Below are 118,518 nucleotides of genomic sequence, written 5' to 3' on the forward strand. Positions count from 1 at the left end.
GGATGATCGAACTACACACAAGTATAGTGAAGATAAAAAATGTTAATGATTAACTTGTACACGAATACAAGGAAAATCAGAAAATGGATCAATCTTGTACATGAGTACAAAGAGGATTAGGATGATGGGTCAATCTGTACTCGAGTACAATGGAGACCGAAAGATTCACTGGATGATCGAACTACACACAAGTATAGTGAAGATAAAAAATGTTAATGATTAACTTGTACACGAGTACAAGAAAAATCAGATAATGGATCAATCTTGTACACGAGTACAAAGAGGATCAGGATGATGGGTCAATCTGTACTCGAGTACAATGGAGACCGAAAGATTTATAGATTGATTGAACTACACGTGAGTATAGGGAGGATTAGAAAGTTCAATGATTAATTTGTATCTAAGTACAAAGAGGATCAGATAATGGATCAATCTTGTACATGAGTACAATGAGGATCAAATGATGGGTCAATTTGCACACGAGTACAATAGAGACTGAAGATTCATGGTATGATTCAACTATACATGCAAGTAGAGTGAAGGTCATAAAGTTCAACAGTTAACTTGTAGGCGAGTATGTGAAGGATCAAATGATGGATCAATCCGTACACGAGTACAACAGAGATTGAAAGATTAATGAGATGATCAAACTATACACGAATATAGCAAGGAGCAGAAAGATCACAGAGTGATCAAACTATACGTGAGTATAGTGGGATCGAAAAAATCAATGAATGATCAAGCTATACACAAGCATAGCAAGGTTCAATAGGGTCAAGGGTTCAATCAATTTGTACGCGAGTATAGCTGGGACCAGAAGATTCAAATGGTAATCAAACTATACACGAGTATAGTAGGGATCAAAAGGATCAAATTACACGAAAGTGCAGAACCATACGTGAATCTGGTATAACCGAAAGATCAAACTAACAGTGATCCAAAAAACCAAATGCACATGAGTGCAGAAGTGGTTAAGGACTTGGTCAAATTGTACATGGGGCCAAATCATCGGAGATCGAGTTTTACATGAATTCAACAGTGATCAGAAAGTCCAACTACACGTGAGTGCAGGAAGTACAAGGGTCCGATGGAACTAAATGATCAGAGCCCAGATTGTATACAAATTCTATCATGATTGGTTGAGTAGGTTGCACGCGAGTGCAACAGAAATAAAAATTCAGATGGTATATGATCAAGGCATTGGTCAGGAAAATGCAATCCTATGCATGAGCAGTATCCATGATGACAATGGAAAGGAAGTCTGCCATTAAAACTCAGGTAGTTGCATTATGATCCAAAATGCAACAAAAAACAATCTAATGCAAGCAATTTTTCATATTTTTAGATATATATTTTTATTTTTAGTATGCAAAGGGAATCACAATCCTAATGCAAATTATGTCATGCAAAAAAAAAAATATAACCCTATGCAAGTAATCAATTCTATACAAATGTTTATGACACAAATACAAGTAAGTGAAAAGTAATCACATACAACCATAGACACTTACCAGATATTCTCCATTTTTGTGTTGCATAACACTTGTCCTTCACAAAAGCTTAGTGCACAATTATACGTTATCAAAAAAAACTTTGGCAAAGAAATCTGAGATTTACTCAAACATTTTTTTATTATTATATATATATTTTTTTATTTTTAAGAAACAACTTTATTTGTGAGATAAATTTATTTTGGAAATTTATGGTTATTAACATTCTGACCCAGTAATGCACAATTCCATATAAGCATATTATTCACATCCCGTTACACACGTAAACTCGTCAAACATCGCTTGTCCAACATTGAACGGGTGTGGGGTGAATTTTTGACAAAGTGAATCAAAAGGATAAATTGAGAGAATGTGTATGAACAAGATGGGTGGATAGGTCATTCTTCCCTCCCTTCATAGAGAGTCATGACAGTTTATCCCAGACAGTATCATCATTCTCTGCATGTACGGTCATTTTGTCTTTTAGGCTGAGACTCTTCATGATCGGGAGTCGATCCTCATGGACAGCATGTCCCTTTAAATTCACATGCTCTTGCCTGGTGGATTGCCCCAAGGAAACAAATATTTTTTCCTTATGCTCCTTTGTCCTTCTTATCTTGGATAGAGATTGCCTCAGTGGCAAGTTAATTCTTCTGGTCATCTTACTGGTTGAGAGGTTGAGTACAATGCTGCTGGCATTTAATCCCCTAATCATCTCTTCAGAAATCTTCATGATCTTGGTAAGCGTGCTTCTTTTACTTCACATCATCGGATCGCATCAAAGAGAGAGAGATACTAGTGGGAAAGGGGAAAAAGTAGAAATATGATAGATATGATGCAAGTGAGCAAAAATGAAAAGTTATACATGGACGAATGGAAAACTGTACATGTGGGAGGACCGAACTTGATTATCACTTCATCAAGTTGCCTACGTACCCCAAATAGGGATCAGGTCGAATGTAGTTCAGGACAAAGATGCATTAATGTCAAAGCCTTGATGATTAAGTTCCATCATAGCCGGGTGAGCTTGAAGCTGTGGACGAGAGTCTCATCACCATTTGGCCCGGGAGGGCTTTACCATGTTGTAATGGGGCTTAGGACTGGGTTCCAAAGGATGGTAAAGGCTCAAATGTGCCCCTAGGATCTAACCATGACTCGACACTTCTGCTCCCAAAACTTCACCAAGATTCTGGTAACTGAACTTGTTGGGGAATTTCTTCTTTTTTAATAATGTAATCAAGAAGTTTGGCAATCCTTCTCGTGTCTCAATTGAAGACTTTGATAATTTTAACCCTGATAATTTTGACGATATTGTCTCCGAAGCAAAAGTGGCTATTTTTGCCCCATGGTCTAAGTACTCCCAATTATTTGTAATGCCTTGAGCCAATGTATCCTCTCTTCTCTTTTTCTTTTTTTTTTTTAGATTGGCCCAATTTTGGTTGTGGAGACAGAGCTACCCTTTTTTTTTTTTTTTTTGAATCCTTCGGAGGCGTATTGCCCTTGTGACATCTTACTTCACCGAGAGACCTCTTCCGGTTAGACCCTATAAGCTAATGGGACATTTTGATGAGCAAGAGGATATATGGATAATGAGGTGTAGGTGGGCCAAAGTGATTTTTTTTTTTTTAAGGGAAAGGCTAAGGCACAACTGGGGGACTGATGAATTTTATTATCTCAGGGTTTATTTGAGATGACTAGCGGCCAACAGGGGCCTCCCTTAATAGGCTTTATGAGATGAAATCTTCATCCAGGCTTCTGGCTCGCTGGAAGGGGATCAAATGTATGGAAAGCTCCAGATCTTTGACCATCAAGACTTTGACATTGGAAAGAAGGGTAGTAATTTTTTTTATTTTTTTTTTTAAACTAGCAGTCATAAGATCATCATAAAGTATTATTTGGATGAAAGAGAAATGAAAGAGAACGAGTAGATGGACAAGAGAACATATTCATTGACGGCTAATGGAAAATACAGGTTGGATGAGTTTATAGAAGGAAATTTGACCGAATGAAAAGACCTAAAGAACTAAGGGATGCAGACCCGATGATGTCTTCAGTGCGATCCTGTCTACACAAGAGTGAAGTACTGTTACTGCTTTGTCACGGGACTATGCAGTTTGTACCATGAAAAATGCCCTTTTAACTAGAGCTGAGTGTTGGATCCATGTTAAGTCGGCCAGCAAAATTGATACTCATCAAGTTAATGATCGTAGTTTAACGCCTTCGGGCGATAGTGATGTCCTCAATTAGTGTTTGCCCCTGTTCCATCGGAGGAATATGAAAAACTTTCTTCGGCGATTCTACCACTTTGCAGGCTGGCAATGTAAAAGAAGTATTATCTTTTAAAATTGGTGGTAGCATCAAAAGGATTTTTCCATAATCTTGGAGGAACCTGCTCCTTAGGGATTCCGTTAATCTCACACAAATGATTCCTTATCTTCTCCCAATCATTCTTTCTGTATCATCTATTAAAGAAATCCATCAAATTGAATGCTGTACCAAAATGAAAGGTGCAGTGAGGTTGACGCATGATCAGATTCACATTTGGTTCTTCTCGCGACTCCTGTATCCAATAAGGGTTATGGAGGGTATAGAGGACATTCCATTTTGCACAACTGAATAATTGCTATAGCCATTGAGTCTGTGTCTGAAATCGAAGAAGAAATTTTATTGTGTTTGACCAAGGAGGAACAAATTCTGGATGCAATTCGTCCTGGCTCATATAGGTCAACAATTCTGGAACACGAAAGCTGAAAGCTACCACGTACCTTTCGCAAAGGTACAAAAGGAAACAAAGGGCTTCAGTAGATAACTGGTAAAGGTCTCTTATCCCGAAGATATTGAAGAAAGGATAATCTGGATGGACAGGAAGTCCTCGGAGGTTGTCATTCCCACGGTTGAGGAGAGTAATTTCATGAAACAAATCCAGGCAATCTTCACTCCTTGATTGTAAGACCTGATGCATGATCTGTTATTGGAGATGGAAAGGTAAAAGGTCAATCCGATATTGCAATCCTACCAAAACCTCTTTTTCCTTGATCTCTTCATGGCCTTCAAACCCATTTAGCTTGGTCATATCAGTTGTTAAAGGAAGAGAGGATTCATGAACATCCTGAGCGAACATCATTGATGGAGACTTTTGACCTGTCACTACCTCTTCTAAAGGAACTGGCAAAGCTTGGATCAAGGAGGTGTGATCAAACCCTTCTAAATCTTCTTTGAGGGCATTGACTGTCTGATTAACAGATTGTTGTTTTGCCCTTGGCTTCAGTTTTTTTGCTTCCAGCAGGTCTTGGATAGCATGCCTGAGTGCAATGCATTCATCAGTGGGGTGCCCCTCTTGGGTGTGATAGTCACAGTATTAATCTGGGTCATACCAAAATGGTGGAGGATCTCTGACCGATTGCAGAGGAACCGTGCCCAGAAGTCCCAATTTCTTCAATTCAGCATATGCAAGAGACCTAGCCACACCCAAATCGGTGAACTCACGTTGTCTTGAATTTGCCATATTCGCCTCCGAATTTTGGCTATGATATTGCATTGTGTGGCTATACTGGCCATATGCCTTTCTGAACAATTTGTCTTCAATACACTTCCCTACGGCCATTAGCTCTTCAACAATCTTGAGGTGTTGGTAGTAAAGGCAATCGTGATATTCTTCGTACAAATTCTCCAAGATCATCTCCACCTGTTCTGCTTCTGTCGGGCGATTCCACATCTTTACGGCCTTCTCTCTAAACCTCATAATGAAATTGTAGAACCCTTCAGTAGGGCCTTGCCTTAGTGTCTCCAACTCTCTCTGTGTGACATCCACTTCAGTGTTGTATGAGTACTGCTTTGTAAAGGCTCTCACCACCGTAGACCAAGTCTGAGTCTGTGCCTGATCTAATTGTGTCAACCATCACAAAGCAGGTCCAGCAAGCGAGTACAGAAAAGTCTGCCCCATTTGATTTTTCGTGAGGCCCCAAGATTTAGCTACTGTAGCAAAGATTTTGAGGTGAGCTTTAGGATCACCTGAACCATTAAATTTATCCAATTTCTATTTGAAGTCTTCGGGTATCTTTCCTTCAGGGAAGAACACCAAGTTATCTTCAGGCTCCTCGTGAACCATGTCCTTGACAGTAATTTTAAGCTTTTCAACTTTCTCCCTCATCATACGCTCCCTTTCAGTCTCGGGATACTCCAGAGTTACGTTGATCACGACATCTTCTTCCTCCATCATAATCCTAGTGGTACCCTAGGCACTGTCGGGACTACTCTGTGAGTCAAAGGCTGAGCATGCTCCGGCTCCCTGAAAGTAGGTATTGTGCCTCCTTGGGACATGTCTCATACTGTTTGCAAGATTTGCACCATAAATTGCTTCATCTCTTCCACCTCAGCCTATAATTGGTCCATTTGTCGACCTAACCGTACTTCGGGTGGATCACTGCCTAACGAATCCATGGTGATTCTATCTGGGAAAAGCCTGATCGAACTCTGCCTCATGATGTTGGGTGGAGAAGGGGAAGTCCTGAACACCTCTAGATTGGATCGGACCAATTTGGGTTAGCCTATTGTCATAACGGGCTCATGCGGGTAACAGAAAGTCTTTTGATGTGAATTGTGCTTTACATAAGTCAGAGAGAATTATCTCAGGTCACAAGGAATTTACTTGAGTATGTAAAATATTTTTTTTGTATTTTATTTTATTTTTATCAATTTTTTTTTTGGGTATTTGATTTGGCTCAAGTAATCGAAGTTGTCATCGAAACTTCCGATATTGTAGAAGTTCTCTCAGACCATACTTCAAATGCCATCATCGCCAAAGCGTATTATTATTATTTTTTTGATCACACCATATAAAAACAGACAAAAGAAAGACCCTAGTTATCGGGTTACTGATGATTGTGCCTGGGCTCAACATGAGATGCTCTCATTTCGAGGGACATGTAAGGTTCCATGGGAGAGGACTTCCATTTTTCTTCGAGGGACCATTGCGGGACTATGGAATTCCTTACCTTCGGTGGCATCTCGTAGTAAAGCCAGGTTAATCGTTAAGTGACCCTAAGCTCGGTCTTTCTCATAACTAACAAGGGTTAGTTTGTGTTGAACCCTAATCATATATGGTCTCTTTTCCTTCATGATGCATGTAATGGGTAGGCTTAATAGGACAGAACAAGGTCACCCTTGACAGAACCGATATACCTATCGCTCATGGTCGCGAATTGCAGGCACGTGGTTCTTTTAATATACCTAAAGAGTAGGTCACACAGTCTCAGAGCAATCAAGCTAGTGCATTTTTTGGGTGGCTAAAGCACCCCACAACACACTAGTGAATACCCTCACTGGTGATTCTAAACTCGTACAGTAAATATCAAGGGTTGTAGCTTCGCCGCGAATTACCCATGACTACTCATGGGGTCCAACGACTGATTACGGGGGTAAGAGGGGTTCCCATGCCGTGTGTGTGCAATAAAGTGGTACAGGAAGCGGCTATCATCCGATCTCAGAGTACTTAGTATGGCGTGCCTCACCTCCCCGGGGGTAAAGGCACGACAGGGAGTACCCTCGCCGTTTGATTTCACTTCGAGCACTATGCATGATGCGGTTAGTACACACAAGGGTTAGCAAAGACAAACAGATTATGGTATTTATTTATTTATATTTTTTTTGTATATTATTTTGTACATTTTTTCTTTTTTTATTTTATTTTGTATATATATATATATTATTATTATTATTATTTTTTTTACATAAAAGTTTGGAGAGAACATTCTGTCATTTATTGATAGCACCTATTTAGAAAGTTTGATCTCAAGTGGACGTTTGTCCACTCACATCCCCAGTGAAGTCGCCACTGTAAGTACCGTGGTTCTTGGGACAAGGGTTCCTCAGCCTTATGGGCGACATGGGTTTGATATATATATATGGATGGATAATAGATGATATTGTCAATGTATAATATTGACAAATGGGGGATTAGGATCATGCATTAAAATATGCTAATATAATGTGAAGTCGACATCTAGGGTTAGGGGCTAGGACCTATTAAGTGTAGCCCTATCAGTTGTGAACGGAATCGGGCTACATGACTCCATATGGTCTGACTAAAGGTTCAGGTAAGGGGTCAGGTTACGAGTGTGGGAAGGTGTTAGGCACCCACCTCGCCTGGCCGAAGCCGGTCTCTCTGTATTAGATGCTACATAAAGACGAATGTTCTCTCTCTTTTATTACGGGGATGGGGGATATTATGAACTACATTCAGATGCTATGAATTGAACTAAAACATAATAAACTACATTACATATATGAGAAATACGGACTAAAACAATAAAATACGAAAGGACTACATTGAATCAACAAGAATGCAGTAATTATACCTATATGGTTGTATTCCCCTGGCTCAGGGGAGATAGACGAATGGACTGACGCCGATTCCTTCTGGGCAGAGTAACGGCTCTTTCAAATGATTTGGAGAAGAGAAAACAGACAAAATAACGTCTGAAATAAAGGGGTTTTGATGGTTATCCGTGCACTGACGGGATAACAACGCTTAGGAGCAGGAGTACTCTATGCTCGAAGGGATAATCGAAGGATCTATCCACGACCAAGAAAATTTCACTCACTCACACTCTCATAAGAGAAAGGAGAGACAAGAGGGTAAAAAAATGAGACAAAGAGGGTGGAAATCACTTGGGGAGGGTCTCTCTACCCAAAATTCCTTAGAAAATGAGGGAGGGGGACCCACCTATTTATAGGGAGGGATCCCCTCTCTCTCCTGGCCAGATAAGTCCTCCACAGCACAGTGGGGGACTTTTCCATGGCTCCGTGTATGACGTCAGCAAGCTGATGTCACACCCTCTTATGGCGCCGTGGCAATCCGGTACACATCCCCACGGTGCCGTGGGAAGGAGTCCACGGCGCCGTGGGGGCGTAATGCCATTTTTTATTGTTTTTTGGCCTAAATTGGGTCATTTTGTGCTCAACATGGTTATTGGTCTTATGAGTCAGGTATCTTGGGTCTAGAAAGAGGGAGAGTGCGTCGTCCATTGTCCATGTCCCGTTGTCATCATCGCCAATTAGGGGGTGACAAAAATCAGTGTCTACACCATTCTTTCTCCATCTAAAAGTATTGGGCCTAAATCGAAACCTAGGGGAGGGAACCACTATTCTCATGTCAACTGGATTTTGATATTGTGTATAATTAGGGGTGCAAGTTTGGCCCTGTTGGCCCAAATCCGCCTTGAGCCCGAACAGGGCCTGGGTTAAAGATTTTTGGCCCTGAGGGCGGGTCAGGGCCAGAAAGTCCTGACCTTGACTTAAGATCAGGCCGGGCCAGGGAGCTTAGCTTGACCCTGATTTTAGCCCTGAGTCCGGCCCCGATTTTGAAAACATTGAAATAAAAAATGTTTATTTTTGTTTTGTTTGTATTTCTTTGAGAGTGATCTTGCCCAGCATCCCTCATTCACAAATATTGTTAATTCGCTAAAAAAGTTGCTCAAGTCACCACCATAGTCGATACAAATGGGGGCCAACAAGGATAACTATAACGAGCTTCACCCTGTGTAGAATTTCCTTTGAGATTGGTGTCACCATGCGCACTAAATTTGGAGTTCAGGTTGAAGTTAGGGTCCAAGTTAAACCATGGCTACCCTCTGATCCCAACGCGACCTTAACCTCCCATTTTTCTATTACTTTCCCATGGTTAAAGTTGGTGTTTGTTTGGTGGTTTGGTTTCTGTAACCCATTTGAAAGGCATACCCACCGCTCAAGAACAGAATCCAACAACTAAAATATAGAGATGTTTCTTTATTTCTAGGGATTTTTTAAGGGAGATCAACTTACACCAACACAGTAGTCTTTAAGCCCTGAGTCAGGGTCAATCAGGGTGGGCTTGAGTTGGGCTTGGCCTGTCAGGGTCAGGGTCAGGGTTAGGGTGGGCTTGGGCTAAACTAGGAGTATTTAGGGTTGGGTTGGGGTTTTAAAAAGTCCAGCCCAAACCGACCCTGTTGCAGCCATGGTTCAAAATCTCGCGATATTTCGCCGAAATATCGCTTAATTTCGTATATCTCGAGCTTACCGAGATGCGAAATCAGGTCGAAATGAAAAAATACCATATTTCGTCGATATCTCACGAGATATCGTGAGATATCGACGATATCTCGTGAGATATCGACAATATCTCGATATCTCGTGAGATATCGCGAAATATGGTATTTTGGCTTAAAGTGTCACGTGAAGGGGGCTTTAATACAATATTTCGCAAATTTCGGTCCATATTTCGACCGAGAGCTGCATTTGCTAAGGAATTTCAGTCTTTTGCCTATTCTTCCACTCTTCCAAGCTCTCATCCAACACTCTAGCCATTGTTCAAGCACATTGTTGTCGGATTTTCGCGGTAAACTCATCGGAGGGTCATCTAAGCTCATCATCCAAGCTTTTTTCCACTATTTAAGGTAAATTCTATTCCTCTAAAACTATTTTTTTGAAAAGACTATGTACAAATTTTGTTGGATGGTGATGATATTAATATATGTTAGACAGGAGGCCGATCTATAGCCTCACGAAAGTGAAATTTTTTTCCATATGTATTTTTTTTTTCTCGGTTTTAAAAATTCATTTTCCTACAATTAAAATAGGAAATAATTAGGGGTAATATGACTTAGATGGTAATGAATTAAATATATGTTAGACACCAATGGCCGATCTACGGCTTCACGGTGTCGGATTTATTTTTTCTGCTCTTAAATAATTATTTTAATTTTCGCACATACCACTCCATTGGCATCGGATTATGGTGCATCACAACCTTACGATGGATATAGATATGGATCATCATCATATGGGCGAGTTTAGTGGGGTAGGGGACTATGACTACGTCCCAGTCCCGAGGGACATCTTGGATCATCTTTTGTAAATAACATCTTTGCATACCCTAGCGGACCTAACTACCAACCTCACCGACCATACATGCGGCCAATGCCATCGCCTCTTGCGCGCGCCAACATCATATCACGTGGATCATCTTCTTCACGATTGGATCGATTGGTAACCCTAGTTTATATCCTAGGATAGGTTACCTACGATATGTTGATGATTCCATTTACGTGACACTTGTGGATGACTACACTCGTTTCTTCTCCGATTCTATACCGTGGTCCACATATGTCCTTCAAACAGAGAGCAATGGACGTCGACTCAGCGAGGCATGAGTGGGATTGATCCAGGGAGGCACAACAACTACTATTAGCGAGTTTAGCACTTGTAATTTGTAACTTAAGTTGTGATTTCATTGATCTATGAACTTGTGAGTTGTGACTTGCGAGTTGCGAGTCTTGTGACTTACTAACTTTGACACTTAGTGTATTGCCTTTAAGGCTTTAAGCGAGTTATTGAATATTATGGAGTTTATGAGAATCATGGCACTCATCAATGTGTATTGGCTTTAACTTGATATGTGATGAAGTTAAATACTATTATTAAATATTAATCGCCTAATCTATGTGTATTTAACTATTTATACATTAGTTCGGTGACCGTATGTCAATCAAGGGTGCAAGCCCAAAACACCAATTTGAATTCACATTTTTACAATTTTACGGTTTAAATGTGTTTATTAAGCTTAAATAAGGTGTCCATGAAGTTTCAGTGCCTAGATATGGCCAAAAACCCCCGAGATGGACCCCAGAAATATTGCAAAAAATGCAATATTTCGGTCATATTTCGCGATATCTCGGATATTTCGGATATCTCGGTAGGCCCGGGATACCGATATATCGCGAGATATAGTACTATGGTTGCAGCCCTAGTATCAGGCTTCTCTCCTTGGAGGCATCCGCCCAATGAGTGCCGAACGAGGCATTCGATAGCTGGGATGCTAGGCACACATCCTGACACACGCTCAAGGATGTGTGCCAGCCAGCCTAGTCGTCGGATACTCATTGGGTGCTCATTGTAGAGGACTCGGATCAAGAAAGTAAGCCCTTTTACCCTTACTGTCTTTATTGGAAAGGTCATGGACTAATGGACCGACTTTCCCTTCACCCACGACAAAGGAACTTTCCTTAACTGCAAAGGGTGTTTGGATGGAACCTAACAACATTTTCAACCCATACTACAGGGGTCGGGACTGGGGAGCAATTAAGACCCCAAGATGGTGAGTGAACCATCTTCCACCGGTAGGGATACTTGCCCCTAAAGTATAGTTTAGGAATTGAGATTCCTAGTCGTGTGCACATCCCTTTTCTAAACTAGTTTATGACTTGTGATTTGTGACAAATATCCATACATTGTTGTTGGGACTTGGGACTGAGTAAAATAAAACCATGGTGAACCCTTGCGGCCTTTTTTTTATTTTATGAGAAAATAAAATATATTAATAGACTACTTAGAAAAAATGTACATGGATTGAGTTGAGTGAGCAAATGTAGCTAGATTACTAGCTACTGCACTACAAAAAGGATCTCCCTTAGAAGTATAGTGGACATCAGGACCTAGGTCGTTTATGTACAAAAGGTCTTTTAAAAGAGACCATGGCCAATGTAGTAGTTGATGATGGAAGAGGATCAACGATCTGATGATTTGAGCACCACACTTCTTTAATTGTCAACCCCAAATTCTTTGATAGTTCAAGTCCTGTTCTAATACTAATCACATAAGGATCAATACCATTGGAATTCTTAATGAAGCTTGCTGCAAGCAAAAGGAATCTACCATCTAGCAAAAAAATAACAGACATCCCGCCGAGGTTACTCCAGATTGCTGGTATCCTGCATAGATTAAAATAGGATAACTGAAATGAGGAAGACAAGAAATCTTAGATAAACCTACCTCATCTTCATTACCCAAGTTTACATAGTGGGATGTAAGAAGAGGTGGGGAGATATCCAAATCAGACAACCAAGTTTCAATTTGTTTTAAAACCCAAGTGGGATCAGGCTTTTCTAGACCACTCACCACCTTGTTTCTAGCAGCCCAAATAAAATAACACTTAATAACAAAAACCTTGAAAAATCAATTTAAAGAGCTCTTATCTAGGTTGCGATTAAACAGGGTCTTAATACATAAATTTTCCAACAATGAATGCGATAAGCATTCAGTTCTTAGCCAACGACCCAACAGCCCAGATGTGTTTAGTCCAATCACACGAAAGGAACAAGTGCCACTAGGATAAACCATGGTGAACCCTTGTGGCCTTGCACGCTGGGAATTTGAGATCTATTCAAACCAAACCGCTAAACCCTTGGATTTGGCTCCTGGCCGCGGGAGCTGGAGCATCCAGCACCCCCTTTAGATGATGCCATGTGGCGTTAAGTTCATCCAACGGTCCAACATAAGATGGATGTTAAAAGCCAAAAAAGCAAAAGGTTGTCATTCTCTTCCACCCGACCCGACTTCATCCCTCCAGCAAATGGTTCTCAGTTGGATAAGTGACATTTCTCATTATTTGTTGACGCAGAAGCTTACATTTGTTTGCAGCGGCCAAACACTTCTTCTCAACTTGACTTCTTCCTGTTTCTCCTTCGCCAGCGATGACAGCAGCTCCTGCTTGAGAGTTCTACAAGAGAAGCGAAGCCGATGAGATGTAAGAAATGAACGGAGAAACTGGTAACATTCGTTGGGTGGGAAGTCGATTAAACCAAGGGGACGGTGGGAATAGATCATGGGCGGCAGACGGAGCAAGTAATTGCAATCGGAATCCGCCTTGTCGTTGGGCTTCACATCTCTCCCGGTGCCGACGCAAATCCAGCCTTTGGTTTCTCTGACAATCTTGAGCTGTAGATCAGGGATTGCTTGCTTCTGATTTGAACGGAGAAATTAGCGAGGCAGTTCAACCCACTACCACCATCGCCACCAAGTGATTGGGATTGAAGATGAAGGGGTGTCGAACAAGGGAGATCTGTGGCTGATGTACTTGTAACTAGAGTAGGCGATGATCATGATGGTGGTGGAGGAGGAGGAAGGCGCCACCGCTTTCGTATCCTCATTTTGCAGAGCCTCTCTTAACTCCGAAGATGGAAAGATCGAAAGAAACTGAGAAAATAAAAGAGAATGAATATGAGATTGGGCGTTGCAGCAACTGATCGAGGGGAGTTTTTTTTTCTATGAATGGAAGATCACTCGAACTAAGAATGCATATATATCCCCCCTAAAAAGGAATACTGCGAGTCTGAAACTCAGAGAAATCCCTGAGTCTGTGAGTGAGAGCTCTCGCTCTCGAGCTCCCTTTCTTCACCTGTTTCGATCTATTAGACAGAGAGAGAGATTTAAGGAGTTCCCGTTCTGCAGGGGGTTGGATGAGAAATGTCACTTATTCTGGAGGGATGAAGTCGGGTCGGGTGGAAGAGAATGAGAACCTTTTTGCTTTTTTGACTTTTAACATCCACTTATGCTGGACCGTTGGATGAACTTAACGCCACATGGCATCATCTAAAGGGGCGTTGGACGCTCCAGGTCCCGCCAGTGCAGGACAGAAGCGAAATCCCTAAACCCTTCCCCTTCTCCCAATCTCTTTCACGGTACACAGACGTCGCGGCGAAGTTCTGTAAATTTCGGTCCGGGAAATCGGTACGTCTCTCTCTCTCTCTCAGTCTCATTTACGGTTTGATAGTTTCGTCCAGTTTAATATCTTCACAACTGAATTGGACAGAGAAGTTGTCTTCTTGTCTTTCACCTCTTTTTTCTAAGTCGTTATTTTGTTTAGCTTTCTAAAATGGTTTCCGTGTTCTTGGTAAGGTATTCACGGAGAGTTCAAGATTTTGAATCATTAGTGTTGAGCAAGGTTTTCGGGAAGCATCATGGAAACAATACATTGACAGCTTAAAATCACTATTCAAATATCTAAACTGACTATTAACCGTCCAATTACTTCAGTTGCATAATAGTTTTCACGATTCTTCGTTCACTTCTTTACCCACTTTTTGGGATTTTAAAAGAAAATTTACATGTAGTTTGGTTCATTTATAAGCATTTTGGCCTGACTTTGGTGCCAAATTATCCTTTCAGTAAGCTATCTGAGATATAATAAACCCTAAAGTCCAATATTTCCTAGCTGAAATGGCCCGCTTCCCAAATGTAAGTTAGTAGATTTGTTCCTGTAGTTCATTCTTTGAAATTTCCATATTAATTTATTTTTCCACATTGAATAATTCGTATTCATGTGAACTGAAAAAAAAAAGAAAAAGAAGAAGGTGTTCAGTAAGCCGGTTGTAAATAAGCCCAGTGTTGATCATGTCACGGGAGATAAAATACCCAAGAGCTTTGTGTTTTCAAGAGGAAAGCTGCCGAGTTCTCTGAGAAAGCTACAAATGGACTTAAGAAAGTTGATGCTCCCCCATACTGCACTTAAGCTAAAGGTAGCTGATATGTTCCATTACTCTTTCTTATTTTCCCCATGTCTTTTTTGAGAATTCACAATTGTCTAAAAAATTTCTCTTTGTTGGTATTTATTGGTCAATATTATTTTTCTGGCATAAATATGTGTAACGAAGGCCTCTGAATGCTCTAGTACGGACTACGGAGGGGTGATTTGATTCAGATGGAAAAAGCTAAAAGAGCCAGGTATAGGGCTAAAATGACCTAGGAGAAGTGGTGAACGACTTGCATGACTTAGGACTAGGAAGTAGTAACTAGTATGGTGTTGAATAGAGCTGATTGGAGAAAAATGATCCATGTAGCCAACCCCATTTAGTTGGGATAAGGCTGAGTTGAGTTGAGATGAGACATTTCGTGGAATATACGCTATTTAAGAATATGACTAATCGTCTAATGTAAGGTCAGATTATAGACAACCTAACCCCAATATTACCCGCAACATTGTCTAACAGTCCTAGCAATAAAAATCAACAATCAACCAATAAACAAGGCTGCCGCAGGCCAAAGTCAACCAGAAAAGTAGCAAACTCAGAATTTCTTGATATGACCAATGGATGGGCCTAACCTTATAACTAAATAGAGGTCCAATAGCAGGGATGAATCTCTAAAAATTACAGACCAAACTAATGGTCAGATGTGGAGATATCAACAGGTCACCAAATTAGAAAGTAAACTCAGAATTAGAAGTTTAGTGAAAAATACCAAACCAGCCAACAGAACAGGGCCAAACTGGGATCGAAGGTAGCCCTCAATGAGTAAGATTGATCCTCCAAATTTTAACTGGATCCAAGTAGGGTTGTGGATATATCTTCAAGTTGCAGCAGCAGCAGGCTTGAAACAGCCCAACCGAGAGCACAGAACAGAGGAAATAGATGGCTTCTGTGTGATTGATCAGCAAGGCCAAGTCAGGACCAATATAGTAGTTGATTGAAGGCCTTAGGGAGGTCAACTAAGCCTCAAAATATTAGCAAAATAGGGCCTTTGGTTGCTGAAATAAACTAGAACAAACAGCAGCACATAATTAGTAACTGTGCTGTCCGCAGGTATGCTGGACCTTCTCAACCAGTGGACAGTGGTCTATCTTCCAGCAGTTGCTAGGCTTATTGAAAAGCTCCAAACAAGTCTCTGATCTCAACAGAAGACCACGGTTGCATTGTTGCAGACAGGGAAATCAAAATAGAAAGTAAGAGAAGAGAGCGGAGTTCAAATAGAAGAAGGGGGGTTGGGGGTGGGGATAGATGGCTATCTCAGCCTTGGCATCTCACCCTCACAGCCTCTCTAGGACAATAGTTGCACAAGCAATCAATATTCAACTTCATGTAAATCATGGGGAGGCCTCTAAGGGCCATTACATTATATAGACTCAAGGATTGAGCCCAAAATAGAAACAATGAAAATAAAAAGTCTTCTAGAAGAGCTATCCTTGAGTTACAAGTAATTGAACTTTGCTAAGAAATAAAATTGGAAAGCAACTAAAATAGAAACTCTAACTTAGCTTAGACTAAAGGTGTCAATGTGTACCGAGTACTGAATACCTAAACTGTTTCTGTATCGAATAAATTCGGTAGGGTATTGATGTGAGATATATGTACTGAGTCGGTATTCGGTACTGTATCGGTATGGGCCATAATACTGAAAATACACCATACCGAACCAAAATACCTGTTTTAATTTGTACTGAATAATAATGAACCGATTCGGTACAGTATCGGTATGAGATACCTATACCGAATCGGTATTTGGTACGGTATCGGTATCGGTATCGGTATGGGGTATATGTGCAGTGTACCGATCCGAAACCGTATCGATTGACATCCTTAGCTTAGACTAACAAAAGGACACCAAACGAAAGGGAAACAAAGATCCTTCTAGAAGCTCCCAGCTGTGCTGGTTGGCTCTTTAGCCCTGTGGTCTGGTCCAGTAATTGATGTGATGGACCAGGCCTGTGACTCTTTCGGTTGGTGTAATGCTTGCTGAAGAATCGATCTACATCAATGACAGTTCACTTTTTTCACTTATTGTTTGTCACCTACTGCTATTACTTTTGAAATTTAAAATGAATGTTGTGTTGAACTTGAAGGTAGGAAGTCAAGAAGCAGTTGTGGGGCAGGCAAAGTTCTCCATTAAATGATATTATAGGTCAATGTTATTCTCTTGAAGAGTTGACATTTATGGAATATATGCTACTTAAGAAGATGAAAATTCGCCCCTGTAGTTTTTTGGATACTTTTTATCACTACTGCTGCTACTATTAATTGGATTGTTTTTTGGGAGAGGGGTGGCCAAGATTATTGCTTGGATAACAAGAAGAGAAATTAGGTTTTAGAATGATATATTGAACTTGAAGGTAGCAGGTCAAGAAGCAGTGCTTGAGAGGGGCAAAGTAAACCTCTAATTAAGAAGTACCAAGGAGTTCTTAAAACGGCTGTCATGTCTCTCAAATTCTTTAACTAAGGTTATTGTTGTAAACTGTCTTTAGGTCCAATTCGCTCTGTTAACTTGGTTAAACTCTTGAATGTCTCTGCTTTGGATCCTCGGTCAGGCTGCAGAAGTCAACTCCTGAATAAGTGTTAATGCACTTGAATGCCAAATATTGAATCCTGTTCAATGATTTTATGGAAAAGGATAAAGGAAAATCATGACTAAATTGCCCTTGCTGTTAGGGGATGGCACTTTGTTTGATATTTAAAATTCACTGATTAGTGCAGACACATCTCAGCAGTGACTTTGCTGTTCTTCCTGTCTAACATAGTTATCACTTATCAAGGAGTCGCCTAGGCGTCCAGGCTCCTTGGTCGCCTTGGTCTGCCTTGTTGGTGTCGCCTAGATTTTGGACCCTCTCCAACGCCTTGGCGCCTTGATAACTTTGCTGTCTAACATTTGTAGCATTGGGTAACCCGCTCCTTGTTATGTGGTAACCCTCCCCCCTCCCACCCTGGTGCAGGTGGAGAGCAATTTTCAATTGAAATTTCAATTTTGTTTTGGTTTTGACAAAGGTTGAAATGAAACCAAGTGCGATACCTGGGTATTACCAAGTTTCGGTTGAATTCGCAGTTTCAACGAAATTTTGATCAGGTTTGGGTTTTGGTATCATTTTGGTCAAACCCTTTGTATAAAAAGCATGGTTTCGATCATGTTTCGGCTTTAGGTATTGTTACACTAGTTTCGACGGTTTCTCCAAAAGGGGAAACTTCCTCGAAAACTTCAGTTTTTGCGATTTTTGGCCAAAACACTTCCATATCTTTGTAATGAACCATGCATAACATTTGATAATTATGAAATGATTTCTAATTTTATGTTCATTCATTCCTAATGCATATTTTAGTTGTTTTATTGAATTATGTATGTTCTAGTACTAAATTTTGTATATACAGCAGCATACAACGTACACTACCAATGTAGGGTTCGAATCCAAACTGCCATTTTGGGTGTTTTCTTTTTACAATCTAATGATTCTGCTGTGTTTAAAGGGCTTAAAATAGGGCTTCCTAGAAGTTTCGGGACCTAATTTGTCCATTTGTCCTCGAAAACCTGCAGCCGAAACTTACCAACCATCGGTCGAAATTTTGCAGTATCGCAAAATATAAACCTGGCTCAAATCTGAAATTTTGAACCTCGGTGGAGACAGAGAGATGTGCTAAAAACACAGAATAAAACTAGTGAAGGAAGTTTGGAGAAGGATTGAAAATACTTAAAAACAGGAGAGGAAATTTCTGTGGACCAATTTGTACCTGTTGCAGAGCCAAAGGCAGTTGTTTAAGTTATGGAATTTCATCCCTCTCATGGATGGTATGAGGTCATGATAGAAGGTGACTGAACCGCGGTTATTAGCTGGGTAACTTCTCTTTAGCTGGGCTATGGAGTTACTCAGTTTATGAGGAGAACTAGGTCCTTGTCTGTGCTTAGTAAATTTTCCCTTAGAGAGTGGGATCAGCCGACTCCTTCATGAAGAAAACCATGATTCTGTGAGGAATTCTCACATGCTTTGACTTCTTATATCCCGTTCTTCCATCAAATATTCTGCTTTTTCCTGGATACTCGGGTTCAAATACCCTCGGATTCGCTGTTTGCTTACTGGCGTCATATAATTCAGAAAACACTAGTTTTCTCGAAGCCTCTTGTTCGTATCTCTCATCAAAAGGTGCTATTCCATAATGTCTGTCTAGCAGATCCCCTGCTAACCCGAGCGAGCATTCAAATATCTTATGAATAGAATCTTTCTCAACGTATCTACTGCTTAAGATTAACAAATTCATGTCTAAAAAAAGGCGGTAAAGTTAGGCTTTCTAGAGATGTAGAACAAATCCAGATGCCTCATCTTTCCATTGATTCCAGGGTGTGGTCTGTTATGGCTAATCATTGTGCACTATTGTAGTTTATTTGCAAATATTTCTGAATTAGCTAATTGATGCTTCTCTGTTTGCTTGGCAGGAAAAGAAACAGAATAATCTTAAGGATTTTTTGAACGTTGCTGGGCCAATGGGTGTTACTCATTTCCTTATATTATCAAAAACAGATACAGCATCCTATCTGAGGGTTGCAAGGACCCCCCAAGGCCCTACCCTTACATTCAAAATACATGAGTATTCATTGGCAGCTGATGTTGCTCAATCTCAGTTGCGTCCTAGATGCCCTCCAGAACTTTTCAAGAACTCTCCTTTGGTGAGCTTCTGACCAAAGTTTCCTCTTCTTTTATTTATTTATTTTTATTTTTTTGGTGAATTTGAATGTCTTCTTGTTCTTGGTGAAAATATGGAAAACAAGTGAGGACCTATACAATCCTCAGAGTATCCTTAACTGCCTTCGCTTAGAATATAATTGAATTCTTGGATGCACTCAGATTGCGATCTGCTATTAAGTTGACTTGATAGAGCAATGCCCGCAACAAACAACCACGGCATTGACCTCTATAGACTTGATAATAAATGGAAGAAAGTAGAACATGTCTTAGCCAATGTGAATGCCTTAAATGAGGTTCCTTACCTTCCACAAGGGAGCAATGCTAGCCAATATGAACCTTATTGTTATTATCGAATCCCCTTCTAGCCTCAGATCCATTATCCCTTTGTCCCTTAGTCCCCCCTCACAAAGATGTACTTTCTTGCGCCCATTCTATCATTGGAATTTGGAAACAAGAGTTGTCTAGCGAAACCTGATTTACTCACAAAGCTTTTCAGCACATTCTCATGCAAAACAACCAAAACATTGCCAGTTTGCCACTCTTGTTATCGAATTAATCTCTTGGAATTCTGTAGAATTTCTAATTCATTTCATTGGTGAAGTCCTTCCAAGAAATGAAGGCCACAGGATAGACCATAGCTTCCCCAAAAAAACCCATGAAACCTAGTTTTTTGATATGCCTTTTTCCATAACTATGTCTGGATTAAGAAAGGATCCTGCCAGCCTGAATGATGAGTTCTTTAATATGCCGAATTAGGGATGATGACTGGTTTTCCGAATATTCCATGAGAAAATTATTATTGGGCACTGTAGAGTTGTTAATTGTCACAATCACAGGGAGTTTGTGGTTCAAGTGGCTCTACAACTGACCCAGTGGGGGTTTAGGCAGACAACTCACATGATTAGAACCTTTGTCATTTATGGTCACACTTCCTCTATTCTTTTGGGATATAATAGGGCTTTAGGCCTAGCTGCATGGGATTATTTTCTTGTCAATTCCTTTTAGTAACTCCATATTAATTTCATGCACAAAATTCATTGTCACTATCAGCTTCTTCATATTCAGAAGAATTAAATAATGAATCATCATTATTTTCTGGTCATTAGTAGTTTAGTTAATCTCTTTAGGATTAGCCAACTGTTGTCTTCTTCAGTGGCAGATTTTGGAATAGGTGATGTTAATCTGACAAGGGAATTAAGAGAGAATTAATGTAAACCAGTCTTTAGGCTAAATATCTAAACAGAAACTAATTCATAGCAGGATCTTAGAACAACCAGATTCAGGAGAAATGTTATAACAAAACCCAGAACTCTCAGAATGGTCCCAGACTCCAATTGATTACCTGTTCCAAAAGATACAACCCGCAAAGTTTGAGCTGATTCTAATAACGGAATAATGTGTTTCAGAGTTGTCCTAGTGCTACTAGCATAGTTGTCATGGTGTCTAGGCGAATCAAGGCATTGGAGGGGGCCTGGATGCAATGCGACACGAACTAGTCGACCAAGTTGACCAAAACGCCAGCCCAGGGGACCAAGGAGACACTAGTTGTCAAGGCGCCTGGATGCCAAGGCGATCACCTAAGCAACGACTTGACAACTATGGCTACTAGAACTTCCGGTAGCCAGATCTAGAAGTCTAAATCGGTCAGAAAGTCTAGAAACTAATAATGAAATCTCAGAGATTTGAATAACAAAAACTACCATATGGAATATTATCACAATCAAGTAGTATCTTGTATGAACTTGCAACCAACTACAGTACTGATTAAATGAAGAAATAGAGGTGCCACAGGGCATGGAAGTTGATAGAATCTAACTTGTGAGCTTGACAGAAAGATGGATAGATAGATAGATAGCTAAACAGATAACCAGGCTAATAATCCACCTGAGACCCACTTGGAATTCACAGCAGCAAAAGTTTCAGAAAACTGAACTGATTTATTACTTCAAATCATGTTCCTGAATGGCTGGCTACATAGCTATATGTAGTCATATGGACTCCCAAAACCTGACTCTTAACAGGGCTAAAAATTGCTTGAACCAATTAGTAATCAAATAGCTACTTAATTGACCAATAAAAGACCTAAAACAACATTTATTCTAACTAGGACTCCAACTTAAACTAACTATTATGTAGAATCAGTCTCCAACTAGGAACTAATTTCACGGCAGGAACACTAAGGGTAGAATCTAGTGGTTGAATCAGCAGTTATTGGTCTTGAAGTTCTCTGCAAGAAATGACCAATACCATGCAGCCACAGGGTCTGAACTTAAATCTCCAACCAGGAATCAATGAAGGTGACAGCAGGATAGGGGTATAAAAAGTGAGACCGAACCGAACCGCACTGATGTCTTATTGGACAGGTTTTGGATTGGGGTATTACAACCCCAAAACCAAACTGAATCACAACAGAAACCGAAAGAACCTGACACCGAAACCAAAACCAAATTGATCTACCCCGATAAGAAACCGATAACAACCCGAAACCCATTTAAAAACCAGATTTCCCCCCCATAGTTTTGTATAAATATGTATTTTAAACCGAACCCAAACTGGGACGAAACCGAAGGCGACCCCGATAACAAACCGATACAACCTGAAACCGAAACTGAACTTTACTTATTGATTTGGTTTCGGATTCACCATTCCCACACCCAAACCGACTCAACCCGAACCGACCGATTAACAACAGGACAGTCTTCTCAGTAGTCAGCAGCAACTCCAACAGTAGCAGAAGGGGTTTAATGACCTCTCAGATAAAAAATATTCTACAGACCAATAAAAGAGAAACTAGGAATAAAACAGAAAATAGAGAAGAAGGGGATAGATGGTTTGAGTCTCTCACTTGCACCTAGGCCTCTCACCTCACATAGGACTCTCTCCTACTCAACTGCCTCTCACAGCACTCTTGGTTGACAAACCAGTTTTTTTTTTTTTTTCAAATCATTAGGGGGAGACTCTAAGGTCTTGATTACATATAGACACTGCTGCTACTCATAAAATAGGAAGTCTCTTACAAGGCAGTATTGAGACTTGTACAAAAGTCTAACTAAGATCTTAGCTATTAACTAAAATAGAAAGTACTAAAGACGAATAAAATCTAAGCTAAAATAAAATTAGAAACTTCTAAATGTAGAAATAGAAAGTAACTAAAAAGCTAACTTTAAAAGATCTTGGCAGCATCTTTCTTCCAACACAAGCTGGCATTGGGGCCCACACCACTTTTCATGTAAACAGTAACACATGAACCATGTTCCATGAACAGTAACATGACCAGTGTTTCGGTCCTTTTCTTCTTCATGCTTCGACCTACATCAAATTTATAAAGTAAATCCTGTATTCCTAACTCCTGTCTTTATTTTAGGCCTATTAAAGTGACCTATTATAATGAAAAACCCTTGGACCAAAGGCCCATCATGTATAGCACCCAACCCAAGGCCTCTTTCCATTAAAATAAGCCCACTTTTGTGATTTATCCGCATCCTTAATGTACCTTGGTCAACCAAACAGATTGAGCCATGGTGTTGTGCTCCTCCATTGGCTGTTGATTTCCTTTGCTGCCAGCAATAGATCATGTTTACTCCCTAGTAACCAAGTCTGGAGATGTCTCAGGTGTTTGGCTCTCATTGTGCTTATTTTATTGGCTTATTGATCGTTGCAGTTCTCCTGCTCTACATTCTTCCTCTATGTTCTGCTTCTAATAATGCAAGATAGTGACCAGCTACTCATGTCACTGTTATGATAGTTGGAGTGCATGAGGGCTCTGTAGTACCTTTTTTTTCCAATCCAGCCTTCATTATTATTATCGACTGCATGTGTCTGACCTCCTCTCTTCCTTCACCACTTCTCCTGCAGCAAATCAACACTTCTCTGTAGGAGTATTATATGGTTGGGAAATAGGTAAACGTTGGGATTATGTTCCTTCCACTAAACATGACAGAGTAACTTACAGAAAAGGGAGTTGGGGTTTGAGAAGCATGAGGAGGATGTGTGGCAGAAATGATGCTTAAATTATACAATGAATGCAAAAGAAAATTACAAGTTGGAGTTTGGGACTCCTCTTAACATCAGTTTCAAACAAAGATTTGGACATTGGGATTTCTTCCAGAATACGTGAGACAGTACATAAAATAGAGGAGATTTCCTAGAATTCAACTTTTGCGCAAATGGACAGCGATATAAAGGAATTGTTCAAGTTCGATCAAGAACTTGAACTGAACTGGCTGGAACTTCCATGCCTATGTGATGCAGCCCTAGACCTAGACCATGAAGTTGACAAAGTAGAAGCCACCACCTCACACCCTAAGGTTCTTCGAAGATCGGTCCAGGACTCCAGGTCAAGGAGAGGCATGCCAGATAAGGCCAGCCCCTGCAGGGATAGACCATCCATTCCTTATCTTCGCAATAATTTTAAGGAAAGAAGTTGCACCTAAAAGAGGGAAGATTTGGACTGATTTGGGATTATCTCAGTTTCTAAATAAATTATGCCTAAATAAATAAAGGATCAACCAGCTAGCTAGTATATTGGGTTGATTGAAGATTGGATTGAAGAGTGGATTTCTGATTGAGAGTATTTTGGGTAGATTGAAGAGAAGGTGGGATTCTTATTGGAAGAATATGGGGCTGATTGAAGATTGGACTCATTAGAGATTAGAATCTTATTTTCTTTCTTTTCTTCCTTACACTTACTCAATTCTAAGTCTATATGTAATCCTTCATGAGAATGTAGAAAGCAGATTATGAAGTTAAATGAAATTGCTCTATTTTGAGCTTTGAACTCGGTTGGAGTTCTTGCAAGTCCCATTCTCTCTTTGTTCGATTGATCAACTCCCGGTCACTTAGGGAACGTGATTTCGACTCTCCCGATCTGTAGCGTCCAATGAGGCTGCACCACTATGTGAGAAAGTTCTTTCAAATCCTCTCTTCCCTTCAAAGGAGCCAAAGACCAAGCAGAACTCAAGTTGAATCCAGATGTTGCCTTAACGTCCAGGGCCTCCTGGTCGCCTCTAAGGCCTTGGGTTGCCTAGACACCGTGATAACCAAGGTTCAAAACTTGGATTTTGGTCTCGTTTTCGCCAAACCAAAATCAATTGAAATGGGCAAAATTTGCCAAACATTGCATTTTTTGCTAGGATGTTTCGGTTGGCCATTTCGGGGGCAAAAGGAGAAGGAAACCTGATTTTAGCCTAGATAAACATAAGTAAACATTTATATTGCAAGAAAAGTCACATAGTGGTGTTTTGGATTTGCACCCTTGGTTGGCAGTATCTGTCGGACCCTATCGTATACCTTGTGTAATATTTATTATTCTACACATTGTTTTAGTATTAGAAAACAGAAAAGCCAAATAAAAAAAAGTAAATTATGCACCATGAATGAATAAACATAATATTGATTACGTTTAAAATAGTACAAAGTACATGTAACATAGACTCATAGAGATCCAAGTCCCAAAATATACCCTTTTGTATGGTGATGATACATGAGTACATAGTGGACCCCTGGCTAATATCACCAAGAGTTACATGGAGGATCAAGCCCACTCATGGACCGAAGGGGTTTCCGGTATTTAACATATAAAAATTTCATCACCAACTTTCAGGTATTTGTCATATTTTTTTTGCAAAAATTCTTTTTTGGGAAGAAGTTCATTCCCTAGAACTGTTGAATGTGGCAAAATCTTCACCAATATGCAGCAAATGATGTCAATGGAGTGATGTAGCAACCCCCATCACCGTATTCCATCAGTGTGTAGAGGTGAGGTAGCAAAAATCAGCAAAAAAAAAAAAGGATTTTCTTCCTCCTGCAGATGAAACAGACGAGTTTTGGTCGAAATTTTGGCGAGACAGGGTATTATATAAACCCCAAAAGTCGTATCGCCGAAACAGTACATGTGGTCGAAATTTCGACCGAAATTATGTCGATCTCTTGATTTGCCTATCATTTTGTCTCGGTCTTGTCGAAATCACTGAAATTTCTGGCGAGTTTTTGAACCATGGTGACAACTATGATGTTGACAGCTTGAGGCCTATTGAACCACTATAGTGGAATTCATCAGAAAATGGGGAGGAAAGTGGGAAATGAGGTGGCTCAACCTACTCTTGTTCACTCCTACTTCTTACTCACTTGCCCAAAAATCGAAGCAGAGTTCTTGATGGACAGAATATCTCCTCCTGATTGTACTCTTTTTCAGTTGGTCGTGTTCAGTGCCTCCTGACTTTGCAAGTAGGTTAGGACTGAACCTCTACTCAAGAATGGTTGAAGGTGCTTGCAATTTCTAAATGGTATATCAGGATGAAGGCGTCTTATATAAGGGATTGGAATGCATTATGTCATGTTGAAATGTGATAAATGATTTTTAACACAGATCTGAAAAACAGAATAGATAGCCAAAGACAAAGATGTATGTGGATAGGCAGTGTTCCTAGTTCCTAAGTATTAGCGAACAATATCAGAGAGAGCTTGTAATATGTGGATATTGCAAGTTACAAAAGAAGTCTGCAATGCAGGACTTAGGGCTGATTTGGTATGATTTCTATTTCAATTTCATGGGGTGATTTCTATTTTGAAAGTTGTTTGGTTTGATTTCTGCACCTTATTTCAGTGAAATAGAAATCAATTTCACTGAAATTCTGAAATAGGTGAAAAGTTCTTTCAATTTCGAAATTGAAATTGCATTCACTCTTGCTCTTTAATGAGCACATGATTAATTTGATGGTCAAAGCAGTAATTTCATGTTAAAAATAAAACACCACTCTCCTTCTCCTGATCGTCTCACCATCACCGCCGCCACCACCCTCTCCCAAAGAAATATAGAGAATCTATTCTCAGAAATTGAACTACGAAATAGATTTCTTATTCTTTGAAATATTTCAGATTGATGCAACCAAAACAATTTCAATTTCTTGGCCAAATATATATTTATTGACTATTTCATGAAATCAATCCGAAATTGAAATCATACCAAATCAGCCCTTAGAATGGTGGCCCAACTCTTATTCCATTTATCCATTACATATAAAACTGCGTGTTTTATCCCCCCAACACTGTTATATAAAATGATGAGTTAAAATAAGAAACCATGGGTTTTACATGACAAGATTAACATTAACATTATGATGCGCTGTTAGCGTAGGAATTAGGACTTATCTTTTTGAGTTAAAAATTGTAATTTTCTTTTATTATTTTATTCTTGATAGAGTCGTCCGTAGAGTTAAAGGTAGAGTTTGTTTCAGTTTGAGTCCCATATAAAAGTTGAACTCTATTTCAGTTCCAAGGTAGGGTCAGGTTTTGATTTTCCTTTAAATACTTGGCTGTACCCAATGATTGAGGTTGGATTGTTTTTATTGAAATTGAAAGAAGTGCTTACCGGTGTTGCCAAGAGTTGTGTGTAACCTTTTCTCCTCCTCTGATCGTCTCTCTCTTTTCTCCCGTACTCCTATCTTCTTAATCTCTTCGTTTGATAATAATACCTATTTCCAGCGACACCTGCAACATATTTCTGAACTTTACTCTAAACATCCTGTCCAGAACTTCCTGAAAACTGGAATGAAGATCTTACACTTACAGGGCGATTTCCCCATCTGATTTTCAGACCGAAATACACAAAGGCCCCCCCCCCCCCCCCCCCCCCCCCCCCCCCCCCCCCCCCCCCCCACCGCAACCCCGCCCGACGAAACGGCCAGTAGAAACTTCAACCCGACCCGACCACCGCCAGGGTCGGGTCGGGCCGGCTCGGGTTGGTCCCGATTTATGGCACCGCCCACGTGTCTCATTAGAACATGTTTTTGTAACATAGGATCTCAACCTATGGGACAGCTAATAAATATGTTGAAAAAATGGCGTGTGTATAAACTCTCTCTCTACAATTGTAACGATGTCCCCTTAATAGGCCCGGAAGCTTATAGGGGCTACAACTAAATAACAATCATGTCGTGACTCTTTTTATGGTCCCGATCAAAATAGTAGATGATCTACTCTTTTTATGGGTTCCCACTTCATGATGATGACAAAGCTAGTAGTTATCTATGTACAATTCTCTTCTGTTTTTTTTGTCAAGAAAATACTTATATTAAGTATATAATATATATATATATATATATATATATGTAATATTATATACCTATAATTAATAGGTCGGGTCGGGCTAGGCCCAGGATCTAAACCCCCGGACCCGACCCGACCCCTGCCAGGGTCAGGACTATACTAAACCCAAACCCGCCCTCGGGGTCAAAAATCAGGGTCGGGCCGGGCTCAGGGCGGGTTCGGGCCAGCCGGCTTTATTGACACCCTACAAAGGGCTGTGAGATCGAGACCAGAAACTACTGCTGGTTCCTGTTCCATCGCCAGAAGAAAAATCAGGTAACTTTCCTTTGACGATTTGAGGGCTGTTCACTAGAATAGTGCTTGTGATTTAAAGGATTTTGAACTGTGATTCAAGGCTAAAATCCTTGTCTTGATTGAATCTAGTGCTTGGAAATATCTGTGGTCGACTCGTAATCCTCTCCTGCTGCTGGATTCTGGTATGTCTCAAGATTGAAGACACATAACCATACACACGATTAGTAGCTTTAACTCTTTTTTTTTTTTCTTTTTTTTTTTTGTGGTTAAAAGGAGCTTACATATTATAACTTACAGTAACAGTATTACATTCGTAGCTTTAACTCTTCTTGTTAGTTGAATACCCCTTCTTTTACCTTTATTAACTTCTTACCCCTTGCATTATAATTGCTTCCTAGTTTACCCTTAGTTAATAATCAAAATCCTTTTGTGTCATTTCTTCTTCTATTCTTTTTTATCCTTTTAGATTCTGCTTAATTACAAGATTGCCATCTTTCCTTTAAAACTTGAGATTATTTACTGTTTTGCCATTCAACTTTGGATTTGAGCGTGCTTGGTAAGGGTGTCAAATTGAAACTGGAACTGAAAACCAAAATAGGATCCGGACCGAATAACTAGAACCAAATGAACCAAACCAAATAGAATTTGGTTACAATATGGAACTGAGCAACAGAACCGAGGGGGGACTTGGTTACTTTCTGGATCCAACATAGGAACCGGCAGTTAGAACCGAACCCGAAACGAATCCAGGTACCAATATATTATAGTACATTAATATATATATATAAAATACAAACCAAGGTGACCAAGTGGTCACGGGTTCGAGTCTGGAAACCGCCTCTTTGCGAAAGTAGGGGTAAGATTGCGTACATTATGACCCTCCCCAGCGCAATAGTGGGAGCCTCGTGCACTGGGTACACCCTATAGACCAAGTACAAGAAGCGGAACCGAACTGTGTAGGAACCGAATAAGAACTGGAACAATACAGGTTCGGTATGAGTACCGAAGTTCAAAACCGAGGCAGGCCTTGTTCCGGATATGGATCACACTGATACTCTTGGTACCGAACCGGAACCGAATTGAATATCCCCGGTTCCAGACCGATTTACACCCTTAAATACTGCTACAGATCCCAATCCTGTTGGGTCTGGGGATACCAAGGGCACATTTGGCAATGTTTTTGTTCAGCTGGGGTGATTTGGCCTGCAGAACACCCTAACTGTTTCTGTTATTCAAGAGTATTTATGAGCCATGTGTGTCTCTTGAGACAATTTTCTGTTACCCACTTTTGTTCGCGTGGGACACAAAAACAGACCGGTGTATCCAATTGTGATTCTGGTGTTTTTGTGTTCCTGCATGAACAAAATAATACTAGAAACACCCGAACGTTACCAAACATGCCGCAAAACCCACCATTTTTGGCAACTGTCAGCGGGAATGATTTGGAAGGTCCAAAACCAAAAAGAGTGGTATTTGCTAGCAACAACAAAATGGAGGCAGTTCAGATGGGCCAGGCCACAAAGTAATTTTTATGGTTTACACTTAATGGATTTTCAAGCGAAAAAGGCATGCTGGTTGGATAATCTCAGCCCCTTGCTTACTACGACAATTAATTGCTGTATTGTTTTAACAGGAAAAAGAAAATGTTTATGTTGACGATTCTTGTACTTAATATTCTTCAGTTAATGTTTATGGTCCTTGCACCTCAATTTCTTTTATACCACATCTGAACCTAATCTGTGGTAGTAAAATGGTGCACTTTCTTGTTTTTCTTGTTACATGATTCTGTGGCTTATTATGGAATGGAAAATTTACTGGCAGATTGTCCTTTCTGGTTTTGGGACTGGAGATCAACATCTAAAGCTCACAACTATTATGTTTCAAAACATATTTCCAGCCATCGATATCAATACTGTGAGTGCTAGAAAAGTTCTCGACTCACTAAGCTGTTTCTCTGCCATTTGTGGTCAGCTGGCTGCTAAAATTTCTTCACCCGATTCCTTGTATTGGACATGACTTCTGTTTGATGACTCTATATCTTCTGAATTGCATTTTTGTTAATTTGTGCACTGTCCTTTTTCTGGTGCAGGTTAAACTTGGTTTATGCCAAAGAATTGTGTTACTTAATTATAATAAAGAGACAAAGCTTATTGATTTTCGGCATTATTCCATCAGATTACAGCCTATCGGTGTCTCCCGTAGACTTAGAAAATTTGTGCTGAACCATCAGGCACCGGATTTGAAGAGTCTACAGGATGTCAGTGACTTTGTGACTAGGTAACTTATCTTTCTCTGTCTGAATGTTTGTGCTAGAATAAATGAACGAATTCAGGTTGGACACAGTAAAGAATGATGCTCCCTCTATTCTGTATGTTATAGTTTTGACAGAGTTGATTCTAACTTAGTTTTATCCCCCTTTATCCTTGATAATATCAGTTTATAACACTCCTTATGCTTTATACCATGAGGTTGCTCATTTGCTAATCAATAGATTTTGAAACTTTCAACCATAACATCACCGCAAGTAAAGTGGATACCAAATTACTTTTTGGGTGATCTTTTGTTTCAATTTAACATTTCTGGCTATCATTACGTTTTCCTTCAAAGTACTACCTGTGTCTAATTATAAATTTTCAGATGTTATGGCATTGTTTAGTATTCAAATTAATTTTAACATATTGAGCAAGTATTGAAGTAATTCATATAAATAGAAAACTCATGAATAACTGTGGGAAACATGGTTTTGGTTAAAAAACAATGATAATTTCTGTTCATGAGACGTCACATATTTCTTGGAGTTATATTTGTTTAGTGGGTAAATTTATTTGTTGCAAGTGCGGCCTTATACACAGTGTAGTACTACTTGGTGTTTTACCTTTCTGATCCTATGAGGTACCAAATGTTATTTGATTGAAAATTGTAATTTTGCAGGGCAGGTTATGGGTCAGAAAGTGAAGGAGATGATGAAGCGGCAACAGTGAGTCTACCAAGTGATCTTGGTAGAGTTAATAGAGCTTCAACGAAAAGTGCTGTCAAGCTTCAAGAGATTGGACCTAGGATGACTCTTCAACTTATGAAAATTGAGGAAGGATTAAGTACTGGTGGAGTCATCTTCAGTGAATATGGTAACTTGATTACATCTTGCAGTCAGTGCTCATTAATAAGGGAAAAATGGTAACCTAGGAGTCATTCTTTCTAAAATTAAAACAAGTGATCTCAATAAGATGTATAACATAAAGAATGAGCAAAAACTCTTCATGCACCTGTTGTTAGGGAACAAAGAATGAGACAAAACAGAGATGGAATAAGTACCATGAAGCTCTGTTTTATGTTTGCCTTTTTTTATTTTAATTTTCTGTACCTTGTTATTTCAGGAAGTGGAGAGGATGCCAAAAAACAGGAAAATCAAGAAGTCGATGAAGATTAGTCTGGTAAAGTACCAGAGTTCTCAGGTAAAATACCATATCCTTTTGTCATAGTGGTTGTGTAGGAACAAGAATGGGTGTCATGTAGGAATTCTATTTCTATGGTTTTTAGTTCAATATCCTCCTTTCCGTTGTCAAACAAGATAGTTCCTGTGATTGCTTAGTTGGAAGCCACTTTTGACATTTTCTTGCTTTCCAGTGGCTTGGCCGATGAAAAGACAAAATCCACGTATACTGCTTCTGAGATTCTGTTCGTTGGTTGACATAAAAAGCTTTTAGGTTAGATCGGTGGCCTACAACATGTTTTTCCTGCCCTCAATTTCACAAAGAATTTAGTGGTATGGCGAGCACTACCTCATCACCTCCGTGCCAAGTTTCAGTTGCACCATCTCCTGATCTTGGTAATGCCATCTATCCTTTTGCGCTTCATACGTTTGGCTCCAATAAGCCGTCCAATTGGCCCAAAGAAGCAGGAAGCTGAGAACCCAGCTCCTGAAAGATGCACCAAGTTGAAGGTATCACTTCTTGTTAATAGAAATGAGGAGAAAAAGGGTAATAAACAACTTTATCTGCAGCTAGCCGCCACAGTTGTTTCCGGCAAGTGACTGTTATCAAAGCGCATGAATCTCCCGAGTCCATCAATCCTTGGAATTAATTAGCTCTTAATATATGCAACCATTCCTGCGTCTTCACTCTGACCTCCCTCAGCTCACACCAATTATCGCTGCAGCAAACTTGATCCAAAATAATTCAAGTTCCAACCATTGATCAACTCCCAAGCTGGAAGTGTTGGATCCGGATCCTCTACTTCCGCCTGCCCGGTATTGCCGTGCGCCCCACACACAAGCAAGGCGGAAAATACTGCCTTACCCCCGCTCGGGCAAAGGTAAGGCGGTATTTTCTGCCTTGTGTGTGGGGCGCACACGGCAGTAGGGCTAAGTGTTTCATCAAATCATGATAGCACCTCCCATGTATCCAAACAAAAACATTAGAACAGATTGAAGCCAGTTCATACATCATGTTCACTTTCAGGGGGTTTTATCAGTGAGATTAATAGGAGCGGTAACCCAGTAGTGTACATAAATAAATTAAACTAGAGGAAACTGGGACCAATCATACAAGAGAAGCATGCATGCATGCATATCTGACCCTACTCATCCCTTTTAAAGAAGAGGAGCTTCCTCATTTTCATGGATGTCAAAGAATTTGAAACTAGTGACAATCAAATTATTTCATACAACTTTCACCAGTATGACTCAAGAACATCATTGGAAGGACCATGGCAGTTTAACTAAGAAGTTACAATGATGAGAAGAAAATGACCTAATCGTTAGTCTTCAAAGGGGTGATCAAGACCATTCTTTCTCCAACTAGAAGTATTCGAAACCAAGGGAGGGAACTAATATTCTCATGTCAACTGAATTTTCTAGAGCTATGTGCTAGTAAAAAAAAACATTGGGGAAGAGGTTAAAGAGTTGCTAGATATTGTTAGATTATTGATTGAGAAATTTATAGATGTGTTTCCTGGTTATCTACTGCTAGAATTACCACTTATGAGGGATATACAACATTGTATAGATCTAGTACATGGGGATAGCTTACCTACTAAAACATGGATTACTAAGAAGGTTTGTAAACAAATCTGTTTGCCTTATGAAAGGTTTCCCATTAATGGAACAAATTTGACGGGATGGTAGAGTCATAGAAACACTTGTTTCTTCCATATTTTGGACCTTGGCTCCATAGAACAATATGTTATTGTTGAAATATGGAAAAATTGAAATCTTAGATCAAATACTTTGTATGGATGTATGAACTATAAAAACAAAAGTTCTTAAATGAACAACCTATTACTCATTACATCTAAAATTTCCATTAATGGATTATTTCAATCCATTGTAAAATAAAAAAATACGCATGTACGATGAAATGATTGTTATTATCTGTTCCAATAACGAATCATTAGTTTAACTAATTAACTAAATAAAATAGACAGACCTTCTCTTCCTCTCAGGTCGATGGATCTTCTCAATTGAAAGATCTTTTATATTGAGAATACATATTCTAGTTGATCGAGCCTAATTCTTATTGTTTTCTTTCAAAGAAAAGATATCCACAGCAGCTGGTTTGTCTCCTTTATCTTACTCTAGGGGATGATTTGAGGAGGGCAACCCTATCATTTCGTAATTTAGAGGGAGAGAGAGAGAGAGAGAGAGAATTATACCATACAGATTTTGCGGACACAAATATAAGGTCATGAGAAGGTGCATGCTCCTATAATTAAATATATATTCAGTGATGATCAGATGAACCTTTCCATATATATATATATATATATATATATATATATATATATATATATTATCACCGACATGTTAGTTGACAAATTTCATGTGAAAGCTATAAGTATTAATTTGTGATGATTTCTTAAATCTATTATTTCAAGTGATGATAGATGGCAATAAACTGTTATTTCTCTGCTTAATTGTATTCCAACTAAATATGTCCACAATTTCCACTACACCATTCCTTCCATTTTCATGCTCTCTCTATTAGACATCCTTGCATATGGAACTTCATAAGACAAACGGTGACTTACAAAATTATGTCTCTAGAAGGGAAAAAGATGCAAATGACCTCCATAAATTTTTTGAAAAAAAAAATAATTTATCTCTTATTTTTGTTCCATTTTCCCTCGTAATCTCGAATAATGTGTATAAAGACATCTCTATGTTAAACTTGAGTATGGTATACAAGGGTATCCCTACGGCCATGAGGAGGAGAATCTAGACCACCCCATGGAATGAGACAAACAATACAAGTAAAAATATGTGTAATTATGGGTCATGGATAAATTTTTTTTAACATAAATTTGACAAAAAATTTCTACTTTACCAAACAACTACGTGGTTTGGAATTATACACAAATACAATGTAAATAGAATAATTCATATTCTCTCTCGTAGTACGAAGTGTCTGAAATACCGTCAGACTCATGATTATATCTCATCTAACTCCACAAAAAGTTTTACTTTTTTGTACAAATAAATAAATAAATAATTCCACAAGAAGTTGTGATCAAGCAGAGCAACGACCCTTCGCCTCGTAAATTTTTGCCTAGCTAAATCTTGGAAAGCGATTGTAATACAATTCACATGCAATAATGCTTATTATTTCATTATGTGAAAAAGAACACTAACTGATGGCATGACTCCTAAGCCTAAAATTAAGAACACGTGAAAAAATCACTCAACCCTGAGTAAAATCGAAAATCCCTATCTAAACCAATGCTTCTATGGGAATTCTCATTGATCCTCCCACACATTGGTGGGGAGGCTACACGACGGGTTAGCGTTCTCTTGTCCTATATGTATTTACATAAACTCCATTAACTATGATTAGTAGTCTTAGGTGTGCTAGCGAGGTCACTCCAAGGTGATTTGTTTTCTGAATATAAAGCTGTGAGTGACAGTGACCATTTCGTTAAGAATGGGAGCAGTTTAAGGAGCTTCCGTCAGCTGACAAGTGTCCCTTTAAAAAAAAAATTATTATCCAAAAAGCTACAACTTGGGAATCACCGCCACCGAGAGTTCTTCGAATCATGCCATCACCGAACCAAACTTCGATTCCTTTTTCACATCAAAATCCCAAGAAAAAAACGTTGACTCAAAACCAAAATCAAATTTCTCGTATTCACATCTTTAAATTAACGAAATGAACGAACATACTATGAACATTAACGATTAAGGTTTAATTAACACTTAAATTTACAGTTAATAACACTTTTAACGATCTCTTTCAATCAATAGATTACGTCATGGGCGGCTAAGCTGAAATCACTGCAACTCTGTCCGACAGAAACAAAATCGGAGAACCCATTTCCGGCGATGGAATCGAACTGTGGAATCAGTCTTTGGCCGGCGGTAGAGCCATTAATATTGCCGAACAGATTATGGAATTCACCACTAAAAGGTCCATCATAATGCAAAAAGTTGTGTCTGAATGAATCGTCGTCGAGGTTCAAGTCGTCGGAGTTTCCTCTAGGGATTACCTCTTCGCCGCAATTGACGAAGCTGGTCCGGCTATGAATAGTATCGGAGGAGAGCCACTCTGCGAATAGAAGTTTCGGTAGGGAACTCTGTGTTGTTTCTTTAATGGGGTGGTGATGAAAATCGTAAGTTTGTGGAACGGATTGGTCTGTATCGGTGGGAGAGTCTTTCATGAATTTAAAAGAATCGAAACTTGAGACTTGGGTGTTGGTTGGATATGTTGGTGTAGGTGTGGACTCCATTAGAGATTGGGAATTGCTACTTTGAGCTCCTGAAGCTTCAGCTTTGAAAACCTTTTTCTTCAGATAGGAATTCCAGAAGTTCTTGATTTCATTATCAGTCCTTCCAGGCAAATGCTGAGCAATCTGAGACCACCTGAATGAATGAGAAACAACCATTCAAGTCAAAACCAAACCTTGTTGTGGTAGGTTCTTAGTTTCTACTTTTTACATGAGGGGTGCAGGGAGTGTATGTTGTAACCTTGCCCCATAGGTGTAGTAGGACATATTATATGGATTAAAATCCTCTCCAATTCCCTGAAGTGCAGTGAGATGCAGTACGGCGCTGAGAGCTCGACATGTGGAAGATGATAAATCCAACGATGCCAAGCTTGATTGACCCAGTTTTTTTTATTCTTTCTTCTCGAGCTAGGCACTGTTGGAATTGACATCTTTCATGAGCTATCAGCCTTGAACTGCACCACACTGTTTTTTTTGGGAATTGGAGAAGATTTTTTCCTCATATTATAGTTGGAAAACTAGGTTTTGATTTTGGTGAGTCACCTCAGTGGAAATTTTTTTGCTCGTTTCTAGATTGTAGGAACTCTCCTGCCACACAGGCTTGAAGCAAAAAATATGGAATAATTCACTTTCCCTTTGGGTTATAAATATATATACTCCTAGGTTTTTGTATTTTCTTGAGATTCCATTTCTTTGATCGCAAGCTTGGGTTGTAGGAAAGTTCTTGCAACCTGGGTAGCAGCAAACTTTTCATCCTAGTTGACTCGATGGAGTTAAAAAAAACATGAAACCTAGTTAAGACTTAAGAGTCATGAAGATTCGCTTAGGTTTAAGAAATGACCACAATAGGTCTAAGTCGGTCTAAGTCAGTCTAAGTATATATATATTTTTGACAAAGACGAGTCGAGTTGAAAAACATTATTTTCCACCAATGGTAGTACATACTAATAATATAGCAAACGGGGTGGCGTCTGTCAATTTTTTTTCTTCTTCAACGAGAGGTTAAACTAAGACCAAATTAATTTATGGATAAGAGATCTCTCGTGCTTAGCCAATGGGAGAAAGGAGAGGATGTCATACGATTCGTATACAGGAACTCACATGTAAGGGAGGAGAGAGAATTTAATTAAGAAGACTTATGATACCAAAGTGTGACCATCATTTTTCCTTTATTTAGTTAAGAATGTAAATTAATGGTTACCTGTTGCCTAACATGTGATGAAGGGACAAGATAGTTTCCTCCTCTTGTAAGGTGAAGAGGCCGCGCTTCAAACCAGGCCTCAAGTAGTTAATCCACCTTAACCTGCAGCTCTTCCCACTCCTTTGCAGACCTGATGCAACACCAATAATATAACATATGTCAAAATTTGAACAGTTGTGTTCTACTTAACCACGGAGTTCTGATAGGATCTAGTGCATTAGTACTGATATAATCGTATTTTAAATCCTATGATTTAATTATTAAACAATAAATTTCATCATCAAATTGTCAATTATTTCTTCTCCTATACAGCTTGTCATATGGGAATCGTGTCTTATAAACAAAGTATTGGGACCCAATATTGCATGGGACATGTGAAGATGAAGTTTAACTAAACCCATCTGTATTCCACTATATTCTTTGCCAAACCTGTCATTAGTCATTCGTTCTATTCGTAATCCCCATCCAAACAAGCCATTAGTTGTAACCAGTTGGAGATATCTCTGTCAGCTTTTAATCATTCTGACCTTTGGCATGCTTATGCAGCCAGGTCATCAAATGGGCCCCATCAGGTCCAGTTGGTGATCATCCAGAAATAAAAAAATCAAGGCGGTATTTGGTATGCATTTTAAGTTTATTTTGTATTATCCAATGATCAAAATAATTGTTTTTATAATCTGAAAATATAAAATCGATCTAAAATGTATTCTAAAAATACATATCAAACACAGCCCAAGAATCAAGATCCTTATTAGTATAGGTTTATTTTTTTGGAAATATATATAGAAGACACCGAACGACCCTCTCTTTTTTCTTTTAGATGTGACACGTCACATTAAAGCGCGGATTTAAATTTGGAACGAATTTACGAAAAACTCCTTGTCGGTGTTGACCATTCACTTTGATTGCCAGCTTGCCTGGATTTCTTTAATCTGGAATCGTCTCTAAAATACAAATCATTTCTATTATGGGCAATAACGACATTAATTCTATTTTTCTACCCGGACATGGTGCGCAATGCGCTATGCGGTAACGGAACAAATCTTATTCTACGCAAATAATACTAACGTGCACCGGATGACCGGCAGCCTGAAGCCTATTGCGGGCCTGCGGCAGAATTATCATTTTTCAGACACCCAGTGCATGGTGGCAATGGATGAATGAAACATAATGAAACATGGGTGTGTAATGCATTAGAAGTTGTTAACGTAAACTGTGGCAGGTTTGGTATGCATTCGAAGTTGATTTCGCATTCTCAGATGATAAAAATAGTTATTAATTTTATCAATTGAGAATGCGAAATCGACCTAAAATAGATTCCAAGAATACATACCAAACAAAGCCTGTGAGTGCAACTTACCGGCTTTGGTGGGAACGGAGCTCCAACAGCCATGGCCGTATTGGAGGATGTAATTCCTGAGCTTATCGTCTTCTTCAGGTGACCACAACCCTTTCCTGTGCCTCTGCTTTGGCTTCTCACAAGACTTGCACCCCATTTTCTTCTTCTGAAACTTGAAAGAGTGTTCTCTCTTCTCTCTTTCTTTCTACTCTGAATAAGAGAGCTGATTAGGGGATAAGGATTTGTTCTTCTGATCGAAAGGGAGAGAGACCGTGAGAGAGTATTGATGAAGGAATGAATGAAGCTCCCGACAAGAGAGGCTTGGGATTTTAAAGGAGGATTGGATGAACCTTCCTTTATTAAATAATTCAATTCTTAATTATACATAAAATAGTTTCGATCATTGCCTTTTTTTTTCTTTAAATTTTATTTTAACACCTAAGCACCCGGCTCTCCCCGGTCCCCAAAGACAAGTTGAAGTATAAGAAATGGTGTATGTAAACGATCCTTAAATTGACAAAACAAAATTCAATAAATAAATATTATATATATATATATATATATATAGAGAGAGAGAGAGAGAGAGAGAGGGTTGGGTATAGGGCTCTAAACGGATCGGATTCGGCTCGGATAGTGCTATATCCGCATCCGATTAGCTATCGGACGGATTCGGAAAGTGCTAAACGGATACGGATCGAATATTTTATCCGTTTACATGTAAATATAGTTTTTCGGATAGCTATAGCGCGTCTATCCGTATCTGCATCCTTTTAGCTTTTGGACGGATTCGGATAGTGCTAAACGGATACGGACACGGATATGGAAACAGTTTTCGGCTATTCATTTACACCCCTAGTTGGGTATTTATATATATAGAATGGTATAATACATAAGAGTGCAGCGAGATCATTTCTTGTGAGGTGGAGAGAGATATACACACAGGGGCTATCGCCACTTTGTCCAGTAAAGAGAGCATAAATGGTATCACATCCTTTCTCTTTCTTTCATCTGACGTGTACATGTATGGATGTGCACAAAACCTTTTGATATATATAAATAGGAAAAAGAACGTTGTCTGATCACGTCATTCTTGCGCCCAATCACAAGAGCACATAAAATTACCGCCCAACTTCTCCTGAAGTCCAAATCTCATCCGCGTTGATTCCCCGCGTTAATGCAGGGGCTACACAACCAAGCAACGATCTCTTGCCCTATATAAAGATAGGGAAAAAGATCTCTACTTGGTAGTGTTTCCTACGCCCTCTCAACAGGGCACCGCGAGATGACACCTCTGTCCCTCGGTAGATACTCAGGTGTGCTCATCCATTGGCCCAGACGCTTGTGGAGAGACTATGCGACCAAATAGAGATCTCTTGCCCATAAATATATATATGAAAATAATAAATCTAAAAAAATTGGCTTACGACCACCTCACTTAAACACTAGTCAAATATGGTTCCTAGAAGGGCTGTGAGAGAATTGGCATTAATTTACCTCTTTCTTCCACTGTTTTCTTAATAATGAGGCTCTAAAGTCTAAATAACCCTATTAATTAGTGACAAATCAGGGGATAAGGAATCAATATGACCCACGGGCATGGATCATTACATCATAATATAGGGTTGTAAGCTGATAATTAATCTCTACTTGATACTTATGATACAAAGGATTGTTAAAATATGGACCATGGAGAGGGACTAAGGAACCAAAATTCAAATGATAGGGTCTTGTTAGAATTTATCTAATCCTAAGATCCAATAGCTAGGGTGTCGAATCTATTATGAAATGAGAGATGTGATTAAAAAAAGAAAGTCTGCTTCAATGATGGTTAGGTTCATTTAATTGATCTGATTCTTTATGGTCATCCAAAGTTGTTAATTGATTTGACAACAACGAATATCATATCCATCTAAGCAAGTTAATTACAATCTATTATTCCCATTTAAATCTTGTTATATTTAAAAGATAAGTGAAGAAATTAAGGGTAGGTTTTGAATTAATTGTCAGACTCCTAGCTTCCAAGTAAGCAGTATATATAAAGACCTTTTCTAGTGTGTGTTAGGTTTGACCTGATTAGTAAGACCTAAACATGCATGAAGCCAAATGGCAAAACTTAACAATCCAATTTTCCTCAACAATGTATAGTTGTGATCAGTTGTGACCTTGAAATTAATTTGATGGAGATTAGCTTAGGTTGGACTCCTAAATGGTGGATCAGTCATCACATCTTATACAATTATTCGTAAATTTTCTTTCAAACAATAGGTAATTAACTATCTTTTCTAGTTAATTTCTAAAAGTGAATATCGAGTCCGTCAATGTTTATGTTTTTGCTTTAAGTTTGTGTTTTTGTTTTCTTGGAGCTTTTTTTATTTGTTTTTCAAAACTGTTCTGAATGTTTTCTGGTTCATTCCAAAAAACCACAAAAAATAGGTTGTACGTCAATACATGTTTTATTCCAAATGTGGTCAAACAGCACAAAAGCACCAAAAGTTTTTTTATTTTTTGAATGTTGTCATATAGGCCCTAAGTTATTCAATTGATATATATATTAGAAAATAGAAAACTAACTAGTTTATATCATTATTTTTCTTACAAAATCTTACTATTTGTTATTAACATGGATAAAAGTAATTTTTATTTTCATCAATAAAGTTTAAATTGGTGTTTAATATTCAAAAATAAGATCTGAGCTATGAGTAGCTTAACAAAAAGTTATTGCATAATTCATGGTCGTTTACCTGTAAAAAGATGTGTATTGTGGCTTTGATTCTATTGTAGGTATCTCGAAGTATCTAAATGTGCTATTCAACTAGGAAACACATGCTCCTTCTGGTTACAAGTAAACGAAAGGGAAGTAAAGAGAAATTAGTTTAAAAAAAAAAACTTTTGCAATTATTACTTAACGTGATTGTATATACATAAGTTACATAAATTTTTCATCATATTTTGTTCAAATATAATTTTATTTAATTTGTCCAAAATCCAAGGGATTTGATCGCAAAATAAAGAAAAATTTAATAATCAAATTTAGAATAATTTGGAGTTAACGACAGATTCATGTAAGATAATGATTACAAAAGTTTCATTTTTCAGTTTGATTTAATTTCACTTTCCTTCTTTTTATTTATCTTGCAGCGGAGCCACAAGGATTTACGTGATTTAGTAATAAATCTACAATAAGACGTCTACGTCCATAACCACGAGAAAAGTTGATGACCAAACACGTTCATGGATGACCTAATTCTTAATCCTAACAAGAGTAAAATTTGTCATGTTTTCAAACCTGAAAATCATAATATAGATATTACAGTGAAAATTAAACATTATAGATTGTTGGACCATGGTGATAGTTTGGGACCTACTTATTATGAGATAAAATTTAAGATATTCGCACAATATCAATTCCATTTTGGGGGGAGGAGGGGGGAGAAAGTAAAGCATAAGAGATTTTAAGAACGGATGAACAAAAACAAGTTTACCAAAAAAAAAAAAAAAAGAACGAACAAAATTTGTCCCATGATAACAATGGTATTGAAATTAAAGATATATATTCACTATAAACCTTCATAGACAAATGAACAAGTGGGTTAAGATTTGGTAATTAAGATCCATAAAAAAAAATTGTTTGTAGCTAAAAAGTGAAAGAGGTTTTTGAAACCTCAAGTCTTACCCTTTTGCTTAATCATACATGGCCTCACAATCTCAGACAATTAGTATTTAACTTCAAAACCAAGAAGGATGAGTTGTCTAGATGCAAGCCAAGCCATACAAGCTAAATGAAGGTCTGAATCTGCTTCTTTGAAAGGGACAATAACGTACATCATCTTTCAATCATTATTTACATAATTGTTCCCTATGGTTCTTAAATGTATAAACAATAGAAACATTATAATTTTAATTTGGAATCTTTTTACCAGTTTCCACTAGCAAGTTTAAATTTTAAAAAATGGATTAGAAATGAGAATAGAAAAAACAATGAAATAAAGAATCTTATCGTCTGTTTTCCATCCCATTCAATGAAAGTTTTAAATAGTAAATTAGGTTATTAATTCAATACGAGTTTGTCAACTCAATCTCCTATCGCAGGATCATAAGACCTCTCTCAACTAATCCATCTATTTCATATTACTTTTAAATTTGTTTCTTTGGGTGGTAAGTATGCTGGACACGCTAGATTAAGTAAAAGGTGGGGGATATCCCCCTATCCCCTTCAATATCATAAATGATTATTCTCTCTTTCACTAAATCCTTCCTATTTTCTATTGTGTTTTGGTTTTAATTTCCACGTGCTTACAAGGAAGCCCTAGCCTAATTGGGGATTATAATGATCCCAGAGTTCATGCTCGTGATCCCAAGGGGTAGCTCGGTTGGCAAAGACCAACACCTCATAATTAAGAGGTCATGAGTTCAAATCTCCTTGGGGCCTATCTATAAAAAATAAAAAAAAACAGACTTCATGTTTGTGTCAGTTCGATTCATGGCTCTAAAGGGTTCCACATGTTTGCCTTGTCATCCTCACAGTTGTGTGTGAGAGATACACACAACAAGTCAAATAAATTGGCAAAATAAAAGACATTTCGTATTATTTTGGAAAATTTCTATCAATTCCTAAACTTAGCTTATAATTTCTCAAACTCTACTCATATCATTTGATGTTGATGTTAGTGTTCTAGATATTATTAGATGCGAGCTCTTTGTCATTCAATACGAGAATCCTTTCAAGTGATAACTTGTCCCAATAATTTGAGTTTACTTGTCTTAATGATTTGTTTCTTGATTTTGAAAAATTTCTTTCACTATTACGATTTAATTGCTAAGAATAAAAAGGAACTATGTTTATCTAGCTTGAAAGTTGACGATATTACCCTAAAATCTCGAGATATTATTACGATTTAATTGCTAAGGATAAAGTGTTAATTTCATATACTTGAAGAAATTTGCTTGTTAGCACCCCCTTCCCCACCCCCCCCCCAAAAAAAAATAATTGTTTGGGGATATATATTGTATACTTAAATTTCTGGCTGAAAATAAATCATAAATTTTGTTCGAAACAAAATTGAAAAAAAAATTACCATTTGAAAAAGAAAGTGTATTGCTAAAGAAATGTAGAATATAAATGTGGAAACAAAACATCATATTTTGACTTATCAAAAATTATAATCCACTTAATTGTTGACTCCATATTCTCAATATATAATCTATGATGTAGTTTATTCAAATTTTCTTAGACTAAAAGGACTCTATAGTTTGATAGGTCTAAAGTATGAAAACTTTATAACAATGACCTCAAAATTTTAAACTCTAGTGATATTGATAGTTATATCTATTTACTAAAATAGATAGTATACTATTTTGCAATTTCTTCGACAAGAGGATTGGACCCAAATGATGTGACTGAGATTTCTGACTATTTGAAAAGATTAGATCCTTTCTAGAACATAATAATATTTTTCTTACCAATTGTATAATAGGCCTTTTATAAAATTAATAATCACGGTAGAAAGATACATTATAGTCGTAAAAGTATTAGTTACATGTAATTTATTATAATCACAATAGATAAGATGTTCTGAAAAAATGAGTGACGTGGTAAAGGGTTCAAGATTCAAGAGGCCTTTTTTTTTCCCCCTCCTTTTACCTTTTTCATTTTTAGGGATGAAAATAGAAAGAATGACCTATAGAGTGACCCTCCTAAACATATAACAATTAACTTTCAAAGAAATTCACGATATATCTAAACAATTCAAATCTTACTCACAACATTTGCTTTCTTTACATATGCATAAACAAAAAGGCCTATGATTTATGAAAAGAATCCATCACTAAACTTCAACATAACTACATGTTGTACCCTCAGTGTTTATGCAAATTTATTTATTTTTATCGAGCAATATTATTCAACTACTTTACTCACATATCCTTCTATTTTTTGGATGCTGGTCATTGCATATATATTTGTTTAGGTAAAATGAGTTCTATATAGTAATTTATAAAAAGAGAAAAAATATTTCCTAAGCTCGGCATTACAACCTAATGGATTATGCCCCATTACAATGGCATTCCATTTTATGCTCTTGACTAACTGATACATGGTACAACAATCTCCTGGGAAAGCCAATGGCACAAATATATATCACTAACAATATTACAAGGACTTGGAGGAAACAATTATAAACTACCCAAGCACTTGTTTTTTATATGTTATATCACTTGTGACAACATAAGCGAGTACATAATGTGACCCATGCTTGTTATCCAATTTCATCACTCATTTAGAGAAGCATATTTTTGTTGCTAACAAGAACTGCTATAATTATTAACGATGGCGATTTACGGAAAAAAATTTCACAAACTCTAATTTTTTAAAGGGAAGACTTTTACATTATATATGGCTATGACAAATTTTATCCTATTATTTTTTTTCCCATCCCTAATTGAAAAGGACTGGAAGGTCATTGTCATTTTAGTTTTTTTACGATACTATAATTTTTTATGAATATTTTTTCATAGTAAATGTTCTTCTCTTATCAAATTAATATCTTGAAGTGTAACAACTAATTATTAAAAATTGAAAGAGTAAGCAAAAACACTGCCCGTAAAAACCGTTATAATATTGATCAACCATGGTCAATTATCTATGTCATTTTCTTTCATTTAGATGTTAAACAAGTTAAATTTTAATAAAATTTAGCAAAACATCAGTTGTTGAAACAATTAAAAAGAAAAAAATAGTCAAATGCACCATAATTTCTACTCTATAAACATTGAGTAATTGATTTGTGCTGGATATGATCGGCATGAAAAAACCTTGCTATGAAAACATTGTATTGATGAAGAAAAGTGAAGTATATTTTCATCATTGTTTATCTTGTAGATATTGAGTAAATTGATTAGTATGAATGCATGAGCTTTCTCTTATATTGAATTGACATCAATTCATTAGTAATTGTCCTTTTTAGTGGGCGAGTTCTTCGTAATGAATAAAAGTTCAGAAACTAAGCCAAACATTCATCAAATCTAACTTGCATTCGGGAATTGACCTTTCGTAATATTCTATACCATTTAACAAAGGTTGGCTAATACAATAAAAGAGAGTACTTTTCATGCTTTGTAATTTTTGGTATTTAATAAACCGAGTAGTTTATTGGAAATAGCCACATAATTGACTCCATTCCAAAATGGGAAACCTTCTAATTATTTTGAAATAATTTATATTAACTCTTAAATAATCTGTGGATCGGAGGATAAACTACTAGGGTGTTTTTTGTACTAAACAATAAATTCTGAATCCTCCCTCAACTCTATAATATTTTGATAGTAATTATAAGAAAATTAAAAGAGAAAATAGTTGTACACACTAATCCAAAATATGGTTAGTGATGAATAATGACACTAATCTTTTGAGAAAGGGAAAATGATTATCTCATCCACATGTGTGCTTTGCCCATTCTATTTCATTTGCAAAAGTATCTAAGGATTCTTCAAGAACTACGCTTACTCAACCCGTTTATGTGTATACACTAATATCTTTAGGTATCTTTTTCTGCAAAAATCAAGTAAGTTTGTTTAAACTCTATGCATGATATAGTCACTTTGTTTTTTTGGGTAGAAATGCATGGTATAGTCATTACTCTTTATAAAAATGCAATATGTATGGATCATAGACCATATAATTCATAGATCTTCTTATGGGAAAAAATTAAAAAGGGTGAAACTAAATGTGTATTTATTTACGACAACTATTGTCCTTTATCATTTTATTGTACTAAAAGGGTTCATTAGACTTATTTTTTCTTTCCTTTTTAAGAAAAATCTTATATTGTTTACTGTATTTCTTTTCCTTTTCTTATATCCTCTAAGATTGTAAAATTAAAGAAAGTATAACAACTGAAAAATTACGAAAAGAAGGGGGGGGTATTTCCTTTCTTTTTCTTATATCCTCTAAGATTGTAAAATTAAAGAAAATATAACAACTGAAAAATTATGAAAAGAAGGGAGGGAGGGGGGGGGGTGGGGGGAAGAAGGGCAATCTATACTCTATACTATATTCTACGTCCAATAAGATATGAAATTTGGAATATAACCCAATAAATAATATAAGAAATAGTATAAACACCCTTAAAATAATAAAATTATAAATTCAAATCGAACTATGCTTATCAATTGAAATAAAATATTAAAGATCTATTAATCATGTATCATTTATTATTATTTTTTTCCTTAAGGGAGAGGAGGGGGCTGGGGTAAGGATATTGAAAAGCTCCAATCGGATAAAAGGCTTCTTCTAAAAGGTTTATTGTGTTAATAAAAAAATATTAGGGTATTATATTTAATAACATAAAAAAATCCTTTTGAGCCATACATATAGCATGATGGAGCCATTCCATAATTCTTTAAGTTTAAGTTGGCTAACATTAAAGAAAATTGAAGAAAATTGAAGGTGTAAAAAATAGTGAATGGACGTTCCTATATTGGTTATTCAAGGGGATTTTTAATAGTTTTTCCATAGTTCTAGATATCTTATTGTCAAACGCATTACATATGTATTATCATTAATTGTTAGGGAGAATGTTCCCCGTGCCGCAGCGCAGGCTGTGCCTAGACACATGAGTAGCCTATGTAGGGGGGGCAGGGTGGTCATTGCGCCCACCCCCATGTGCTTGGGCCCAACCTGTGTTGCGGCACAGAGAACAGCGCCCCTAATTGTTATTATTATATAATTAAAATATACAAATTGTTTGAAAAAGTTAATGAAAAACAAGAGAGGGAAAGATCTGTTGAACTAGAAATTAACATTAGAAAGATGAAATGAAAACATGAAATAACATCTATATACCTTTAATGCTCAATTGGAGTGTATATATGCTCTATAGTTGCATTACATGCAAAATTGTGGTTAAAGATATGAAGTAACTGCCCCCAGGCACAGCCCGACGCGAAAAGATTGCCACAACCTTGGACGTTCCACCTATCTAGGGGGTATGGCAGTCTTTTCGTATCAGGCTGTGTCTAAGCACAGGTACATGTCCACACTCAGCACCGGATAGTGTTCTTTCTCCCTTTTATGGTGCATGAATTGTGCTTTCATAAGAAACCAATCCGATCCTTGTGTGAAATTGAAATTTATGTAGAAAGCTGGAGCAGGTGCAAGGCATTTTCCATACCAATCTCTCTCTATATATGTGTCTGAATTGGGGAAGGGGGGGGGGGGGGGGCTCACACTTAGTATTGGTTAATTAGAATTATAACTTTAACAAAAAAAAATTAGAATTATGAGGGAACATTCTGGACCGCACAGACAGCGTGTTTACAAGAGTTTTAACAGAATCTGATTCTGTGGAGTCTGAATTGGGAAAATGGGTTAATTACTTTATTTGGAAAGTGCGACTTTGCTCATTTTGCTGCGGTCCAGCGAGATACGTTGACTGAAATACCCTCGAGGAAGTGGCCAGAGTTAAAACAGGTATGTTCGTCCATGCCATTGTCCTTCCAGCTTTTTCCTCACTGTAGTCATCGGTGGCATAAGAGCTTTTAGTACATGATATTGGTGGTCGTTCTGGGTTGGGTGGACTTCATGGTTTTAGTGCACGGTATCGGAATGGCTATCGATGACCCACAAAATTGATACGATATTGATATGATATTGACTTGGATCGGTTGTATCCGACAAAAATACCCTTGAGTTTCCTTAAAAAATATTTTTTTTGACCATTTTACTCCTTGTTCGTATTATGCTATCGATATGGTATCGACGACTAGCAAAACTGATACATGTTACCCGATACGAACGATACAATACCGATACTTAGAAGCATGGTTGGGTCGGATCATTTTACTTCCAAAATATATCAACAAATTTTTACCATTTTATCCTACAATGATATTGATACCATCGATCAATTACCCGAAAACATAAAAAAAAAAAAACCATCAATCTGTATTGTTATTGACTAGTATGATATTGATACCTAAATCCATCTTATGGTAGTAATCAATTATTTATCATCCAATGGGAGCACGTGCACATGCATCCAAGGGGAAGGGTGGTATGGTTATTTCACAGTCTCATGTGAGAAGGCGTAGGGGGCACTAACAGCAGCATTCTTTTTTCCTAAATTATAATAAATAAATAACATTATTAAGGGAAGAATAACATTGTCCGGTTACTTCCTTGCACCTACATATAAGGGGTGAAATGGCCACCCTGTCCTCTTGTTGGATGCTCTTGTGTGCCCCCTCATTGGCCCATTGGTGCAAGAGCCATGCGACTAGGTAACGTTCTTCTCCCCAACTAGTAAAGAAAAAGAGCCCTGAAAGGCAGTGAAGCCCTTGCACATAGACATAAAGGGATGCAAAATGACCGCACCACCTCCCATGAAGGCCTGAAATCCTGCTCCTGTTGTTGCTTTTGTACACTCTCCCATTGGCCCCCGCAATGGCGCAGGGACCACAGTGCCTTTCAAGGAATCTTCTCCCAATTATTAATTATCTCTAAACTGCCAAAGTTTTCTAATCATAGAGGTTTTTTCTTTTTTTTTTTAGGTTTCTTCTCTTTTTTCAAAAAAAAAAAAAAAAAAAACAAAGATTTAACCATTCTTCGTGAGAGGTGTAGGATATGCTTGTGGTTCAAAGAATCCCTGCCCATACATAAATAACAACTCGTTACATGAGCAATTTTGTTCTGTATGTTTACTCAAACACCCTTATTCTAAACATTTTTTTTTCTGATTCATTCAGAAAAAACAAACTTATACCTCTTTTTCTCCCCTGGTATTTCAAAATATCTTAATTACCCCTCTATTGATCATACCTACCAGTTCCTTCTTTTACCAAATAAACTGGTTTAATTCTAATCAGTTTAACTTAAACCATTTGCCTGAGTGTATCAAAGAATTAATGAATAAAAAGAACAAAAAGAATACATATTATTTGGGGAATGTGTATTGTCACAAATGTCTGTTAATATTTTTTCTCCTTCTTCTTTTATTTTTTTACATTCGTCCTCAATTTGAATCATTTGGCGACTGAAAATAACTTTTCCAAATTAAAGGTGGCATTTTCAATAAAGACAATTCCCCATCACTCTACGATCCTTGTGTTAACACTTTACATTTCTTTTTAACTCTTTTATTATAGCGACGTTTACATTAAAGTGAACTCTATAATACACACATGATGGAACTCCGCCTCATAATTAGAAAAATATAATATTTCAACTTTACGATCTTGAAGATAACTACAAGAGTATTTGAGGACACTAGCAACTGACTTGAGGCTAATGCAATAGAGCCTAGCCCCTATGAGGTTTTGAGTTCGAAACCTCCTATTATTCCTCATCAAGTCTAGAACCACCACTTCAACCTATATTTGTTTTCGTCTGATTATTAATTGCTAATGGGTTAAATTTTTTGGTTTTTAATAGGATTCAACAATAGTGACTACTGAAAATTACAAATATTATTTTTTATTTTTTTTTGCAACAACGCATAAATTATCTAATAAAAGCAACTTCAGAAAGAAGATTTGCCATTAATAGTCAAAGGCATAGGATTCTGAAACAGATGGAACTCCTAAGAATAAGGAAAATATTCAAAGAAAAACTTGTACTACACGCATGACATAGGAACTAATTAAAAGAAAAATGAGGGATTTGAATAACAAGATTGAAACAAAATTGATTTTGAATTACAATTTGGTGAGTCTGGTCAAGACAAAGTCCGAGACTTCAATTGAAGTTCCTAACCACCATACAAAGAAGCTAGTCTCTATAATGAAGTATAGGTAAGTCTTGCTGAAAACACAAAATAATTAGTGTAAGTCTTTTTAAATATACAAACTAATATGTGGGAATAAGTTTTCCTTCGTTCATCCCGTTTGACCCTTTGATTGGACTGCAGAAGGGTATTTCAGATCATGAATGATAGGTGGTGGATGATGAACTTTAGGGGTGCAAGTTTTGCCCTGTCGACCCGAGTCCACCCGAGCCCGTCCTAATCGAGCCCGAACAGGGCCTGGGCTGAGATACCCTGGCCCTGAGGGTGGGTCAAGGTTGGAAATTTTTAGCCTTGAGTCAGGGTTGGGTCGGACCAGGGTTAAGGCCTTGGTCTGAGCCTAGCCCAACCCCTGCATCTCCTTTCCCACTTCATCATCATCATCATCTTCTTCTTCTTCTTCCCAGGCCCAACCCTTGCATCTCCCTTCCCACTCCCTATGGTTAGGGCCAATCAAGATCAGCTTGGCACGACCCTGAGGGCAGGTTAGGATTGAATTTTTCAGGCCCTAAGTTAGGGTCGGGTTGGGTCGGGCTTGGACCTAGCTAAAGAGACTTATGGTTGGATTGGGGTTTTAAAAAGCCCGGCCCGGCCCGACCCGATCCTGTTGCAACCATAATGAACCCAAAGTCCAATCATATTCATAAGTCAAATGGGGTGGATGGAGAGATTCTCTCTTCGCCATGGGTGGTGAGAAGTTGGGTCAATAGAAGGACTTTATTGTTTGTCTCTCCCAATTCGTAGGGGCATAAACGATGCAATCTGGTTCCTTGGAAACCACAAGAAAGATTATATTATCTGCGCGTGATATATGGTTTAATTTCCAACAAAGAGTATTTAGATTTACATTTCAATACTAAATGTATGGACTATGGACTACGGGATTGTATGCCATTACACGGAAGCATAAGAAAAGATGGTCAATAAAAGGATTTTCATTTTATGATCTTTGTACTTCTAACCTCTTTATGAAAATACACACTTCCTACCTAACGAAGAAAAATAATACAAGCGTGAGAGACATAGAAACGTATTTTTTTAAAATATAAAGGAATTCAACCCTTTTGCTTGGTCGGACGGCGATGCAATTGGTAACATTCTTGACGTATACTTATTTGGATAAGCAATTTATAATAATATTTAGGCAAGAAAATTATTTATTGAGCTTGAGAGATTATCAAAAGATATGCCACATTTCATAGTTAGTTATAATATAGGGTTGCTTTCTACCAAAAAAAATAATAAAAAATAAAAAATAAATATATATATAGGGTTGCTAGGCTATTTTAAGGGGTCAAGTGGCAATTTGAACTTTCACGTGTGCATTGCATTGATAGAACAAAATGTTAGACACCCAAACACATCATAAAGTTCATAATAATAAGTGAGTTTGTAATTTCTTCATCAAAATAGTGGAAGCTCTAGTTTATCGTTCTATGGTGGACGCAGCTCATCTTGAGTGAATCACGTAAAATCGTTTTGTATTGTGTGTGATTTTCTTTCATTTTTCTTTTGCTATCGTTATTCTGATGTGTTGTTAGTTACTAACAGGTGGCCCATTCATCTAAACTTGATTAAGTGAGTCACCTGTTTTGCTACATGGCATGTTAGGTGATGCTAGAATTTGATATAAAGTTAGAAGCGCTGTGGGCATGTTTGAGCAAAAGGTAGAAGATAGAAACAGAGCTGTTAATGGGCCGAGATGGGCTGGATTGTACTAAAAAAGTTCATAAGCCCAACTGCCCAAGGGTATGTGTATTTAGTGGGGGACCTATTTCTTTTAAGTCCACTTCGGAATGGAACCAAGGTACAGTCCATTGCTAAGGTCCAACCACTATAACTAGATTGGGTCGAGCGAATCAATCAAGATGACTCACATGTGTACAAGTAGAGAGCTATCAAAGGATCAGTCAGAAGTGTGACAAGCCCGGCCCTTGTCTATGTTGGGCTTGTTTTAGAACCTAACCTATTTTGGGTCCACAACAGGGAGTTTAGGGCCCAACTGACAAGCCCTCCAAAGTAGCCTTTAATAGGCCTTGGGAAGTTTGAAGTTTCCTTTTCTTTTTGAGGTAATTACTATTACTCCCTTATACTCGCCCTATATTTAGGGTAAGCGCAGGGTAACCCAATATAGGAAGCCCATAATCCAGCCAAAACATGTGCAAACCAAAGCCATTAAAACTAGAGGTCCAGGCCCAGGCACAAGCCCAATCTCAGCATGGTCCTGCAGTAGTAGAATAGTCCACAAAACTGTGCCTCAGAATTCTAAAGACACTCACGAAAAGTTAAGGTTAAGTTTGGTTGCAAAGAAAATCAAAGGACAGAGAAGGGAAGAAAAGTAAAATTTTCAAACCTAAAAAAAATATGTTTGTAATCATTCTCCCATGTAATTTATCATTAATTTCAATTAATTCGATATTTGATTATTAAATTTCATTTTACTTTGCAATCAAATCCCTTTGGTTTGAAGAGTAATAAAAGTATATCTAAAATGCATCATTACTAAATATGGTAAAAAATTTAAGTAATTTATATAATCACAAATCACATGGGAAAAATAAGTTATAGGCTTTTTTTTTCTTTGCAAAGGCATTTTTGTCATTTTATCCTTTGATTTTAACACTGTTAGTCCTAAATTAACGGCATGAGGGCATCTATTAACTTTAAAGAACCTCAGGGGGCATGTAGAAGTTTCCAAAATTAAGGAGTGTTTTTGTAATTATGTGTTACCTCAGGGGAGGTAGGTGAAAAAAAAGTCCTTATTGTTTTCTCCATTTTTGACCAACCAACACATCCTTAAAAAGCACCGGGCACAACTAAATCTGAAACCAAACGCCCCTACTAGCAAGAAATTTGTCGAGAAAGTAGTCGAGGGGCCCGTAGCTTCGAGTCTGGAGGCTGGAGGTGGAACTCTGGGGGAGAAGGCAGCACAGAGTGAGAGGCCGAGAAAGATGGTTTCGAGTACGACGACGATAGTGAATACATACCCTCTCTCAAGCTATACTTTCGGAACGAAGGAGCCCAAGATGGAGAAAGATACTTCTGTAGCTGATCGTCTTGCTCGTATGAAAGTCAAGTAAGCATTCAAGCTTCATGTATATAATGAAATTTAAAAGAGGGAAAAAAAAGTTGTGTAAGAGCAGAAAACCCAAAACCCTAGGGAAAGAAATCCTTTACTGCAATTATTGTGCCGATTATTCTGGAAATCCTAGATCGCAACGCCTGCGTAGTGTTTTGTCTCTGTCTACTTGCTTTAACTTCAATGTCAGTGTGATTTTTCAAGGATCTGAAAGATTTGTATTTGGGAATTGATGTACTCAATTTCTGTTACAAACTTCCCCCGGTAACGATCATTTTTCTTTTTTAATTTTTGGGTAGAGCCCGGTAATCGACCTGATGAAGTGAATGTGATGTTTGTATTGATCTTGTTTAGTGAATGCACCAATTTAATGCCAACATTATGTGTCTTTGATTGACTAGTTTTACTTCTTTCTGGCTTTTACAGCTACATGAAAGAAGGCATGCGGACGAGTGTTGAAGCAATTCTACTGGTTGGAGTTTCTCTTGTCCCCCTTTTGTTTGCTCATGCTTGCCTTTCTTTTATGGAATTTCATCATGATAATTCCAACTTTTTGTAATGATATACTCTGGTTCATCGAAAACTCAAGTTATTTCTTTCCAGGTCACAATGCATGTGTTGCTTTCGAATTGATGAACTATTACTTTGTACTCTTTTGCAGTGGACTTTCTGTTCTGATTTGAGTTCAACAGCATTGGCTTGTAGTTAATGACCTATTTTAAAGAAATGTTTTTAGTTCTCTGTTCAATTCTTCCCTTTATGGACACTTAATTTAGTGTGCCAGTTGTTGTTACAAGATATTGTGTATTTGTCTTTCTATTTGCCTTATTAAATTCTGACCTCAGCACAATTTCCCATCCTGGGTTTTGTACTTCTGAACTAAAATTTGTCACTGAAGTTAGCTGATTTGCCCCTCCTTCAATTCAGTTTTAAAATTTATAGGTAGTTGCAGTTTCCTATAGGTGATCATCTTGATACAGAATTAGTAGGTTAGCAGTATACTTCAATATCTATTTCACTCAGAATCTCCTTGGTTTATATCAGTTTTCCTACTAATTCTTGTGAAACATGTTCCAGGTTTAGTTAAGGCATTTTGTTTTATTACTGTTTCTTAAATGCATTTGTTGGAACTCAGTGTTGGTACCTAAAGGTGACAAGATGAGAGGGAGTTATCTGAGACATTACAGTCATGTGTAAGGGGGGGCATGATGATTACACCTCTGATAATGTTTGATATGGGTTGAAGGTTCTAAAGGACAAGATTAAGAAGGGTGTGTGCTAACATAGTGAGAGCAGACATGAGGAGTAATAATTTAATGGAGGATATGACCCTAGATAGGTTGGAATTGGGAATAGGATTCATGTGGCCATCCAACTATTTTTTTATTAGCTTCTCTTCATTTTGTTCTTATGCAATTAATTATGCTTGAAGTTTGAAAATAAAGGAGAATTCTCATTTTTGTTTGCTTACTAAATAGAAGCCTACTCGCAGAAGCCTTTGTTGAGCTTTTTATATGCAATTAAATATTTTTCAAATTAAAAAAAAAAGGAGGCAAGTCTCATTTTAAGCTTCTTTCTAGGTAGAAGCCTCTTTGTTATAGCATTGCTTTATTTGATTATGTTGAAATGTATCATTGGCTACAACAAATGAGGGACAACAGTTCTGGCTAGAGGCCCAGTTTTTTGTTGAAGTAATTAGAGGAAAAAGAAGAAAGAAATTACATGTGAGATCATTACATCGGCAATTGTATGAAGCATGTGAGGAGAAATACTTGGAACATTCGTGGACTTCTATATTTGTTGGCACTTCTGGTGTTAGGATGGTGTTTGGTGGCCACATTGTTATGGGACCATGCTGGATTGAGGGTGCGACTAGAGTTACTCTTTCTGGGATGGCAGTAAATGGAGTTTCCGATTCTATGGTGGATCTGAATGGTGCATCGCTTGAAGCATATACAGGTTTGGTGGCTGTGGGTGGAGCAAGTCTTCTCTGGGAGGTGGCAGCTGGTGCTCTACCAGATATGGTGGCCGGAAAAGGTGTTAATAGTGGAGTTGGTGCTGATCAGATTATCTTTCAAATTCAAAATTTGAATTCAATAATCAAGAAAGTAGGTAGAGTAAACAATAAAGGAAAGGATAAGGTCAACGTAGAAGAGAACCAATTTTTGGTTTTAGGGGAATTAGTGATGGTTTCGATTCTGTGGGAGTAATTAAGGAAGATTTGGTTGAGGAAGGAGTGATAATTGGTGATTGCATTGATCTTGCTAGCATTCGGTTGTATGAGAAGATTACTGAGGATAAAGTTGTTGATGTTGAGGTGACTTATCTTGGCAACTCCTCAAATTTTAAGGTCACTAAAGTGTGGTTGAGTCTTTACTTGGGGGCTACTTTTTTGGAAGGAGTCAATAACAATGATAAGGAAGCCTATTTAGTGGAGGTCGATGGGAGGGAGCCTATTTTTGAAGGAATCAGTTGTGAACATAGTTCAAAATCTCGGCGAGATCTCGGAAATCTCGGTAAACTTGAGCTAGTTGAGACGAGATATGATACGAAACTACAAAATGTCAAATCTCAAAAATCTCGGTTGAGATTTCGAATATTTCAAGAATCTCGGAGAAATTTCGGTGAAATCTCGAATATTTTGAGAATCTCTACCTCCTCAGTACTCATAGAGTCATAGTATTGTATTGTTGGGACTTGGGAGTTAAGACGTGGAAGACTAGGGTAGTAAGGTGTCTATGACTTATGTATTATTCATAAGTCATAGACACCTTACTACCCAAATTGGGTGTTTTTTTTTTTTTTTTTTTTTTTCTTCCATTTGAACCTTTAAATATGTTTATTAAGCCTAAAACAAGCTTATCTTAAAGTTTTGGAGCCAACTATGGCCATATATGCCCACCGAAACATAATTCCGAAACATAAAAAAAAAATACATTGTCTCACCGAGATCTCGGAAAACTCGACTTGGTCGAGACCGAGTTTTAGAACCTTGGTTGTGAATGGGAGGTCATTACAAGGTGGTGCGGTAGCTAATTTGAAGTTTCCATCATATCTAGGAGATTTAGTGGATGATTTTCCTCTAAATAAGGAGATTGAAGCTAAAAGGAAAAAAAAAAAAAAAAAGGAAAAAGAAAAAGAAGTCCCCTCCATCCAGGGACCACTCTGACTTGGGGCTTGGAGTTCGGAGGGGAAGCAACATTATTTTGCCTCTTCGGAAGAGCTCCTGGAAATTTTGCCTCATGAAGGGGGGGGTTGCTTAGTATGGAACTTTCCATGCACATTTATCATTGAACACGAGAGGTAAATTGTTCTTAGATTTCCTCTCACCATAAAGCGTGTTTGCAAATATTGTTTGAGTTTATTATATTGAGGGAATAGGAAAAGGATTTCCTGGATTTGTAAGGCAAGGAGGGCTAAGGTATTTTATCTGGCCTTCACATCCCTACTTTTGATTAGAACAATGATCATGCCATTTCACATTTTCCCCCTCCTCTCAAAAAATTATCAGTTCTCTTTCTTGTATAGTTCTGCTTGCAATTGAATTTAGTGATTCCTCGTAGTTGGACCAAGTTAACAGATGTTAAACTACTACTTCACAAAGATATTTATTCCCTTTTAGTGGCTGATACTTCTATCTTACAGGTACAGGAGCATAACCATCCTCATATACTGCTTCTGCAAATTGGAAACACCTTTTGCAAGCTTCCTGGTGGGCGTCTAAAGCCTGGAGAGAATGGTAATATAGTTTTCTCTCCTCCTCCCCCAAAAAAATTGTTGTGAGGGTGTTCTTGATGACATTGTTTCCTTTGCTGTTGTTGAGCTTACGTATCTCCTCTGGCTTGTGATGCTCATGCATCAACTCTGCAGAAATTGAGGGTTTGAAACGGAAACTCTCTAGCAAACTTGCCACTAATTCTACAGCTCTTCAACCAGATTGGCAGGTTTTTTTTTTTTAACTTTTTGTTTATTGAAAGCCATCAATACTTCTCACCTTAGGTAATCACCAAGCTTATTTGCCCTGAATGGGATATTTGTTTATGCCCATGATTTTGTTGATTTATATTTTAAAAAATGGGGAAAAAGGACCATCCTTTAGCATGTAGGCTTTAGATTCTTGATTGAAATCGGATCTTGTTAGAGTTGGTATTCATATTGACAAGCTTGCTCAAAAGGGCTAAAATAAGTTGTCACTGTGCGTCGGAGGTTGATTTTCTATTAACTGATTGCATCGTGTTGCAGATCGGGGAGTGTGTCGCTGTCTGGTGGAGGCCAAACTTTGAAACTATAATGTACCCCTACTGTCCTCCCCATATCACAAAGCCGAAGGTAAATAGATTTCCAAGCCTCAAAAACTATGCCAATATTTCTCATGTCGTGACCTTTTGGATTTGTGCCGAGTCTGAACGGGGTTTGTGATCCAGGAATGTAAGAAGCTTTTCCTTGTTCACTTGTCTGAGAGGGATTACTTTGCAGTTCCAAAAAACTTGAAACTGTTAGCTGTTCCACTGTTTGAGCTTTATGATAACGTTCAGGTAAAATGATAATATAGCACTTTCCCATTATTTTTTATTAGTTGTTCCTGGACATGTTTATGAATGTTGTACATTGGTGCTGTTAGATACTAGGTGTAGCTTTAAGAAGAAGCAATATGATGGCACAGACATATTCATCTGCAAGAAATAAAATGAGATTGGGATTTCTTGTCAGGAAATAATGCCTTTTAATGAATCAGATAATAAAATGACCATATGTTCTCACAAAAGAATAATGTGTTGTTGGAATAACTATTTCTACAACATACTAAATGAAAACAATTTGAGTAATAGTGTTTTAAAAGGTTGTAATAACCAGCAAGAAACACCAAATCTTAGATATATACGGAGAATTAGAGTGTTTGAAGTAAAGGAAGCTTTAAAGAAGATGAAATTAGGTAAAGCATTAAGTCTAGATGGATGGAGGAGAAGCATTTTGGTTTTGATTTATAAAAATAAAAGTGATATTCAAAGCTGTAATAAATATAGAGGAATAAACCTTGGTATGAAATTATGGGAGAGAGTAATTGAAACCTGCCTAAGACAATTATCTAATATTTCGGATAACCAATTGGTTTTATTCCAGGAAGATCAACCACATAATCTATTTATTTGCTTAAGAGACTAATGGAAAGATTTAGAGGATGTTAAAAGCATAGTTGTCAAGGTGACAAGGCGACCCAAGGTGGTGGCCAGGGGTATCTAGACGCCTTGTTGCCTAGGCATGTCATGCAAAGTAAAGGGTTTAGGAGTAAGTACCAGTTTTTTTTGTCTTTAGTTTCAATTAAGGAGGACTTCTGTATAAAAATGAATAGTTGTTTCTTTAATGTATAAAATGAACTCTTTCATACGAACACCACAGCGCTAGCCTCGCATTAACTCAGCGAAGTCAGGTTTGTTGCCCTCGCCTCTTCAACTCTGCCACTCGGTGATGGTCCAACGATCGAGTGACAAGTATGAATCATAGTTCTAAAACTCGTCTCGACTTGGCGAGATCTCTGCTCAGAAAACCGAGACGAGATGGCATATGGTACATAAAAGTGCAATATCTTGCCGAGATCTCGGGTTGACCCATGGAAATGACCCTTCTACTATGTATTTACTTACCTAAATCGACAGAACTTGATATATCTCAGCAAGATCTTGGATCTCGGGTTGACCCATGGAAATGACCCATCTACTATGTATTTACTTACCTAACTCGACAGAACTCTAATATGCTTGCTGTGGAACACTATATGCAACATTACAGCTACACTATGTCATGGGAAGACTATGTGACAGCGGGGATTGAATACTTGATTCAAAGTCATTTTATGTGATGATAGTTGTAACACTGTTAAACAGTTTGATGTATCACTTTAACATTTCTAATTCTTATTTAAGTTGTTTAGCTATTAATTGAATGTTTTGCTTGTTTTCTATTACTAAATTATGTGTAGAGTATGGTATTTTAGTACGTCATCGTCTACCAACCTATGGTCCGAATTGAAACTCAGATTTGGACTTTGTTTTTGCAAAATCTGATAGTGCCATTGTGTTTAAATGGCCTATAATAGGCTGAATACCAAGTTTTAGAACCAAACTAGGTCTAAAACCCACCGAATTGAGGCTTCGAGTCGAAGAAAAAAAAATGCACCAACTTGGTGAGATCTTGACTCGGTTTTTCCAAGGGCCGAGTTGGTATCGAGACCTGAGTTTTAGTACCTTGGTATGAATAGTCTCTTTGTTCCCCTCCCCTCCCCCCAACCCCCTTCTCCTCCTATGTGATCAATGTATTCCTTTAAAACTCAGAAAAATTTTATAGGACTGTTATGCAGCCAACACTGATGTTTGGAACTGAATGTTGGGCAGTAAAGAAACAAGATATAAACCAACTTAGTGTAGCTGAAATGAGGATGTTGAGATGGATGTGTGATAAAACTAGAAAAGAAAAAATAAGGAATGAACAAATTAGAGCTAATTTAGTAGTAGCTCTGAGATAAGTTGCAAGAAAGTCATTTCAGGTGTCATAGACATGTGCAACGGACGCCTTTGAATGCTTCAATACGGAGGGGTGATATGATTCAAATTGAAGGAGCTAAAAGAGCCAGGGTAGATCTAAAATAACTTTTGTAGAAGTGCTGAGGAAAGACATGCATAATTTAGGACTAGCAACAAATATGACTTTGAATAGAGCTAATTGGAGAAAAAGGATCCATGTGGCCGACCCCATCTTGTTGGATAAGGCTGAGTTGGGTATTTTGTCTCTATTTTGGGCATATTATAAACTTGGTAGATGCTAGGGTTTCTGTTATATGAAACTTTAGGCAGTGTCGCTTCTGTGCTTTTTCTTTTCTTCTTTTCCTTGCCCAACTCCAAATTTTTTTTTGAAGAATAATAATATATATATTTTCAACCTTCCTTTTAACATTTCCAATTTATTTGGTTGCAGAGATATGGACCGGTTATCTCCACCATCCCACAGCAGCTGTCCAGATTCCAGTTCAACATGATCAATGCATGAAGAAGCAGAATGTAGAGGAATTTATTTAGGCCGGGGCCTAAATTATCAATTAATTGGTTTGAGTGAGGACACAGTTTTGCAGATAGACATACAACTGAAACTAATCAAAGTCGACCTTATTTTCTGCACAGACAGTATATACTCGGTCCTTATAAGGACTTGTATCCTTCCATTTTCTGATAAACTGGTTCATCTTGTTTGAGTTGGTGTACTTGTATAATGCTTAGGTCCTGAATGTGAATGCTACTCCTTGTATGGTAATTGAAGAGCTGTTTGTGTCTTTGTGGTGGGATAGTGTTGTGGTCCACACTTCGGAAAATTGTAAGTAGGTGGTATAGTTCTGTGGTTGATACTACCCTTGGGAAAGTTGTAAGCAGCCCAACTGGTTCCCTCCCTCTCTCCCCTCCCTCAGCCCAAAAAAGAAGAAAAAAGCTAACATGTTTGGTGTTGAATTGTTGTTCTTTCTACAACTTCACATGTTCAATGTCGTTGTATCATGTCACCTTCAACTTCCACTATATCCCTACTGTTACTGATTCTAATAAATCATAAAGTGGGTTTGTTTTTAATGGAATAAGCCTTGGGTTGGATTCTATACATGTTGGGCCTTTGGTCCAATTGGTATTCATTGTAATTAGCTACTTTAATGGGAGCCATGAAATTTACCATAAAACAAAAAGGGGAGCCATGAATATGAGATAAATCAAGTAAGATTAGTTTATTGTCTTTTTTGTTTTTTTGACGTTGGAAATTTAGCTAACAACTCCTAGAATCATTAGGAATTTGAGTCCAAATTACATAAGCCTATGTTTTATTTTGAGAGGCATAGTTTGAGTAAGAGTGTCAAATAATAATCTGTTTTGACTATTACTAGTAGTAGTTTGAATTCCAAGATTGTTATGAATTCTAGATGTAGGGGCTCATGGCCTTGGACAAAATTTTATGAAATATATGAAGTTCTTTTTATTGGGAGAATTTTGTTGCCATGGAATCGGTAGTGTGCTTGGTGGATTTCTTAATGAAAGAGTGGATTTTCTTCACAGTTTTGGTGGATTCTAAAACCACAGCAAGTGGATTCTTGCCCTATTTTCCCTTCTGTCTTTCTTTCTATATTATTCAAGTTCACGAATAAGGTTTCTGTCAAATATTCAGTCTCTTAGCCAAAAATTGAAAGATGTTGGCTTCTGCTATCCCATCAAAGAAATCATCAATTTGGTGTGTGTGTTTAGTCTTAATGTCTACCATCAAGAAACTCGTTACTGCTGACCATGCAAATAAATTCCTTGTGTTTGATGAATTGGGGAGGAAGTTTCGGTCATGGTTTACTCAGTTGGGTTGGCCTCTGACTCGCATTGTATTCAAGTCTCATATCTTCAATTTCATTGGGTACAAGGAGAGGATACACACTACTTGAACAACAACTTCAATAGGGAATTTGCAGAATTGTTTTTCCTGATCATAATATGACACAGAAAGGTTAATTTAAGGGTCATACATGAACGACTTCCAGGGCACTACACCCAGCTTTCTTCCATAAGCTCTTCTCTTCCATCTTCTCTCGCGCACGCACAGCCTCTGGCCATTGACCACTTGATGCGTAGATGTTCGAAAGAAGCACGTAAACTCCTGGTTCATTGGTTTTCAACTTGTCAACCCAGTTCATTATCCTCTCTACCAACTTAGAGTCACTGCTAACTCTGCAACCCCCAAGCAAAGCTCCCCAGATAGCAACATCTGGGTCATGTGGCATCTCCTTCAACAGTAACTCTGCTTCTTCAAGCAGACCATTTCGACAAAGCAAATCAACTAAACACCCATAATGTTCGAGCTTCGGATTTATCCCAAAATCTCTCTTCATACTATAAAATATCTGGTTACCTTCTTCAACCAAACCTCCATGACTGCAAGCAAACAAAGCACTGGAAAACGTGAAATCGTTTGGCTTCACTCCCTTCTTTTGCATCACAAAGAAAATTTTGATGGCATCTGCTGTTCTTCCATGGATGGCCAGTGATTTTATCATTACATTCCAACAAAAGACATCCTTATTTCCAATTTTAATGAAAACTTGAAAAGCTCTATCAACATCTCCACATTTGGCATACATTTCTATAAGAGCAGTCGCGACTGTAACTCCCACCTGAGACCAATCTTCTATATGATTATTATGTATCCATCTTCCAAATTCCAGAGCACCCAATTGGGAGCAAGCAGAGAGGGCAGAGACAAAAGTAAACCCATCCATATCTACACCTCCCAAATGCATCTGGACAAAGAGATCCAATGCTTCCTTGAACTTCCCATGCCGATTGTAATTTGAGATCATGGAATTCCATGAAATCACATTTCTGACAGGCATTTGTTGAAATAATCTTTTTGCCTTATCAAGGTCACCTGAGCTAGCATATGCTTCAACCATACAAGTCCATGATATGACATTTTTCTCCGGCATCCGATAGAACAAATCTCTCGCCTTTTCTACATCCCCAGCTTTGGCATAACCAGTAACCAGTGAATTCCAAGAAACTACGTCTCTTTCAGGCATTTTATCGAACAACCTTTCTGCACACTCGACATTGCCAAGATTCGCGTAAGCAGAGATCATTCTATTCCACAATTCTATGGGCTTAAGAACCATCTCATCGAAAACCTTCCTCGTATCATTTAAACTGACATCTTCCTTGTCACTGGGCTCAGAAGAATCGCAATAACATTCTATCTTCAGGTAGAAATTCAGAAGCGAACTGGCAACGGAATAAACACGACAATATCCCCATTTTAAAATCTGACAGTGTATCTTCTTACCTTCTTTATCCAAACCCATCAGAGCACACGAGTTTAAGACATATGGGTATGTGAAGTTATTGGGTATAAGTCCTCTTTCAGTCATTTTATCGTACATGGAGATGCATTTCTGGTGAGGGCCATTGTAAGCATAGCCTCTGATCATGGCATTCCAAAGTAAGATTTCAGTATCGAAAATCTCATCCATTTGGGAAAACAGAAGCTCGGAGTACTCCATCTTTCCAAATTCTGTGCTCCTTCGGAGGAATTTCAAGGAAATTCCGGCGTCTTGGTTGAGGGAGGTTGTGATGATGAAGGCATGTATCTGTTTCAGCTGTTTGAAGCTGCATTGCTGCAACAAAGTTGAAATTCTGACTTGTGAGTAAGAAAGCATGCGTTGCGTTGTTTTCTAGTGGTTGCGTCAGCTAAAAGTAATTTTCTTTTCTCTACGTCGTCTTATACGTTTGAGGGTTAGAAATTATGATTTAAAATATCAGAATCGGATAACAAAATTATTTCTCCAAACAGGCAGCTTGGAAGATTTCTCTCATAACAAAAATTTTCTCTCCCTTTTGTCTGAACCGCCTGTGTGGGATGCCTTAGATGGCTTTTGCATGGGAATTTCTCTCTAGGCTACAAGCTTGGAAATTCCCAATTTAAAATTTAGGGCAAAAGATTGTTACTAGCTTTCGCACAAGCATGGGGGCCAATGAGAGTGCATAGGAACATCAACAAGAGTGGGACTATTTCATTTTATGGGAATAGAATGGTCATTTTGTGTGGTTCTGTGTTTGGATGCAGGGACCATGCAGTCTCGAAGGGATATTTTTTCCCTAAAATTTAATAATTCGGTTAGAATGATTTGAAGCTAGTGACATTGTAATGATTACAAATTTTTTTTTTAGGTTTAACTTAATTCCATTTTCCTTGCATTAATTTCTCTTGCAACCAAATGAAGGCATGGGGTTTTGTTGAGGTCAAATAAACTTGACTCATGTAGGTTTGCGACTCAAATAAAAATGTCTTTCGGGGTATTTTAACTGTTCAAGAAGCTTTTTTTCTTCTTTGGGTGCTAAACTCATCCACTGTGGGGTTGGAAGATTTAATTGGGCGCTCAGCGCCCAGGGAGTGCCCAGGGGGCATCCAAGGGTTGGGTTGTGCCGCACACATCTCGACACGCCTAGTAACGTGTGAGGCACAACCCAACGGTTGGATGCCCCCTAGGCGTGCTGGGCTCCCTGGAGAGGAACTCAATTAGGGGCACCCTTATTGGGGGTGTGCAGGAGTGAGACATAAGGGCGAGAGGGGAGTGCATACATGGCATAACATAGTGGGGAAGTCTCGAACTCAAGGCTATAATTCAAAGGTCTGCTTTGACAGGTCAGGCACAACACACCATCCCAAGGCTGGTTTCTGAGATATAATTATTTAAAGACAAAAGGCTATATGTATAGTTGTACATGGTTGAAATGACCAAATCCCCCCATTTGACGAATTGCCATGTGCAATCGTGCATAAACCCCTTTCCATTATTTAGAATTAAGGGAGAAGAACACTGCTCGATCGCGTGGCCCATGCACCAATGAGGGGGCCAATGAGAGGACACGCAGGGGCATCAACTAGGGCGATTTTTCATTTTGTAAGGGGGGGGGGGTGAGAATCATTTCAAGGGACTATGTCTAGGCACAAGGCCATGCAACCAGACAACGTTCTTTTTTCCTTAGGCTATTTTGGAAGACCTAAATCTTCTCCGACGTGCAAACCCCTTCAGCGCACATCCGACGACTAGGAGCACCTGTGCACCCATCCCGAGTGCCCATATGCGTTGAATTATGTCTCTCTTCAAATTCAATTTTTCCTCGAACATTTTCTTTATCCTTTATTTTTTCTCTTGACGTCTAAACATGGTCTTAAAAATATTTCTCATAAATGACAGTGAATTGAACACTTGACATCCTCTGATTGGACGTGCTGCGTGCAACGTATGTGCAGAGGAACTCAACTCCAACAAATACACGAAGGGGAAATGAAAGCTGCTTGGTCGAATTCCAATTCTCAGGTAAGTTGTATATCTGTTGTTGTCTGTTGATTTTAGTTCATATCAATCGATCATATACACGAACAGTTCAATTCAACAGTAACTCAGTAGAGAGGCTAACGAGAGGTTTCCGTTTCTCAAATCAAAATCATCAACACAGCAGATAGAAATTTGACGCTTTCAGTCTACCTCAATCAATTCTTGTGGCAGAAATTACCAAACTTTAATCATCGATCTTTCAAATTTGATAAAAATTTCTTATTCGTCGGAACAGGTAAAGGCAGTTTATATTTTCTTTCGTCAAACTGTACTACTACGATACTAAGTCGACACTAATCTAATATATAAGGTTGCTTTTATGATTTTCTTTTAGTGGTTATTGGTTGATTACAATCGAGGTTCACTTCCGCTAGGGATTTATAGTTCAAGGTTCATGGAACTGGAGCAGAATGATGGCGCATATAGTTGTGAAATCAGGCTGGTTAGTTAGCTTCATTTGTCTGTCTTGCATTGTCTAAAATTGGGTCTGAAGAAATTATGAGAAATACTGACGGGAAAATCACAAGGACTAATTGCAGAGGGAGAATCCTCAGAGGCGCAAGGATAAAGTAGTTATTGGCTGTGGAGCTGGTTTTGGCGGGGACAGGTCGTTTGCGGCTGTCAAGCTTCTTCAGAGAGTAGAAGGGTTAGACTATCTCGTACTTGAATGTCTGGCAGAGCGGACCTTGGCCGATCGTTACCAAGTTATGGCATCTGGTGGAGATGGTTTTGATTCTCGAAGTACGTTGGTTCCTTAATTTCAGAATCTAACTCTCTTTTTGTTTGTTTCTCTATTTGTATGTTGTTGGTTTCCCTCCTTACATATGCATCCCAAACTTGTTTCAATAGTCTCATAAATAGAAAGTAATTCAAAAGAGAGGGTGGGGAGCAAGAGTAAGGAACACAGTTTGGTTGAAACAAGATAAAATTCATACTTGAACTAGCAATTTTTGGTTTGATCTGCACTTCTAGTGTATATATCATCAGCATTCTGCAATCTGAAATCATCTTGTTTGTGCTGTTCTGTCCTTCAATGGTTGTGTAGTTTCGGAGTGGATGTCCTTGCTTCTACCTTTGGCTGTGGAGAAGGGAACTTGTATAATTACAAACATGGGTGCAAGTAAGAAACTAACAACATCAAACATTAATCAATCTGCAAATTATTTCTGTTTTAATATAGATGGACCTGTTTGCACTGACATGCTGTATTTTGTTAATCAATGCATAAAATCTAATTGTGGAAAGTGGACCCACTTGGTGCACAGAAAAATGTCATTAACATAGCCACAAATTTAGGGCTTCATGTAACCGTGGCTGTGGCGTATGAAGTTGCTCTAACAAAATCAGGTATACCCTTATGTCCCCTGAAGAATATTTTCTCTATTCTGTAAAATGAAACTGTGCGCCAACTAGCACTTGTTGATGTCATTATTAATAACTCTGCTGATATATTTAATTTTTGTATACAAGTAAATTATGTCATTTTCTTGTTAAACAACAACATCCTAAGGCTTACAGATTGCTTTTTCCACTTTGTTCATATATTTCAGGCTCAGGGTCATTGGTTACCTCAGAAGGTGTAAGGATTCCGTACTCTTCGACATAATTATTCCTAACACTTTATTTTCTTCTAGTCACTTTGTTTAATTACACAAACACATATCAATGACTATACAAAATCACACCTTGCGCATGTAACTTATTTGTAAAATGTTGTGAAGGGCATGGCCACTTTTTATTTTCCTAAATATTTTGGATATTTTAATATGAATTTGATCAAGTGAAAATATGTTTCTGTATTATGAAGTTGGGCCCAATATTCTTTCTGATGTATGTAGGGTGCCAGCACATATTTAGGAGCAGCTCCCATTGTCCAATGTCTAGAGAAGTATGAACCACATGTTATAATTACGTCACGGGTTGCTGATGCAGCATTATTCTTAGGCCCAATGGTATGGAATTCTTCTTTTATAATCCTAAGGTGCTTTTGATAATATTGAAGATTAAGCTATATTTGTTGTGTCAAGTGTACATGTGTAGCATTGTTGTTTGCCTGCCGTATAATTTCAGAATTTGACCATCTTGATGACCTTATTGTTTAATTCCAGCAAGATCTGAATATGAAATTATTTGTGCTACTTGTGAAATAGAACATTATAAATATTAGAAAAAGAAAAAAATGGAAGGATTAATATATGATGATGTTGTTGTTGTATTAATGTATAATTAATATATTTGAGAAACAGATGCTATAGCAAGTTTCTTATAGTTTCAGGATATTAAGATATGTACATTAAATAAAGATGGATATGAATATACATGTACTATGGGAGGCTGTAACCAAGTCCATTGGTACTCTCACAAAATAGAGAAAAGAGAAAATGTGGGCAAAGGTCATATCTTTCTGTAACAAAATGGGAATGTTAATTGAACAAACATTATGTCTGACATTTTCAATTATATTTGGTTCCTCCATTTGTGTAGAATGTCATGCAGTTAATCAATTTTATAATTTACTTTTGAGTAATTATCCAAATAATCTATTTGGAATGTTTGTTAGGTCTATGAACTAGGATGGAATTGGAATGACTTACAGTTGCTGGCACAAGGATCTCTTGCTGGCCATCTTCTGGAGTGTGGCTGTCAACTCACAGGAGGGTACTTCATGCATCCAGGTGAACTATTGCATAACCGTTGCCTTTGCATAACTTTGTAATTAGACAGGTGGTGATTTTTCTAATGTATTCAAATGAAATCCCTACATCCTTGTCCTCCTTCAGTTTGTTATGATTCTGGGAAAAAGAATCTTGGGAAATTGTTGACTGTTCTATTATACAGGAAACTTTTAACTGTTACATGTAAGCCATCGCAGGGGATAAATACCTAGACCTATCTTTTGAGCTTCTTTTCGATTTATCACTTCATTTCGCTGAAGTTGGTTTTGATTGATTTTAACTCATATGTAATACCATTGCAGGGGATAAATACAGAGACCTATCTTTTGAGCTTCTTTTCGATTTATCACTTCCTTTCGCTGAAGTTGGTTTTGATGGAAGTGTATGCGTAGCAAAGGCAGAAGGCAGTGGAGGGGTTATAAGTTTTAGTACATGTGCTCAACAACTTATCTATGAGGTTGGAGATCCAGCTGCCTATATTACTCCCGATGTGGTAGGTCCACATATTGAGTCATCTTATACTAGCACTTAGTTGCAAAATATTGATATCTTTCCATAATAACAGGTTTTAGATTTTGGAAATGTTTCTTTCCATTCATTATCAAGAGACAAAGTTGCTTGTGTTGGTGCGAAACCATCTGATCAGTGTATTCCGGACAAACTGTTGAAGTTAATTCCAAAGGTAAGATCGTATTTGCACAATTTATGTCCACTAAAAAAATTTGAAGCAGAAAATAAGATATCCACTTCCAGTGTTGTCACAACTTTTAGCTCCTGAGTCTAGATAAAATTTAATCGGCCTTGAGCTGCACTTTGTAAGCTTCAATGCTAGCCATGTTTTCAAGTATGAGGATCAGATTCTGCAACCTGATGGAGTCAACTTAGGATCAGCGGAGCTTGATCCACCAATACGATACCAATATCCTCAAAAATCCGCTGACCAGGTCTATTAACCCCTGTTTACCACCAATACTCAGCCAGGAACAACCAAACTCAGCCAACCAACTTGGGTTCGGCAGAATGGAATCAAACTCATTCCTGCATCCTGAGTTTTAAATCCTTGGTGCTAACCTAAAGCTTTCATAGGAATGAGGAATGTCACAATCCCTTATAATTGTGATTTGTAACTTTCCGACCTAATGTGTCCTTGTCCCTCTCCCAATCAATGCAGAAGATTCAGGTGGGTAGGTCATTAAATCAACAGGGCTGTAGTGATCTGACAATGTCCTTCTGTATTGTTGTCATTGGCTTGAATACCTAGCCAGTTTGCTTCGGAAGGCCATCCTGTTATACTATTTCCATGGGGGGAGGGATCTCTTGGATATAATTTGGTCCCTAGATTTTGGTCAGCTTAAATGAATCCTGTTCTGTCCACTGTATTTGGGCCATATCTTTTATTAACTCATAATACTCGTTCATTTTATCACCACTTCAACTGAAGTCTTTTTAGAACCATAACCTGCTCCGTACCACTCTTAATCAGTGCATTAGGTCTTTGCTGTCATGGCTGAACCATCTTGGTTGATTTCCCATTATTTTGTCGCCCATTAACACCACTTGCTAGTTCTCTCAAATGCATTGATTTTTGAATCCATTTTTCCTGGTCTTGAAATGTTAAGTATAATAATGCCAATGGGTTCTGAAACTACAGTTCTCTAGTTTTAATCTCAGCACTACAACCATTAAAGCTAATGAATGATGTACCACAGACTCTCTGAATACAAATTTCATGTGGTTCTAAGGCATGTGTTTTGCATGTATAACTGTTTCTGTGGGTGCTTGTGTCTGACAAATGCATTGATTTCAGTTAATTTAACCTCATGCGAAATGTAAAACCATGTAATCTTTTTCAATTATCCTCTTGCTTATTACCTTAATTAAAAATATATTGCAGCCAGAACCCTGGGAAGCTACTAAAGCCACTTGTTACTATAAAATTTATAAATTTAATATTTATCTTCTGGGGGAAATAAAACAGAAGTTGTTCTCCTCAGGATTATGGATGGAAAGGCTGGGGAGAGATATCCTATGGAGGATATGGATGTATAAAACGTGCTAAAGCAGCTGAGTTTCTGGTAAGTTAAACCTTTACACTTTTCATATCTGTGCCAAATGGGAGTTTCATTACTTACCTACCCTGTGGTTATTCATGATTATGACTTTACTTCTAAAAATTACTTATAAACAAGACTGGACATTTTATTCTTTAAATTTGATTTTATTTTTGTAGTGATAATCTCTTTCATTTCATCAGGTTAGGTCATGGATGGAAGAAGTACTTCCTGGTGTTAATGAGCGTATTGTTTCCTATATTATAGGACTTGATAGCCTGAAAGCAACCAACATCAGTGAAGCCACATTGTTGGAACGAGACAGTGAAGACATAAGGCTACGCATGGATGGACTGTTTGAGCAGAAGGAGCATGCAGTTCAGTTTGTGAAAGAGTTCACTGCTTTATATACAAATGGACCAGCTGGTGGCGGTGGGATTAGGTTAATTTCTTATTGGCTTTTGATTGTCTTTATTTTAACATTGCTGACTGTGAGACTCTAATGTGCTAAAGGTATTTCAATGTAGTTGATATTTCCATTACACAATGGCATTGATTAGATTAGGAAAAGGTGGGAAATGGAAGTTATAAGCATTTACCACCCCCCCCCCCCCCAAAAAAAAAAGAAGAAGAAAAGAAATAAAAGCAAAGTATAAAATATTATAATGGAGACGTGTCTGCATTGCTCGAGAACTATTATACTGGTTTGACTGTTTGTTGTCTATTATATGTGACTCTTTTAAGCATGATGGCAATGACCAATGGCAACTGTCAACCTATCACCAAAGCCACTATGGCCGTTAAAATCCATTAAGACGAAGTTGTAAGCTAAGGTTATGCCGTGCATGTAGGTTTGTATCTGTATTACATCACATGTCTTCTTCCTTGGGTGGTTTCAACTTCAAATAGTTGCAAAGTCTTCTAGTCAATCAACTTCTCTGAATCATGTGTTAGAATATATGGGCCAGAATACCGTAGGGGTATTCTGGTCCTTTTTCCCACTTTATCTCCCACTTTCTCCCTCTTTATTTTCTGTTTTTATTATTCTGTAATTTGCTTTTTATTTCTGTATTTTTCCCCTTGTCGATCTCTATTAGAATAGACAAGGGGAGCACTCCTAGTTGTTTCTATTTCTGTTATTAGCACTCCTACTTTGATTAGGAGTTGTACTCTTTGATTCTATTACTATAAATAAAGGGCTAAGTGATAGGATTAATCACTTAAGCATTAATCAACTAGTTATTCTCTCTGCATGGTATCACAGCCACGATTGATCTAACCTAAATTTTTTTTCCCCACCCTCCCATCGTGTTCTCTTCTCTTTCCCCTCTCTCTTGATCTCTTTTCTCTTCCTTCTCCTTGCTTCTTCTCCTTATCTAAGGGCAGCACTGCAGAGGTGATCTTATGATCTAGTTGCTGCCCCTTCTCACCTCTCTTTTTTCATAATTCATGACCTAATTTTCCTGTTTGATGGCTGCTGCTGGTTCCCTCTTGCGGAAATTAGAGCTTCCAAATTTTATTGCAGATCGGGCCTGGGTTTATTGGGACTGCTTCTCCCTATATTGGAGCACTTCTGCGACACTGGACTGCTGTTTTCCAGCCTCATATTGGTACTGAAGGCCCCTTCTCCCATTCGATTTCTTATTTTCAAGGTTCTCCTACAACAAAACCCTGAGCCTTATCGATATTGGGATTAGGGCTGATTACAGTTGCTGTTTGTTTTTGGTTTTATTCTTCATCAAAGGCATACCCTGCAGGCTCTTGGACTGATTCACCTGGCTTCATCTGCAGCATAGATTTTTGGTTTACTCTCCCCCCATCGATTGCTCTTTTTTTTGGGTTTCTTCCAAACTCTAACTTAATCAATATTGGGGAGGGCTCCTTGTTTGCTGCTGGTTTTTTGGGTGGTGTGTTTTCCATCCCTGGTTTGGCTTCTTCAGTGGCTTTCTCTGCTGATCAGCTCCTCTCTGCACTATGGGTGACTCCACTGATATCTCCACTGCCACATCTGATCAGGTTACCAATGACAAGTCTGATTTTCGTGATCTCCACCCTAACCCTATCAAGTTAGACGGCAGCAACTATCTTCTATGGTCTCGATCAGCCTCTTTTGCTATTGCTGTACGTGGCCTCACTGATTATATTGATGGGATTATTCCTATGCCGACTACCCCTAGTGCTGCCCGGACTAAATGGCTAGCCCACAATGGCCTTCTTATGTCCTATTTGGTTGGTTCTATGACTTCAGATCTTGCACAGGGTTTTCTTTTACTTGATACGGCTTCTCAGATTTGGGCAGCATGTAAGGAGACATATGGGCAGCTTGGTAATGATGCTCAGGTTTATGAGCTTCGCAAGAAGGTTCTTCATACTACTTAAGGGGACCTAACTGTGTCTAAATATTATGCCACTCTCTGCAGCCTCTGGCAGCAATTGGACCATTTTTCAGATTATCACCCTGATACCGTTGCCAACATAGTTGCATATAAGAAGCATGTTGACAAGATTCGGGTTTATGATTTCTTGGCTGGGTTGAATGTTGAATATGACTAGATACGTGTTCAGGTGTTGGGCCATTCACCTTTTCCCACACTTGAAAAATCCTATGCCCTGGTCTCTTCAGAAGAAAACTGCAGTGGCTGCTATGTTACATCCTCCTATTTCGGACAGATCGGCTCTCCGCATCGCTGCCCGGCTCATCGCTACCCCTATTGGTACGTTATCTGTTGGTAGTTCTACTTCCAGTCCTATTACATGTGACCACTGTCACAAGCCTTATCACACCAAGGACAAATGCTGGAAGCTTCATGGGAAACCGGCTGACTTTGAAGCCAAGCGGGCTGCCAAGAAAAAACCTAAGAGCAAGGCACATCAATCTGAATCTCTTGCTATAGCCCCAGCTACGGACATTGGTCTATCCCAGGACGATCTACAGGCTTTCCTGCGTGTACTAAGGTCTTCCGCTGCTGCGGCCTCTACTACTTCCGCTGCTACTGCCAATTCCTCGGCTCCTTCAAGTTCTTATTTTGCCCGGTCAGGTATCCCTTTTGGTGGTCATTGTGCTTCTGTAGCTTCCCATCCCTGGATAATTGATTCCGGAGCTACGGATCACATGACTGGCTCTTCTAGCTTATTTTATAGATACTCTCCCACTTCTGGGAAAGACAAGGTCAAAGTGGCTGATGGTTCCCTTTCCTCTATCTCTAGAAAAGGGATCATCAACTGCACTTCAAACCTCCCTTTGTCTTCTGTTTTACATATCCCTAATTTTACTACTAACCTCCTTTCCATTAGTAGTATTACTCATGATCTTAACTGCAAGGTAACCTTTTTTCCTTCCCATTGTGTTTTTCAGGATCTGGAGTCTGGGAAGATGATTGGATTGGGTAAAGTTCATGGTGGGCTGTATCTGCTTGATGATGGTCATCTCTCTCCACCGGTAACTTCTCCACTGCATCAGAACTCCTTGGTCTCTTCTGAACTTTACCAATGGCACTCTAGATTAGGTCACCCTCCATCAGGAATTTTAGCACATTTATTTCCTTCTTTAGTCACCAAATGTAATAAGGATAACTTTTTTTGTGAGGCTTGTGTTCTGGCCAAACAGACACGTGCAACTTTTTCTTTATCAGATAAAAGGAGTTCTTCTTGTTTTAATTTGGTGCATTCGGATGTTTGGGGACCTAGTCGTAAGACCTCTATTTCTGGCCACCGTTGGTTTGTTTCATTTAGTGATTGTCATTCTCGTAATACTTGGATTTATCTTCTTCAGTCTAAAAACAAGTTTTTTCTTGTTTTCAATATTTTCATAAAATGATCCAGACCCAATTCCAGGCCACTCATAAGGTTTTACGGAGTGATAATGACACTGAATATAAAGAATCCCAATTTCAACAGTACCTTGCTGATCATGGGATTATACATCAGACTAGTTGTGTTGATACCCTAGCCCAAAATGGTGTGGCGAAAGAAAGAATCGCCACTTGTTGGAAGTGGCGGAGCTTTAATGTTTGCTCGCCATGTTCCATCCCAATATTGGGGTGATCTTGTTCTTCTGCAGACTTACCTTATTAATAGGTTGCCTTCACGGGTTTTGGATTCCCGTAGCCCCGCTGACCTTTTACTTGGTGATTCCTCTTTTGTGGTCCCTCCTAAGGTCTTTGGTCGTGTCTGTTATGCTAGGGATACTCATTCCCCTGGCAAACTTGAACCCCGGGGGTTGAGGTGTATTTTTTTGGGTTATTCTTCAACCTAGAAAGGTTACAAGTGTTACCACCCTCCTACCCGCCGTACTATGGTCAGTATGGATGTGGTTTTCCATGAAACCCTTTCCTATTATTCTTCCCCGCCTCTTCAGGGGGAGCACTCTAGTGAAGATGTGGTTCATCCTCTTGGGTTTCCCTTCCCAGCATCACCTATAGCCACCAACCAGCCTCCCATAACTGCTGTCTAGCCTCCCGAGGTTGCTGTCCAGCCTCCCATGGCTGCTGCCCCTTCACCTGGGGGGATTCCAATACAAGGGGAGACCTTGGAAATAGGTGGTGGTAATGTTCCTACTCAGGGGGAGCTGACTCCAGTACAGAGGACCATTCGTAACTTTCAGAGGACCATTGACAATTCCACCATTCTCACTTATAACCGGAGATGTTCTAACAGAGGGCAGAATTAGTCTACTGCAGCACCGATACCCATCTAGTTGCCGCCTCAGGATCCAGATCCTCCTCCTGGTGAGCCCTCCTCTTCTGATCTACCCATCGCACATCGCAAAGGTACCAGGACTTGCCCTTTACAACCTATTTCCCGTTTTGTTTCTTATAGTTCTCTTTCTCCTTCTTTTCGTACTTTTGTTTCCTCCCTTTCTTCTGTTTCCATTCCTAAAAATTGGCAGGAAGCATCTATAGATGGGAAGTGGAAGGCAGCAATGTTGGAAGAAATGAGAGCATTGAACAAAAACAATACGTGGGATCTTGTAGCTCTTCCTCCAGGGAAAAAACCAGTGGGTTGTAAATGGGTGTTTGTGGTCAAGCAGAAGGCAGATGGTACAGTGGATCGGTACAAGGCACGTCTAGTTGCTAAAGGCTTTACTCAGACATATGGCATTGACTACCAGGAGACTTTCGCACCAGTAGCAAAAGTCAATACTGTCAGGGTATTGCTATCCTGTGCTGTAAACCTTAGATGGGATCTTCAGCAGTTGGATGTGAAGAATGCCTTCCTCTATGGTGAACTAAGAGAAGAGGTATATATGGACATTCCTCCAGGTTTTTCAAGTCCTGCTACCAAGGGTAAGGTTTGTCAACTGAAGCGTGCACTCTATGGCTTGAAGCAGTCACCAAGAGCTTGGTTCGGTAGATTTCACAGGGCTATGCTTTCAGTGGGCTACCAGCAAAGCAATGTTGATCATACCTTGTTCATCAAACGTATGGGTGATAGGGTTACTCTCCTCATAGTTTATGTTGATGATATTGTAGTGACCGACAATGATGGTGATGAGATAAAAAGGTTGAAGCTGTTTCTTGGCCGTGAGTTTGAAATTAAGGATCTGGGGACTCTAAAATATTTTCTAGGGATAGAGGTTGCTCGCTCTTCAAAGGGCATATTTCTGTCTCAGAGAAAGTATGTCTTGGATCTACTATCTGAAACTGGGCTGCTAGGGTGTCATCCTTCAGACACTCCCATAGAAGCTACGCCAAGACTTATGGAGAAAGAAGGCACACCAGTTGACAAAGGTCGTTATCAGCTGTTGGTCGGCAAACTTATCTACTTATCTCACACTCGGCCAGACATTGCCATTGCAGTTAGTATGGTCAGCCAGTTTATGCATGACCCTTATTCTTCTCATATGGAGGTGGTTCTTCGCATCTTACGATACTTGAAATCTGCTCCGGGACAAGGAATTCTTTTATCTTCCAATGGTCATCTGAAGGTTGAAGCATACACTGATGCAGATTGGGTTGGTTCATGTGATCGGAAGTCCATCTCTGGATATTGCTCTTTTGTAGGAGGTAACCTCGTCACCTGGCGTAGTAAGAAACAGAATGTGGTGGCTAGGTCCAGTGCTGAGGTTGAATTCCGTGTGATGGCGCATGGCATCTGTGAATTGTTGTGGCTTAAAGGGTTGTTGCAAGATATTGGGGTTGTCCAACTTCCAATGATGTTATATTGTGACAATAAGGCTGCCATAAACATCGCTCATAATCCTGTCCAACATGATCGTACAAAACATGTGGAGGTAGACCAACATTTCATCAAGGAGAAACTTGAAGCTGGACTAATCTGTGTTCCCTATGTGAAGTCTACTGATCAACTGGCTGATGTGTTCACAAAGGGTCTGAGTGGCAAAGTGTTTCGTCCTTTTTTAGCCAAGTTGGGCATGTGCGACATCTTTGCACCAACTTGAGGGGGAGTGTTAGAATATATGGGCCAGAATACCGTAGGGGTATTCTGGTCCTTTTTCCCACTTTATCTCCCACTTTCTCCCTCTTTATTTTCTGTTTTTATTATTCTGTAATTTGCTTTTTATTTCTGTATTTTTCCCCTTGTCGATCTCTATTAGAATAGACAAGGGGAGCACTCCTAGTTTGACTAGGAGTGTGCATTCCTAGTTGTTTCTATTTCTGTTATTAGCACTCCTACTTTGATTAGGAGTTGTACTCTTTGATTCTATTACTATAAATAAAGGGCTAAGTGATAGGATTAATCACTTAAGCATTAATCAACTAGTTATTCTCTCTACATCATGGGGGTTTTATTTAGAGACTTTTGACTCTAATTGATTACTATCTATCTTGTTTCACACCTTTCTCGTGGACAAGAGAGGAATGTTGAGCAGATATGATGCGGTTCGTAGCTAAGTTGGGTCAATGCCCTAGAGTTTGTGTCTTTGCTGTGTTCTTATTCTTCTACTTATTATTATTATTATTATTTTGTTTCTACTGGATTCCTTGTAGCCGACCCCATTTAGTTGGGATAAGGCTGAGTTGTTGTTGTTGTGATTCTTTGTTGTTTGCTAAATGCAGCACAGGGCACAAGAAAGAGATAATTCTTGAAAAAGAACTGGTATGGCTTACTCATCTTAATTTATATTTCCTCTTGGCTGTGATGTGGGATTCAATTATACACTGCTATACGAAGGAATTAATGTCTGGGATGATCATGACCAGGTTGCTCCTGTCTTTGGTCAACTCAACCTCAAATTTGAATTTTAAAAGATGAATCAAACACATTCCAGTCATGATTGAATCTAGTCTACTTCGATATATTCCTAGCTTGTGCTTTTAAACTCGAACCATGCCTGCAGCATCTAGTCCAAGAGAAGAAATTCTGAAGAAAGACTTGACTTGTCATTCAGGTTGGACGTGAATCTGTGCTGTGGAAAACTGGAGCCGAAGTCACTGAAGTTATGGACTCAAGCCTGGAGACCAGCCCAAAAAATGATAGAGTGAAAGATCATAGTTTACATGGGACACACTTGGAGGCAAGCAAGGAGAAAACTGCATTTGGTGCTCATATGGAGTTGCCATCACTAAAAGTTGAAGTAGTTCCTGCTCCAGCGGGCCAAAGGATTCCACTTTATCATGTAGCACATGGCAGGGCTGGAGATAAGGGAAATGACTTGAATTTCTCCCTTATACCACATTTCCCTTCAGACATTGAGAGGCTGAAGACGGTAATAACACCCGAATGGGTGAAGCAAGTGGTCTTAAGTCTTTTAGGTATGTCTTCCTCTTGTGATCCTGATGCCATCAAGAAGAGAAACTGTTGGGTTAATGAACACGTGAAAGTCGAGATATATGAAGTCAAGGGAATCCAATCTTTGAATGTCATGGTCCGAAACATTCTTGATGGTGGTGTCAATTGTTCTCGGAGGATTGACAGGCATGGCAAGACAATATCGGATCTCATTTTGTGCCAGCAAGTTGTGTTGCCTCTGTGATTGAGCTGCAAGGTATCATTATCACTTAAGCAGTACTATTCAAAGAGGTTCTCTGCATTTTCATGCACTATAACTTTGAGAGTCAATAATTGCTGTGTAAATGTATTATAAGTTAAAATAAACATTTTTTGAGAGCTGAATACTATGAAAGTAAGATACAAGAAACTGGGAGTTCTGTTGTTCTAAGGCTCTGTCTGGTTGCAAGTGAAGGGAAGGAAGGGGCAGTGAAGTCAATTTTAAAATGAAAATGGAAACTTTTATAATCATGATTGTGTAACTACCTAAGCTCTTACTAAATATGTTAATTGTACTTTTCAAAAGGGAATCTTAATTTTAATTCTTAAGACCAAGGAATTTGATTGCAAAATGTAGTAAGATTTAATGACCAGATTTTGAATGTTTTGGAGTTGGTTACATTAACTTTTATTTAATGATTACAAAAGTTTCCCTTTTATCGTACCAAAATAAAAAAATAAAAAAAAAAAGAGACAAAAGTTTCCCTTTTAGTATTGATTTCATTTCACTTCCTTTCTCTTTATTTACCTTGCAACCAGATGGAGCCTCAATGTATCTTTGATCTGTTAGTTCTTCTGGTTCGAGTGACTTGGCTTGTTAAACAGCCCACAATAAGAAGAGTAGAAGGGCTTTTGTATTATTTTTATATGAAAAAAAATAAATAAATAAACCTTAACTAAATAGATACAAATGTACATCAGTTTTAACAGATACAGAACATTTCTCCATTCTAGCTGACCTGGCTAACCTATCTCAGCCACTGAAATTACCTTCCTATCCTTCTTCACAAAAACTACTGTTTTAAAGGTTAAAACACAAGCTGATATATATCATACAGAAAGCAAAAATATCCCAAGGCCAAGTAGACTGTCCTCCCTCCTGAAACCAAGAAATCAAAACTTAACAATCAGTCCAGACTACTACTTTTTCCCATCCTCGGTCTTTGGCGCTTTTAAGTCCTTGATAGAGACCCCTTGCCTCCAATTCATGTGTGAATCCTGCAATACCATAATTCTAATTCATAGAAGCCACAAGAAAGCTAGAGTTATGACATAACAAAGATGCCATCTTGCATCCTCTGTTTTTGAATCCAAACTTCAATCACATATAACAACTGTGTCTACCACTGGTTTGAAGTCCCTGATATTCAACTAATGAATGGTTCTACTTCAGTATGATCATGTCTATAACATCACATTGATGAAGAAACTAGGTCACTCTACCGAAGGGTAGTATCTATCTTGAGGTGTTCAATCCATGGTCCACTACACCACCTATTGTATGGTCCCCATCCCTATAATAAATCATTCCAATGAATTGGTCCTATCAGTGCTTATTCAAGGAATCAATTGAGACATGGATGAAGACAGATTGTTACCCTTTTTTTTTCTGTTTTGTCAATCATCCAGCCTCAAAGGGTTCTAGTTGTTTTTTACAATCCCTGATTGGGTTGAGCTCCAAGAGATGCCAACCCCACCTGGTAAAAAAGAAAGGGGAGGGGAGGGGGGGAGGGGGGGGAGGGTGGATAGAACCTGAGACCTTTTGGGAGACTATACTCTATCGGACAAGGATCTAACCAACTGCGCTAACATTTGTCCTCTTCTGTATGGACTAGTTGGTGTAAAGGCTATACAGAAGTGTGGTTTCTTTAATTCCATTGCAATTTGACTATGCACCGAGTTTTCATTTACCAACCACGGTTTTTACGGACGACCTTCATTGGCCTTGGATGGGTGCTAAGGAACAATGGAGAGCATTTCAGACCTCCCAACAAGTAAGGAGGAGGGAGTAATAATGACCCTAGATTCGTGAGTGTTTCCTTCATCCACAGTGCAAGAAAACTTCGACCTTTGACTTTTATAGATGGCAAAACAAATATTAAATGATTACCCCATTGACTGTGGCATCCGATTGGTGTGCATTGGTATCTCACAACAGTGGAGGGATAGTGTCAACCATTCATAAAATAGGGTGCAAACATTTAGGACCCTAGGATGATGGGTTTTCCCTCCACTGCACGGTTTAAGGAAAACTTTGCCATTAATTGATTGTTAATAGTGTTTCCGAGAACAACCGGATGGTTGAGAATAGAATAGGAAAGTAAACTTCGCGGTAGGTCATATGGTTGAGATGACCACGGAATTTACTTGCCCCAAAATCTGCCAAACAAAAAGTCAAAGATCAAATACGCTCTCCACATGGTTCAAAGTAGCCTGCCTTCTTACCTTGATGAGATGAATTGAAATTTAGGATCCATTGATTCCTGGATGAGTTTGGATTGCAATGTGGATCTGTATCGGAATTGGGTCTCTGCATCCAAGTCATAATCCAACATATTAAATGATGGGAAAAGGAGATTACTATAGGTTACGTGGCACCTGTGTCGAGACGCAGGAAGAGCAAAATGGCCATCCTACCCCTCATGAAATATAAAATTCCACCCCTATTGGTTGCCCCTACACCAGTGCAAGGGCAATACAGACTGACAGAGATCCGCCTCCCTAATATTTTCATCATTTTTTTTTGCTTTATTTTGACACCAGGAATTTGATTCTTGCATGCCTGCGGTAGTAGCATTTTCTACATGTCTACTTTATATGCCAATAATTGTAACATACGAGATCAGATGGAATTCAAATTTTGTTGACAGACCCTTCGGTCTCCTACTCATAAGTTAAGTTGCAATCCTATTGAAGATGACACATGGAAAATAGAACTTTGAAAATCTATGCCTATAGGAAAGTGAAGAGTAGTGGTTAGAGTACCGTAGGCTTACATGGACATATATGTGGATGCAAGCCAATACCCTGGAGGATGTTTAACTGAAGTAAGTTTTGAAAATATGATGACCTCTCTATCCAACGGCCTAAATAGCTACATCATGTGTTCACGTGGCAATATTTAAAATGGATATGTAACAGAGATTCCTAGCAAGGGCATGTTTGGAACTAATTTTCCTTTTGACATTTGGGCATAGTTAAATTTGACTAGAAATTTGGTAGGTAAGTAAGGGTTGGACCTACTTGTTAATACTACTTAGGCCCCTCTAATCTATGATAGATGGGATAGCCACAACAGCATCTCCTTGCCCTGATGATATATTTTGAGCGTTAGAACAACGTCAAGAGTGGGAAGAGTCCATCATTCGGAGGCAAGCTTTTGGTTTCGTCCATAGAAACTAATGGAGAAAGAGAGTGTTAGGAGGAGAGAGATTGTAAGAGGGTTTTCTATTCTTACATTATGGAAAATCATTTCTTTAAAAAAGAAAAACCAAAGATTTCATACACAGCCCGTGCAAGTGTGCATGGTCTTGCCCCCTTTCACATGCATTGGAAAAAGACAAAACCCCCCAACCTCTCTATTTAAGTCTCAACACTCTATGTGAAAACTTTTCCTAAAAAGAAATTAGAAAGCAAATGATAGACAACTCTCCTATTGAGAAGGTGTGCATCGAAGAAAGGACTGGGTTTCACTTAGCTCACGGTAAAGAGATTCCCTACCTTTATTACAATTGGATGGGCTTTAAGGCTATGTTAGATTTCGTACGTAAAATTGCTGGATTATGTCCGAAAAGCTTTTGCCAAGGTCGTGTAAATTTGACCAATGCCATTCAAGTTCTGTTTGGTTGCAAGGGAAAATAAGGGAACGGAAGTGAAAATTTTAAACCTAAAAAAGAAACTTTAATTGGTAATCACTAACCCCACATGATTATATCACTAACTCTAAATTATTATTTATATATAATTATTATTAAATTTTCCTTTACTTTGCATCTAAATACCTTGGATTCAAAAACAAAATAAGTACATTTAAAAAAAAATAATATTATTAAATGCGATAAGAAATCTAACTAGTTTATAATTTTGGAAAAAGAACGTTGTTTGGTTGCATGGCTCTTGCCTTTTTATATCAAAACATAAGAGCGTGAAAAATTACCACCCAACTTCTCTAGATATTAAAAATCTAATACGTGTTGATACCCCTGTGCCCACTCTAATTGGCCCCCCCACGTTGGTATAGGGGCTATAATGAAACCCATTAAAATGGGGGATGGGGGCGGGGGGGGGGGGGGGGAGGAGCAATAGGGATATAAAAATTTATGGGTTTGTGACACCATTTTCGTAGTTATGGATATAATAACGAACCCAACGACCAGCACAAGAATAGCAAAAACTAGTTTGGTATGGTATATTTTCGATCCATGGATCCTGGAGTTATGTAATCTTCAGCCATGAGTTTCCACGTTACTAAATAAAGTGCTATTACCAAAACACAAAAAAAAAAAAAAAAAAAAAAGGTTTGGTTCCTGTCTCCATTGTAAGCTAAGCTCCAGATCATTTTTTGTATAAAGACTGAGTCAGAATCTCGTCATTCTCATTCTTCCCAAATTTAGTTGAATTTACTCTCTATAATTGAGTTGTCCATTTTCATCTTATTTCCTAAGCAATCGCAACTTCAATCACGTGTATCTTCATAATCCACAGGTGGAATTCACCATTTCCACCCATTAATCCATCCACTTTTAACCTTTAATCCACCTTGCATCATTGAAAGGACAGGTGATTCTGTTATAATTTGATTTAAATCACTCTTGTTTTGGCTTGCATAGGAGTTCCATCTATCTCAAAAAATAAATTTTTGGGAGATAGAGCAAGAACTCCATGCTTTACCATTGAATTCTCTTCTTCCAGAAAGAAAAAAAAAAAACCCTTTTCTTCAATTCTCAAGATCTCAATCTGTTTCTATTTTTTTTTATCTCTCATCAGCTTTTGTGTTAGGGATCTTGTTGAAGAAGAAGAAAAAAGAATGGCTTTCAGTGGGACTCTGGAGAAATGCAATGCTTGTAATAAGACTGTTTATGTGGTTGATTTGTTATCAGCAGATGGAATCTCTTATCATAAATCCTGCTTCAAATGCAGCCATTGCAAAGGAACTCTTGTGGTATAAATTATGAAAATTATGGAAAACTGCATTTCATTTTCCCTAGTTTTTGTAGTTTTTCATAAAATTTGTGATAATTTATTTGTTTTACAGATGAGTAACTACTCTTCCATGGATGGGATCCTTTTCTGCAAACCTCACTTTGAGCAACTTTTCAAGGAAACTGGTAGTTTCACTAAGAACTTCCAAACAGGTCTCTCTCTCTCTCTCTCTCTCACCCACCATGTGTGTCTGCTTCTCTTTGTTGGGCTAATTATATTTTGTTTTATCATGGATGGATGTGTTCAATTCAACAGGAAAATCTGAGAAGCAAAATGAACTGGTAATCCATATTGGTTCTTTCTTTTTATTTTAGTTTTCTTGTTCACTGAGTTGAATCATAGAGAATGAGGGTTCTCTAACTAAGAAAATCTTATGTTTATTCTTGTACAGTCTAAGGTTCCTAGCAAGCTTTCCTTCCTTTTCTCTGGGACCCAAGACAAATGTGCCACTTGTAACAAAACAGCATATCCATTGGAGAAGGTTTGCTCTCTCTCTCTCAAGCCCTAATTTGATCTTCTTCTTGTATGTGTCTTCTAAATATTAGGGACTTCAAATCAAGGATTGAGATCTCGGTGTCGGTCAGGCCCGAAACCCAGATGTGTCAGATTTCGTTTCGAGGTTTTGACACAGGGTCAAAACTTGGGTTTCAACCATGGGTTTTGACCCTGGAGATTTTGGTCAGTTTCGACCGAGATTTAATTCCATGCTTCAAATTAGATTTTAGACTAATGGATTCCCAAATTGAGGTCCAATTATTGGGAATATGGAACCTATAATTATAAAGCTTATATTCCCCACAAGATTTAATGAAACAACTTGTGGTGCAGGTTACTGTAGAGGGAGAATCTTACCACAAGTCATGTTTCAAGTGTTCTCATGGGGGTTGCTCCCTTACAACTTCATCCTATGCTGCTCTGGATGGAATTCTGTACTGCAAGCACCATTTCTCTCAGTTGTTTAAGGTGAAGGGAAGCTACAATCATCTCATCCAAACTGCCTCAATTAAGAAAAATGCTGCAGCAGTATCTGTCAAACCAGTACAAGAAAAGGAACCAGAACCACAAGCAATATCCACAATGGAACTAGAACCAGAAGTGGAAAAAGAACCAGAGGAGCAGACACAAGAGCAATCATAAGGGATTGTCATGGTTACTTGTTTATTTTTCATGTTTTCCATTTTCCCCATTTTTGGGCCCAGTTCTTTCCCCCTTGAAAGCAGAGATTAAGATGTCTAAAACTGGGTTTTGACTCATTCCATCTCAAACCCCCGTCCCCCCCATCGGGAAAATTTGTTGTGTAATTGTTGTTGAAGAGTTAATTTGAATTTCTGGGCAAATTTCAATTGTTCTATATCTTATGCCTCAGACATTGCAGAAGATTTATCACAAGAACAGAGAAGTCACCTTAAATAATACTCAAGGCTCCAGAAGGAAAAAATTAATTTAAGAATAAAGAAAGAGAGAAGAAATTTAATTCAAAATCTACAGTCTTGATAAAAGTAAAATAATTCAACACAAGTCCCCAAAAGGATCTGCCTTATCCAACACAACACAGATCCTCTACGGCGCAGCTGCCCGTAGCGGCCTCTACGGCGCAGACTGGGCTGCACGTGCAATGAACACCTTACTCCCGCTTTGTAGGACCAGGATCCTTTGCAGTACCGACAAGACAGCAGTGCACATCCGATGGCACAGCAGAGGCCAGGTGGCACACATAGCACACATGGCCTCTACTGTGCCGTCGGATGTGCATTGCCGCTTCGTCGGTACTGCAGAGGATTTTCATGTCCTGCTCAGGCAAGGCATTTGGGCAGGGGTAAGGCAGTCTTTGTGCACGTGGCTCAGTCTACGCCGCTCAAGCAGCTACTGGCAGCACGCCGTAGAGGATCTGGATCCTATCCAATGACTACATTTGGGAATCTGACTGAGCAAAATGGGCCCAAATCATCTCCTGCCAACGTGGATAGAAATTATTCTTCACTTACGTTCCATTGCTATCAGGGTACCCATTCTAAGTGTAGGGAACGTTCACGTACGTGAGCATACTTGAACAACTCACAGCCGTGAACATTCACCCCCCTCACCTGTCCTACCCACCATGACTGGAATACAAACAGATAATGAAGAAAAAGTCTTCTGTCAGTGGTTGTTTTCTTCTCTCTCTCCTCTTTCTCCTCTTTCTCCTCTCTTTCCTTTTCTCGTATTCTTTTATGTCTTCTGTAACCCAAAAGTTCTCTGATCAAATTACAAGTGAAAGGAAGCAACGATGCACTTCTCTTGACCACAAAAACCTTTTAACTCCCAACCCCAAGAAGACTGACTATACAAACTGAGTCCCACTCCCTACCCACTTGCCTTCTAAGTCCTAGTTATTAAAAATCTTTAATTATCCTGGCTATGATTGGAAGTCAAGAAAAGAAAAAAAAAGAACCGAAAAAAATATATATAAGACAAAAAACATGATGATATAAATCTATCTTTCATCAAAATTCAATTTTTTCTTTTCTTGGCTTCCAAACATAGCCTTAAGAGAAAGATGATAACAATGCAAATAATGATTTCAAATCAATAATCCATGAGAATAAATTCTATCCAAATCCCTAACAAGTGGTATCAAAACTAGATGATGATTTCCTTATCCCCACAAAAACCTGCAACACCCCATCAGATCCGCCTGCCGCAAGCATGCATTGATCTTTATCTTTATCTTTATCCTCTCTACCTTGTCTCCAGCTCACACAGCTGACGAACTCTCCTCCTCTTTTCTCACAGCCAACCCCACCCACACCCACACCCACACCCACACCCTCAAATCCACGTACCCATACGGGTTCTCTCCATCTCTTATCATACACAAACACCTCGTTACTCTCTGACCCGCATCCGAAAAGCCCTCCATTGCTCCATGCAGATAACCCAACAAAGCTTCTACTGTTCACATGCCCTCTATACGTGCGTATCACACGTGCACCCTCCATGTCCCATAGCTTCAAGCACCCATCCGTCCCTGCTGAAACCATCTTCCTCTCACCTAAGAACCTCACGTACGTCACCGTCTTCTGATGCCCTTTCAACACCATCACCGGCTCTGTCATCTTCCTTACATCGTATACGTAAGCCCTCCGATCCGCACATCCAACACCCACTAAAGGCCCATCAATCGGTTCAAACTCCACGCAACAAACGGGGCTCCGAGACGCGCTCGGCTGTGCGATGGCCACGCACGTGCCATTCCCACAGCAGCGCGTGTCCCACATTTGCGTGGTTCCATCGTCGGATCCCGACGCGCCGAGCGATGGAACCCAATGCGAGTAATCTACACTCCAAACTCGCCGACCGCCGTGTTCGTCACGCTCGAAGATAGGCACTCGACGGTCTAGATCATACTCTGTCACCACACCGTCATAGTCACCGGAACCCACCACGCGACTGCAAGTGTTGGGCTTCCACCGAAGGCTGCTAAGCTTCGCCGGGGTGCATATGTAGAAGTCACAAGAACTGGTGTGGTCCAGAAAGATGGTATCCTGTGCACCCTGGCGTATGCCATATGGTAGCAGGGAATCTAAACTGTAGATCCTAATCTTTCTAGCAATTCCTCCTGTTGCTAAGAGACGATCAGATGGGTCGAACTCAATTACGCCGAGGGTGTCGGATACTACCCCAACGTTGGCGCTTGAAGAGACAACAGTGGAGAGATTGAAATCCCATTCATAGAGCGGTTTTTCTTCTTCTTCTTCTTCTTCAGATTTTCCTTCTGCAGCTTCTGCTTCTGTTTGTTGTTTTTGATGTTCTCGGGGTGGTTGGATTTGGATAGGCTGGAAGAGGTCTTTGGTTGTGTTGTTTCTCATTGCCCATTCGCAGGAAATGGTGAAGACGTCATTAGAGTTTATCTGGTTCTACAGTAACCCATTTGAATTCCTTCTTTTATCAACGTCTGTTTCCGGAAACCACCTCGCTTATACATGAAATTACAAAGGTGACACTCCTCATAATTGTAACTACCTCTAAGGGTGTCAAATCAAACCCAAACCGTTTAATAAATGATACGATGCCATTTAACTAAATGGTTTAAATTGCACCGGACAATTTAAGCGAAATAGACTGTTTAACATTCTTACATGTAGATAAATGTGCCAAAATCAAATAAAAATCGTTTACAGAAATTGAACCAAACCGTTAAGACCAAAATCGTGAAAATGATTTTAAAATTGAGATCGTTTAATTAAACGGTTTAACCGAAATTAGATCATTTCACCCTTAATTGACCCTAATCTAGTCCAATGGATAGCTTTGCCCTGATGTATAAAGTTTGAATTAGGCTGGTGATGCTGGTCTACCTTGAACCATCAACCGGGTTAAAAGTATACTGAACAAGGTCCTTTAACAATAAAAAGGGGTTCCTTTAACATTTTATTTCTATCATAGTCCATAGTTAGTTAAAATGCATTTTAAACATCATTTTTTTTTTTTAACGTTAACAAAAAAAATGCATTTAAAACTTGTTTTACATTTTTTTAGTGATGAAAATGATATTTAAAAAAGACATGAGTTGGTCCCACAATTTATGTGTATATTATTGTTTTTTGGTTTCCTATTTTTCAAATATAAACGATTAAAACCCGTATGGTCATTTTTTTTCGTTTTTGAAATATATGGTTGTATTTTATTATTGTTTCATTTAAATTTTGAACCGTTTTAAACACATTCTACCAAACAAATTTTTTTTTTTTTTTTTAGTATTAACTAACTGTTGATAGTTTGTAGTGTATTTGTAGTAATATGAATTTATTTGGGTTAACCCACAGTCCAGACAATTGATCCAAGACCCGGCCCAATTCTTTAAGGACGAGGTTTAGGTGGGGATCAATTTATGGAGATGGGTGTTATGGGTATTTGATATTTATTTTCATGGGTTGGCAGCGAAAATAAGTCTATTAAAAGTAATTAAAATTCACGTTTTGTGCATTTATTTTTTTTGTAATATTCAAGTGGAGGAGATACAAAGAAATGGTGGTTGCTTTTGTGCCTCAATAAGGATTGGGCTGTGAACTGTAGACCATACAAGTGTACAACTGCTTTCTTTGTTGGCTTTGGGCTAACGTGGTTGAACCACCACCTGTTGTCACCCTTTTTTTCCAAACACCAAAATCTTATTTTCGATCTTTTCAATTTATTCCAAATTTCTCGTGACCTCAGGTGACTATTAGACATGAAAAAATTCGTCATGTATGTTGCAGATTTAATGTCACCACAAATCATGAATTGCAACCATTATTAAACATGGCCATTCGTTCTGTCATGTAGGGAATGGTCTGATCTGATCATGCGTTAAATTTCAGTCTCAAATTTAAAAAATTTTCATTTCATCTAATGTGATATCCTCCAATGTATGTCCATACACGCCTTCGTTGTCTCATGAAATTTTCTCCTCTGCTGTTCGATGCCCGAACAGCACAGTGTTGTCCTCTCACATGGGGCGCGAAATGATGACTTAACCTCCCTCGGGCAGTGTGATCGGGCAGGGAGGTTAAGTCGTCATTTCGCCCCTATGTGAGAGGACAACAGGTATTGTTTGGGCAGCGGACATCAGAGGATAACGATCCCCCTTACACCTTAATTCATTGTCCTAAATTTTCTAATGGTTTATTTTCTCATGTTATTGACGCTGAATAATTAAGCTGTGTTAGAGGATCCAACCCAAAACGTTAAGGCATTATGTAGAGATAGCTCCTTTAAGTATATGAAGGTATCAAGGACCTAAACAAATAGACGCATGATTATTACTCTATAATTCTCAGCATCTCCAAACCAATGAAGAATTATAAATCTATGATTCTCAACATCTCAACAATCCCCTTTCTCACGTGTAGTTTTTGCATATCTGGTTCTACACATGGGACAAAAAATTTAAGGAATATAACAAAGGATCCTGACTCGAATATATATTATATTGGAGGATCATACAACCCAAAACCTTAAGCATTAAGTGGAGATAGCTCTTCTAAGTATATGCAGACACTAAGATTCTAAACAAATTGATGTGAATCTATAACTTTATAATTCCTAACATCTCAAAAGGCTAAAGCTTTATACATGAGCAAGGGGTCTTTAGGTTTATCTATTCACAAAGTTTTAACCCTATTTGATCTGTCATATGGCAAAATGTGTGGACCACAATGATTACAACAATCCTTTTCTTAGATCCAGATCTTTTACTGTCGAGCTGCCCGGTAAGACCGTGCTGCCTAGACACAATGAGGCGTGCAATGACCGCCTTAACCCCACTCGGGCAGGAGTGAGGCGGTCATTGCACACCTCGCCATGTCTGGACAGGTCGGCAGTAGAGGATCCAAATTGCCTTTTCTTTGCGGTGGTAAAGAAGAATTGAAGAAGAACCAAATTAGATATGAAAGAGATCATGATTCCTTGAGGTGAAGACCAGCCATATTGAGCATGCATATAAATCCATATAGAATGCTTATGTACTTCAATAATCGATGAGATCATATCCTAATCATAAACATTCTTTTCTTTTGGAATTTAAATATCTTAACCATTCAAACAACAAATTATAATTATGTTTATTCTCCAAACAAACTACTGTATGTTAGAGTTCAATGGCAAAACAAATCATTGAAAAACCATAAGATAATACATGGTTGGGATAAGTCCGATCTAATTAACCTCATTTACATAAGATAAGGTATAATTTAATGGGAAAGAGATCGCTACCTGGTCGCGTGCGGCACGCAGCCCCTACACCAAGACATAGGGTAATGCCAAATGGCCGTTGCACCTCCATGGAAATGTGGAAATTTTTGGGGCTGCGACGGTCACTTGCACGGCCCTGTGTCAAGGTGCAGGGGTCTCGCACAGTACGCGACTAGGTAGAGTTCTTTCTCCCTAATTTAATTTAGGGTGCAACTTTTTATCACCAAAATGGCCGGTGAACTAAGAAATTATAGCATTCTTTTAATTGCCTCTTGTTTTATTCTCTAAAGTGGGGTCACACACTGCACGTGACCAGGTAGTGTTCTTTCTCCCTAATTTAATTTAGGATGCAATTTTTTTTCACTAAAGTGGCCGGTGAACTAAGAAGTTATAGCATTCTTTTAATTGCCCCTTGTTAAGACAAAAAGTAAAAGGAGAACCATTCTATGCATGGAAGCGCATGAACCACGCGTGTGTGACAGCCAATGATAATGCGTGATGGCACATTGGGGAGCGAAAATTCTACCATTCATGTGTGGGCGAGGCCCTGCATCCCATGCAGGGAACTTTTTTCCAAAAGTAAAACTATAACTTCTTAATTTGTTATTTGGTTACAATAAAATGTTTCCCTTAATGTACTATCCTTGTAGAAAGAACAAGATAGGTTTCATTCCCACTCATGCATACATGGTTTCAAAGTGCAATTTAGATCCTTTACTGCCGAGCTGCCCGGCAGGACCGTGTTGCCCAGACACGGTGTTGCGCGTATTGTCTGCCTTACCCCTACCCAAATGCGTTATCCAAATGGGAGTAAGATGGTCATTGCGCGCAGCACCGTGTCTGGGCAGTACGGTCCTGCCGGGCAGCTCGGCAGTAGAGGTGAGGCTTCCAACTTCACACGTTAAGGGGATTCAAGAAAGTGATTGATCAACCAAGTGGTTGGGATAGGCTTCAATCAAGTCGTTCTATTGCAAAGGCTTTGGCCACCTCGCCACGACATGAAAATCACAGTATTTATGGTGATGATCATGACCACTCCATGCATGTAGAGATTTCATTTGCAACATTATATTGCTGTTGATCAATAACAAATATGCACCCTAACGAAATCAAAATTAAACTAGTCATATTCCTGAATATATTACATCATTTTAGGTAATCCATACAATTTTATTGGAATTCTTGTATGACATATTAATTTGTTCAATGGGAAAAGAACGTTACCTGATCGCGTGGTTCCTATGCCTAGACACAGATGGACATGAAGTGATCGCCCTGCTCTTATGGAGAGGTAGAAATCTCGATACCCCCTCCCCCCGGTCAATGCTTGCGTGTATGCTCCCACTACATAGGGGCCACATGACCAGATAGCATTCTCTTGCCCATTTTTTATTTGAAAAGTATTAATTTTTTCTTTTCATTGGAATAAGTACTAAAGAAGTGTAGGGGTGGGGATTTGGCTACCCTTAGTTGGAGGTTATTTGGAAGACTTTTTTGTTGAATATATATGGATGAAAAGAAATTTTGTTAGGCTGCGTAGCGCATTCTGACGTCTTCATGTGTGTCTCTCTCTTCTCCCTATTGTGAAATGATATATTTGTCCTCTTGTGGGTGGAGAGAGATAGACGTAGAGAGACATTAGAGTACGCTACATAGTGGAATATGGAACCCTCAAGAATTTTTATCCTCTCAAGTGTGGTGCACCACCCACTCCACCTCACTTGTGCAACTTTAAAAATCCAATGCACAAGTGAGGTGCACGGTCCAATGCACTTTAAAGGTGCACTTGGTGGTACACCGCACTTGAGAGGATGAAAATCTGAAACTCAGCCCGTCCTGCGTGAATTTTTATCTTCTCAAGTATGATGCATTGTCCAATGTACCTCACTTGTGTACTCTAGAGATCTGAACTTAACTGCTCTTGCATGTAAATAACCAAATCCATTACTACTATGGGTAGGAATTCATGACATCTTCTCATTAAATTTCTGTTGCTATTTGGAGTAAAAACCTCTCTAGTGCAATGCAGTTCAGGGTTGAGAGGTTGACACCTTGTAGGCGCGACATCTAACGGTCCGAAGTCAATTGAGTCAATTTTTTTTTTTTCATTCTTCTCGAGCTCGGTACTGTTGGATGCCACGCTTGCCAGGTGTTAAGCTCTCCCCGAACTGCACCGCACTGTACTTATAGGAAATCAGAGAAGATTTTACTGATTACTCATAAGAAATAGAGTAATGTTATACGTAGACTGTTCTCCTTATGTTCTTTGTTTATCCATGCCTCTATCTGAAATGTACGTGTGAGAGAAAGAGAGACTCATTGTTAGATCATATTTTGTGATTGAACTAGGTATAAATAAGGACCGAGTTTACCTCCATCCACGGTCCCATTCACCGAGAGGTAGGAGAGGATGGGAATGGATATCCAGAAGGTATTTTGGAACATATTAAAACCCTAGGAAGGGTTTGTGAACCCTTAGATGGTGGGTGAACCATCCTCGATGAGTGGAGGAAAACTTTCTCTACAACCCTGCATGTCAAGCATAATGTATAACATAATACAATTGGTAAAAGCCTCAACTGGTATTCATGTACCCATTTAACTAGTAAATTTTCAATCCAATACGAGTATATAATGTGGATCAGTTCAAAGTTAAACAAGAATACTGTAAATAAATCATCACCCGTTAGGGTGTTACCTGAACAGAGATGCGCACACAGTGGAAGAGGATCTCGTACGGGTTTGATTACAAGTTTCACGAACTCGAACAATCTCCTTTACGATTTTTGAATATCTTTTTAGGTTTCTCCATAAAAAAGAACTTCACACCACAAATCCTTGGGAAGCAATGAAATCTCAAAAGCATACAATTACTTTGAGAGTAGGGAGACAGAGACAAATCTTTGTTACTGAAATTATTGCCTTAGGGTTTAGAGGTCATCTATATATAACCAAAAACCCTAAGGCCCCTTTATAGACTCATACTAGGAATCAACAAAGAGTGGGGGCAGAGAGTCAGAGTGGGTGGCTTGGACTAGGCCTTGGGCCATGTCTGTTCTACAAATACCATAAACCTCTAACATGTAATAATACAGGTTTGTTTTTTTTTTTGGTAATGATGTAATAATACAGGTTAGTGGCTTGTTTCTAATTTTCACAATTTTGGAAACATTTTTAACCCATAAAATGGATTGGGGAGCCTTTTATAACATAGACCTGTCCAAATTAATGTCCATTAATTGCATACCAAGTGGCAAGTTGTGAACTTGCAAAGTTCAACTACCATTGTGAATGTTATCTAAATGACCTGTAGTTAAACTGCAGCATTCGCATCAAGTCTCAATAAATGATTCAACTCCCGCAATTATTTTTTTTTTTTAGGTACATTACTCCCGAAATTTCTGCTACAAGGATAGTTAGTAGTAGTTGGTAATGACCGTTAGAAATATTGCCTGCTCCATTAATGGCAGGTATAAAAGACTCGAAGTCCTTGAGCCTCTTCAAAATCTGTTCCATCAAGTTCCTTTTTTTGCCATAAAGTTGAAGATCATATTTGATTTGGGTTTGGTTTTGATGTTACACCTGCAATTATTTTAATTTTGAGAGAGAATTTCCAACCCTGCCAGTGTATGAAGGAATATACACGTGGCACTAATGGCTGTCTTAAAAAAGATATGATTTTTTTTTAGTGGAAAAGATAAGATAATATTACTAAGAAATAAAGTGATATACACAGTTTTTAGTTGGATTAAACGCACATACCCCTGTAATTCATCCAATATTCTTTGTACCCCTAAGCTTCTGATAAGTTCACGTACCACCCTGTTTTACCCCCCTAATGCCATTTAAGTCTACCCTAGGTATTAAATGCTAATAAATTATCAATCTACCTTTTTTTCTAATTTTTTCTAAATTTTGAAAAGACCTAATTGCCCTAACCTATTTGCTAAATTTTGAAAAGACCAAAATGCCCTCATCTTCCCCAAACATCATCTTAATATTACCACCACCACCACCATCATCGCCATCCACCATTAACACCACCACCATGACGCCCCACCTCCAGCACCACCTCCAACTCCTCCAATAAAGAACACCAAGACCAACTATAGCAAGCGCCCCTGCCCCTATTTTCGTGACAACAACGGTGAGCTCTCATTGCAAGCAGTAGCTTTTAGAATAGATCCAATCTTTCAATTGCAGCAATGGGAAGCACTGACAAAGGTACTCTCTCTCTCACCCCCAATCAGTTGTTTGATTGAGATCTGCAAAGCATAAACCTAACTTTCTTGGTCTTGGTCCATCTTAGAAACCCCAGTCGATTCATTCGCCGGCGAGGAAGCACTTGGAGAGCATGTGCCGGGAAACCAAATTTGTCGAAATTGGTTTCGTCAAGGAATCGGTGCTCTGGTGTGAGACGGTAATTGACAGAGACAATGACGGCTTGGAATTTAATGGCGAATTGACGGCAGACTTCGTCGTAGCCTTTGGAATCGGCTGTGAGGAGAGAGAATCCTCCGCCGTGGACGAAGATGATGACAGGGAGAGGAATAACGTCACCTTTGATGGTCTCGGTTGGGGTGAAGAGGCGAAACCTGAGATTTTGGTTTGCGTCGACGGTGACGTCAGAGGTTTTAACACCTCTTACGGGTTTGTTGTTGGCAGGGGCTTTGACTTCTAAGAACTTGAGCAAATGGCGGTTGATGGTGCCGTTAAGGCGACACACGGTGTCTGTAACTACGGAGAGGATGGTGAGGACGATCTTCGTCTTCCATGGTAGCACTAGTGACGCCATTGAACTGTTTATCGACGTTCTCTCTTTGTCTCTCAGTTGCAGAAAACACAGAGTGTGTGTGATGGTGAGTGGTTCATTATATTGTGTTGTGGTGGTGCTGGAGGTGGGGCTTGAGGATGGTGATGATGTTAATGGTGGGTGGTGGTGGCAGTATTGGGTATGTAAAAGAAATGGTGATTTGGGGAAGATGAGGGCATTTTGGTCTTTTCAAATTTTAGCAAATAGGTCAGGGCAATTAGGTTTTTTCAAATTTTAGAAAAGATAGAAGAAAGGGTAATTTGATCATTTTATAGCATTTAACACCTGGTGTGGACTTAAATGGCTTTAGGGAGGTAAAGTAGGGGTGGTACATGGACTTATCAGAACCTTAGGGGAGTACAAGGAATATTGGGTGCATTTTAGGGGAGGTACGCATATTTAATCTTTTTTAGTTTGAGTATATTTAGCTAGGTTACTAGCTAGGGCTATACAAAAACTGTTTCCTTCCTTGTCAAAATATATATCTAGATAGTTGTTAGAAATATAGAATAAATCTTTAATAAGTTCCCATAGCCATGGGGAAGTAGTTGGACATGGAAGAACCTCGGTGATCATAGGATTAGAGCGCCATATTTCTTTGGAAAAATATCATCACCCTCCCTTCTAAGTTTGCCTAATATCAATCCAGTACCCAAGTTTTGAAAAATATCGCCCCCCTCCCTTACTTTTTAAAGATTATATCAACCGCATCCTAACTGTTAAAAGATGCCATTAAATGATGACATGGCGTGTCCAATTTTTATAAAACCCAGATTACCCTTAACCTAATTTAATTCCATTTTTACCCTCATCAACCCTAAAACCCATTTTACCCTTCATCGTTTTTCACCCCCAAATCAAAACCCCTTTTTAATCTTTTGTCTCCAAATCAAAACCCCTTTTTAGTTTCTGTATCTTCTTCTTCGTCACACCTGCAACATCAAAACGAGGAACATCACCGCCGATCCTCTTCTTCTTCGTCTTCTTCCGCCAGCGCCACCTTCATAGCAGCAGGGCCAGCACCACTACCATCTTTGCACCACCTTCTGTGTCACTTGGTCTTGTTGCGTGTGAAAACCTCCGGTACTTGGTTCGCCCGCGGATGAGCCTGCAAAAACCAAGCAATGAGCACAAGAGGGCCGGTGTGGCTCCGGCCTAGGACTCTCCGATGCTCAAGTCAGGTCTCCAATGCAACAGCGTAACTGCTTAGTAAAAAAGCCCGCCTAGGAATAGTGCTCCATACCTGGATATTTATAGAGTGAGGAGGAGATGAGACGGTTGGAAGAGTCCTAGTATGGTAGGAGTCCTTCTTTTGGAAGGTTCTCTCGCGTAGAGCGGAGTGGAGAGTTATTTTTGGGGTCGGACTCTTATTAAGGTAAGAGTCCATGTAGAGTACGATTCCGTGTTGGCTGGGATCGTGGCTCGATCCCTATCCCGTGATTCTCGGAATGTGCTGACGTGGACCGGAGATCCCCGGTGGGGTGCTATGGGAGCTTCAATGGAGGAGGGCTCGGCCTTGGAGGTCGGCCCAGGGGGTCGGCAGAGGAGGTCGGCGAGGGAGGTCGGCCCGAGAGGTTGGTCTCGGCCATGAGCTCTGCTAGGAGTCTATGGCTGACCTGTATGAGCTCGGCCTCAGCCACCGGCTAGCTCGCTCAAATCTGGCTTTGTCAGGTGACTCATCGGAGATGGGGTCGGCCCAACTCGGTTCTCAGACTGAGGTTGGGTCGGCCACATGGCAGCCTCCGATAGGTGGGGTGTTTTATGCCTCATCACAGGCCCCCCCACTCATCAGGGGTCGGCTCGGCGCTGATGAGTGAAGTTTCCTGGTCGCTTATCTGGAAGATTCTTGCGGTTGAGCCGAGCTTATTTTTTGCTGCGGATTTGACGTTGCACGATCTGACGGTTGGGTGTCAGTGCCATGTCAGCAGAGTCATTATGGAAGGCTCGGGAATTCGAAACGTCCTTTGATCTGGGCCATTGAATCATGCTGAGCTCTGGTCGGCCGTTGGATCAGTAAAACCCAAGGATCATAAATAGGCGACTCCTAACTATTCATTCCTCACTGCTCTAAGTTATTGACTTCTCGGCAAGCTTGGATTCTTCAGCTCGGTAGCGCTCGGTGTTTACTTGTTCGTGATCAGCTCGGCCCTTGCTTCGTTCGCGCTCAGCTCTTCTTCAACCAGTAAGTCTTCTCCGCCCAGTATGTCAGTTGGTAGTAGTCCCATGGGCGAGCTGTTCGCCAGGGCGGCAGAGGGCGCAAGTCCGAGCCGAGAGCTCCCCGCTCGTTCTCCCACCATAGACCTGTTGGGCTCGACCTCAGATGAGCCCGATGTCGTGGAGCTTCGTTAGGCCGAGGTGGCCGAGCCTCCGTTACTCCTGGAGTTTGACCACGCTGCCCAATCCATAGCCGCAGACCGAGCCGAGAACTCTGGGTCGTCCTCATCCGATGAGGAATCAAGTGAGGGAGATTCGTCCGAGGTGGGGGTTGGCTCGGTCAGCTCGTCTGCTGACGCCCCTGAGCCCGAGGAAGGCAATGTCGGCACCGTTCCGAGCACGATCACGGAGGCCGACCTCGACTATCTGAGGATGACCTATGCCATCCCCGAGGACATTTAGCTCCGAGTTCCTAACACCGGGGAGATGGCCTGCTTTATCAGGCCCGGCGAGGTGGCTTTGTACGAGACACCCTTCAAGTATGCGTTCAGGCTCCCCGTTCTCAGCCTGGTGGACCAGATCTTGGATCACTTCCACCTGTCTCCTGGTCAGCTGGTGCCGAACTCTTGGCTGGCCGTGTACGGCTTCTATGCTTTGTTCTGCGAAATGGGCCGAGGTGCGAGCGTGTCACTTTTTTCTCGGCTCTTCTTCTTAAAGAAGTCTCCCGAGAAGGGGTGGTACTACTTCTGCCGTCGATCGGGGAAGAGTGCAGCTCTGGGCAGCCACAAATTTTTGGTCGGCACGCCGACCTTCAACAAGTATTGGAAGCCTCGTTTTTTCTTCGCTTCCATTCCCAACAGCCCTCTCCGAACCGAGTGGAAGGAGATGAACCTGAACTACGTCAATAGGGTACTACCCCTGACCGAGAACGAGATGACATCGCTGGACCTGATCCTTCAGCGTCCGCCCTTCGATGTCCTCCAGCTTCAGGATGAGGGGTTTCTTCAGAGGTGGCATATGACCCCTGGTAGGAGCCCGAGCCGAGCCCGTCTCCGTTGTCCGAGATGACCCCTTTACTTGATTTTCTTTTTCTTTTCTGACTTATTTTTGACATTCTCGGTTTCTCTTGCAGTGGTCGGTCACATTCCCCCTATGGATACAGCTCGGCTAAGGGCCGAGACCATTGCGGATCGAAAGAAGAAAAATGCAGAGAAGAAGCCCCGGGGCTAGTCCCCCAAGGGCAAGGCCGTGATGTCGGGGCCATCGGATGCTGTGGTCGGCCTTGAGGCCGAGAAGAATACGGGCCCAGCCGGGTCTCCGAGGAAGGGGAAAGGCCGAAAAGGCGAGAAGAGCCCGCTGAGAGACGCCAAGCGTCAGAAGCTCTTGATTAATCTGACGAGTGGTGGTCTTCCGCCCGTGGCTTCGCCCGCCAACATCTCTCGATATGTCCTGGGGAGGGCCTCGGCCAACAACGTTCCCGTGAGGCCGACCTGGCGCCTCTTCCCCGGGGACTCGGCTTTGATGTCGGCCGGTCAAGCCAAAGAATGGCTAGATGCAGGTCGGCTTCCATCCGACAAGGAGAAGCTCGAGGCGTTGTCTGACCCTGAGCTCCTCTCCACTCTATTTCAGGATTTCAACATGGTAAGTTTCCTTGTCGGCTTTTTTGATTAGATACGATCTGTGTAGTCTGTCTTGATTTTTGTGCTCATGCTTTTTTGTAGGGCTTTGCCAAGGCAGTGGAGACTATGCTCCGCTTTGAGCGGCTCCTGACCGAGAACTATTCCTTGGACGTCCAATGCAAGAAGGCTTATCAGGATGCCCAGGATGCCGTTCAGAGGCGTCGGGAGACTCAAGAGAAGCTCACTGCTGCTGAGGCCGAAGTGGAGAGCTCTCAGGCCGAGGTTATCAGGCAGAGAGAGAAGGTCCGGGCTCTGCGGGCTCAGCTTGTCGAGGTGAAGGAGAGGGCCAAGGAAGATCTGGCCACGGCTCGGAGCAAGGCAGTCAGCGACTATCTCCAATCGGAGGAGTACGCTGATGTCTGCCATGAGATCAGGAAGCCTCCCTACGCTGAAGGTTTTGAGGCAGGCCGAGCTGAGCTTTTGGCCGAGATCAAGGCGGCGTACCCTGATCTCAATCTCTCCCGTTTTGATGATGATGCGACTACCTTTGCAGGGGAGATGGGAGATGAGGAGGGAGCCGAGGTCACCCAGGCTCTGCCCCTTGAGGCACCTGCTCCGGCCGACGTCTTCCCTCTGGGAGCTGGACCACAAGACCCTGCTGCCGAGCCTATTGCTGTGGACACTTCCGAGGTCGCCTCTAAGTCCCCCGCCGAGGAGACTGAGATGTAAATTTTTAAAATTTTTTTTTTTTTTTTTGGGGGGCCAAACTGCCCCGTTTTGTAACCGTGCCGATCAATCGGCTTATAATGAATGAAACAACTTATTTTTGCCATAATTTGTCTAAGTATTTTAACTCGGCGCCCTTAGCCTTCTTTTCCTTGTGTATTCTGTTTTATTTGTGGCCAAACTGCCGAGTCGTTTCGCTAGCCGAGCTTAGGAACTCATCTCCTTTAAACCCACGCCTCATGTGGTCGGCGGTTTTCGGTCATGCCCTGTCCGAGGTCAATGTGATCCTCGCCTTGGTTGGTTAGTTCGGCGTTCCCTTCGGTCCGATTGGAGACGCTATCATATAAGCGGACTTGTGGCCGAGTATCCTTCCTGGCCGAGCCTAATGCCTTAGCTTAGTTTTGTACTTGGTTAGGCTCGGCCAAATAGGGATGTCTGCTCTTGAGAGGTCGGCCAGGTCTATGAGGACCGGTCTTACGACTTTGCTGCCGACCTATGAGGGTCGGTCTTTGAGGTCGGCCTGGTCTATGAGGACCGGTCTTACGACCTGGCTGCCGGCCTACGAGGGTCAGCCTTTGAGGTAGACCAGGTCTATGAGGACCGGTCTTACGACTTGGCTGCCGACCTATGAGGGTCGGTCTTTGAGGTCGGCCTGGTCTATGAGGACCGGTCTTACGACTTTGACTTGGGAGCTTGCAAATACGTTAAGTGGTGGAGAAAGACTTTATTGAATCAAATGTCGGAACTGAAGCCGAATACACGCATGCTCAATTATTGAAAAAACTTCTTCAAATTTTCCGAGTTCCACGGTCTTGGTACCTTCTCGCCCCCCGGAGTCTGCAAGCGATACGTGCCAGGGTGAATTTGCTTGGAGACTATGTACGGGCCTTCCCAATTTGGTGCTAATTTTCCTTGTTGCCTCGGCTGGGATGCACTGAGTTTTCTGAGAACAAGGTCCCCTTGACGGAAGTGCCGCTCTTTGACTCTTGAGTCATAGTACTTTGCCGTCTTCTGTTGGTACGCCGCGTTTCGGAGTAGGGCTTTTTCTCGGACTTCATCGAGGAAGTCAAGGTTGGCTCTCAGCCCATCTTCATAGGTCTTCTCATCGAAGTTGAGCACTCGGTACGATGAAGCCATAACTTCAACCGGGGCGAGGGCTTCTGTCCCATAAGCGAGGCGAAAAGGACTCTCCCCGGTTGGAGTTCTTACAGTCGTCCGATATGCCCATAGGACGCTGGGGAGTTCTTCCACCCATCTCCCCTTGGCCTCATCTAACCTTCTCTTAATGCCGGCGAGTAATGTTCGGTTGGACACTTCTACTTGTCCATTTGCTTGTGGGTGAGCTACCGAGATGGGTCAGAAGTCAATGTAGAAGTGCTCGCAGAACTCTCGGAAGGCCGGGTTATTGAATTTGCGTGCCATTATCAGTGATGAGAACTTTCGATAGTCCGAACCGGTAGATGACCCTATCTCGGAAAAATTTCTCCATGTTCTTCTCAGTGATGGTGGCAAGGGGCTCGGCCTCGACCCACTTGGTGAAGTAATCGATCGCTACTACTACGTACTTTCTGTTTCCCGATGTCGGGGTGAAATCTCCGAGAATGTTCATTCCCCACATAGCGAATGGGATTGGGCTTAGCATTGGGGTTAACTTTGTTGCTGGTCGGCTTGGGATTGGCGCGAATAGCTGGCACTTCTCACACGTCTTTACGTATCTCATGGCCTCTTCTTGTATTCTTGGCCAATAGAATCCTTACCGAAGTATCTTGTATGCAAGAGCTCGGCCACCCATGTGACTCCCGCATATTCCCTCATGCACCTCGGCTAATGCATACTCGGCCCCCTTCGGTCCCAGGCATCGGAGAAGAGGGGCCGAGATTGCTCTTTTGTAGAGCACTCCGTCTATCATCGAGTACTTGGAAGCTCGGATCTTGACCTTCCTTGCTTCGTCTCGGTTCCCCGGGAGCAGGTCATTCTCCAAGTAGTTGACGATGGGGTCCAACCTGGTCGGCCCATCCTCTTCAATGTGCTTTACGCTTTCTTCTTGTAGGGAGGGCTTCTCCAATATTTCTATGTATACTGATCGGCTTAGATATTGGAGGTCGGCCTCGGCCAACCTGGATAAGGAGTCAGCCGCGGCATTCTCTTTTCTCGGTATTCGAGTCATCTCAAAGTGCTCGAGCTCGGAAATCAGATCTCGGGCTCGGCCCAAGTACGCTATCATCCTTTCGTCTTTCTCCTCATAGTCTCCGTTGACCTAGTTGACCACAAGTTGGGAGTCTCCTCGCACCTTCAACCGCTTTATGCCCATAGCTTTGCTGACTCGAAGTCCAGCTAGAAGGGCTTTGTACTCAACCTCGTTGTTCGAGGCGGGAAACTTGAACCTTAGGGCATATTGGATCAGAAACCTTTCGGGGCTTACAAGTATTAGGCCGGCCCCGCTTCCTCCGAAGTTGCTTGAGCCGTCGACATTCATGGTCCAAATAGGGTCGGTCGTAGCCCCGACCTCTTCGACGATGAAGTCTGCAAGGGCTTGTCCTTTTATCATCGTCCTCGGTCGATAGCTTATATCGTATTCACTTAGCTCAACCGCCCAGGTAATCAGCCGTCCTGAAACGTCAGGTTTGTGCAATATCTTCTTGAGTGGTTGGTCGGTCAGTACCGCAATCGGATGAGCTTGGAAGTACGGCCTTAGTTTCCTTGCAGCCGTGACCAGAGCGAATGCTACTTTCTCGAACCCGGAGTACCTTGTCTCGGCATCGATAAGAACGTGGCTAATATAGTATATCGGCCTTTGGGTTCGACTCTCTTCCCTGATCAACACCGCACTGACCGCTACGGGAGTAACGGCTAAGTAGACTTGAAGCTCCTCTTTTGGTTCGGGTCGGCTGAGAAGAGGCGGGTTCTCCAAATATTTCTTTAGCTCTTCAAAAGCTTCCTGACATTCGTCCGACCAAATGAAGTCCTTTGGGTTCCGGATGTTCTTTAGGGCTTTAAAGAACGGTAGGCATTTGTCGCCCGATCTCGACATGAATCGTGCCAGCACCGCCACACGTCCATTTAGCCTTTGTACTTCTCGAATCGTTCTTGGGGGGCTCATGTCTTGGATGGCTCTGATTTTTTCCGGATTGGCTTCGATGCCTCTGACAGAGACCATGAAGCCGAGGAACTTTCCCGAGGTCACACCGAATGCACACTTGGCGGGATTCAGCTTCATCTGGTTCTTCCTCAATACGCCAAAGGCTTCTTCCAGGTCGGCCAAGTGGTGTTCGGCCTTCAAACTTTTCACCAACATGTCGTCCACGTAGACTTCCATGTTCTTTCCGATCTGCCCGCGGAATATATAGTTCACGAGGCGCTGGTATGTCGCTCCGGCGTTCCTCAATCTGAACGGCATGACCTTGTAGCAGAAATTTTCTTGGTCAGTTCGGAATGCCGTGTACGACTCGTCCTCCTCATACATCATGATTTGGTTGTAGCCGGAGTACGCGTCCATGAAACTCAGCATCTCGTGACCTGCCGTGGCGTCGATCAAGAGGTCGATCCGAGGTAGTGGATACTCATCTTTTGGGCAAGCCTTGTTGAGATCGGTGTAGTCGAGACACATTCTCCACTTTCCGTTCGGTTTAGGGACCATGACAACGTTAGCCAACCAGGTCGAAAATTTTTCTTCTCGGATGAATCCTGATCGGCGAAGCTTCTCCACCTCTTCTTTGATTGCAATTTGTCAATCAAGTGCGTAGTTCCTTCTCTTCTGCCGGATTGGTTTTCGATCCGGATCTACATGGAGTTGGTGCTCAACTATATGCCTGGGTATGACCGACATGTCAGCGGCCGACCAGGCGAAGACATCGGCGTTCGCTTTTAAGAAAACTCCGAGCCGATTCCTTTGATCTTCATTTAGCAGTGATCCGAGCTGGACCACCTTGGCCGGGTCATCTTCGCTGAGATGAAGTGGGGTCAGGTCTTCCACGGGTCGTCCTCTTCTCTCGATAAGCTCATCCCGCTGATCCTCGGGGAGATGCTCAACGCACATGGCCATTCCTCGAACATTACCCTTATTTTGCTTGACGAAAGTAGCGTAGCACTCTCGTGCCTTCTTCTGGTCGCCTCGGACCTCGCCGACACCGTTCTCGGTGGGGAACTTCATCTTCAAGTGTGTCGGGGAGATGATGGCTTGGAGGGCGATCAATGAAGGACGGCCGAGTATAGCGTTGAAAGCCACTACTGACCGTACCACCATGAATTTGACTTGGATCGTCACCTGGCATGGAGCTTGCCCAATTGTGACCAGTAGGTCGATTGAGCCTTTGATGGTCGCGGCCGCTCCGGAAAACCCGTGAAGCGAGGTGCCTTCTGGCTTGAGTGCTTCATCGTCGAAGCCAAATTGTCGGTACGCTTCTAGTGACATAAGGTCTACGGATGCGCCGGTATCGACCAATACACGGTGGACGGGTCTGTTCGCAATTTCTACCTGCACCACTAAAGCATCATCATGAGGTAAACTTATACCTTCGAGGTCGGCTTCGGTGAAGGAGATCGTCACCGCCGGCTTGAGTTTCTTGGCGGTCATCTCGGCCACTCCGACAAAGCGCGCGTTTGCCTTAGCCTTTCGAGTAGTCTCTTGCCCGGGCCCTCCGAGGATAGTGTATATGGGGGCTCCCTTGTCATTGCTCGGCCTGGATCCGTCCTCCTTCTTCTCGGCTCGGACCTTGTCATCGTTTCGTTCAACTCGCCTGTTTTCGGCCCTAGGCTCGTCGCTTCTTTGATCTCGGTCATCAGGCCGCCGACCTCCACGATCTTCTCGGCCTCCTTTGACATATCGCTTCAAGTGGCCCGCTTTTATCAGCTCTTCGATTTCTCTTTTCAGCTGATAACAATCTTCGGTGTCGTGACCGGTGTCCTTGTGGAACTGGCAATATTTGTTGGGATTCCGAGATGACCCCGCTTGCATCGGTCGGGGTCGGCGGATGTACCCCCCATCTTGTATTTGCATCAAGATCTCCTTGCGAGAGGCATTCAATGGCGTGTAGTCGGGACTCCGAGCTCGATCCGACCTGTCAGCTCAGCGATCCGTCCTTGGCCTTTTGTCTTCCCTTTGGTCGCCTGTTGTCGGCCTTTTCTTGTCGGTACGGCCTTCGTTGCCCTTCCGGGCTTGGAGGACCTCGGCCATATTTGCGAACTCGTTGTACCTCTCCAAGAGTTTGGCCAGGTTTCTTGTCGGCTTCCGGGCCAAGTCCTTGATAAGGTCCATGTCGGCCAATCCGTTGCTCATAGCCGTATGGGCCGTGGCCTCATCCAAATCCTTGATGTCTAAGGATTCCTTGTTGAAACGGGAGATGAATGCTCGGATCGACTCATCGGGCCTTTGCTTCACGCTGAGGAGGTTGACCGTTGTCTTCTTGTGTTTCATACTACTTTGGAAGCGTGTGACAAAGGCTCGGCAGAGTTGAGTGAAGTTTTTTATGGAGTTCGGCGGCAACCAGGAGAACCATGAGGTCGCCGCGCCCTTAAGGGATGCGGGGAAGGCTCGGCAGGAGACGATCTCGGTTCCCCCGTACATGGTCATCATCGCATTGAAGTAGTTGATGTGATCTGTCGGGTCGGTCGTCCCGTCATATCGGTCGAACGGGGGAGGTTTGAACCTGTTTGGTAGCGGCGCGGTCATGATCTCAGGAGGATATGGGTGACGCCTGACCAAAGAGTAGGCGTCCGGGGTCGCTTGTTTCTTCAACCCCTCCACTTGCTCGGCCACGTCTCGTAGCCGCCTCTCCAGCTCGATTTCAGGTGCTCGGCCAACTGGCTCCTCGGCCCGTGGTAGGTACGGTCGGCCATCCCGTTGTGGTCGGCCATTCTGGTCAGCTCGGTCCACACCATCCTTCCTTGTTCTTTTTTCCTCCTGGAAGTTGGACCCACGGGGGCTCCCCTGTTGTTCTTGGATAGGCGAGCTTTGATGCCGGGGAGTATGACGAGAACCTTCTCCTTGTCTCGGCGCGCGCCTTTCAACCGGCTCTTTCCCTTGTTCTCGGACTCTCCTCGGCTGTTCGTCCTCTTCGAGCCGTCCAGAAAATACCGACCTCCTCGCTACTGAGCCGGCTGGTTCTATTTCCTGCCCTGTTCGTGGGCTTTGGCGATGCTCTTGTTCATCCCGCCGAGCGCCTCTGCTAGGGCGCGGAGGTGGAGTCTTCTGACGAGATGGGTGCAAGGACGCGGCCCGACTCGGTTCGGCTCTACGCCGGCCACCATTTTGCTGCAAGTTTCTCTCTGCGCGCACCGGAGCTGGCGGGGGCGCGGCCTGCGGCTGGCCCATTAGCCCGCCTCGGGCCATCTGGTTCATGAAGGTGCGCAGCATCTCGTTGGTGTGGAGCATCTGCAGCTGCAAATCCATGACCTGTCGATTATTTGCCGGGGCTTCGGGGTCCAAACTCTCCTGCAAGGGTGGCGGTGCTGGTAGGCCAGTCCCGTCCAAGCTTGGCTCGGCCTGTACCCGGCTAGCCGCGGCCGTGGTTAGCGCACCTCCCTCATTTCCACTCTCTGGTGGGGGAATGGTGCCCGTGATGGGCTGCGCACCCCCTGCTCTAGGGGGTCTTCTATTTATCCCCTGCCGAGAGGCTTCGGGGGGCGGTGATCTCCTCGTCTGCACAACGGGTTGCGGCTCTTCTGTGCGGGAAGTCGAGCCATGCTGCCCTGACCTCGTGTGCACCATTGTTATTGCTCTTGGAATTGGTAGAAACGACGATGCTTGCTGATGTCGTTCCCACAGACGGCGCCAAATGAGCCTGCAAAAACCAAGCAATGAGCCTGCAAAAACCAAGCAATGAGCACAAGAGGGCCGGTGTGGCTCCGGCCTAGGACTCTCCGATGCTCAAGTCAGGTCTCCAATGCAACAGCGTAACTGCTTAGTAAAAAAGCCCGCCTAGGAATAGTGCTCCATACCTGGATATTTATAGAGTGAGGAGGTGATGAGACGGTTGGAAGAGTCCTAGTATGGTAGGAGTCCTTCTTTCGGAAGGTTCTCTCGCGTAGAGCGGAGTGGAGAGTTATTTTTGGGGTCGGACTCTTATTAAGGTAAGAGTCCATGTAGAGTGCGATTCCGTGTTGGCTGGGATCGTGGCTCGATCCCTATCCCGTGATTCTCGGGATGTGCTGACGTGGACCGGAGATCCCCGGTGGGGTGCTATGGGAGCTTCAATGGAGGAGGGCTCGGCCTTGGAGGTCGGCCCAGGGGGTCGGCAGAGGAGGGCTCGGCCTCGGAGGTCGGCCCAGGGGGTCGGCAGAGGAGGTCGGCGAGGGAGGTCGGCCCGAGAGGTTGGTCTCGGCCATGAGCTCTGCTAGGAGTCTATGGCTGACCTGTATGAGCTCGGCCTCAGCCACCGGCTAGCTCGCTCAAATCTGGCTTTGTCAGGTGACTCATCGGAGATGGGGTCGGCCCAATCTCCTGCTCGGCCCAACTCGGTTCTCGGACTGAGGTCGGGTCGGCCACGTGGCAGCCTCCGATAGGTGGGGTGTTTTATGCCTCATCAGGTCTGATTCCCATATCAGACAAATCAATGGAGGCTTGGCCATCCAACTGGTCCTTGACCAAACTTCAGGTTTAAGTCTCTGTGACTACTCTTTCTACGTATATATTGGAATTTGGAGATTTGATTCATTTAAATTTGGTAAATTTTCAGGTTGTGGATTTGTCTCCAAGAATCAATACTTGTTTGGGCGTGTCAGCATGAAGATCAAACTCATTCCTGGTGACTCTGTCGGCACTGTCACTGCCTTCTAAGTACGCAATTCTGCATTTTCAAGTTCCTTGGTTTCCAAATGCTGTTCTTACCCTTTCCTTCTTTTCTTCTTATAGATGAATTCGAACACAGACACTATGCGAGACGAATTGGATTTCGAGTTCTTGGGGAATCGAAGTGGGCAGTCATACACAGCCCAAACCAATATGTATGCTCATGGGAAAGGTGATAGAGAACAGAGGATCAACCTCTGGTTCGACCCATCTGCAGATTTCCATACTTATTCCATTCTATGGAATCACCACCATGTCGTGTAAGTTAAATTTAAACACTTATCACAATACATATAAAAAAGGTATATAATTGGGGAAACAATGGTGGGTTTTTGGTTGCAGGTTCTATGTCGATGAAATACCCATCAGGGTTGACAAAAATAATGAGGCAAGTGGATTCTCTACCTCAAATTCCAACCCATGGGAGTGTACTCTACTTTGTGGGAAGCAAATAACTGGGCCACAAGGGGTGGGCTTGAGAAAATCGATTGGAGCAAACACCTTTCTATGCTTACTATAGGACTTCGACATTGAGGGTTGCCCTGTCCCAGGCCCTGCAACTTGTGCCCCCAACCCCATGAATTGGTGGGAGGGCCCTGCTTAGCAGCAACTTGATGCCATTTAAGCTAGAAGATACAGGTGGGTCCGCCTGAATCACATGACCTATGACTATTGTGCCGACAGATCCCGCTATTCCGTCGTCCCACCGGAATATGTTACAGGCATCTAATCGAATGTTCGATTAGTGATAACTCTTATATCTTTATCATGGGAGTTGGGAATAGTAAGAGAAGCCAAACACGATTATTGTAAAGAAGAATAAAGAGAGAAAATAAGCTTAGAATGGTGATTATTGTTTTTGTTGTGTTGTCTTGTGGTGGGGATCGATCATTCATGGCCAGAGTTTATTTTTGAGAGATATGTTGCAGCTTCCATTCTATTCTAGCTCTTCTAATAATGGCTGACGTTCTGTTGTATATTTAAATTCTGAGTCTCCGTATGGATCCAAAGTCAAAATAAATAATGAAGATGAAGAAGACCTCAAGTCTCAACTCTGAACTCTGAAGAAGAAGAAGAGAAGAGTTACCGCGGCCACGCAGACAATTCAACCCGTTCTCACAGTCTCATTGGCTGAGCGGCTCTGTTTCGTTATAGTTTCAGACTTAGATTCGTTCGGCCGGAAGAAATGGTTGTTGCACTGGAGCTGGTGCTATGTGGTAGTGGTGTTGGCGCTGGTGCTATGAAGGTGGTGCTGGCGGAAGAAGATGAAGAAGAAGAGGATCGGCGGTGGTGTTGCAGGGGCAGTGGTGTTCCTCGTTTTGATGTTGCAGGTGTGAGGAAGAAGAAGAAGATACAGAAACGGGTTTTGACTTTTGGGGACAAAAGGTTAAAAAGGGGTTTTGATTTGGGATGAAAAACGATGAAGGGTAAAAGGGGTTTTGGGATTGATGAGGGTAAAAATGGTATTAAATTAGAGTAAGGGTAATCTGGGGTTTTATAAAAATTGGACATATCACGTCATTAGTTAAAGGCATTTTTTAACGGTTAGGATACGGTTGATATAATCTTTAAAAGTAGGGGAGGGCAAAGATATTTTTCAAAACTTGGGTACTGGATTGATATTAGGCAAACTTAGAGGGAGGGGGATGATATTTTCTCTATTTCTTTTATCTTCAACCCCTGAGCAGCCGCATGATCCAAACCAAACTGAATGCTAACTAAGTCCGGTTCTAATGCAATGGAGGTGGTAACAAAACCTGCAGCCAAAAAAGTAATCCGTCCTCCTATCAAAAAGATGTAAGACCATCATGCTACTCTTAATCCAGGAATATGGTATCCTGCATAGATCAAAACAGGAAAATCTAGAATTGGCAAGTTGATACAAGGAGGGAGGAAAATAACATCCTCAGTAGTAGTCAATACATCATGGGACGGAATCCGAGGGGGGGATAAATTTAAATCAGATACCCATTGTTTAATTTGATTCAAGGCCCACAAGGGGTTGGGTTTGTCACCCTTAAAAATCACCCTGTTCCTAGTAGCCCAAATGAAATAACAAGTGATAATAAAAACAATGAAAAACCAACGCAAAGACTGTTTATCAAGCAAGCGGTTAAAAGCTATAGACAGACATAAATCAATTAGACTAGGCGAAACCAGAAGTTCGGTTCTTAATCTCAGAGGTCTTACCACCCAAATGTGTTTAACCCAATCACAAGATAAAAAAGGTGTCAGTAGGATTTAGCACAATTTCCACATAGGGCACATGAGGTGTCGATCTGAATCCATCTTGAAATAAAAGCCTTGATAGGGAGTCCTACATTTAGAAAAGCCTTGATAGGGAGTCCTACATCTTGAAAACCAGAGTCATTACAAGTAGCGGCTAAACTCCATTTATCTCATATTGTGGTGGAGTCAAATTGCTTAAGCCTGATTCAACAACTGAATTCAAGAAGCTTCGACTATGAGATTGATGCTGTGGGCTTTGATATTCTTCAGCTTCAAAGCTCTTTTGTTGCCTGTCTTTTTTGCTTTATTCCAAGGTCATCTAATGTGGTTGCAGACTCCTTGGCCCGGTCGGCCCTGTCGGTTGAGTCACCGATGGATTGGCCAGTTTCCACTCTGTGGCTTCTAAATCTCTGTGAGAAAGAGGCCACTGCTTGTAATGACTCTGGTTTTCAATGAATCTATTTTCAACCAAAAAAAAAAAAAAAAAAAACAGAAGAAGATTTTAAACTTGGGATGACCTTTGAGTTTCCAAAAGAATTTCCACCAAGAGGTGGTAAAGAAATTAGTTTGTCTAGATTTGGAAAGAAATTCATAAGCAACTAGTTTGGTACTAAAGCACCCATTTTTAGCCTTTAAACACCACCATCTATCATCATCATTCGACAGATTAATCAATTGAATACAGGAAGAAATATGAGGTGGCAAAAACTTGCAAATTAAATCAAGATTCCAACTAAAAGGTAATCTAAAGCTGTCAATCAAACAAGTTCTGTTAGCAGTCGATGGAGGCTCAAGAGAGAAGGTAGTGAGAGTACCTAGGATGGATTGAATCCATTTGTCAATCCAGAAGAAAGTGGTTTTACCATTGCCAACCTTTTTAATTACCATCTTTTCGATGGATGGGATGATGCAGGAATGCAGTTCCAAGTTCATGAGCCTCTTTTAGCACAGGTTTTAGGGTCAAAGAAGGAAAGTTTTGGAAAATACTTAGCTTTAAGCACCTGGGCCCAAAGAGAAGATGTATCTGTGATAAGTCTCCAACCAAGCTTCATTAACAAAGCCTTGTTATGGTGTTCAGCCTTGCGAAATCCCAATCCTCCAAACCATTTTGGGGAGCACATTTTGTCCTGGGATATAAAGGAAGATTTATTTTTCTGGTCATCAGAATGTCCTAACCAGAATTTGAAGCAAATAGAATCAATTTGCCTGCAGATCTTGAGAGGAAAGAGAAAGCAATTCATTAGGTAAGTTGGGGTTGAAGCAAGTGTTGATTGGATTAAGACAGATCGGCCTACATAAGACAGAGAGTTAGATTTCCACAAAGCGAGTTTTCTTTGCATTCTAAAAACAATCCCATTTAATTCCTGGGTTTTAGATCTTTTGTGAAACAGATTAGTTCCCAGATAAGTGGAAGTGGAAGGCATTTCTTTAATACCAATGAAGGTACAGAGAGCAACTCTATCCGGAGGGGGAACATTTCTACTAAAATGGATGCCACTCTTGGAAAAGTTAATTTCCTGGCCAGAAAAGTCGGAGAACAAATCCAAAATGGCCTTGATCGTCAATAGATCCTCCTTACCTGCGTGATAAAACACAAATTTGTCATCCGCAAACAGTAAATGAGAAATTTCAGGGGCCGATTTAGAAATTTTAACACCTCTGAACAAGTTAAGGTCCCTGTAAGTGGTCATAAGTCTCGAGAGAGCTTCAATGGCAATAATGAACAGGGAGGGGCTGAGAGGGCACCCTTGTCAGATCCCTCTAGATGCAGTAAACCAATCAAAGGGGCTTCCATCAAGTTTAATGGAAAAGGAGGTGGAGAAAATCAGGGAGTGAATTAAATTCCCCCATTTTTCACCAAAACCCAAAAACTTGAAAAGGGATAAAAGAAGAGTCTACTCAATTTTGTCATAAGCTTTTGACATATCAATCTTAATGGCCACATAACCTTGTTTACCTTTGGTATGATTCAAAAAGTGGAAGATCTCCTGGGTCACAACAATATTATCAAAAATTTGTTTGTTAGGGATAAAGGCTGCCTGGAAATGGGAGATAAAAGAAGAAAGAAAGCCTATAAGTCTATTAGCCACCATTTTTGACAAAATCTTATAAGTAACATTGCACAGGCTAATAGGCCAAAAATCACCCACAAACTCAACATTATCTTTTTTTGGGATGAGACAAATAAGGGTGTGATTAATCCCATTGGGAAGGGAGGAATGAGTGAAGAAGTTCATCGCTAGTTGAAGTAAATCAGGGCTCATAAGATCCCAAAATTTCTGAAAAAAATAGGCTTGGAATCCATCAATTCCATGGGCTTTATGGGAACCCAGGGAGAAAATAACCTTTTTAATTTCTTCCAAGGAGGAGGGGGAGCAAAGAAAATCCGAATCTTCCCAAGAAAGGGCGATGGGAAATAAGCATTCAATAAAATCAGTGTCTAAGGGGTTAGCATACGTGAAAACCTCTTTCAGGTGGGAGGCAAACATGTGAGCAATAGCTTTAGGATCATCAACCTTCTTTCCTTCAGAATTCTTATCACACTTACCATATTCGGCTGCTCCAAATCAGGAGGATGAAGATTTTATCTTGTGCACCATTTTAGGATGATTTTATCTTGTGCATATTCATAGGAGATTCTTTGATTCTTTGATCTTGTAATCTTATCTTTTGTATCTTTGTAACCTTATCTTGTAATTGGCTATATATATTGACATAGATAATACAATCAAATCAAGCCATTTTCGGCCATACATTATTGGTTTCAGTCACTTAACATGGTATCAGTTTAGGTTGATCCATCTTCCCACGTCTGCTCCACCATGGGAGAACCAACCGTTGCTGCTACTCTACCTTCTCCATTACCGATCACATCTCCTTACCACCTGCATTCCTTTGATCAGCCCAATGCCTCCCTTGTTACCCCAGCACTTGATGGTAAAAATTTTCCTACCTGGCATCGGGCCATGACCATGGCTCTTGAAGCCAAGAACAAGTTATCCTTCATTGATGGCACTCTGCCCCGGCCTGCTGCAACATCCGATGATCTTCCCCACTGGATCTGATGCAACAGCATGGTGCGCTCATGGATCGTGCACTCCACCATCCCATCGATCGCACACAGTATTTTATGGTTCGATTCGACCAGGGATGCCTGGCTTGATTTACACACTCGGTTCTCACAGAAGAAATCCCCTCGCATCTTTGAGATTTGACGGGCAATCTCCACTCACGCCGAAGGTCTGGACTCCATATCCGCCTACTACACAACTCTCAAAGGCTATCGCGACGAGTTAGCCTCTTATTGCAGTTTCCCCACCTGTACATGTGGTTCGGTTGCTGCTCTCAATTCTATTTTAGATTCAGATTACCTTATGGATTTTTTACAAGGTTTGCATGATTCTTATGCAGCTGTTCGCAGCCAAATACTTTTAATGGATCATTTGCCTTCTGTTCCAAAGGCTTATTCATTATTGTTGCAAGAGGAGCGTCAACGCTCCATTCATTATGTTGCACCACCCACCATGGATCACGCTGCAATGGCTACCTGTTCCAAGGCTGCATCTGTGCCCATAGCTCCACGACCCAAACCCCATTATCATTGCACCCATTGCAACATGGATGGCCACTCTGAATCGAGGTGCTTCAAGAAGCACGGTTACCCCGAAGGATGGACTCCTCGCAACCCTGCTTCCAAACGCACAGGTTCACGTGGACAGTCTCATACCCATGGCTCTCCTCTTGTTGCCGCTGCCACCTCTGATTCGGCTGCCTCCCCTTTGGCTCCCACGCTCTCTTCAGCCCAGATTTAGCAGCTTTTATCATTGGTCCCTACCAATAACACTCATCCACTAGCCAATCTCGCAGGTAATTTTTGCTTTAATAGTTCTTTGGGTTCTACTCCATGGATATTAAACTTAGGGCGACAGATCATATCACTTCAGATTTGTCTTGTTTTTCTACTGTTATGCCTCATTCTAATCCTGTCCCCATCACTTTATCCGATGGTACTCAATCCCCAGTCACTCATGTTGGTTCTGTGTACCTTTCTCCTTTTCTTATTCTTGAGAATGTACTTTATGTTCCATCTTTTTGTTTCAACCTTTTATCTATTCCCAAACTCACCATTGCTACTCATTGTCACGTTATATTTTGTCATGATCTTTGTATCTTGCTGGACCCACGCTTGAAGAGGACTTTTGCGATGGGTAAAAGACTTGGTGATTTATACTTTTTGGACCGCCATTCTCCTTCCATTGCCGTTGCCACTGATTCTAATTTTGACCTTTGGCATTGCCGCCTAGGTCACCTTGGTTTATCTCTTGCATCTTCTTTAAAGAATTTGGACTCTGATGTTTTTTTTAATAAACAATGTTTATGCCATATTTGCCCTTTGGCGAAACAGACTAGACTACCATTTTCCAGTAGTTCCATTTCTACCTCTGCTTGTTTTGAAATACTACATCTTGATGTTTGGAGTCCATATCGTACCCCCACATTATCGGGAGCTCATTTCTTTTTAACCATCGTGGATGACTATTCCTGTGGAACTTGGATATATCTTATGCAGTCCAAATCTGAGGTTAATGCCCTAATTACATCTTTTTTGCAATGGTTAACACCCAATTTGGGGCCCACATTAAAATCCTACGCACTGATAATGGTTCTGAATTTTTTAACACTCCAACCAATACCTTTTTGAGCAACCTAGGGGTTATACACCAATCGAGCTGTGTCTCCACCCCCCCCCCAACAAAATGGGGTGGTAGAATGCAAGCATCGACACCTTCTCAATATTGCCTGAGCCCTGGGTTTTCAGGCTCACTTACCCCTCACTCTTTGGGGTGATTGTGTCCTCACGGCTGCTTACATTATCAATTGGCTACCCACACCTGTCCTTAAAGGTAAAACCCCCTATGAAAGCCTCTTTGGTACCAAACCCTCTCTATCCCATTTACGTCTTTTCGGGTGCCTTTGCTTTGCCCGTAATAATTCCATCCAACACAAGTTTGACCGAAGAGCTGTCCTAGGATTTTTTTGGGTTATCCATTTGGACAAAAAGGGTATCGCATTTATGACCTCGCAACTGCAAAAGTCTTTGTTTCACGTGATGTGGTTTTCCATGAGTCCATTTTTCCATTTCAGGATCAAACCACCCCCTCCTCGGTTGTGTTACCTCTTCTGCTCCCTAAACCCGATGATACCACACCGCTGGCCTCACCGAGTCCTCCACCTGTTGAACAACCCCCAGTTGACCCACCACCACCGGCCCCTCCTTTTGGCCGTCCCCAGCGCACTCGTGTGCCATCTATCCAGCTTCGTGATTACCAATGCAATCTTACCCAACCGCAATTGTGTTCTTTGACCGTGCTACCAGGTACTTCCCACCCCTTACATAATTTTTTACAGTATACTCGTTTTTCGTCAAACCATGTTGCTTTTCTCTCCTCCTTGTCTAATATCACAGAACCTACTACCTTTGTTGAGGCTATGAAGTTACCTCAATGGCGAGATGCAATGCAAGCAGAAATAAAGGCCCTCTCTAACAATCAGACTTGGTCTCTGGTTCCTTTACCGGCCTGAAAGAAAGCAATTGGTTCAAAATGGGTTTTTAAGATCAAGCGACATTCCGATGGTTCAATTGAACGCTACAAAGCCCGTCTGGTCGCCAAAGGCTATACCCAGATTGAGGGTCTTGACTACCATGACACCTTTGCCCCTGTGGCCAAATTAGTAACTGTGCGTACCCTCCTTGCAGTGGCGGCTGTTAAAGGGTGGTTCTTACACCAGATGGATGTCCATAATGTATTCCTGCATGGTGATCTCCACGAGGATGTATACATGATGCCGCCACCTGGTTATCGCCATAAGGGGGAGAACCTGGTTTGCCGCCACCTGGTTATCGCCACCTGGTTTACAACCTGGTTATGGCCTTAAGCAGGCATCTCGCCAATGGTTTGCCAAATTTTCCAGTGCACTTCGAGATTTTGGTTTCTCTCAGCCTCAAGCCGATCATTCATTATTTATTTTACGGCGCAATAATGCCTGCGTGTTCATCGTCCTCTACGTTGATGACATTGTGATAACCAGCTCTGATGCGTCCCTCATTGCAAATGTGAAAATTTTTCTCGGTCAACAGTTCCACATCAAGGATCTTGGCCCTTTGAAATATTTTTTGGGCATTGAAGTTGCACGCTCATCTGCTGGGCTATATTTATCCCACATAAGTACGTCCTCGATATATTGGCTGATTGTGGGGTGACGGGATCCCGTCCCGCAGATACACCAATGGAACAGAACCTTCGTTTAATAGACTCCACTGGTGATCTTTTGAAAGATCCTTCCATCTATCGCCGGCTCGTTGGGCGTCTGATCTATCTCACAGTCACATGCCCTGACATTGTTCATACGGTTAACATCCTTAGCCAATTCATGCACCAGCCCCGTCAACTTCATTTGGATGCAGCCCACCATTTGTTACGCTATCTCAAGGCCACTCCTGGACAAGGCATCTTTTACTCCCCGTCTAGTTCGCTAGCCTTGACAGGCTATTGTGACTCCGATTGGGCAACTTGCCCCATGACTCGCTGATCTATGACTGGTTACTGCATATTCCTCAGCTCTAGCCCTATCTCCTGGAAAGCTAAGAAACAAACCACGGTGTCCCGATCATCTGCCGAGGCTGAATACCGGGCTATGGCTGTTGCCACTTGTGAGCTTACATGGATCACATTCCTCTTACATGACCTCGGCCTTGCTCCTGTTACACCCACACCACTATATTGTGATAACCAGGTTGCTCTCCACATTGCTTCCAACCCGGTCTTCCACGAATGAACCAAACACATCGAAATTGATTGCCATGTTGTTCGTGAAAAGATCCAACAAGGAGTGTTACAGCCATCCAAGGTCGCAATTTCAGACCAGATTGCTGATTTATTCACCAAATCCCTTGGTCGTGAGCAGTTTAATCTTCTACGTTCCAAGCTGGGCATTTGTAACCTTCACGCTCCAGCTTGAGGGGGAGTCTTATCACACTTACCATACTTGGCTGCTCCAAATCAGGAGGATGAAGATTTTATCTTGTGCACCATTTTAGGATGATTTTATCTTGTGCATATTCATAGGAGATTCTTTGATTCTTTGATCTTGTAATCTTATCTTTTGTATCTTTGTAACCTTATCTTGTAATTGGCTATATATATTGACATAGATAATACAATCAAATCAAGCCATTTTCGGCCATACATTATTGGTTTTATTCACTTAACAAGAATCCCAAATAGGAGAGAGAAAACGTATGATTTATATGGGATCCATCTATTCAAAATAGGAGAGAGAAATTAATTAACAGTGTGCGAATCTTTTTCTCTTTATTTTTTTTTTATTTTTTTTATTTTTGTTTCTTTTAGTTGAAGAGGAACTCTACTTCCCCGTTGCAACTTATGCCATGAAGGTTCTGCAAGCTCGATAAAGGTTTTCTATTTGTCCATTAAACACATTGATCCCTCAAGTAGACGACTTTTCATATATGTAAAAGAGAGAAACGTTTTTTATGTTTTTGAATGTGCGAAACTATTTATCCTTTAACTTCTTACACAACAGAGAGAAGGGTTTTTCAAAAGTCTATATCTTAGGTATTTGTTAATAAGACTTCATTATGTACAGAATTATAGACAAAGTTTTCTTCCACCCACCATCCTAGGGTTCACAAACCCTTCCTAGGATTTTAGTATATTTCAAAATACCTTCCCGATTACCGTAACCCACCCTCTCCCACCCCTCAGTGAATGGGATCTCATTCACCGTGGGTGGAGGCCGGAAAACTCTATCCAGAATTATTTACCCCAAAATCTTTATGTATAATGAATTCAATCTAAAATCAAACCCATTGTATTTGTGGGAGAAAGTTTTTTATTCGGGAGTGTGGCCTACGCCAACATTCCCATGAGTTTATCTCTCTCCTTCCCATATGAAAAAACGACTCTACCACCTTATTTTGACGAGAAGAGTGATAAACACATAGGAATGCTAACGTAAGCCGCACTCTTGAATTATTTATGCCCATCTCTCTTGGATTCCATCTGTACAATTCGTAGGAGATTATGTAATGAACAAAAGAGAGATGAAATTCTAACCTAACCTATGCCACCAGTTCATAACATTCAGATACACTTTCCCCTTTTTTCCCCTTTCTGAGACAATGATATACGTATGGCTTCTGCGTGGACCCTATATAGCTATAGAGTATAGACCTTGTCATAAAAGTTTTCTATAAAACGGGACAGATCGGTTAGGCAAACTCGTGCTCATCGCAACACTTGTGTTCCTAAGTCCACAACTTCGAGCTGAAAAAGCCTGAGATGCGATCAAACCTGCACATGGGCTACTCGCACCCAGGGTCCCCCTATCCCCCACTAACCACCACCATTCCTTATAGCAGTTTAACCCCATGAAACGATGGATGATGGGATTGGGATGATGTACAGTATTGTCCCATCTCTCTTAATTTGTTGGTTTGATAAGTTTCCAGCCATGCAAATAATCTTTTAAGAGATCAGATATAATCACCTTGTCGGCGAGTATTTACAACCCAAGGGAAAACAACCTTAAGTTTGGGACAATTAGTTACTCCATATGATTATTTATTGTGAAATTTCATAGAATACGTGGTGTGCCGTAGGCCTCAACCAGTTCGTCGGTGATTGCAGTCTTGGGTCCTTGAAATCTCCAATGTGCACGGAATGGTCGACATGGAATCCATCTTTAATTTTAAAGTGATGTTGGTTGAGACACTTTAGAATTGAACATCAATATGTTACAAAATTAACGAACAAAGTCGGTCATTTTGTATCCCGATCGAGGTGTATCGTGACGCATAGCGTTCTTCTCTCCAACTTTTGTAACTTTTAAGGATTTTCGAATATCCCAGAATTCAAGACATTAATGCTTAATAGTGGGATCTTCCATGTCAAGCCAATGGATGCATGAGAGTAACTGTAGTATGGCTTTTGGAAAGTGTGTTAAAGAGTGAGAGGGGGGACTTTTAGAGACTTTTCTATGTATCAATATGGTCACAAAATTAACAGCAACAAAGGGTGCGGTGGTCATTTTGCATACTCCTATGTCAAGATACAAGAGTGGTGTATCTGGTGCAACCGCGATAGCGTTCTTTCTCTCCAACTTTTGTATGTATTTTTAAAGGATTTTTTTGGAGGTGATCCACAACCCAAATCCCAGAATTCAAGACATTAATGCTTAATAATGGGATCTTCCATGTCAAGCCAATGGATGCATGAGAGGAACTGTAATATGGCTTTTGGAAAGTGTGTTAAAGAGTGAGAGGGGGGACTTTTAGAGACTTTTCTATGTATCTCCTGTTAAATCGGACAAATTTCATTCTATATCTCTACTTGAAACTTGATAGACAAAATTTAAAGAAAGAAAAAAGTTCTTTGTGGAAGAGTGTACCGTTACTTCCAAACACATGGAGGTGAAATGACCACCCCACCCCCATGAAAGGTGGAAATCCCACTTGACCCCCTGAAATGTTGCTACTCGTGCTCCTAGGTGTGTCAATTCCAGACCCGGCCAGATAGAATCGATGAGTCGGCCAACTAAAGCCCAGCCCGGCTTGACACGTTTACTAACCGGGCGGTCCCATTGTAGGGTCCTAGCCCGTCGGGCGCCCTATTGGACCGATCGATTTTAGGCCCAACCTAGCCCGACCGATTACAACCCGACCTGGAATTGGATCTTATCCAGCCGTGGCGGGAGCTGCATCTGTGCAGCACCGCTAAACGACAACAAAAATAGGGGTAAGGTAGTCATTTCACAGGTGGGTCCCACCTAGGCCCCACATGTGAAATGACCACCCTCCCCCTGTATTTAGGGTGGTTTTTGGTGCTGCACAATGCAGCTCCCGCCACAGTTGCACAAGATCCAAGTCCAC

The 118,518-nt window shown here is 40.5% G+C and overlaps 7 protein-coding genes and 1 pseudogene across 9 annotated transcripts; 5 read left to right on the forward strand and 3 right to left on the reverse strand.

The window, feature by feature from the left end:
• The first annotated feature begins 13,947 nt into the window (after positions 1-13,947).
• Positions 13,948-31,295, forward strand: LOC122649202 (peter Pan-like protein). The gene is made up of 8 exons (XM_043842584.1): positions 13,948-14,033; positions 14,472-14,540; positions 14,645-14,821; positions 19,272-19,502; positions 29,683-29,775; positions 29,951-30,138; positions 30,793-30,986; positions 31,236-31,295. Exons 2-8 carry the CDS (start codon positions 14,523-14,525, stop codon positions 31,286-31,288), a joined length of 954 nt encoding a protein of 317 aa, XP_043698519.1. The 5' UTR covers positions 13,948-14,033; positions 14,472-14,522; the 3' UTR covers positions 31,289-31,295.
• A 3,757-nt stretch (positions 31,296-35,052) lies between these two features.
• Positions 35,053-38,287, reverse strand: LOC122646817 (transcription factor LAF1-like). The gene is made up of 3 exons (XM_043840424.1): positions 38,136-38,287; positions 36,776-36,905; positions 35,053-35,710 (listed from the first exon to the last, which is right to left on the reverse strand). Exons 1-3 carry the CDS (start codon positions 38,269-38,271, stop codon positions 35,089-35,091), a joined length of 888 nt encoding a protein of 295 aa, XP_043696359.1. The 5' UTR covers positions 38,272-38,287; the 3' UTR covers positions 35,053-35,088.
• Positions 38,288-46,602: 8,315 nt separating this feature from the next.
• On the forward strand, positions 46,603-77,633 carry LOC122663151. 3 transcript variants are annotated; one of them, XM_043858856.1, is made up of 14 exons: positions 46,603-46,612; positions 65,260-65,311; positions 65,409-65,610; positions 65,915-65,989; positions 66,115-66,216; positions 66,420-66,448; positions 66,708-66,821; positions 67,430-67,544; positions 67,847-68,037; positions 68,110-68,226; positions 69,539-69,619; positions 69,799-70,037; positions 76,615-76,654; positions 76,947-77,633. In XM_043858856.1, the coding sequence occupies exons 2-14, from the start codon at positions 65,264-65,266 to the stop codon at positions 77,529-77,531; spliced, it is 1,938 nt and encodes a 645-aa protein (XP_043714791.1). In that variant the 5' UTR covers positions 46,603-46,612; positions 65,260-65,263; the 3' UTR covers positions 77,532-77,633. The 3 variants fall into 3 exon arrangements, with proteins under 3 accessions (XP_043714791.1, XP_043714798.1, XP_043714805.1); XM_043858863.1 differs by lacking the exons at positions 46,603-46,612; positions 68,110-68,226 and having other exon boundaries at positions 65,244-65,311; XM_043858870.1 differs by lacking the exons at positions 46,603-46,612; positions 67,847-68,037; positions 68,110-68,226 and having other exon boundaries at positions 65,244-65,311; positions 67,443-67,544.
• Positions 52,761-60,296, forward strand: LOC122663191 (pre-mRNA cleavage factor Im 25 kDa subunit 2-like). Its single transcript, XM_043858897.1, has 7 exons — positions 52,761-52,964; positions 53,394-53,439; positions 56,613-56,706; positions 56,838-56,911; positions 57,210-57,296; positions 57,392-57,502; positions 59,937-60,296. The coding sequence occupies exons 1-7, from the start codon at positions 52,840-52,842 to the stop codon at positions 60,006-60,008; spliced, it is 609 nt and encodes a 202-aa protein (XP_043714832.1). The 5' UTR covers positions 52,761-52,839; the 3' UTR covers positions 60,009-60,296.
• Positions 61,448-63,211, reverse strand: LOC122663174 (pentatricopeptide repeat-containing protein At3g29230-like). The gene has a single exon (XM_043858881.1). The coding sequence runs from the start codon at positions 63,184-63,186 to the stop codon at positions 61,498-61,500; it is 1,689 nt and encodes a 562-aa protein (XP_043714816.1). The 5' UTR covers positions 63,187-63,211; the 3' UTR covers positions 61,448-61,497.
• A 4,517-nt stretch (positions 77,634-82,150) lies between the features above and the next one.
• LOC122663182 (LIM domain-containing protein WLIM2b-like) lies at positions 82,151-83,883 on the forward strand. The gene is made up of 7 exons (XM_043858887.1): positions 82,151-82,206; positions 82,316-82,319; positions 82,352-82,487; positions 82,581-82,680; positions 82,784-82,809; positions 82,920-83,009; positions 83,357-83,883. Exons 3-7 carry the CDS (start codon positions 82,353-82,355, stop codon positions 83,663-83,665), a joined length of 660 nt encoding a protein of 219 aa, XP_043714822.1. The 5' UTR covers positions 82,151-82,206; positions 82,316-82,319; position 82,352; the 3' UTR covers positions 83,666-83,883.
• A 1,245-nt stretch (positions 83,884-85,128) lies between these two features.
• On the reverse strand, positions 85,129-86,392 carry LOC122654899 (WD repeat-containing protein RUP2). Its single transcript, XM_043849164.1, has one exon. The coding sequence runs from the start codon at positions 86,374-86,376 to the stop codon at positions 85,129-85,131; it is 1,248 nt and encodes a 415-aa protein (XP_043705099.1). The 5' UTR covers positions 86,377-86,392.
• Positions 86,393-93,593: 7,201 nt separating this feature from the next.
• LOC122654908 lies at positions 93,594-107,067 on the forward strand (annotated as a pseudogene).
• Positions 107,068-118,518: the final 11,451 nt, after the last annotated feature.

Source organism: Telopea speciosissima, chromosome 1 (assembly GCF_018873765.1).
Source record: "Telopea speciosissima isolate NSW1024214 ecotype Mountain lineage chromosome 1, Tspe_v1, whole genome shotgun sequence".
Classification (NCBI taxonomy): Eukaryota; Viridiplantae; Streptophyta; class Magnoliopsida; order Proteales; family Proteaceae; genus Telopea; species Telopea speciosissima.

What these genes read in the sequence shown, in the direction of transcription:
- LOC122663191 (XM_043858897.1), top strand. Translation starts at nt 52,840, where the DNA reads ATGGTTTCGAGTACGACGACGATAGTGAATACATACCCTCTCTCAAGC. An exon ending in GTGTTGAAGCAATTCTACTG is followed by an intron (nt 53,440 to 56,612) that starts GTTGGAGTTTCT and finishes TCTATCTTACAG; the next exon opens with GTACAGGAGCATAACCATCC. An exon ending in AGCTTTATGATAACGTTCAG is followed by an intron (nt 57,503 to 59,936) that starts GTAAAATGATAA and finishes ATTTGGTTGCAG; the next exon opens with AGATATGGACCGGTTATCTC.
- LOC122663174 (XM_043858881.1), bottom strand. Translation starts at nt 63,186, where the DNA reads ATGCTTTCTTACTCACAAGTCAGAATTTCAACTTTGTTGCAGCAATGC.
- LOC122654899 (XM_043849164.1), bottom strand. Translation starts at nt 86,376, where the DNA reads ATGAGAAACAACACAACCAAAGACCTCTTCCAGCCTATCCAAATCCAA.
- LOC122663151 (XM_043858856.1), top strand. Translation starts at nt 65,264, where the DNA reads ATGGAACTGGAGCAGAATGATGGCGCATATAGTTGTGAAATCAGGCTG. An exon ending in CCTATATTACTCCCGATGTG is followed by an intron (nt 68,038 to 68,109) that starts GTAGGTCCACAT and finishes CCATAATAACAG; the next exon opens with GTTTTAGATTTTGGAAATGT. An exon ending in TGTTGAAGTTAATTCCAAAG is followed by an intron (nt 68,227 to 69,538) that starts GTAAGATCGTAT and finishes TGTTCTCCTCAG; the next exon opens with GATTATGGATGGAAAGGCTG.
- LOC122663182 (XM_043858887.1), top strand. Translation starts at nt 82,353, where the DNA reads ATGGCTTTCAGTGGGACTCTGGAGAAATGCAATGCTTGTAATAAGACT. An exon ending in ATTGCAAAGGAACTCTTGTG is followed by an intron (nt 82,488 to 82,580) that starts GTATAAATTATG and finishes TTTGTTTTACAG; the next exon opens with ATGAGTAACTACTCTTCCAT. An exon ending in CAGCATATCCATTGGAGAAG is followed by an intron (nt 83,010 to 83,356) that starts GTTTGCTCTCTC and finishes CTTGTGGTGCAG; the next exon opens with GTTACTGTAGAGGGAGAATC.
- LOC122646817 (XM_043840424.1), bottom strand. Translation starts at nt 38,271, where the DNA reads ATGGGGTGCAAGTCTTGTGAGAAGCCAAAGCAGAGGCACAGGAAAGGG. An exon ending in CTCCGTTCCCACCAAAGCCG is followed by an intron (nt 36,906 to 38,135) that starts GTAAGTTGCACT and finishes GTGTTGCATCAG; the next exon opens with GTCTGCAAAGGAGTGGGAAG. An exon ending in CATCACATGTTAGGCAACAG is followed by an intron (nt 35,711 to 36,775) that starts GTAACCATTAAT and finishes TCATTCATTCAG; the next exon opens with GTGGTCTCAGATTGCTCAGC.
- LOC122649202 (XM_043842584.1), top strand. An exon ending in ATACTGCACTTAAGCTAAAG is followed by an intron (nt 14,822 to 19,271) that starts GTAGCTGATATG and finishes TTTGCTTGGCAG; the next exon opens with GAAAAGAAACAGAATAATCT. An exon ending in GTCAGTGACTTTGTGACTAG is followed by an intron (nt 30,139 to 30,792) that starts GTAACTTATCTT and finishes GTAATTTTGCAG; the next exon opens with GGCAGGTTATGGGTCAGAAA.